Source organism: Manis javanica, chromosome 10 (genome assembly GCF_040802235.1).
Source record: "Manis javanica isolate MJ-LG chromosome 10, MJ_LKY, whole genome shotgun sequence".
Taxonomy (NCBI): Eukaryota; Metazoa; Chordata; class Mammalia; order Pholidota; family Manidae; genus Manis; species Manis javanica.
This window is the reverse complement of record NC_133165.1, coordinates 85547745-85684244: the sequence shown is the minus strand read 5'-3', so window position 1 is coordinate 85684244 and position 136500 is coordinate 85547745. Positions and strand designations below refer to the sequence as shown.

The 136500-nt window shown below is 49.2% G+C and overlaps 7 protein-coding genes and 1 long non-coding RNA gene across 8 annotated transcripts; 2 read left to right on the top strand and 6 right to left on the bottom strand.

The window, feature by feature from the left end:
• Positions 1-9752: 9752 nt before the first annotated feature.
• On the bottom strand, positions 9753-16801 carry KRT83 (keratin 83). The gene is made up of 9 exons (XM_036992302.2): positions 16338-16801; positions 14536-14744; positions 13459-13519; positions 13244-13339; positions 12494-12658; positions 12081-12206; positions 11614-11834; positions 10893-10924; positions 9753-10393 (listed from the first exon to the last, which is right to left on the bottom strand). Exons 1-9 carry the CDS (start codon positions 16719-16721, stop codon positions 10206-10208), a joined length of 1482 nt encoding a protein of 493 aa, XP_036848197.2. The 5' UTR covers positions 16722-16801; the 3' UTR covers positions 9753-10205.
• Positions 16802-29409: 12608 nt separating this feature from the next.
• LOC108392822 (keratin, type II cuticular Hb5-like) lies at positions 29410-44047 on the top strand. The gene is given in 11 exon segments (XM_073213495.1): positions 29410-29731; positions 29734-29828; positions 32557-32765; positions 34993-35053; positions 35968-36063; positions 36743-36772; positions 36774-36908; positions 37109-37237; positions 40397-40617; positions 43145-43176; positions 43896-44047. Coding segments are annotated over 11 exon segments (1482 nt in total).
• A 10004-nt stretch (positions 44048-54051) lies between these two features.
• LOC108401986 (keratin, type II cuticular Hb5) lies at positions 54052-61268 on the bottom strand. The gene is made up of 9 exons (XM_036992583.2): positions 60760-61268; positions 58933-59141; positions 58295-58355; positions 58053-58148; positions 57227-57391; positions 56837-56962; positions 56212-56432; positions 55451-55482; positions 54052-55038 (listed from the first exon to the last, which is right to left on the bottom strand). Exons 1-9 carry the CDS (start codon positions 61177-61179, stop codon positions 54845-54847), a joined length of 1524 nt encoding a protein of 507 aa, XP_036848478.2. The 5' UTR covers positions 61180-61268; the 3' UTR covers positions 54052-54844.
• An 11174-nt stretch (positions 61269-72442) lies between these two features.
• KRT84 (keratin 84) lies at positions 72443-80505 on the bottom strand. Its single transcript, XM_017668207.3, has 9 exons — positions 79919-80505; positions 78542-78750; positions 77870-77930; positions 77271-77366; positions 76207-76371; positions 75917-76042; positions 75194-75414; positions 74710-74741; positions 72443-73604 (listed from the first exon to the last, which is right to left on the bottom strand). Exons 1-9 carry the CDS (start codon positions 80438-80440, stop codon positions 73261-73263), a joined length of 1776 nt encoding a protein of 591 aa, XP_017523696.2. The 5' UTR covers positions 80441-80505; the 3' UTR covers positions 72443-73260.
• A 7004-nt stretch (positions 80506-87509) lies between these two features.
• On the bottom strand, positions 87510-100280 carry KRT82 (keratin 82). The gene is made up of 9 exons (XM_036992364.2): positions 99838-100280; positions 97879-98087; positions 95484-95544; positions 94714-94809; positions 94157-94321; positions 91423-91548; positions 89636-89856; positions 89387-89418; positions 87510-88848 (listed from the first exon to the last, which is right to left on the bottom strand). The coding sequence occupies exons 1-9, from the start codon at positions 100240-100242 to the stop codon at positions 88607-88609; spliced, it is 1557 nt and encodes a 518-aa protein (XP_036848259.2). The 5' UTR covers positions 100243-100280; the 3' UTR covers positions 87510-88606.
• Positions 98016-107387, top strand: LOC140843608 (uncharacterized). Its single transcript, XR_012121485.1, has 3 exons — positions 98016-98149; positions 106147-106219; positions 107220-107387. It is a non-coding gene; the product is annotated as an uncharacterized lncRNA (long non-coding RNA).
• LOC108401983 (keratin, type II cytoskeletal 75-like) lies at positions 102076-115510 on the bottom strand. Its single transcript, XM_017668205.3, has 9 exons — positions 114968-115510; positions 112969-113177; positions 110437-110497; positions 109539-109634; positions 107395-107559; positions 106466-106591; positions 105759-105979; positions 105159-105193; positions 102076-103867 (listed from the first exon to the last, which is right to left on the bottom strand). The coding sequence occupies exons 1-9, from the start codon at positions 115445-115447 to the stop codon at positions 103671-103673; spliced, it is 1590 nt and encodes a 529-aa protein (XP_017523694.1). The 5' UTR covers positions 115448-115510; the 3' UTR covers positions 102076-103670.
• A 4392-nt stretch (positions 115511-119902) lies between these two features.
• On the bottom strand, positions 119903-128018 carry LOC108401981 (keratin, type II cytoskeletal 75-like). Its single transcript, XM_017668204.3, is given in 9 exon segments — positions 119903-121346; positions 121485-121610; positions 123308-123472; positions 124283-124378; positions 124728-124788; positions 125731-125789; positions 125792-125947; positions 126466-126614; positions 126617-128018. Coding segments are annotated over 9 exon segments (1383 nt in total). The 5' UTR covers positions 126963-128018; the 3' UTR covers positions 119903-121121.
• Positions 128019-136500: the final 8482 nt, after the last annotated feature.

Below are 136500 nucleotides of genomic sequence, written 5' to 3'. Positions count from 1 at the left end.
GCATCAGTTAACAGGATGTGTCCTAAAGGATCAGAAAAACCTAAGAGGTTTTTGGGCTGAGAAAGGCTCAAAAATTTCCATATACATTTATAGTAACTAAATGAATAGTTCTAAACTTCATATGGAACCACAAAAGACCTCAAATAGCCAAAGCAATCCTGAAAAGGAAGAATAAAGCTGGGGGGATTATGCTCCCTGACTTCAAGCTCTACTACAAAGCCACAGTAATCAAGACAATTTGGTACTGGCACAAGAACAGAACCATAGACCAATGGAACAGACTAGAGAGCCCAGATATAAACCTAAGCATATATAGTCAATTAATATACTATAAAGGAGCCATGGACATACAATGGGGAAATGACAGCCTCTTCAACAACTGATGTTGGCAAAACTGAACAGCTACATGCAAGACAATGAAACTGGATTATTGTCTAACCCCATACACAAAAGTAAACTCAAAATGGATCGAACACCTGAATGTAAGTCATGAAACCATAAAACTGTTAGAAGAAAGCATAGGCAAAAATCTCTTGAATATAAACATGAGCAACGTTTTCCTGAACACATCTCCTTGTGCAAGGGAAACAAAAGCAAAAATGAACAAATGGGACTACATTAAACTGAAAAGTTTCTGTAGAGCAAAGGACAACATCAGTAGAACAACAAGGCATCCTCAAGTATGGGAGAATATATTCATAAGTTACATATCTGATAAGGTATTAACATCCAAAATATATAAAGAATTCACGCTCTTCAACATCCAAAAAGCAAATAACCCAATTAAAAAGTGATGGAGGATCTGAACAGACACTTCTCCAAAGAAGAAATTCAGATGGCCATCAGGCACATGAAAAGATGCTCCATGTCACTAATTATCAGGGAAATGCAAATTAAACCACAATGAGGTATCACCTCACACCAGTTAGGATGGCCAACATAAAAAACACTAGGAGCAACAAATGCTGGTGAGGATGTGGAGAAAGGGGAACTCTCCTACACTGTTGGTGGGAATGTAGATTAGTTCAACCATTGTGGAAAGCAATATGGAGGTTCCTCAAAAAACTAAAAATTGAAATACCATTTGACCCAGAAATTCCACTCCTAGGAATTTACCCAAAGAATACAAGTTCTTAGATTCAAAAAGACAGATGCACCCCTATGTTTATCACAGCACTATTTACAATAGCCAAGATATGGAAGCAACCTAAGTGTCCATCAGTAGATGAATGTATAAAGAAGATGTGGTACATAAACACAACGGAATATTATTCAGCCATAAGAAGAAAACAAATCCTACCATTTGCAACAACATGGATGGAGCTAGAGGTATTATGGTCAGTGAAATAAGCCAGGTGGAGAAAGACAAGTACCAAATGACTTCCCTCATTTGTGGAGCATAACAACAAAGCAAAACTGAAGAAATAAAACAACAGCAGACTCACAGATTCCAAGAAGGGACTAGCAGTTACCAAAGGGAAGGGGGTAGGGAGGGTGGGTGGAGAGTGAGGGAGAAGGGGATTAAGGGTCATTATGATTAGCACACATAATAGGGGGCGGGTCCCGGGAATGGCAATATACACAGTAAAGACAAAGGACTCTATAGCATCTTACTATGCTGTTGGACAGTGACTGTGGTGGGGTGTGTTTGGGGGACTTGATAACATGGTTGAATGTAATAACCACAATGGTGCTTACGTGAAGCCTTTGTAAGATTGTATCAATAATACCTTAATAAAAAAATGCTTAAGTTAAAAAAAAACTGTTGAAAGTATAATTTAAAAATGTTCCTAAGAAAAGATTTTTATAATCTGATACTGCTTGGATTAAAACTTAGAACAGTATCATACATTGTTTACAAGCACATGCATATATTGTAAAAGTATAAAAATAAGCCTGTGAGATGTGCACACCAATCTCATTATGGCAGTTTCTTTAGGACCAGGAGTAAGATAGAGTGGGCAGGAGGGGGTACTTTAGATGTCTGAAGCAAATATGACAGGTATAACCTTTAATCTGTGTAGAAGAATCACATCTTATGGGTATTCTATATTTATCTGTATATGAAAGTTAATGATCTAGACTTTACATTAATAAAAACAAAGTTCAGTACATAAAAAACAAAAAACAAACAAAAAATTTTACAGTAATTGTTCCTTTGCTTGATGCCATTTTAGCTTCAAAAGGTTTCATAGGAATGCTCTACTTTTGGATAGTGGAGGAAGTTTATATTATTTTATTATTTGTAATCACTGACCCCTTTATCATTATGTAATGTCTTTCTTTGTCTCTTGTTACTTTCTTTGTTTTCAAGTCTATTTTGTCTGATACAAGTACTGCAACTCCTGTTTTTTTCTCCCTATTAGTTGCATGAAATACCTTTTTCCAACCCTTCACTTCCAGTCTGTGTATGTCTTTGGGTTTGAAGTGAGTCTCCTGTGGGCAGCATATAGGTGGGTCTTTTTTTTTATCCATTCAGTGACTCTATGTCTTTTGATTGGTGCATTCAGACCATTTACATTTAGGATGATTATCGATAGGTATGTACTTATTGCCATTGCAGGCTTTAGATTCATGGTTACCAAAGGTACAAGGGTAAGTTCCTTACTATCTAAGAGTCTAACTTAGCTCACTTAGTAGGCTATTACAAACACAATCTAAAGGTTTTTTTTCTCCTCCTTTTTCTTCCTCCTCCATTCTTTGTATGTTATGAATCATATTCTGTACTCTTTGTCTATCCCTCAATTGACTTTGGGGGTAGTTGATTTGATTTTACATCTGCTTAGTAATTAACTGTTCTATTTTCTTTACAGTGGTTTTAATTCCTCTGGTGGCAGCTATTCAGCCTTAGGAACTCTTCATCTATAGCAGTCCCTCCAAAATGCACTGTAGAGGTGGTTTGTGGGAGGTAAATTCTCTCAGCTTTTGCTTATCTGGAAATTGTTTAATTCCTCCTTCAAATTTAAATGATAATCTTGCCAGATAGAGTATTCTTGGTTTGAGGCCCTTCTATTTCATTGCATTAAATATATCACGCCACTCCCTTCTGGCCTGAAAGGGTTCTGCTGAGAAGTCTGATGATAGCCTGATGGGTTTTCCTTTGTATGTAATCTTTTTTCTCTCTCTAGCTGCTTTTAAAAGTCTGCCCTTACCCTTGATCTTTGCCATTTTAATTATTAGTTCTTGGTGTTGCCTTCCTTGGGTCCCTTGTGTTGGGAGATCTGTGCACCTCCATGGCCTGAGAGACTATCTCTTTCCCCAGACTGGGGAAGTTTTCAGCAATTACCTCCTCAAAGACACCTTCTGTCCCTTTTTCTCTCTCTTCTTCTTCTGGTACCCCTAGAATGCGAATATTGTTCCATTTGGATTGGCTACACAGTTCTCTCAATATTCTTTCATTCCCAGAGATCCTTTTTCCTCTCTGTGCTTCAGCTTCTTTGTATTCCTCTTCTCTAATTTCTATTCCATTTACCATCTCTTGTACTACATCTAATCTGCTTTTAAATCCCTCCATTGTATGTTTCATTTCAGATATGGAATTTCTCAATGATTGAATCTCTGTCCTAAATTCATCCCTGAGTTCTTGAATATTTTTCTGTACCTCCATGAGCATGTTTATGATTTTTACTTTGAACTTTCTTTCAGGAAGATTGATGAGTTCAGTTTCACTTTTTCCTTTTTCTGGTGTTTGTGGGATTTTGCTTTGAACCCGGTCCTTTGATGTTTCATATTTGTATGTGGCGCCCTTTAGTGCCCAGAAGCTCTACTCTCTGGAGCTGCTCAGCCCCTGGACTGATGTTGGGGGTTGCAGGGGAGTGGCGCTGGTGCCTGGGGGAGGAAAGAGCTGTTTCCTGCTTCCCAGCTGCTGTGCCTGTCTCCACTGTCAGAACCAGTGGGCCAAGCACACAATGTAAGCCTCTGTGCTTTGTGTTTGTAGCTGCCATAGGTGGGGCCTCCCTCTGGTTGGCCTGACGCCAGGGCAGGGGATGCCAGTTTGCAAGCCAGTGCCAGCAGGCCAGGAGGAAGGTGCAGCAGGCTGCGTATCATGGTGGGGGGCCTCAGAGCTGAGTAGCCATCCAGGGGGATGGAGTGCCTGAAGCTCCTGAAAGTTCCCAACCTGCTGGGCAGAGGGCACCCAGACAATTTTGCCCACCTATCCTTTCTCCTGAGCAGCAAGCTCTGTGCAATCCTTGCCCCTTTAACAGCCCTCTCACTGTTAGGAAGTCTGTCAGAGTGCCCTCTGTCTTTTGTCCCAGAGCAGCTGGATGTGGATCTCTGTTTTCCACAAATGGCTGGAGTCTCAGTCTCTCCATGTATTCTGCCTGTCTTAGCTTTCCAACCCCACTAATCTCCAGACACCATGCAATGTAGGTTTGTGCTCTCAAAGCAGATCTCCAGGGCTAGGTGTTCAGCATTCCTAGGCTTCCACCTCCTCCCCACACCATTTTTCTTCCTCCTGCTGGTGAGCTGGGGTGGGTGAATGGCTTGTGTCCCACTGGATCAAGGCTTTGGTATGTTATCCTATTTCATGAGGTCTGCTCTTTTCTCCAGGTGTATGCAGTCTGGTGCAGCCTTCTTTCCTGTTGCTCTTTTAGGATTAGTTGTATTAACTATGTTTTTGTATTATATGTGGTTTTGGAAGGAGTTCTCTGTCTCATCTCTCACACCACCACCTTCAATCCCATCACTTCCATCATATTCTATTGGCCAAAGAAGATTTGATGGTCAGCTCAGATTTGAGGGGAGGGGAAATAGGCTCCACTCTTGATGGCCCCCATGTGCAGAGAGGGAAGGAATTGGTGGGGCCACTTGTGGAGACTATGTCCCAACAATGTACTCTCTGGTCACAGCAATTCATGTCCCTTCCACAAACAACATGTGTTTACCCCTCCCAAGATTCCCCAAAGTTTATCCCATTGTGACATCCACTTGAAGTTTGGAATCTCACTGTTTGATTCATATCTGGTACACACAGGGCTCTTGGGATATGGTTCCTCTGGGGAATATGCAGCTCCCCCAATATGGTTTACCTCAGTCTGAAGACTTGTGAATTTAAAGACAATTGTTGTGTCCACCACACACTTATTATGCAGTGGTGAGATGGAGATAGCATAGCCACCATAAACACTCCCATTTAGAAAGAGGAAATATTCACTGATTCATAAAAATTCTAAGTACAGTCAGGCACCCCTTGCTATTCCTCCTGTTGTAGAGGCAAGGAGCGTATCTGATTAATACCTACTTTGGCTCCTGGAAGTGGTTCCCCCATGGTCTTGGCTCTGGCCTCTGGGATCTTGGCTCTACCTTCTGAAGAATCATTTCCTTTCTATGACAAATGGCCCATGTTTTCTTAGCCTGCTTCTTGTCTGTAGGAGGTTAGAGGCCCAAAGGCCTGTTTTCATTTTAAACAGTTTCTATTCCTTTCAGTTAGAACTGCTATAATGCTTTTGAAAAGTTGATTAGTTTTTGGTGTATCTAATAATAGACTTTATTAGACAAAAGCCATACGTGCAAATCTCTTTGAGACAAGCCCCTTTTAACCTTGGGCTGAGAATCATGATGATTTGGGACACCAAATATTGTTAGAAGCCCTGTTGCTTAGCTGGTAGTGTCTATGAAGCTGTGTTTAATATTCTTAGATGCTTTAGGTCTGCTGAGTCTGAACATGAGGCTCTGATTTCAGTCTGTCTGAGTCAGCAAAGGGGCTAACAGCCAGTCCTTTCTGCATCTTACCTGAGGGCTTGGTTTACTGCAGCACTTTGAATTTCCTCTTTGCTCTGAGGCCATCTCTTCCTCTGAGAACCTTTTGCTGAATGGAAAGATAGGCCTTCTCCAGTACTGAATTGTGCTAAAAAGCCAAACATTTCTTTCCATGGCCCATTTCTCTTTTGTATTTTATCATGGGCTGCTAGAAGAAGTCAGTTGCATTTTCAGCATTTTGGAAACCTCCTTAGCCAGATCCATAAGTCCATTAGCTGCCCTTTTCATCTTCTATGTTACCACAGGCAATAGTATTGCCAAACTTTCCAGCATTTCATAATATGGGTCACCTTTTCTAGCATCCAGTAATAATTTCCTCACCATCCATTCAGCATTCAGTAATGGTCTCCTGGAGGACAGTCAGACTCTGCCTGATGCCTGGTCCCCAAACCAACATCACAGGTTTTAGCCTTTGTTACAGTAGCACACTACTCCCAGGTGCTGAGGTCTCCTTCACTGTCTCTTACTACCTAACAAAATATCCTGAAACCAGTGACTTAAAACAACATTTCTCATGATTGTGTGGATTGACTGGGGATTCTTCTGCTTCATGTTAGTGAATGGGGCTCTGGGAGGTCCAGAATGGCTTCACTCATATGGTTGCCACTTGGTGCTGGCCACTGGTTGAGCACTTAGCTGGGGCTGATGCCAGGGGCCTCTGTTCTCCTGCATGCTGCCCAGCGTCTTAAGGCCTGGGTGCAGAAGCCCCTGAATGTCACAACTACCACATTCTATTGGTCACTGCAGTCACAGGACCAGTCCAGATGCAAGGGGAGGGGAAATAGGTTCCATCTTTGGGACGAGGAGTGGCATGCACAGACAGGGGATGGACAGCTGGGGCTGTTTCTGAAGAGAGCTACCACAGGAGGATTAAATGAGACAATACAAACAAAAGTTTAGAGTACAGTGTGGTACAAACTTGATACTAAGAAAGTGCTCTTATTATTATTGTTGTCAGTGCTGTTACTATGACGTCATAAGAGCACAGCCTTCCGTCCCTGACTAGCAGGGGTGCAGAGGGGTAGTAGAAAGGCTAGGGGCTGGAAGCTTGGCATCTGAGGTTCTCATCCTGGTTTGGTCACCAAAGTGTGTGGTCAAGCCTTGTCAGCTTTTGGAACCTCAGTTTGTCTATGTTTTGGGGGTGATAACTGGCCTACTGAATGAGCAAGAGCTTCGTCTGCTGTGCAGGGCAGGGCACACACTGAGGGACCCTTATGCTGGGTGTTGTCACTTCCAAAGTTGGCCTTGTCCCAGACTTGTCAGCACAGAAGGATCTAGCATTAGGATAGCTCAGACTCCTCAGCAGTCAGCAGGAACCTCCCTGACAGGAGGCAGTTGGCTCTCTATGAAGCATGGGAGACTTCATTAATTGGCCTGCAAAATGATGGAACAATACCCAGGAAGGAAGTAGGGATGAGAAAAGACCTTGGATGAAGAAAGCTTTTATGGGGTTGACTTGGGTTGGGGTAGGAGAGGGCACTGGAGAACAGTACCCCATCCTCCCCAGTGGCCTGGGGACTTACTAGAGTTCGTGGATGTTTCCATGATCTTTCTCCAATCCACCTCTTCATATACTCTTCCCAATGTATGGAACACATCTCTTCCTCCTGATTAACTCCTTACTTATGTTTACCTTTTGCTGTAAAATGTAAGCTTCATGGAAGACAAGCATCTTTGACTATTTTCTTCACTTAGGTGAACCCAAGCTTGTAGAACAGTACTTGGTACATAAAAAGGGCTCAACAATTATTTTTTGATTGAATAAATGAATACCTGCTCTTCCTTTAGGTCTCAGCTTCAGCATTACTTCCTTCAGGAAGTAACCAGCTTTCCTTGGTTAATAATCCTCTCACTGGGCTTCTCCTTTCTTCCTAGTACTAGGGGCCAAACCTCTTTGTGACCCCATTTCTCCTTGATGGTGAGGTGGCCATGGTGGCAGGGGAGGTGGGGCTCAGGGCCTCAGGACAGGTGGCTCTGACAGATGGAGAGAGCAGCATGTCAGTCTTGCCCAGTCCCTTGAGCCCGTAAGGTGGAAGGTACATCACCTTCAGAAGAATGGAGCTCTCTGGACTCCCCCAAGTGGCACATAGATGACCTCCCAAGACTGGCAGTCCTTAGAGTAACCCCTTTAAACCCTGGAGAGGGATTGTTCTAATCCCAGAGCAGAGCTCAGAGTCACTTCCCAAGGTCAGAACCAAAAAGGTCCTTGCAGAGTCTCTGGGTCAGCCCTCATCTGACAGGTGCTCAGGTACCTGAGCCAGGGCTATGGGGGCAGTGGTTGGGAGTGGGGAGGGGCGCTGAGATTGGCGAGAGCCAGGTAACCAGGTACTCATGCTCAAGAGTCTGGACTTCATCCTGAGGGCAAGGGAGAACCAGTGAAAGGCCAGGCTTGTGTTTTGTCAAGATTTCCTTGGCTGTGGTGGAGTGCGGGTTGGAAGGGGAGTAGAGCAGGACTCTAACCAGGAAGGCGGTGGCTGGAAAGTGGTTGGTAGCAGCAGAGAGAGGGAAAGAGAGGGTTAAAGAAGCACTTAGGAGATAGCAAAGGAAAGCACTCAGGGGCTTATCCATTTTAAGGCTGGGGTGCTGGCATGGATAGATCATAGGTTCAGGTTTGGGCAACTGTGCCGATGATCTTGACAGGGAAGACACGAAGAGACTTCAGTGCAGAAAGTTCAGCTTCAAGGTCTGCGGGTGTGGAAGGGTCGGCAGGACTGCCATGTGGAGGCATCTTGTATGAACTGGGGCAAGTGGGTCTGAGACTGAGGAGTGAAGTCAGTGGGAAGTGGGGAGAGGTTGGAGGACACTAAGTGTGGTGGCAATTGAAGGAAAGAGGCTGTTGGGATTGTCCAGGGAGCACTGAAGAACTTTAATGTTCAACAGCAAGGTTGTCTAGGTGAGGTACATAAGCCAGGAGGTAGGACAGCCGGGGAGGAGCTGAGGGCCTGGAACAAGACAGAACATGGAAGCAGAAGGCCCAGTACTCAGGGCTCAGGAAGCAGCAGGCAGAGGAGGAGGCAGAAGAGCCTTGGGTGAGGGACTGCGGGCGCCCAACGGATTCCAGGGGGCAGTGAGGGCGGTTGTTGGGTCCTCCTAGGGCAGCACGGGGCGAAGGTGGGAAGGGACAGGCCTGGAGGAAGGGTGTCAGCACCAGGCAGAGGGAAGAGAGAGAGAGGCAGCCAGTAAGGAGATGGACTGCACAGGAATTGGATTGGGGCCAGAGGATGGCTTTCCAGGCCTGGCACTTCCAGAATGGGATTAAGGGCTTTTCAAGATTTTCTTCCAGAGAGCTCACAGACTCTTCCTGAACGGAGGATGCAAGAGGTCAGGCCATGCAGGGGGCTGAGGAGCCATGTGTGCCTTGGGGTGGAAGCTCTGAGGTGTGAGGGGATGAGGCAGTGAGGTGGGGAGTTGGGAAAGTGAGTCCCAGCTTCAGGGCTTCTGAGGAGGCTGTCCAGGTGCTGACTAGGTGTGTGTGTGTGGGAAAGATGGGCAAGGGGTGGGTGTCAGGGTCTCATCTCTCCTGGTTCGGTGAACAGCCATGGGGATGGAGTGGGGTGGGATGGCGTCCAGAATGACCCAGGCGCCCCCTGAGGTGCTGCATGTATGGCTGTGGGGGTGGGGGGCAGAGGGAAGGTGTGCCAAGAAATGGGTGTGTGTGTTGGGGGATATGGGACCAAAATCACACTCACTCACACACACTGCCGTCCAGCTGACCTCATGGACTCCTGGCTCCCTTCTGAGTCAGAGGGTTAAGTCCCGAACTGCCCCAGACTGACAGGTGTGCCTTGGGTGGAAGGTGCTGTGTGCATGGCAGCACTGCCTGGCCTGTGGGTGGGGGTGGGGCACTGTTTAGGGACAGGCTCTGCAGACGTCTGGGTTGAGGACAGGCCAGAATGACCCATCTTCAGGCCATCTTGCTGGGCTGGGGTGCTCATCAGTCAGTGGACATTTCTTTCACTCCAAGAAAGCAAGACATCACAGCAAAATATGGCTCCCCCAGTTTATTGGGAAAATGGGAGCCAAGAGGCCAGAGAGGCAGGGGAGGCAGCCCAGCAGTGTGCCTCCCAGGGAAGGCGAGTCCATCTCCCTGGGGGCGGCCAGAGGCCAGGAGAGCAGAAGGGAAGGGTCCAGTCCCAGGCTGCAGCTCAGCCAGGAGAACAAGCTGAGCAGCGGAATGGCCGACAGAACGGCTTCTCAGCTGGGGGCCGGTCAGGGGCAGTGGTATGTCTGGCAGGCCGAAGGAAGGCGAGTCCATCTCCCTGGGGGCGGCCAGAGGCCAGGAGAGCAGAAGGGAAGGGTCCAGTCCCAGGCTGCAGCTCAGCCAGGAGAACAAGCTGAGCAGGGGAATGGCCGACAGAACGGCTTCTCAGCTGGGGGCCGGTCAGGGGCAGTGGTATGTCTGGCAGGCCGAAGGGTCTTCTCTGGCTCACTCTTGGGGGCCACACCTAACACCTCCCCAGGCCGCAGGAACCCCCTCCACAGGTGGTGTTGAGCGGGCCGCAGGGTGCGCAGATTCCAGTGCTCACCACCAGATTCCCACTGCAGGGGGCGCTGCAGACACTGCCTGTCACAGGCTGGGAGCCTGACACGCACAGGTCTCCGCAGACGACCCCGCCCCGTGAGCTGCTGACACCTGTGGAAACAAGGGCAGGGTCAGGAGTCCTGTCTGGTGGCCACCCCACCTAGCCACTTTCCTTTGGCCTCTCTGATCTGGCCTGCCCTCCGGGGAAGGACACAAATGGCCTTCAGTTCTAGTTCTGAAGGCATGGCAGGAAGCTTAGCCTGGGAGCCAGGAGCCCTGGCTTCTGACCTTGGTTCTGCTGTGACCCTGGGCAGGTGCCTTCCTCTCTCTGGGCCTTAGCTTCCTCCCCTATACAGGGTGGGGGTTGTGCTGAGTGACAGCTGAGGTTCCTTCCAGCAGTGACATGTCATCCTTTCCCCTCCCTAACCCTATGCATGCTGTGAAGGTCTTCCTGTGAGCTAACCTCAGTCTCTCCTGTTGCATGACTGACTAATCCCCCTTATGAGGGGATTTATCAGAAACACTCTTTTTAGTGTCTCTATATACTTATAGCCAGGAAATTCTCATTGCTCAGTCTAAAATTTTCCTTTCCAGGGCTCAAGATACTTACAGACATTCACAGCTCCAACACCTTCACACAGCCTGGGTGGGGAAAAGGTGAGAGAGGGGAAGAGAAAAGAGGTCAGAATGACATCCTCAATTTCCTCAAGGTGCTGATATGGGTCATCTCAGGGCTAATTCTGGCCTATTTTTATGCCCTTGTATAACTTTAAAATGTGTCTTTCTGGCTGTTGCAGCAATGGCAGGGCACACTATTTGGCAAGCAGAGTATAGGCTGGGATTTAGCTCTCTCTTACCCCTCAGCAGGCTGCCTATGTGCAGTGCACAGCCTGAACAACTATACATGTCATACCTGAATGGGCTTAGCTTTAGGGAGTGAAGGTTCTCTTGAGCAGTCACATAAGGCCAGGGTCAGTGTTGGCAAACAACTCTACCCTAGGGCAGGGTGGTGGCCTACAAGCCAGGAGGAAGTGGACTGAAAAAGTTGAGGATGGAATAACTAAGGATGTTCTAAACCGAGAAGCAGCATTCCTAGGTCCTAATTCTATCAAGGCCCTGGGCTTTCTGGGACTCTAGATCACAGTGGCACTGGCTTTCATTTTTTTCTCTACATGCTATGTCCAAGTTCCAGTACTTTGAGGTCTGGGATCCAAAGATTTCAGAGTCTAGCTTGGGGCCAGTTCTTGGGACTGAGACCGGGATATGGAAGAATCAAAGGTGAACAGATATATGCAGGTAGAATTCTTGCGGCAGCTGGCTATGGTACCCACCTGTGCTCCTCGCCCTCCAGCAGGCGCCTGTAGGTGGCGATCTCGATGTCCAGGCCCAGCTTGGAGTTCATCACCTCTTGGTACTCCTTGAGCAGGCAGGCCATGTCCTGCTTGGCCTTCTGCAGGGCGGCCTCCAGCCCCGCCAGCTTGCAGCGGGCATCGCTGAGGGCGGCCTCACCCTGCTGCTCGGCCTGGGCCACTGCAGCCTCCAGCTTGGAGTTCTAGGGCCCCAGGAGAGAACAAGGTGGGTTATGGTCCCTGGGTCCCGCTGGCCATCTCCTAGTTGTGTCTGGTCTCTCCCAGCCAGTGGGGAACACCCAGGACAGGGCCCTTGCCTTCATCACCTGGGTCCCCTAAGTGGCCACAACCAGGGACTCTAGTCACGCAAACAGGCTGGGGAAGAATGGTGAGATCCATCCTGGGCACACACTGCCTGTGGGACTCTAGGGAGACCCCACGACCCATACCTGGCACTTGGCATTCTCGACCTCCGCGGTCAGCCTCTGGATCATGCGGTTCAGCTCATTGATCTCCTCCTTGGTGCGGCGCAGGGTCTCCCCATGCCGGATCACTGTGGCCTTGATCTCCTCGCACTGGGGGGAAGCAGAGATGCTCCTGAGGCTCAGGATGGGAACCCTACCCGTTCAGGTCACCATGGATGATTGTGCAGTGCTCAGACTGTGCAACCATATAGGGCAGCCCTGCCCTGCCATCCCCACAAACACCTTGAGAACTGTTTGCCCCTCTCCTGTCATCTCTAGGGAAGGACAACCCACAATTCATTAGGGATCAGAATTACAAACAAAGAAGTAGTTTCTGATATATGCATCACATCCCTCCCACTGCCATATCTAGGAGGCAGGTGTCCTAGGCCTCTCACCTTGGTGCGGTACCAGGACTCAGCCTCGGCCCGGCTGCGGCTGGCAATGTCGTCGTACTGAGCCTTGATCTCAGCCACAATACAGTCCATGTTCAGGTCCCGGCTGTTGTCCATCTTGACAATGACTGAGGTGTCTGAGATGTGGGACTGGAGAATGCGGATCTCCTGTAGGGGTGGGAGTGGGGAAAGAGGAACAACAACCAAGTTATCTGGGCTTTTCCTTACCTTGTCATGCCCATGCCTATAATTCGAGTCAAACTCTCATGTTTGAAACAGAAAATCCTCTGATGAAACTGCATAACTTCCTGTACAGAAGAAATCTCTTTTAGAGGGAAACACAACCACTTCTTAAAGCTTGTTGCTGGGATTATTTAGGCCCATGTGAGCCTCGGCTGCTTCCTTCGAGCCAGCATGTTGCAGATGCTTCCTAGGGGCCCAGACTCTGTGTTGGGGCCTGTCCCACATTCATGGGACCAGCGCTGTAAAGAAAGGCTCTTGGCTGCCAGAGGAAATCTGGGCCAGAGAATGCGGGGTTGAGGCTGTGTGACACTTTGTGTGGCTTGTGCTTTGGTTTCACAAGGCACAGCCATCCTAGATATTGCACCCTCTTGCCCCTTGCTGATTCTGTCCCTTTTTGGTTCTCCTATCCTCTCCTTCCCTTCTTCTCTCTCCTTGTTCTCCTCCAGGCTAGAGCCCCCATGGTGTCTGGGCAGGGGTTGGGATGCCCACCATGGCTGACAGCCCCCTCACCTCCTCATACAGCCGCCGCAGGAAGTCGATCTCCTGGGTCAGGGCCTCTGCGTTGGCCTCCAGGTCCGACTTGCGCAGGTAGGCGCAGTCTACATCCTGCGTGGGAATCAAGGGGTTATGAGGCCAGCTCTCATCAAGGTGTTCTGAGGGCTTGGCTGCGATACGGCAGAACAGAGAGGAGGGGCTCAGGGTGGGATCTGGCTTTGGGCACTCACCTTCTTTAGAGCCACAAACTCGTTCTCCGCCGTGGCCCGAAGTGCAACTTCTTCTTCATACCTGAGGCGGGCAGGAGAAACAGTACTGCGTCTGAGCAGCTTTCACTTTGGCCATGAAACATACATGCAAAGAAGCCTGACTCCTAGATGTCCCCTGCTGGTCCCCCTGCCTCCAAAGAAATGGGGCAGGACCAGAGAGAAATCAGGCTGCTGGTGCAGGCCCACTGGGATATCCTGGAGAGCCGATGCACTCACTCTCACAGTCCCACTGAGCCTTTCGGTGGCGGTCAGGGATAGGTCTGGAAGCTCTGTGTGTGGGGAAGTGGGAGGGTGGAAGGTGCCTGTTTTTCTTACCGTTTCCTTTCCTCTGACCCCTCCCCCTTGCCCCTGGCTTTGCTACAGGCAGTGGTGTGCCCTCTGTCACTCCCTTCTGGGCTCAGCCAAGAGGAGTCAAGCCTGCCGCACATCCTCCTGCTATGTGGGCAGGCCAGCTCAGAGCTAGAGGCGGGAGTGTGGTGGCCTGGGAGGTCCATGGCTGAGAGTGCTGCTGAAGGAAGCTGGCCTCACCTAGAAGCCAGATTCCTTTAGAGTGTCCAGTGTGCACCCTTCATATCGTGTGTCATGCTGTACCTGAGGGTCTATGTCTGTGACCATGCCCCGCCTGCTTCCCAGCAAAGTGTAAGTCCCACAAGGACAGGGACTATGCCTACCACTTGCCTCTGGATTGCTAGCACCCTGCCCAGTGTCTGGCTGGCACCTAGCACCTGGCAGCTGGCAGGCACTCAGAAAGTGTTAGTTGAGTGGAAGAGTAAACTTAGGAAGAGAGCTAGACTCAAAGGCCCAGGAAAACTAACTTTTCTGGGTTCCTAAGGAAGGGTCTTGTGGATGGAGAAAGGACGAGAGCATCATTCCCCTGACCTGCTGGTGGAAAGGCAAGGTGCATTCCATCCCCCGGGAAGCCATGACCCTCCCCTGTGCCTGTGAAAGGGCAGGGAGTACAGGTTCTTCCCAGTCCTCAGGCAGAAACCCAGCTGCAGACCCAGACCCTCCCCTGAGCTGGCACCTTCCTGCACTCACTTCTTCTTGTAGCCCTCCAGCACCTCCTGCACGTGGTTGAGCTCAGAGGCCAGCCTCCCGCTGTCGGCCTCCACACACTCGGCCTCCCGCCTCAGCGTCTCGATGTAGCCCTCGAACAGCGGCTCCAGGTGGCTCTCGCAGCACTGGCGATTCTGGTAGAACTGCCACTTGGTCTCCAGCAGCTTGTTCTGCTGCTCCAGGAAGCGCACCTGAGGCCCAGAGGTAGAATCTGAGAATCTCTTTTTTCAGGATCAGAGGGCAGAGGGGGTCCCAGCACCAGGACCTGCAGGCCCTCAGCTCTGACCAGAATCTTCCCTGGAGGGGATTATGTGAAAATGTAATCCAGGGCTTCATCAGCTCACCACCTGGAAGTTCTTTCTGAGTCCTAACTTCTGTCTGTTCTACAGCAATTTCTTGTGCCACAGAAAGCACTAAATTATACTGAACCCAGACTCTGCTGCTGCTTGTCAATAATGTGTCCCTGGCCACAGCACTTAACCCCTCTACAGACTGAGGAGGTCATTGCTTGCCTCACTATGAGGGTTTCATGAAATCACTGTACCAAATCAGGTGTGACTGTCAGTGTGCAGAGGAACAGGTTGACATTTTTAGAACAGCAGACTGTAAAAATTGAAAAATAAAGTATGTGCCAATTATTGAAACTCTACAACAACAATGCAATTAGAAAACAGTCACCTGGGATATTAGCACAGGAATGCTCTGTGCACCAACCCCTTCATTTCACAGATGTGGAACGAGAGATCTAGGGATAGTACTGGCCTATCTGAGAGCTCGCAATGGCACGGGAAGTCTCAGATTCTGATCTTCTGCCATGCATGGAGCACTTCTCTCACTATAATTGTTTTAGACTATTGGGTCTAAGGAAACTTTCACATGCATCTCCCAGCCACGAGGCTGGCCCACTTCCCCATTCAGATCCTTTTGTCTAATAATTTTGCCACACCTCTGGTAAGTCCTTTCTTAGGCTAACCTTCGTCTTACATGCTGACAAGAGTTCCAGCCTTTTCTGGTCCTTCCTGGTGGATATCTCTCTACTGTGGCTCTTAAGATTGGCTCTGCAGAGCTCTGCCCCACCCCAGAACTGCTTCCTAGTTGAAGCCTTCTCTCCTAGTCCCAAGCACCACTTCTGCATGGTGGTGGCCTGGACTCAGTGGAGAAGATGGTTGTGAATTTGAGATAGACACTGACATCTGTAAATGGTTTAAACTGTGTCAAGACCATGTACTACCTTCCTCTCCATAGGCCTAAGAGAATGGGGACTCTGTCTATTGCTCACACCTGGGTCTCCAACCCCAGGCGCAGTGGATTGGACAAACCACTCTGGCCCCTGCTCAGTGGCCAAGTAACCACCTGGTACAGAAACTGCTCTGTGCCATCCATGTGATTCCCTCCAGGCAGTCTTCCAGTATCATCTTCACTAACCCTGCCATTGACATAGGGCATACATTCTTGCTATATGAGTAGCTGTTTGGCTTCAGATGCATTGAACACACATGGCAGTCCTTTGCTCAAGAGGCGATATTACCTCTCAGCTCTAACATTCTGCCCCTAGTTCTGCTTATGTCTTTTCAGTTTGTCTCTGCCATCAGACTCCTCCAGCAGCTCCTGACTCTACTCTTGCCTTTCTAGTCTTTCTGTGTCCTAGAGGTATGACTGCTTCTCCCTCCGGACCAGACTGAGAGCTTCCATGGACAAGGGCCCACCTTTGACTCTCTTCTTAGTGTCCAGTCTGAGTACTAAGCATGGGTGGAGTTCAGGAAGGTGTGATCAAGGACACCCACCTTGTCGATGAAGGCAGCGAACCTGCTGTTGAGGCACTTGATCTGCTCCTTCTCCTCCTGCTTCACGCACTGCGCACTGGGGTCGATCTCCAGGTTGAGGGGCGCGAGCAGGCTCTCGTTGACCGACACGGAGGTGATGCATGGAGGGCTGGGCCCGCACACGCCGCCGGAGCGATATCCGAAGCTGCGGCCACAGGTGCCGGAGTGGAAGGCCCCGCAGACACTCCGGCTGCTGAAGGCCCCGGTGATGCCGCGGTAGCAGGAGACGCCGCTGTAGGGGGCGGCCGTGATGCAGCAGTGGCCTGGCCTGGGCCCGCAGGCCGAGGCGCAGCTGAAGTTCCTGGGGCTGAACCCACAGTCCACGGAGCTGAAGCCACAGGTCATGCTGGAGATAAGGAGGTGTCTGAACAGTGGAGAAGCTGGCAGACGAGAGCCAAAGGCTTGTGCTCCCTGGGCTGTGGCAGGCCCTTTTATGCACCAGGGGCAGCTGGCATTAAAAGAGACAATAGCTGCATTTTATTGGCTTGGCATCATTCTGGACACTTAAGAGCCAACCCGCTTGCCTCTTCAGTGTAGTTGTGTCAACAATCCCTGGCCACAGGCCTGTTTCATCTTCAAAGCTCTTTACAAGCTTCCTTATTGCCTCTCCCCTTCCCATCGCTGCTGGAAGTGGAGATGGGAGAAGGGTCCTGGACGTTTCAGGTGGACTCCATGTTTGCTCTGTGTCCTGAGAATGGGGGCAGAACACCTGGGTGGAGCCTGCTCTCCAGATCCTTTCCTGGAAGGGGCATCACTGGGTCTTAGACCTATGACCTGGCCTCAGGTAGAGTGCCTGCCCTATCCCAAGGAGGAGGCTGTGTCCCTAACAACCTCTTGTTCTATGCTTTATTGCCTTTCTCCATCTCCCTTTCTTCACTGTCAATATCAGCCTCTCCTAACCTGCTGCCACCAGGAGCCTAGTCAGGGATGGGGGTGGCGGCAGGCTTTGGGAGGGAGCATGGGCCCTGCACTTTGGGTGTTCCTAGGAAGGGAGAAGCCATGGGACACCAGCTGGGGCATGGGAGAAAGTGAGTCAGAGAGTTCCGGAAAGAACTACACTTGTTCATCACAATTCTGACCATCACTGCTAATGGAATAGGGGGCAGGAGCCAGGGTGTGAAATACCCAGAGTGCAGGGATTAATCAGGAAGACTACTGGGGAGTGGGTTTAAGGAGGACTAGGGTGGGATGGGGATAGGGCTGGGGGGAGGTGAGAAAGGAGTCTGCCCTTATTTGGAGACTAGACTGTGTAATCATGCCTTCCCTCATTCATTCACCTGGTTCTTACTGGTGCCCACCAGGCACTAGACACTTGCTGGGTTCTTGGAATTCAGCAGAGACCTGAAGTGTTTGGAGGTAGGAGAGGGTGGCATGCATATGGGGGTGCCAACATTTGGCTGGTGGCAAGGGGGAGGAGCCACCGGTGGAGGGAAGGCCCCACGATGCTGCATTGGGGTCTGATGGGGGGGGCTCGGGAGTCCTCTGAGTTCCCAGCAGGGATACTGAACAATGAAAATTGGTGTATACACACGCACCCAGAAGGATAAGCAGCACTGGAGGTGGGGGGAAGTCACCAGGGTGCTGAAATGGCACCAGGTCCTCCCCTCAGAGGACCCACAGGGTGAGAGTAGGTGGGGGCTCATGTGGCTGTACTGAAGGCCAGGCTCCTTTAATCTGCCCCTTCAGCACCATGGGCTAGGTAGGACTGGTGGTGGTTTTGATGCGTGGACAGTGGGACCATGCCAGGAGGTTCCCCAATCTGAGGATCTGAACCCACAAATCCTTCCAAGTGCCTGTTTCTTGACACCACCTTTGTACTTGAGGATGATTCCTCTGATGGACCCATTTCCTGACCAGCCACAAACAAATGCTGACCCAGCCTGGGCTAAAAGTAACCCTCCACGCATCTGCCTAGGGCCTCACCTTTTGCTCTCCCTGCTCTCTGGCAGGGTGAGGGGTCCAGTTATATCCCAGAGTGCGGGGTGGGGGGTGCCCTCACTGGGAGGGTGTGTGATGGTGCTGTGGAAACTGTCAGGGTGCTGTGCAACATTTGCATGGGTCCTGCAAAAAGAACACCCCAGCCCCTCCTCTTGGGCCCTCTGGATAGATTTCCAGAGACTCTTGTGTCTGGGGTGGGAACTCTGTGGGGTGGGCTGTGGATTTAGGGGCTTCTCCTGTAAGACATACATAGGAGGCAGGGCCTGGGGGTGCTAATTCTAGATGAATGGCTGGTGGATTTTGGGACAACTTTTGAGGGAGGCATGGCTGGTCAGTTTGTTCATGCTAGGCTGTTGGTTGGTCAAACATCTGCCAGACATCCAAGAAAGAACCAGATCTTTCTCTCCTCTTGTCTCAGCTGGACCTGGTGAGCACCTGGTAGGTTCTCAATGCATATTCATTATGTGATTATGTGAAATTTCTTGGGAAGATGCTGGTGGTGGTATCATCTTCCATGAAGCATTTCCCTATTACCATGCTGGTAATTGGTCTTCTGACCCTGCTCATCTGTCTCAACCCAGTGGGCTCGTCGAGATGGATCCTTCACTAAGGGTCTCTGTGTAGACACACCCACCCCTAGGGTGTGTGCCTAGGTTCCTGCCCTGATTGGAGGAGACAGTAGTGTGATCCAGAGATCAAAAGGCGTGGTTTGATAGATAAATCTCAAAATGTTACACTTAGTGAAAGATGCCAGACATAAAAAGTATATGCTGCATAATTTTATTTATGTGAAGTCCTAGAAAAGTCAAACTCAAAATCTATGGTGATAGAAATTAGACCAGTAGTTTTTTGAGGGTGGGGCAGGGTGAGTAGTGACTGGGAAAGAGGGGCAAAAGGGAACTTTCTGAGAGTGATGGAAATGTACTGGGTACTGATATGGATGGGTTTACATAAGGGTGTTGCATTTGTGAAAAGCTGGTAAAACTGTTCACTTAATATCTTTTTACTTCACTCTATGTAAATTATACCTCAATAAAATAATTTTTAAAGTAAAAAAAAAAAAAAGGCATGGTTTGAAGCCCATCTCTGCCACTTAGTAGCTTTAGGACCTGGGACTAGTTATGTTTCCCCAGTTTTCTTGCTTGTAAAATATGAATGGCAATCCATGCCCTGCTGCGCTGTTGGGAGGATTGAGTGAGTGTCTGGAGGTGGGAGGTACCCCCTCTGCCCCCATCACCAACAAGGTGACAGGCTTCCAGGCAGCCAGCAGGGCCTTGCAAGGTATAGTGTGCACTGGCTATAAAGTGCCATCCTTGTGTGAGCAGAAAACAGCCCAACAGCTTTATAAGGCGGTCAAGGCCACCTCAGAAAGCCTTAATTAGAGTACCATTTGTAAATGGCCCAGAACAAAGAGAATTTGTAAACTGGGTGAGTCCCATGAAAACAGACCTAGGAAGCTGACAAAGGGGCAATAGCGGCCCTCTGTGGCTTCCTGCTGCCGTGGCTCCTGCCCCAGCCACAGGCCGTAAAGTCTCTGGCTAAGCCCCAGGCTGGTTAAGCTGTCAAGGCCTGTGCCTTGGGTCTGCCTTCCCACAGCTGGCCTGGGTCAGTCTGGGGCTGCGCATCCCTGCTGTCCGCCATGGTTCTGGCTCTCTGGTTCCCTCCCACCTCCCTGGGATCATGAGTACCTGGCCTTATCGATGACTGTGGTTTTCTGGTGTCACCTGCCTGTCAGCCTGGCTTCTGACCCACGGATGCTCTGACTTTCATCATTTCTTCTTGTCGTAATATCCATCTGTTAGTTCGCCTCTGTGTGCCTGGTTTCTTCGTCTGTAAAATAGGGGTGGGAATACTGGCTTCCAGGGCCCCTTTGGAAATGCAAAGAGTGGGTCTATATGAAAGCACACAGACACTGAGTATGCATCTGCCTCTGACCCAGGACAGGGCATTTCCAAGCCTTTGCTTGCCTTTATTCTCCAACCTTCCACCTCTGGTTTTGACTTCTGGCCTTGAACTTGCAACACACTGAGGCACCGCCACATACTCCACAACTGTTCATTAAACAAGTACTATGTATTGCAGGGGATGAGAGGCGTTTAACATGCATCCCTGGCCTCTAGGAACTAACTGCTGAGTTGGGTAGGTTAGTAAATAGACCCAAGTTAAATGTGCAGGAGATACAGTAGTTTTTCAAGACAATTCATGATTGATTGTCAGTTGACCAACAGCATGTCTTGTCTGGGGGATGCTCAGAAGAGCTCGCTGTGAGCTGCTGCAATCAGGGAGGCTTTGTGGGAAAGGTCAGACTTGAGCTGGGCTTTGAAGGATGGGAAGGGCATGGGAAAGTCAGAATGGTGCAGGAGAAGAGCACAGGAATATTCAAAGAGCAGTGGGTGTGCACTGGTGGAGCTCAGGGGATGTCATACCTCAAGGATGAACTTAGGGCACATTCCAGTGAAGACTGGGAGCAAGACAAGGATACCCCCCTCTCAACTCCATGCTTAATATACTGGAATTCCTGGCCAAGAAAAGAAATATGTGTATTAGAAGAGATAGAACTGTCATTATTTGCAGACCAGTACATACAAAACCCAATAAGATCAACCAATAAACTGAAGAAATAATAGGACAAATTGAGCAGTGCTTTTGGCTACAAGGTCAACTTACAGAAATCAAAAGTGTTTTTCTATATCAGTGACAACCAGTTAGAAAATAAATAGAAAAATAAAAATACCATTCCCAAGAGTGGTGAAGACAATGAAGTATTTATGATAAAACAACCAAGTATTCACAAGATCCTTATGGGAAACAATGTAAGTCTCTATTATGAAAATCTGATTAAGTGGAATTATATTCAGGAACAATTTGACCTAATATTCCAAAGATATAAATTCCCTCTAAATGAAATTATAAATACAATGCAAATCTAATAAACATTTCAGCTGGATTTTTTTTTTGAAGGGAGTTGATAGAATCAACCTAAAACTTACATGAAAGAATGAAGTCCACTTATAATTAAGTCAGTTTCAGAAAAGGAAAGCAGAGAAGGTCTGAGGATAGAGAATCATAGTACTTAGAAAGTATAGTATCTGTGAGGAACAGGTAGCTGGACCCTTGGGCCAGAATAGAGAGCTCAAAGCAGGCCCTTTAATGTCAGGTAAACTTGGTATTTGATGAAGATAGCAAGAAGCAGAGGACAATTTATTCAGTTGGCAAGATACATAAAAATAGACTCACCACATGGAAAGTGTAGAGCTGGAGTCCCCTCTGTACCACGTTGCATGAGAAGCCTCAGGTGAATGGAAGGCCTGGACATGAAAGATGAAACTCTACAGCAGACAGAAGAATACACCCTTGCAACTCAGGGGCAGGAAAAGACTTCTTAAGCAAACCTTAAAAATAGAGCCACAAGGTAAAACAGCGGTTGACAGGACCACATCAAAATTAAGAATTTCAGTTCAATGAAAGACTCTAGAGAAATATTTAATAGATAGTTGACAGCCTGGGAAAAGCTTAGTATCTACAATATAGAATGAATTCCCACAGAACAAGTGAAAGGCAGGAAACCCCTCGGAGAGCTGGCCAGAGTCTGCACAGACAGTTCCCCAGAGAGAGGGAATGGATGGCTGGTAAGCACGTGAAAAGAAGGACTCTTGCCCACCCTTAGAAGAGGCAGACTAGAACCATGAGACGTAACAGAATGGAAAGGCATAGGAAGTGGGGGCTACCAGCTGTGGGTGGAGAGCTGGAAAGATTGGGACTCTCGTGCACTGGGGGTGGGAATGTGGCTGGTGCAGAACAACATGGCATTATGCTGTGAATTTAGATACGTGAAAGCCCTATGACCCAGCAATTCCACTCCTGAGAGAAGCCCACCTCCACATCTGAGAGCCGTGGTGCAAGGACAAGACAATCCTTTTGATATTGTTTGTAGCAGAAGGAAGTCAGAGGCAAACTAGATGACTGTAGATTGGACAGATGCAAGTAAAAGATGATGAGTGCATATTTTAGAAGTTAGAAGTAACATAGCTGATAACAGCATTGAGCTAAAAATGTCAAAACCATACTATTTATGTGAATAAACCACGTGCACTTTGAGAGCACTGCTACCTTACAGGAACCAGTGCTCACTTGGGGACCACATCCCATGCATAATGGTAGGTGTCCTTAATGAGGAGACTGAGAGAAGTGGAGGGAACAGATGAATCAGACAGAAAGGGGCTGCTGTGGGCTGAGGAGAACACTGTGCCAAGAACTGGGGAGTGGGATGGACTCAGTTCTCTGCCAGGAGGTGCAAAAGAGGACCTGCAAATAAATACAGTGGGAAGGCCCCAGGAGATGAGCTACAGGGCTTTGTTGGGGCTAAGGGGCTGAGAAGCCTTCAGATGGCCTTCCACTGAGCCTGTCGTACCCGGGTAGATGTCTCTTGGAAGCAGATTTTTAAGGAGCTAAAATTGTCAAGGCATAGGATGGACTGGAGGAAGGAGGCCTGGCACACAAGACCTGTTAGGAAATTAACATGGGGATGGTGGCTGAGGCTGCCCAGAGAAGGTAAACTATGGGCTGCTGAGCACTTGGAGGCAAGATGCTTGGAAGAGGGAAAAATCAAGTCAGGGAAGAGGCAGGGAAGTCATATTTCACCTACCAGCCTGGGACGGCTTCCTGGAGGAAAAAGGCTTTCCCCATGATGGCCCTGGGTGCTTTCAGCAGCCAGGCTGGAGTGCCCTCTAGTGGAACGGCGTGGCAGTGCTGACAGTCCAGGAGCATCTTTTTTAAGGCACTCCGCAGCAGAGTGGTGACTCTCACAGCCCCGTGGGCTTCTCTGCGCCCCAGACTCAGGGTTTTGGTCTGTGAAATGGGTTGCTGTTATGTGGGTGTGACACAATTGGATGAGCTCCTGGAAGAAGATAGGGTTGGGTAATTATAAATGTTTCTGGCCATGTTTTCTTCCTGTTTTGTCTTCTGAAATTCCTTCTTCTCTGGCAAGCCTTCTGAGCTGTTGGAGTTGGATAGCTCTGGAGGGCATCATGTTCCACTGCACCCTCCAGGCAGCTAGCTGCCTCCCTGTCTCGTGGACCAGGATGGGCAGCCCTGGAAGTGGCCCTTAAGTCAAGCCTAAAGCTGAGTCCCTGTCACTTCAGCCTGCTGGTTGTCCTCCACCTCTTTGGGCAGCCCCTCCATTTACAGACTGGGAAGCAGATCAGAGAGAAGGTAAGTGGCTGTCCTCATGCCCACAGCCTGCTCGAGGCCGAGATGGACCCAGAGCTCAAGCTCCAGGCTATGAGGCCACTGCTCTGTCCTCGATGTGCCACTGCCTCATCTGCATATCAGCCAGCAGAATAGCGATCGGGTTCTTTGGTGCAGTGCCTCACTGAATGTGACATTGTCTCACATCTGTATTTCACATGAACCTGCACAATGAGTCCAAGTTTGTGCTGCACACCAGAGATAGTGTGGTGTGTGGAATAATTTGTCCCCATACTGGAGGACCCCATCATCTGTGCTACTGTCTAGAACAGATTGGCTTGAGATGCCCCTGGGGCCCCAAGTGCTAAGTGCATCACGTGACTAGTCATTTAACTTTCTCAACCAGCTCAGGCAGGGCTGTGATCAGCATGTCCTGACGTAGAGCTCAACAGTGGCTGTACTGCTCAGGGAGGGGCTTGCTCTTTGACATCCTGCCATCTGTTTTGCTTGTTTATGATGCAAAACTGGGCCTTGCATGGCCAGATGGCTTTAAGTTTGACCTCCAAGGGTTCACTTTACACCAGATACTGAGTTGGAAAGCCTTTTGCAGAGGTGTTAAGTGCCAACCGCCACCCTATGGCATATGGGGCACATGTTGAGTGCTTGTCATTCAGTGGGGAGTAGTGGCAGCTGAGGACTCCCAATCTCTGCCTGGGTCCCTCCCTCTCACATTCAGCTTCCTCTGGACAGTCAGCCTGAGTGGTGTGGGGCTTAGGAGCTGGAACTGTTTCAGGTACTGGTAACTCCGTCAGTGTCCTGAAGTAAGTTTATTAAAAGCAGATTCCTCAGGCAACCGTGGTGGACGTTTAGAGTGAGTCAGAAGTGGAACACTGTTGTGTTAAGCCACTGAGATTTTGGGGTTATTTCTTGTCACCAAAAAGCCCTGCCCATCCTGGCTGACATCTTCTGTGTGGGGATTTGGGGAAGATGAAAGGAGCTTATATACCGAAAGCCCTGAGCTCATTCTGCCCATCATGAGCACCCAGTACAGGGAAGTGCTGTCCCCTTTCCTCTGTCTTGAGGTCCCGTGGGTGTTTCAGCCTCCACACATCCACGACTGACGTCAGGCCCCCACCAGGGCAAGGCCAAGCCGGTGCTTTGCCCCCTCCCCCACAGCTAGACTGGCACCACCTTCCCTCACGGCTTGTCAACTGGAAATTGTCTTGACTCCTTCCCTCTCCTACCATATCCAATAAATTGCCAAGCCCTTCTTTCACCTCGTGGTCCTTTCTGCTGCTGCTCCATTTCCTCCAACACTGTCTTAGCTGAGGTCCACGTTATCTCTCTCTTCATTTCACGTGATGGCTTGCTAACTGGGTTTCCTGCCTTTGATTGCATTCCCATGGTCTGTTCTTCACCCCACTACTTAGTTGATCTGGCTGTAATCCAGTCGCCTTCCTCTTAACCACCTATCCATTCGTTCATCACCAACCGTCCCAGCCCACCCGCCCCTCTATGTCACTATCAGATGAATTCTCCTTTGCTGACAGGATGGAGCCTAACCCCCTGGGCGTGGCACCAGGTCTGGAGATGGGACCTCATGTGTTCCAGCCTCACTCCTCCCCCTCTGCAGGGCACACCTTGCATTCCAGTCATGCTCCATCAGCCGCAGAGCCCTGATGGGTCTATTCTCACTCGTCTTCATTCCTTCATTTTATGCATGCTCTCCCCTGGGTTTGGGAACCAAGACTTGGTATAGGGCCCATTTCCTTTTCACAGAGCCATGTATCTTTGCACATGTCGATTACCACACTGTATTGGAGATACTTGATTTTCTGCTGGGACCAGTAGGCTGTTGTGGACCACTTGAGGGCAGGACTGGCTCTTGTCCACATTAGTGTCACTAGCATCTAGCACACTGCATGACACCCAGACACTTGATCCATAATTGTTGAATGGATAGGTGAGACCAGGCCAAGGACTCCTGGACAAGGAAGAAGATGTGTATTCAGTGGTCTCCATGCTGCCTCTGAGCCACAGAACATTAGCTTGTGTGGCCATGATACTCTTGCCAGTCCCATTCAGGTGCTGAGGAAAGGCTTGCTGCCAACACAGATGCCTGGCAGGGCAGCCTGGGTGGGCTGTGAACAGGGCTCACTCCACAGCTCTGTTGACAGCTACGTCCCACACAGCAGCCCTGGTGGTTTCCAGCTTAAGAAACTGGCCAGGAGTTGCAATTTCCTTCAGGAGCTGAGCATAGCAGAAAATTCAAGTTGAGATTCTCCCATTCTGGATTTTTTTGGGGGACACTCTTGTAATGTTGGTGATATCAGTAAGAAGTCCAAGTACCCTCGCACTGAAGCCAAGACAGAAAAGCCATGTAGTGTATTCCCCTGCTCTTCCAGGCTCAGACATGTGTCTTCCTTACATCTCGAGCAAGCATGATGAAGACAGGGAACTAACAAAGTAAACCTGGAGTATTAACCGAAGAGACTGTTGTAAATTCCCAATCGCTGGGATTAAAGGACAGATGACTTTGCAGAGAAGAACAAGCTTTAATATAAGGGAAAAGAAGTTACACTGTGAACAAGCATTTGAAAACCCCATGGAGTCGAGGAAGGAAGTATTTAAGTGAAGAGAAAAGGAAAGAGGAAAGGAAGTAAAACTGGATGGAAACAACCATGTTGTTAGAGGACGGAAACAATGCTTTCAAACACAGACTACAAAACTTGAATATTGTTGAGTGAAGAATTTCCTGTATTGGACACCTGCCAGACACCTTACCACAGATGCTAAGAGCAGAGAACTTGAGACCCTTGGGGTCCCTTCTCAACAGACGTGTCTCCCAGGAGGCGGAGGAACCCAGGAGGTGTAGCACCCTCCTGGTCCAGGAAGCCCTGGTTGGTGGTGTAAACATAAACAAACCTAGGAGAAAGAGACTTTGTCCCTTGTCATTCCATATAGTAATGGGAGAATGTTTTAGAACACACCATTTACCAAGATTCTAGAGAAGTATGTTTTAAAATAGAATTTCAAGAAATGATTGGTGTGATTGCATACTCAGAGACGCAAGAAGGAATATAAAACGGAATTCTGATAATACTGTCCTGAATCATTTTAATGAAAAGAGACAGAGCTAGGCATTCAAAGGAATCAATGTTGCTAAAGAGAGAGGTATCTGAACACAGCTTTAAAAAGGCTACCTTCCCAAAAGTTTGAAGGTGGGTCATACAATTTCAGTTCTGAAGACAGCAAAAAGGTTTGCTTTTGTTTTTCACAAGCAATGCCGGGGACCAGAGGCAGCTCAGGTGCTTACAGGTGAGGACTGGGACATGGTGAGGAGCAGCCTGTTGGCTGGGGAAGAGAGTGCGACAGTAACAAATCAGAGAAGCAAAGGCAAGCGCTCCAGCCAGGTCTGCTTCTGTCTTTCCTATCAGAATACAACTCTTCACCAGGAGAAAGTGCAAGGCGAGAGCTGAAGGTCAGGGCCACGATAGCATGGCTGTCTCAGTGCTTTACAGGCCTTGGGCTCAGATAATGTCACATTCTAGGGGATGGAAAGACTGTATAGCAGTGATGGGGAACGACTGTCAGAAATTTTGTTTCTTGGGAAAAAAAAGAGGCTCTGAGGTTGGAGAGATGGTGATCTCCTGATTGTCACACCTGGGGAGAGGACACTTTGGGAAATGATAAAATGGCTAACTTGACGTACGAAGGAGCAGATAGATGGTTTCAGCCAAGGTGGTCAGTGCACAAGAGGGAAGGTGCAGTCAGAGCTTGGCCATTCCACCTCTGCGTTGGGACTGGGAGTCTGTGTAGACAGAAACATGTAAGAGGGGGGAACTAAGCAGATCTGACAAATATGGTAAGAAATTGACATCTAGATAATTTACATGCAGATCAAAGTTGATCCAAATATTTTCTCATCACTCCCCAGCTCTCCCGATCCTCCTTCTAGGCTTTTTCCCTACCCAGTTATTTCCCTTTCACCAGAGAGCCTTCCAAGAACAACTCCATACAACGTTCTTCTGCATGGAGATCTGCACAGGGGCTGCAACAAGGCAAAACAAACACCACAAAACAAAACTGAACTGTTTTTACTCAGTCACTCCTGCCGGGTGGACTTTGTCATGTCTGAGTTGGCTGGTGGAGGACTGACTGTCCCAAGACTCCCAGAAAAGAGGTAAAAAGAGGTCTTATAGACCCATATGTGGTGCAGAGAACTGGTGAAGTGATATATGACTATGTCTATCTGTCTCTGTATGTATATATGTATCTGTTTATCTACCTATCATGTCTATTTACCATACATGAGCCCACTGGAATGATGGACTCTAAAGGACTTCCAGCAGAAAGGAGACTGCATGATTTCCCTGGGAGATGTTGGAAGTCATTGAACGTGATCCTGTGATCTGTGTCTTCCTGTGGTGAGGGGTGTGTGTGTGTTTGTGTGTCTGTGTGAGAAAGAAAAAGAGAGCAGAGAGACCCCCATTCTCTCTTGTTCCATTTGGCTCTTTTCTGATGCCCTCTCCCCAAGCCTGTTACCTCAAGAAGGAGCTCTAGAAGATGCTTTCTTGTTCCTGTCCTTGTGCACAGGATTCTCTGTACTGTGACCTTGCTCAAGGTCATGGGGAACTGGCATCATTACAGTGGGGGCTGCACCCAACTACAAGGGCAGGTGCTCTTCCCATTGGGTCCTGCTTCCAGAGTGCTCTTCCAGGGTGCGACCCAGAAGGCATCCTGTCGGGTGTGGGGGAGGCCAGGCGTGAGCAGCCCTGGCCGAGGGCCCTGGTTTCGTGAGGGCTCTGAAGAACTGGGTGACCTCTGTGGTTGTCAGGCTTGCACAGTGGCTGTGCCTGGCATCCTTGCCAAAACCCACCATCCTCTAGGACCTGCATCAGGACTCACTCCTTGGTGACCCCAACCTGCTGTGAGTGGATCCCTCAGAAAGCCAGGAGCACCCCTTACCTGGTAGGTCATCTTTCCCTCTCCTGCCCTGGGCCTTCCCAGCCTCCGTCTGGTCTCCCCCTGAGATCCAGGTTGCTCATGGGTAAACTCTGGCCACGCAGCTGGATTTCCCTCGGCACGTAGATTAGGGCCTTTCTCTGGCAGGACCTCAGTACTTGCCAGAGAATGGAGGTACTTTCTGCAGGCTCCTGGACATGCACTGGAGGGTCCATGAACATTTGTGGACTGGGTGAGGAAGCTCTCTAGGTATTGACCATTCCCTCCTGTGTCCAGTCTATTCAATTGATGCAATGCTTCTTGAAGGCCTTATAATATAATATGCTGGTTGCCATGAGGGATATAAAAGACATGATTTCTGAATCAAGGGCAGTACCAACTCCAATATCTCTACTATTAGACAGAATGTAGTTAAGAGCAATAAGAGGGCAGGCCTGAAGAGGTACACCGCAGGTGTGATCAACCTGGGAGCATGAGCCAGGTGCCCTCGAAGCCTTAGCGGAGAAACACGTGCTCCTCCTGGAGGGATGGGCTGGGGGACCTCAGTGGACATGGGACCTTTTGAGTCTCAGGAATGTGCTGGCCTGCACCGCCACTGGCCTATGTGGGATAATGATCCCAGGTCTACTCACAGGGCAGGAGGAGAATTAAGGGCTGAACAGATATGTCTAGGCCTGTGGAGTGAAAAGGCAGGGGACAGGCTTATTGTGATGCAGGGTCTCCTTGATATGCCTATTAAAGGAGGCAAGGTTCTGCTTTCTTTCTCAGCATGCCGGGGGAGATTCCCACGCTCATAAATGGCATTGATAACGCTCTCCTGCCTTTTCTGTTGTTTGGAGGCCTATCGCTGCCTGATAAAAGGAGCACTACCAGGTCACTGGTGTGAGACCTGTGCCCTTCCCTCCTCTCCACTTCCCCTGGCACTGCTCTGCAGAGCAGCAGCATGGCCAGCCGGTCCTACCGCATCAGACCTGGCTATGGGGTCAGGGACTTCAGCTCCTGCTTGGCCATTGTGCCCAAGCCTGGGGCTCTCAGTGTCTCTAGTGCCGTGGCCTACTGTGGGGGTGGTCCTGGGGGACCTGGCTACAGGCGCCTCAGGGGCTTCGGCAGCTGGAGCCTGTGTGCAGCAGGGCCCCCGCGGCTTGTGGTGAGTTGTGGATGGTCCCTATATAGCAGGGGAAGCTTTGGCTACCAGGCAGGGGGCCTTTGCGGACCCAGCCTACCCTGCATCACTACCGTGATGGTCAATGAGGCCCTCCTTGCACCCCCAACGTGGAGATCGACCCCAGCACCCAGTGCGTGAAGCACAAGGAGAAGGAGCAGATCAAGTGTCTTAACAAGTTCGCTGCCTTCATTGACAAGGTGGGTCTGTGGTTTGTTCCCTGGGGCTGTGGCTTAGCAAGGGGCAAGGGAATGCCTCCCAGTGATGGACTGGAATCAAATCCCTGGAGTCCCAGTCCTGCTTCCGATTAGCATGTGGCCTGGACGATGTGGCTGAATCAGGGTCTGGATTCTCAAATCTCCCTGAGTGTCAAATGAATGTGAAACCTGACAGAACAGGGAGGTTTGTCCCTGCTGCTCACACCATCCAGCAAGAGTTGAGTGTGCCTGCAGCCCCATCTTCTGGATCTTTCCATCACAGTGAGAGGGCCGGCGGGGGCGGAGGGGCGTCTCTGCTTTGGCTAGGGTCTGAACTCCTCCTGAGGAGATGCTGCCACCCCCAGTGTGGAGAGCAGAGCCCAAGCAGAGAGGGGCCAGAGGCTCCTTGTCTGCTCCTTCCCGGTGGGGACATGGTAGGAGGGCTGGGAACTCCCAGGACTTCTGCCACTGGCACGCTCCCTCATATCCACCACTTACACAGATTAAAGACAGTGAATAGAGAACCTTAGGGGAGGGAATGGAGGGGCTGTTGAATTGCACGTTTCTGAGGGGGCAGTCTCTGAGCCTGCCATCTGGATGGATCTATACCTGGTGTCCTTTGACCCAGTGGTGCCCCCTCTGAGACTCTGATCTCTGGGGGTGGATAGCCACTGAAGTCCAAGGGAGGAAAGGTTCCTCTTCCAGGGGTGACTGGTGTGCACATCACCACCCAGGGACTTTGTAAAAAGAAGCACACTGGTGATGGTAGGTGGAGCTTTCTCCTCAGATGGACACCGCTGGCAGCAATGGACGTGTCTGACGGGGGTGCATCTGCAGGAGAAGCCACTGAACACCTGCTCCTAATATGCTTTTGGCATCCAAACCATTCTTCCTCTCCACTGGCACAAAGAAGCTAACTATAGAATCATGCAGGGTATTTGTTGCACAAGGACACCCGCGAGGGTGGAGTGGGGCGGGGGTTGAAATCTCGTCCACGCTCTTGCCAGGCTGTGTGCCCTGGCAGGTGGCTGCATCTGCCTGCAGAGGGCAACTTTTCCTAATTTGCTCAAAAGCACAGTGAGGGTCCTGAGCATGCGGACTTGAAGGGATCTTTGCGTGTGGCTTTCTGGGCATCACCCAGGTATGCTGCTTTCTCTGTGAGGAGGGGTCGGTTCTGGTCTTAGGGGAGAGAACCACACTGTTGCCCCAGCTGTTCTCCCTCTCCTGGGGTTGCTGAAATCTCCTTCCAGCATCCTTCCCTTCCAGCATCCTTCCCTCCTTCCAGCATCCTTCCCTTGGTGTGCAAACTGTGTCTCTGTGATGGGTTTAGGCCTGCAGAGCAGGCAAGCCAGAGAACTGCCCCCAAGACCTGGGCCTGCATGTGAGAACCCCAGGCAGATGCCTTTTGGATAATCAGCTTTGGTTCCTTTTCCCACAAGTGTGGGCAATGGAGAGATGCTTTATACCACACTTGTACTCCTGAAGGTCAGGGCTCAAGAGATCACCTAGTTTAGCTGGCACCTGCATGGAGCCTGGCTGAGAGGCAGCCCCCACCACTGGACTCACTCCAGACACAGGCCCCGTGTTGAGCTTCTCGTTTGTCAAGGTCAGGGAAATTCAGATTCTTGCCTGAAATCACTCTATTAAATGTTGGTGATGAATCCAATTTTTATACACAGTGTGCAGGCCAAATAAAACATGCCTGTGGGCCAGATAGTGCCTGGGGCTGCCTGTGCATGATTGCCGACATATTCCTGCTGCCCCAGTTTGCAATGAGGCTCAGAGAGAAGGAGGCACAGTGGCCTGTTAGTGGCAGAATTAGGCAGTGAGAAATCTAACTCCTGGTCCAGGATCCCCGTCCTGGGCTCACATGCTCCAGGGTCAGAGAGGGGGAAAGTCCTCGTGGGTCCATTTAAAAATCACTGCCATAAAAATGCGCACAAACTTAGAGGCTTAAAACAACACAAATGACCTCATGAGGCTGAAATCAAGGTGTCAGCAGGGCTGCATTGCTTTCTGGAGGCCCTAGGGAAGACCTGTTTTCAGGCACACACCAGCTTTTGGCAGAATTGAGTCCCGTGTAATTGAAGGACTGAGGTCCCTGTTCCCTTGCTGGCTGGCTGTCCAAGGTTGTTCCCAGTTTCTGGAGGCCACCAGCCTTCCTGACTCATGGCTCTGCCTCCAGCTTCAGCGCTGGTGGGAGGGCAGAGTGTTTCTCATGATTCAAATCTCTCCTCTGCCCCCTTCTTCAGAACACGTCTCTTACTCTTCCACCTTCCTTTTCCACTTTAAAAGGTCCATGAGACTACCTTGGGGTCACCTGGATAATTTAGGAGGTATCCTGATCTTCAGGTCTATAACCTTAAATCCACCTGCACGGTCCCTTTTGCCATGTCATATAACATATTTACAGGTTCCAGGCATTAGGATATTATGACAAATTTGAGAGGTCACTTTGGCCTACCACACATGGTCTGGGGCATTTTTACAGGATCAGATGTTATTTCATTCTGTGCAGGAAAAATAATCATAAATAAATTGTGTGCTCTTTCTCGGAGGGAGATGGAGTGAGGGAATGTCACTTGGGGAACACTTGTGACCTGCACTTTCACACTTTGCCAAAAGATAGGCTGCTACAGGTCAGGGGCCATCGCCAAGGGCAGAGAGAGCTCTGGGGAACCAAGCACCGCCCCGGCTTCCCCTGAGTCTCTTTCCCCACCTTGGGCGGCAGGTGCGCTTCCTGGAGCAGCAGAACAAGCTTCTGGAGACCAAGTGGCAGTTCTACCAGAACCGCCAGTGCTGTGAGAGCAACCTGGAGCCGCTGTTCAATGGCTACATCGAGACCCTGAGGCGGGAGGCCGAGTGTGCGGAGGCTGACAGTGGGAGGCTGGCCTCTGAGCTCAACCACGTGCAGGAGGTGCTGGAGGGCTACAAGAAGAAGTGAGTGTGACTGGCTGTGGTGGTGACAGGTATAGGGTAGGTCTTGGCTGCGTCCATATAGCTATCCTGGGGGCAAAGACAGCTGAAGATCGGTCATTCCGGGCTGTCAGATGGCCCTGCTTTATCAGTCTACTGGGTCTTGTCTTGGCTTCTAGCTCTGGTAGCCCCATCCCGGGAACTGGGAAAAGATTTGGAGAGAGAAGCTCCTAGCCTGGGAGGGGTGGGGCACATATCTAGAGCACAGACTGACCCAGGGGTGGAGAGAGAGAAACAAATGGATCAGAAGCACGGACATCAAGAGGGCTGGAGAGTAACTTGTGAATAGTCACTGCCAGGATTGGTGGAAAGGAAAAGTCCCTGGGGAGATATCTCGATGACAATCTTCTGATGTCATTCAAGGCTTCTGGATAATTCTTCCATTTGTTCTGCAGACAGATCATCAGGTCTTGGTCTGCAAGGCTCAGCAATACAAAGGCCCATGTAAAACCAACTTGTTTAGTTTGGCCATTACCTAGTTTAAATTCACTGGCTTACCTGTTAACTTGCTCCTTTTAACCCAGTAGAAATGGACAGAATAAAGGGTGATTTTGACATAACCAGTCCTGGTAATTCTAACTGGAAGTGGAATTCGTCTTGGAAGAGCAGGTTTTACCATTAGATGGACCCAGCAAAAGGTTTTCGCATCCCTGGGGCATTGCAAATGGAGACACAGCTCTGTTTGTAAGTGTCAGGGTCTGTCTTCCCCTCTGGGGGCTGAGGGCTGGTAATTATAGAGCTCAGAGTTCATAGCAGTCCAAATTACCCTGTCATTAAAAAGTTGTGAAAACAGTGCTCTGGGAACTCTGGTCTCTCTTGTCTGACGGGGTAGGGCTGCTCCAGGGATAAGACTTCAAGGGCCAGAGCTAGAGAAGGGGCCAGGCTGGCAGAGGCCGGCTTTGGAAATGCCCCCAGCAGTCTGGGCACAATGGGTAGTTTCCAGGATGGTAAGTGCTTGTATGTTGAAGTGGGGAAGGAGAACCTTCATGGGACTTTGTGTTCTGTGTACAGTTTTAGGGTTCAAAGCCCCCCTAAGGCATTGCTCTTTTATTCATTCCACAGATATTTACAGAATGTCTTACTGCTCACCAGGCCTACTGCTCACCAGGCCTTACTGCTCACCAGGCCTTACTGAGCACCAGGCCTACTGCTCACCAGGCCTACTGCACACAGCCTACTGCTCACCAGGCCTTACTGCTCACCAGCCTACTGCTCACCAGGCCTTACTGCTCACCAGGCCTACTGCTCACCAGGCCTTACTGCTCACCAGGCCTACTGCACACAGCCTACTGCTCACCAGGCCTTACTGCTCACCAGCCTACTGCTCACCAGGCCTTACTGCTCACCAGCCTACTGCTCACCAGGCCTTACTGCTCACCAGGCCTACTGCTTACCAGACATTACTGCTCACCAGGCCTGCTGCTCACAGCCTACTGCTTACCAGGCCTACTGCACACAGCCTACTGCTCATCAGGCCTTACTGCTCACCAGGCCTACTGCTCACCAGGCCTTACTGCTCACCAGGCCTATTACTTACCAGGCATTACTGCTCACCAGGCCTTACTACTCACCAGGCATTACTGCTCACCAGGCCTTACTACTCACCAGCCTACTGCTCACCAGGCCTTACTGCTCACCAGGCCTACTGCTTACCAGACATTACTGCTCACCAGGCCTGCTGCTCACAGCCTACTGCTTACCAGGCCTACTGCACACAGCCTACTGCTCATCAGGCCTTACTGCTCACCAGGCCTACTGCTCACCAGGCCTTACTGCTCACCAGGCCTTACTTCTCACCAGGCCTTACTGCTCACCAGGCCTTACTGCTCACCAGGTCTTACTGCTCACCAGGCCTACTGCTCACAGATTACTGCTCACCAGGCCTTATTGCTCACTAGGCCTACTGCACACAAGGTGATTTAACCCAAGATGCAGAGAAATTAAATGGCTTGGCTGAGGTTTTGCAGCCACTTCAGCTGAAGCTTGGACCAGAAACCAGGGACTGGGGCTCCAAGTCCGGTGTCCTTTTGGCAAGTTCTTTGTGGCTGAGAAATAGAAGTCCAGAGAGGCCAAGCCACTTCTCCCACACACAAAGTCAAGCAGTAACAGGGAGTCTTGAAAATGTAGGCTTAGCTGGCCAGCCCCAAACCTTCATCCCCAGGGGCCTTCAATCTGTACTACCTCTCTTCAGGTATAAAGAAGACGTGGCACTCAGGGCCATGGCTGAGAATGAGCTTGTGGTGCTGAAGAAGGCGACTCTTCCCACATGGGGAGGAATTAGATCTTGGATGCTGGAGGTCTGAGACTGGCCATCTTGCCAAGTTGGCATCAGGCCAGTTCCAGTGGCTGGGCACCTGAGGCTCTGGCAAAGGGAGGCCCGTCGGTCAGTCAGGCTGTGGAAGCCCTCCTGGGCCCTGTGAAGGAGCCCAGCCTGTGCTGACAGAGGCTTTGTATAAAGAAAACCTCACATGCAGCTGTTTGGCTTTTTGTAAACTCCCCGACTAGCTGAAACAATCACTTTTAAATCAGTTCCACTGTCTTGTCGACATTGCCTCCCAGATCAGGAGGTGTTGGTTCTCAGCTTGCTCGTGATGTTATGAGCTGTGACCCAATTGCAGATGATGAAAAAACCAGAAGGAAAAAGTGCTAATGATTTAGCTTTGGTTTCAAATTTGTGAGTTGAAGCATATATTAAGGCTCTTAAACTAGACATCTTATGTGTGAGTAATCATGGAAGGGAGAGAGGGCTGGTAGAAAATCTGCCAAGAGAAGGATGACCTTGGTCTCAGGCTGGACAGGCAGCTCCTTGGGTGTTCATTGGGTGTTGCTTGACTTGGGTGCCAGAGACGACCTGGTGGAGGGGTACACTCATGGCTCTGTGGCTGCCCATGGTCATGCTCTGTGGGCCAATTTGGTTCAGTATTAGCAACCTAACATTTTGGGCCGTGATGTTAGGCTACCTGCTTCAGCAAGAGCCCAGTTCTGGAGGAACCAGAAAAAAGTCTGTAGGAGCCAAACTTCTTTATACTTCCTATACCAGGTGTTCTCCCTGATGTTCATGTGATGGAGCGGGCTGGGCCAGAGAAGGCATAAGGCCCCCTGTAGAGTGCAGAGTTCCGGGGCACTGAATGACCCTGTGGCTCCCTCTCCTGTGTGTCTCCACCAGGACAAAGACTGCACCTATTTGCGCAAGGCTGACCTGGAGGCCAATGTGGAGGTGCTGAGGGAGGAGATGGGCTTCCTGCGGACCCTCTATGATGAGGTGAGTCTCTCCCCATCTCCACAGGTGGGTTATACCTGTTCTGGTTTTTTGGTTGTAGAGAAAGTTGTTCATTCCTTATCTTCCAGGGCCTAAGCATCCTTTCCTCTGTGACCAGGGGAGACTTTTGTCATGTTTGGATCCCTTTTCAAAATGGAAATGGGTGATGCCCTTCCTTTAAGATGATTTGAAAGAGTGGGGCTCATTGCTTGTCTATACAGCACAACATGAAGTTAGAGATTGAACAACATAGGTATAGGTATAGAGATAAAATAACAATAACAAACAAATAACAATTATTAATTCATGTAGTGTGAAAACACTTAGAAAGTCCAGGGCCCTAAATCTGTCCATTGTCTGGCTGGTTGGATTATACAGATAGCTACAGCTGATCTGGATAGCTCAGGCTCAGGTGGAATGGCCCAATTTATCCCTGTCTATAGAAATCTGCCTTTGTTGATCCAGGCATTAATGGGATTCCATCTTACTCACTACCTTGAGGCCATGGTCCAAATACCAGCCTTTTCCTCTTAAAGCTACACTTTAAAAATTTTCCTGACTTGCCAGTAGTTTTCTAACTTATTTCCTCAAGTTTCAGATTGGGACTGTTTTTTGGATTATGTGCAGAGACAGTAATTGGAGGGGGATTTGGAGCTGAGGGCACTGGTTGTTGTCCCTACAGGAAATCTACCTCCTTCAGTTGCACATCTCTTGACACCTCCGTGGTGGTCAAGATGGACAACAGCCAGGAGCTCAATATGGACTCAGTCGTGGCCGAGATCAAGGCTCAGTATGATGAAGTCGCCAGCTGCAGCCAGGCTGAGGCTGAATCCTGGTACCAAACCAAGGTGAACTAGAGGGCTGGGCTCCCCGTTGGCCAGGAGGATAGTTGGAACCTGGAACTTCCCTGGGAAATGCACCCAGAGGGGCTACTGCGGAGGTCTCAGCAGGGCAGGGGAAGGAGTAGGGCCGGCTCTACATAGCCATGTCCCAGCACCCACTCTAGCCATGTACAATCATCGGTTGTTCCTGTGTGTCACCACCAGAGGTGGTGAAGGAAGTGAAGGCCACCACGACCCAGCAGGGTGAGAACCTCCGCAGAACCACGGAGGAGCTCAGCGAGCTGAACCGCATGATCCAGAAGCTGACGGTGGAGGTGGAGCGTGCCAAGCCGCAGGTCCGGGAGCCCCAGCTTGGTGCACCTGCTGTTTCTGGCCTTTTTTTTCTGCTTTTCTTCTACTTTGAGGGGCTGCTGCTATCTTGGGAGATGCTTATATTTCAGCCACCTGCATCTGAAGGATCAGTAGCACACAAAACATAGTAGGGAGAGGCTTGGCTGATTTACCTTTTCTGAATTCTGTTCTTATTTCCCTGCATATCCTTCACTGTCTCTCTCCTCTAACATACCTTAGACAACATGTCTAGTGCAGATTGTCTCCTGCTGTCTCCTCCTTTCCCCACTCTCAATGTGGACTCAAGGTGTGCAGGTCTGAACTGATCCCGCACTGCTCTGCTTGAAGTGCACACTGCTGCTCTCTGTGCATTTCTGTAATTTAAAATTGTTAAGGACACTTCATTCCATTCCCCTCCACCTCCAGCACTCATTCTCATGTATTTAGCCTATGTTCTTATAGTCCCTCTTTCATACATATATTCATATGTACATATACATTAAAATAGATTTTTTAGATTTTAAAATGAACTTTTTAGTGTTTTAAGTGTACATAGTGATATTATGCTATAAATCTCACTTTGAGTCTTCCCTTTTGCCAGTTAGATGTTTTTGAAACATGTTGATATAAATAATCTGTTTCATTATTTCTGTTGTATTGAATTTTATGATATTCATAAACCAGTTACCTATCCATTCCCCTGCTGATGGATACTTAGCTTGCTTCCAAGTCTTTGTTACTACAACTGGTCGTATCACGAACATTTTTATAGGTTTTTATACTTGTCCATGTGCACCTACATGAGAGATGTTTTGAAGGTATAAAGCAAGGAAATGGAATTGTTGAGTTGTAAATAGCCCCTTACTTTACATGAGTACCTCGGAGTGCTGTGCCAGCATACGTGCCCATTATTGGCAAGCGAGGACTTCTACTCCAATGCTTGCTATTATTAGACCTCTGAATTCTTATGGCTCTAATAGGTATAAACCAGCATCTAACTGTTATTTAGATTTTCATTTCTCTGGTTAACTAGTGTCCTTACACACTTGCTACTATTTGCGTTTGCCTATCTAAGAATTGCCTGTTCATAGCATCTGTCCATTTTCCTCTTGTGTTCCTGTCTTTTTTTTTTTCTTGGTGATTTGCAGTATTCCCTTGTCTATTTTATCTAGATTGTAACCTTTTGTCAGTTATATGTGTTGCAATTCATCTTCTCTTAACCTGCCACTTGTCTGTTTGCTTTGCTCTGGTGTCCTTTGTTGACCAGAAATCTTTACTCTGAATGTGGCCAAATCCATCAGTTCTTACCTGAATGGTTTATACTGATGGAGGTTTGAATTATAGAAGTATCATCTTACATTTTTGCCCAATATTAGTTTTATAGTTTTACTTCTCACAGTTAGGCCTTTGGTCCATCTGAACTTTATTTTTTGTATATTTAGGGAATAGGGTTTCAATTGCATTCTTCTACATATAGTAAGGAAATGTGTTATATACTTTGTTCTTTGCTCACTGGACTGTGATGGTACCTCTATCATAATACTGAGGTCCCCCATATACCTGGCTCAGTTTCTGTCCTTTCCCTCTGTATAGCTGTTCTCAATTGTGAAAGATGTATCACAACTGATTTGTTATTATTAATACCTGAGGTTATGAAATATGGGAGTGGTTTATTTTCTAGAAGTGAAATTAGAGAAGATTAGAAATTACCCTCACTGGCATTCTGACATGCTTTTTTAAAAATGCCTCTTCTATTGTGGTAAAAACACTTGAGATCTACATTCTTAACAAATTTTTAACCATACATCATTGTTGAGCTTTATACAATGGATCTCTAGAATTTATTCATCCTGCTTAAATGAGACTTTATGCTATTGATTAGTAATCCCCCATTTCTCACTCCTCCAGCCACTGGTAGCCACCATTCCACTCTTTGATTCTATGAATTTTATTATTTTAGATATATCATATAAGGGGAATCATGCAGTGTCTGGCTTATTACAGTTATCATAATGTCCTCAAGGTCCATCCACATTGTTTCATATTGTAGAATTTCCTTCTTTTCAAAGGCTGAATAGTATGTCACTGTATGTATATACCACATGTTCTTTATCAATGGACCTTTAAGTTGTTTCTACATCTTGGCTATTGTGAATAGTGCTGTGATGAATGTGGGAGTGCTAATATCTCTTTGAGATCCTGCTTTCCATTCCTTTGGATAAATACTCAGAAGTGGGATTGCTGGGTCATATGGTAGTTCTAGTTTTAATTTTTGGAGGAACCTCCATACTGTTTTCCATGGGCTGCGCTATTTTGCATTCCCATCAACAGTGTGCAAGGGGTTCAATTTCTCCACATCCTTGTCAACACTTGTCTTTTTTTTTTTTTAATCATAGCCAACTCAACAGGTGTGAGGTGATTCTCATTGTGGTTTTGATTTGCATCTCCTTGGCAATTAGTGATGTTGAGCATTTTTTCATATACCTGTTGGCCATTTATACATCTTTTTTGAGAAATGTCTGTCTGTTCAAGTCCTTAGTCCATTTTAAAAATTGAGTTCTTAGGGTTTTTTTAGCTATTGAGCTGTAGGAATTCCTTATGCTTCCTTAAGTGGGGCAGAAGGTACAAGCTGCAATTAGTGTGTCGGACATTGTAAATGGGAACTTCTTTCAGAATGCTGATCTCAAGGAGACCTGTACAGTGGCTTCTGAACACCTTGGTTTGGCACTAATTAATTAGGTAGCTTAGGGCAACTCACAGCCTCTCTGAATTTCAATTTCTTCATCTATGTAATGGGAACAGCAATGCCTGGTCTGACAAGCTCAAAGAGTAACTTGAAGGTCCAATAAGATAACATCTGTGAAAGTGTCTTGTGAACTTAACAATGGCAGACAAATATGAGATGATACCACTATCAGCAGTCCTGTTCCAGTGCTAACACTTCCTCCCTCTCATGGCTCACCATGGACCTGAGTTTTACAGTAGAGTGGTACGAAAATGAATGAGGAACATTCCAAATGGATGTTATTTCCCTGCCTAGCTAATGTCAAAGTTGACCATCTTGGATTGAGGTGAAATGGGATGCCCAAGGCCTTGGGAGACCCACTGGGGTTTCCACAGCCTGTACCCTTCTCAAGTGCCTTCCTGCCTCTCCTTCCCCACAGCGCTGCAAGCTGGAGGCCCCTGTGGCCCAGGCTGAGCAGCAGGGTGAGGCCGCCCTCAGTGATGCCTGCTGCAAGCTGGTGGGGCTGGAGGCCGCCCTGCAGAAGGCCAAGCAGGACATGGCCTGCCTGCTCAAGGAGTACCAGGAGGTGATGAACTCCAAGCTGGGCTTGGACTTGGAAATTGCCACTTATTGCAAACTGCTGGAGGGCGAGGAGAGCTGGTAAGCACGGGACTCAGGGCTGCTTCAGATCCCTGCTCAGGGCTAGAAGTGTGCCTCACTGAACTCTAATCTTCCAGGCAGAGAACATTCACACTGGGAAAGACAGAGATCACGGAGTCCAACCATTTCCCCTTTTCATATAGGAAAACTGAGGCCCAGAGAGGGAAAGGGACTTGTCCAAGATCACAGCTAGTTATGGCTAAGCTAAAATTATCCGTTTCCTGTTATCTTTTCCCTCCTACTCCCTCCCTCTAGCCGCACCTGAAGCCCATTCCAAGGCCACTACTTTACCCTGCTGGCTGAAAGGACGTCTCTGCAATTACATCTCAGTGGGTTGTGAAAGGTACAATCATTCAGAAGAGTAGTTAAAGCCTTTTAATTTGGGGTGTGCCGATGAGGAGTCCTATCAACCTAGGCAGTCTGGTGTTCAGGACCAGCAAATAGAAATGAGCAGCTCCGGGTCCTTGCTTAGCAAGGGAAGCCAGGGACAGACATCAGTTCCTCCTTGACCTGTCTGGGGTTAGCGCTCCAGGGAGGCTGCTGGGGGCTTCCCAGAGGAGGTGGTAGAGGAGCTGAGGGGTGGGATAGGGTGGGACATGTCAGGCTGTGCAGACAGTTTGAGCCAAGGATTAGGGGCAGGTGAAGTCAGCACAGCAAAGAGCAAGTGGATTTACACTTGGGATGGTGGCTGGGCCTCTCGCCTTGAGGTAGCCACATTGTCATGGCCACGTAGCTGGGTTCCATCACAGGGGCACAGCCTAGACTGGGGGTAGAATATAGGAGTTAAGGTCATGGGCTGTGAGTCAGCCCCCCTGGGTTCAGATCCCAGCTCTGCCACTTACTAGCTATGTACCTCTATGCCTCAGTGTCCTAATCTATAAAGCAAAATGATCAGAAAACCCTGCACTTTAGGCTGTTGCAGGATTACATAAGTTAATAGAACATAGTTAACACAAGTTATTACCAGAATAAGAATATCTTTATCCAGGCTAACCAGGTAAGGCTGTACCTACAGAAAGGCTCCTTATTATCCTGGTTAGTGTTGGAAAGCTGACGTGTATGACACCGAAGGCAGCAGGCCATGCTGCTGAATTTGCACCATGCTTGACTGAAGCAGGCAAACTTTTCTGTCCACTTCCTCAGGACTTCGGATACAGTCACCAGAGCTATCTCCTCCTCTGCATTTTTAAACTCCCAACTCACTCACCAGCATTCAGTGACGCACTCGGCGTTTGCACCATGAAACTTACTTTCATTATGGTAGTAATAATCATTAGTGTACTAATAATTCAATTAAATAATGAATGCACTGTTGCCAACTCATGGGATTTTGAAAAGTGGTGTAGTGTGTCGTGCTTTGCATATTGTGGGCACTGACATTTTAACAGACCTTCTCCTCTGGGCATTTAACGTGTTGAATTGGATTATACAAGTAATGCTCACTGCAGCATATACAGAAAAGAAGATAATAAATCTTCCTTAATCACTCAACCCGGAGATTTGCTGCCAGCATTGTGACTCAACAGGTGCCATGATGGACATTGGTTAGAATCTTTTGGAAGAACATGGTTCTAAGGCTGTGGCAAAGTCAGATTCATGTGGCAGGAAAGTAAGCCCAAAGCATATACCCTGATTGAAAAGCTGTGGTACACAGAAGTGCTCTGAGTTGGGTAGAATAAGTCAGGCTAGAGCTTTACTGGAAGAAAAGGGTTGAAGCTGGGGGTTAAAAATGGGGACACAGAACAGAAGGTGCAGGTAGGTGTAGGAAGTGGGAGAGGTTATGAAGAGCCTGCTATGGTGGTGTGAATGTCTCACCATTAACGACGTGTTTATAGTGTCAGTTGCGAACACTTAGAATGGGTTTACTGTGTGCCAGGCTCTATTTGTAGGCACATGACCTGTAGAGCTTACAACACTCCTAGAAGATGGGTATTATCATCCTCACTTCATCACTGAGGAAACTGAGGCACAGAAAGGTCAGGTGACTTGCCCCAGGTCACCCAACCAGTAAGAGGCTCAGCCAAATTTGAGCCCAGGCATCCTGGCTCCACAGTCCAGGCTCTTATCCACTCCATTCTCCAGCCTCCTGCATTTATCAGCCAGGTGGATATCTGGGATAACTTTTACAATTGTGGGATAAAAATAGATAAGCTTGGGTGAAAGGCAAACTTTTTTCCACGCAGGGGTGTCCAGCTAGGCAGTAGTTGCTCCCTTTACCTATTTCTTGACTTTGCTGGAATTTCTAGCCACAGGACAGGGAGGACAACCCCCATCTCTGCCTCTCATACACCACGCTTCCCTGGCCAAGAAGCAAACAAGACATGACTGGCCTTTTGGATCCTGCAACCTAGCTTTCCCCTCTCTTTTGGGGGTCCCACGGAGCAGTGCAGACACTGATGCTGCCTGTGGAGGGTGGGTAGCATGCCCTGGACCCTCATCTCCCCTCCCTCCTTCAGGAGAGAGGAAAATAGGCCTGCTGCAGAGGTGGAACTCGGTTCTAAACCTCACTCACTCTTCCCCCCTGCAGGGTGTGTGAAGGTGTGGGCTCGGTCAACATCTGTAAGTTGCGTGTATGTGGCTGTGGTTCCTTTGGGAGTCAGTAGTGTTAATGTTGCGTTGCATCTAATGAGTGACAGAACTTCTGACTGTGGGACACTGGGCAGGGAGGATAGGAGCTGAGGTCTCTGGGGTCTGGGCCAATGGATGGTTTGAAATATTTGGCCCCTTCTTGGATTCATTTGGACCATCCATGAAGCCTAAGCTAATGAAAGTGGTAATTTCTGCCCCCCTAACTGGTTCTGCAAAAAGAGCATAAGTCTTTCAGTTACACACAGAATATGCCTCAAGTGGTACAACGTTTTAATAAGAAGAAACACCAGATGTCTATCCTGATCACCTGGGGCCACTGCAAGGAAGCTCTTAAATCTTTACCTTCAATAATCCAATGTGTACACAGCCCCTAGGCTAGGTGTCTATCTGCTCCCCTCATCTTTCCAGAAACCATATTTCTAGATGATTTCGGCATGGTGATCCTTCAGTTGCTCAAAGAGGTATAAACATATCTCAGTCATCTGGTTCAAGTAGAGTTAGGTGTCTGGTTTGCTAAACACACGACTTCAAGAAGCTTATGGCAATGAGTTTACATCTGTCTATAGCCTAAAAGATTCATGTTGCTGGTCCCTCCGAGTGTGAAGAGAGTTAATCATTGGTTTCAGTACATTCTGGATCATTCCATCTTGGGATAGAAGAGAATTCTGACCCAGTGTCTCCATTCACAGGTGTGAGCCGTTCCCAGGGCAGCGTGGTCTGTGGGGACCTTGATGCCACCGTCCCTCTTGGCCTGGGGGGCATGGCCATCAGCAGCAGGGCCCTCTGCGTGCCCTCCATAGTGGGGGCCTGCTCCAGTGCGAGATGGGTGACATTTGCATAGAGGTGGCGGGGCTCTGGGTGAGGGTGGGGAGCAGGCGCGGGAAAGCTTTTCTTTCCCAGGTTCAACTGTCAGTTGAGTAATTTCCCCTTTCTGGGGACCCAGGATAACTCTCCAATTCCCCTCTTGTTGCAGTTAACGATTTACTCTTTGAGCGTAACCCTGGTTTGGCATATGGCCACCTCCATGGTTCTCCTCTCTGTGTGGTGCAGGAAAGGGGTGTAAAGGCTTTTTGATACAAACTGCTTAGTTACTTTCTTCCCCAACTAACTTCAGGCTAGCAGACACTGAGTACTGACGTGTACTCTGGGACAGGAGCCAGACGGAGGGATGGCAGTGTGTGGGTGCGCCTCTGCCCTGGGGTGAGGGACTGTGCGTGCTGCCTCAGCGTCGAGGGGGCTGCGGGGAAAGTGGAGCTGGGGCTCCAGGAGGTCCCTCACTCATCTGAGGGATTGTAGTTCCCAGAGTGCCCCTCAGCAATTTGTATGTCAGGATGGGAAGACTGAAGTTAATGGCTGAAGTTTTTACTGTTGGTGGCCTGGAATTTTACTGTATTTGGGTGATTCCTGTGTGCTCCTTCTCTCTTTCAGTTTGCATGATTAAATGTAGATGGCGACAAGTGTTCTAGTAGCCAAGTCGATGCCTGCCTCCTTCCTTGTTTTCCTAGCCCACTCGGGGCCCTGCTGTTTCAGGGCTTCTCCAAGTGTGGGCAGTGGACCACCACCACAGCAGGACTCCCCTGGGGGATACTTTTTAAATATGCAAATCTCGGGTTCCGTCCAAATTACTGAATCACAAAGAAGTTCCATGTTTGGGTTGAGCCCAGGACTCCGAATTTAAACAAGCTCCCAGGTGATTCTTTTAGGAACTAAATCTGAGAACCACTGGTTTATGTGGGTGGAGGGATTAGGAGGGTCAGATCATTCTGGCCGTGGAGGTGACCTTCGCTCTGATTCTCACAGGGTGAGATTGATCTCTCCGCATTTCTCCTTGGACTTTGCTGAAACATCAGAGTCAGTCTGGGCCACCCACATTGGGGTGGGGTGGGAGAAAAGGTAGGAAAGGGGAGGAGAAGGGAGCCTGTATTCATAAACACCTGCTAAGCGTCATATATGTATTTCATTCATTGCTCACAGCAACAGTATTATTGTCTCCATCTTATGGATGAGGAAATTAAGGCCAGAGAAGTTAAGTAGCTTTACTAAGGTTAGACAGTCCAGGATCCAAACAAAGGTCTAAGGAATGCCAAAGTAGTATCCTTCCCACTGCCTCGGCCCCACTGTTCCTTCAGACTAAACATCCTGGCCACCAGAATGCTCCCGAGTGAGGGGTTCTAACGGACCTGACCTTACTAGTGTGACTCTTCAGAGGTAAGAGATGGAAGGTGACATAAAGGATCCTCCTGGAAATGTTTGTAGAAACATCTCCCCATAGCCTCTGTTCTCCAGGAATCTTGGACAGATGTTATTAAAGGACAGTTAACACAGACCTTTTATGTGGGACCCAGAATGAAAACTCAGCCCTCTGGTGGGAAGGCATTTTCCCTGATGGCCTGGATGGGGGCAGTCCATTGGCAAATTCTCTCTCTCTGGCCTATTCATGAAGTGACAGTCCCAAAGAAGCCCCACCTGGGGTGTCTGTTCAGTTCCCTCTGCTGTAAGGGTGAATGCCTTGATGTGATGAGGTGCAGGGGGGTTTCTGATGGACGACTTTCTTTTACCTGTTTTACAAGAAGAACTCATTTCTCCAGCCATATTTTCTTCAGGATTAAAAAAGAGATTTAAGAAAAGACCTGACTAGGAAGAAGATATTTTGCCACAAGAAAACATTTATTCTCAAGACATAGAAAAACGTTTGAGCTTTTTTCCCTGGCAATAGTCCTTCTGTGGCCTGCAGAGTGTCCCCAGCGGCACACTGGTCCTCTGGGATCTTGGGAGGACCAAGATCTTTCTTAGTGTTACATTTCCCTAGTCTCTGCCTCCTGACTGAGAGGGTCCCTGGGGGCTGCATCCTGGGCATAACGGTCTGGATCCCACCAAGTTTGAGGTAATAAAATCAGTTTCGAAGGGCCACTGGATCTGCTCTGAGGAGGCACGGGAGTCCCACTGGGCACCTGCTGCCCCAGGGTAGGGGCGGGGATTGGGGCTGGCCTGGCCTTCCTTTCTGGTGGTAGTGGTGAAGGGTGTGTATATACTAGTTTGTGCTGCATTTTTAATGCAAAAACTCATCCTCTTCGTGGTGCCTCCATCCTGCTCATTCCCTGGCTACGCACCTTTCACCATAGTGTCTGCCCCTGTAGCACCAAGGGGAGTAACATCAGGTATGTTGGGGGATGTGTGTTTGTGAACAAAGCAGAAATGGGTAGGGATTTCCCAGGGCACAAGGGGTCTGGTGAGGGTCAGGGCCCAGGAAAGTTGTGTGAGGCAGCTATGGACAAAGCCTCTCCTCACTGCAGGTCCCACCACCCAGAGAGGGTGGAACTCAGTGCCTGTGTCCTTGTGGCTCTAATTTTCAACAAACAAAACACTCCATACAGTCTCCTCTTAATGTCCATGCTCCTGGGGAGGGGTGTGGTGTGAATATGCAGCCCAGGGGTAGTTCCCAGACAGTCATTTCCAGTGTCCTTGTCCATGCCAAAGAGGGATATACTTTGTTAATTTGCAATTCTCACTATGCTTGGCTCAGATGCGTAACAACACTGGTGTGTATTTCCTGAGATCCCAAACACTAAAGCAGGGAACAATGGGAGACACTGGGGCCAGGTGAAGGAGCCCACAGAAGGAGCTGGCCTTGGAGTGGGTTTTTGAAGATGGTGCAAAGCAGAGGGGATGTGAGACTTGGCAGAGGAGTGCTTGTGGCCTCAGAGAGGAAAAGGAGATGCTAAGGCCAAGTGTCCCTAACTTTGTGAAAGGACTATAATCTATACGTCCCTGTTCTTTGGAGACCCTGTGTATTTTTAGGGAAACATTAAATATTTACATAAGAGTGGAATACAGACAGCAGGTCTGATTTTCCCTGATCAATGTTTTAGCTTAATCTGGGGAATTTCAAAGGAAAAGGGAGCCCAGGAAAGAGCTTGGGAATCACCCAGACAGGCCTGCTTTTGGGCCACTTGCTTTTCTGGCTTCTCTCTGATTTCTTGATTTCAGACTACTTCACTCTTAAAAAAATTTTTTTAAATAAAACTTTAACCCTTACCCTTGCATTGTACCCTTTGCATCTTTCAGGGGATAACTTTTTAATTTATTTTTTATCAGTAGGGGCTGTAGGAACCCCTAGAATCCTTTGAACCAGAAGAGCTGGCTTTGCATTTTGTTGCTGGCCACAGAGAGGGCTGGGGAAAAGCTTTCTTCCTCATACACCAATGAATGGCACCTCTGGCCTGTTGAGTTGGTTGACTGGTCTTTGCATACTAAGCATGGAAACTTAATAAAAAGTTTTTTTTTTTAATTTTGAAATTTTTATTTTATTTGCTCCCTATTAATATTTTTCCCTAGTCCTAATTAATTTTCAAGATTCATAAACAATTGGAGGTTGAAAAGACTTTTGAGGTTTATGTGGTCCACTATCCTAAGAGATGACTTTCACCCCATTGCCATTAACATTTTTTTTTTTTTTGCTATTTGAAGAACTTTTATTTTTATTATTTATTTATTTATTTTTTTAGAGGGCATCTCTCATATTTATGGATCAAATGGTTGTCAACAACAATAAAATTATGGACAGGGGGCTCAATGCACAATCATTAATCAACCCCAAGCCTAATTCTCAACAGTCTCCAATCTTCTGAAGCATAATGAACAAGTTCTTAACATGGTGAACAAATTCTTACATAGTGAATAAGTTCTTACATCGTGAACAGTGCAAGGCAGTCATCACAGAAACTTTCGGTTTTGATCACGCATTATGAACTATAAACAATCAGGTCAAATATGAATATTCATTTGATTTTTATACTTGATTTATATGTGAATCCCACATTTCTCACTTATTATTATTATTATTAATATTTTTTTTAAATAAAATGCTGAAGTGGTAGGTAGATGCAAGATAAAGGTAGAAAACATAGTTTAGTGCTGTAAGAGGGCAAATGTAGATGATCAGGTGTGTGCCTGTAGACTAAGTATTAATCCAAGCTAGGCAAGGGCAACAAAACATCCACGGATGCAGATTTCTCTCAGAACAGGGGGGGTGGGGTTCTAAGCCTCACCTCTGTTGATCCCCAATTTCTCACCTGATGGACCCCCTGCGACTGTGCCTGTCTTAGGTTGTTCCTCCCTTGAGGAATCTTACCCGTCTCTGGCTAATCAGTCATCTTCTGGGGTCAGACAGGGAAATGTAAAGTTGGTAAGTGAGAGAGAAGCAGTATTGTTTGAAAAGGTTAGCTTTTTACTTCTTTGCAGATTTATGCCCTGTGGCTTCTATGCCCAGCATATTTCTTGAGGTATCTTTACCACTTGGAAGAATTATGATACTCGGTAATTTTGATATGAGACATGAATTCTACTTACGGGTTGTAATTAGGAAGGAAGAAGAAAAGCTATAGAAGTAGCAGATGGAAGAAAACATGGGAAGATTGATTATTTCTTTGACATATCTTCTTGTAGAGTAACATAAGCATGTATAGGTTTTAAACTACTAATTAAATTGCATGCACACATTAACATAATAGGAATATAGCTACATAACCAAAGCAGACCTACAATTACCAGCCATCTCCAGTGAAACCAAAAAAACCAGTTAGGCACCCTAGGCATTTGTGAAAACTTATCAGTGATATGAAGGATATTGTCTAACTGAATTTGAATAGTTTGAGAAAAATCAGACAAGTTGAAACAACACATTCCTGGGAACTGTTCACATCCCATATATTCTTTTAACAGTAGATAGTCTATAGTCGCAAGATTTTGGAGCACTGCAACTTGCACTTCTTCTAATTCTTGGTTGAGTTCCACCAGTATAGATCCAGTCAAATTTGCTGTTTTACTGTATGCACAGGCCAGCTTAGATATCTCCTTCTTCATTCCAATGGGAAGTCCAGGAACCGGTGGGATGAATGCAGCTACAACTGCAACAGCGCTAGGATCTTTGTTGAAGTTTTTTGATGATCGATCATCTTCTGGAATGACTCTTCCAGAGAATGTTGATGTTGGAAGTTTTTCTTCATATCATATCTTAATTTGTTTTCTGGGTAGCCAAATTAGGCTTTGATCCTCTGTATAAACACAAACAAACCCTTTGCCCACACTTTGATATGCCCTTTATACCATTGTGAAGAACTTATTGGAGATCACCACACAGGAACTGCTTTTTTTTTTTTTAAGAGAAAGGAATATTATCAGAAAAATGTATTTCCATAGCTGATCATCTGACACCCTTTAAATGATCAAAATTAAGGATATTTAAAGCATGCATTAATTGTTGATTTACAGTTAGTTTTATCCTATCAGGGAGTAATCCCCCTTTTCTTTCTTTTTTTTTATCATTAATCTACAATTACATGAAGAATATTATGTTTACTAGGCTCTCCCCTACACCAGGTCCCCCCGACAAACCCCTTTACAGTCACTGTCCATCAGCATAGCAAAATGTTGTAGAATCACTACTTGTCTTCTCTGTGTTGTACAGCCCTCCCCTTTCTCCCACCCCCCCATTATGCATGCTAATCATAATACCCCCTTTCTTCTTCCCCCCACTCTTATCCCTCCCTACCCACCCATCCTCCCCAGTCCCTTTCCCTTTGGTACCTGTTAGTCCATTCTTGGGTTCTGTGATTCTGCTGCTGTTTTGTTTCTTTAGTTTTTCCTTTGTTCTTATACTCCACAGATGAGTATCTGTGTGGATACACAAATCATTTGGTATTCATCTTTCTCCACTTGTCTTATTTCACTGAGCATAATACCCTCTAGCTCCATCCATATTGTTGCAAATGGTAGGATTTGTTTTCTTCTTATGGCTGAGTAATATTCCATTGTGTATATGTACCACACCTTCTTTATCCATTCATCTACTGATGGACACTTAGGTTGCTTCCAATTCCTGGCTATTGTAAATAGTGCTGAGATAAACATAGGGGTGCATCTGTCTTTTTCAAACTTGAGTGCTGCGTTCTTAGGGTAAATTCCTAAGAGTGGAATTCCTGGGTCAAATGGTAAGTCTATTTTGAGCATTTTGAGGAACCTCCATACTGCTTTCCACAATGGTTGAACTAATTTACATTCCCACCAGCAGTGTAGGAGGGTTCCCCTTTCTCCACAACCTCGCCAACATTTGTTGTTGTTTGTCTTTTGGATGGTAGCCATCCTTACTGGTGTGAGGTGATACCTCATTGTGGTTTTAATTTGCATTTCTCTGATAATTATCCATGTGGAGCATCTTTTCATGTGTCTGTTGGCCATCTGTATTTCTTTTTTGGAGAACTGTCTGTTCGGTTCCTCTGCCCATTTTTTAATTGGATTATTTGTTTTTTTGTTGAGGTGGGTGAGCTCTTTATATATTTTGGACATCAAGCCTTTATCGGATCTGTTATTTACAAATATATTCTCCCATACTGTAGGGTATCTTTTTGTCCTATTGATGGAGTCTTTTGCTGTACAGAAGCTTTTCAGCTTAATATAGTCCCACTTACTTATTTTTGCTGTTGTTTTCCTTGCCTGGGGAGAGATGTTCAAGAAGAGGTCACTCATGTTTATGTCTAAGAGGTTTTTGCCTATATTTTTTTCTAAGAGTTTTATGGTTTTGTGACTTACATTCATGTCTTTGATTCATTTTGAATTTACTTTTGTATATGGGGTTAGACAATGGTCCAGTTTCATTCTCCTACATGTAGCTGTCCAGTTTTGCCAGCACCATCTGTTGAAGAGACTGTCATTTCACCATTGTATGTCCATGGCTCCTTTATCAAATATTAGTTGACCATATATGTTTGGGTTAATGTCTGGAGTCTCTAATCTGTTCCACTGGTCTGTGGCTCTGTTTTTGTGCCAGTACCAAATTGTCTTGATTACTATGGCTTTGTAGTAGAGCTTGAAGTTGGTGAGTGAGATCCCCCCTACTTTGTTCTTCTTTCTCAGATTGCCTTGGCTATTCGGGGTCTTTGGTGTTTCCATATGAATTTTTGAACTATTTGTTTCAGTTTGTTGAAGAATGTTGCTGGTAATTTGATAGGGATTGCATTAAATCTGTATATTGCTTTGGGCAGGATGGCCATTTTGACAATATTAATTCTTCCTAGCCATGAGCATGGGATGAGTTTCCATTTGTTAGTGTCCCCTTTAATTTCTCTTAAGAGTGACTTGTAGTTTTCAGGGTATAGGTCTTTCACTTCCTTGGTTAGGTTTATTCCTAGGTATTTTTTTCTTTTTGATGCAATTGTAAATGGAGGTGTTTTCCTGATTTCTCTTTCTATTGGTTCATTGTTAGTATATAGGAAAGCCACAGATTTCTGTGTGTTAATTTTGTATCCTGCAACTTTGCTGTATTCCGATATCAGTTCTAGTAGTTTTGGAGTGGAGTCTTTAGGGTTTTTTATGTACAATATCATATCATCTGCAAATAGTGACAGTTTAACTTCTTCTTTACCAATCTGGATTCCTTGTATTTCTTTGTTTTGTCTGATTGCCATGGCTAGGACCTCCAGTACTATGTTAAATAACAGTGGGGAGAGTGGGCATCCCTGTCTTGTTCCCTATCTCAGAGGAAAAGCTTTTAGCTTCTTGCTGTGCAGTATAAAGTTGGCTGTGGGTTTATCATATCTGGCCTTTATTATGTTGAGGTACTTGCCCTCTATACCCATTTTGCTGAGAGTTTTTATCATGAATGGATGTTGAATTTTGTCAAATGCTTTTTCAGCCTAATGGAGATGATCATGTGGTTTTTGTCTTTCTTTTTGTTGATGTGGTGGATGATGTTGATGGATTTTCGAATGTTGTACCATCCTTGCATCCCTGGGATGAATCCCACTTGGTCATGGTGTATGATCCTTTTGATATATTTTTGAATTCGGTTTGCTAATATTTTATTGAGTATTTTTGCATCTACATTCATCAGGGATATTGGTCTGTAATTTTCTTTTTTGGTTGGGTCTTTGCCTGGTTTTGGTATTAGGGTGATGTTGGCTTCATAGAATGAGTTTGGGAGTATTCCCTCCTCTTCAATTTTTTGGAAAACTTTAAGGAGAATGGGTATTATGTCTTCTCTGTGTGTCTGATAAAATTCCGAGGTAAATCCGTCCGGCCCGGGTGTTTTGTTCTTGGGTAGTTTTTTGATTACTGTTTCAATTTCTTTGCTCGTAATTGGTTTGTTTAACTTTTGTGTTTCTTCCTTGGTCAGTCTTGGAAGGTTGTATTTTTCTAGGAAGTTGTCCATTTCTCCTAGGTTTTCCAGCTTGTTGGCATATAGGTTTTCATAGTAGTCTTTAATAATTCTCTGTTGATTTGTGTTGATTCTCTTTTTCTCTTAATAAGTTTGGCTAGAGGCTTATCTATTTTATTTATTTTCTCAAAGAACCAGCTCTTGGTTTCATTGATTTTTGCTATTGTTTTATTCTTTAAAAAGTTTTTTAATAGCTCCCAGCTCCTGGCTGTTTGACTTTCAATGCATAGTGTCCTATTTTGTGGGTGAGTGGGCTGGGGGGAGTCTCAGATTTGGCATTTTAGTTATGCTTGGCCCAGACTCATGGTGACATCAAGGTGTTTTCCCCAAGCACAGACTCTCTCCAGCAACCCAGAGCCACAGGAGGTGCAAGGCTGAAAAGGGCCTATCTCATGGATCCACTGGCCGACACCCAAAGCATGGGGGTTACTTCTTGCCCTGTGTCTGACTGAGACACGGCAGAGTTGGTGCTCTGACATTTCAGCCCCTGAGATTTAACCTTTCCTATGGATGAATGATGTGCCCTAAACTGAACATGACCATGCCCTCAAGGTCCAGAGGGGTTGAAGACGGAGGGGGTGCAGTCAAGAAACTTGGAAGAGGTCTGCCTGGTATCAGCTATCAAGCCTCACACAACAGAAGCCGGGGACTCAGAGGGGCTGGCAGCCTCCAGTGGAGCTGCTCCCCTTTGGGAGTGAGGATTCATCCAAATGCATGGGGATTCTCCTCCCAGGAGAAGGCCGGGGGTAAGCAGCAGAGGGGGCATTTTGCCACTATTCCCGGGAACAGTGACATCTGATCTGTTCTCTTAATGGTGACATGGAGGTGGGTCCCAGAGGGCTGATGTCTACTCCTCTTGCTCTACCTGAGCTCAAATAGCCATCCTAAGCCTGATTGTCCTGGAGCCCCAGCTTGGGACTTAGTTGGGGGTCAGAGCCAGGAGGAGACCCTTCCTGCCTTCATGAACTTCTAGCTTAATCCAGGCTCCAGACACACCCGAGGCTCACCCTGGCCCTGAGCCACAGACAGGACCAGAGGTCCTCAGGGTTTGAGGCATTGTGAGGTGGAGGGGGGCTCTTTGTATGTGTAGGGTGAAGGGTAGGAAGGGAGAGCAGAGAAAGTGCTGAGCAAAGGCAGATGGGTGAAGGGGAGTGGGAAGGCTTGGGTGCCCATAAGGATGGTCCTGGGTAGCCTCAGAGGGTGGACTTGTCTCCATGGAGTTGAGCCCAAATCTGTCAAGATCAGCATTGGGGTGGAGGGGTCACATAGGGCTGAGGAACAGATGGGAAAAGAGGAGATGGAGGCAGCCTGCTCTTGGTGTAAGAAGCATACGCATGTGCTGGGAACTGGTTTGAACCAGGTGGTAGGGGGTGGGAGCAATGAATTTGGGGGGGATTCTGGCTGTGGGGGTTATATGAGGTGGGGTCAGGGAGAATGGGGAAGCTGGAGTTATGTTCCAGGCCTGAGTGGACAGAAAAGGACTGAGCTGGAACTAGGCTACCAAAGTGGACAAGAAGAGGCCCATGCAGGGAGACACTGCCCGGAGCTGGAATGGGTTGCCAGCGGGGATGGGGCCAGAGGCAACTGAATGAACTATTGGAGTGGACAGAGACATTGTCATTCACAAGATCATATATCCTTGCATTGAAGCAGCATTTATTGAAACACAGACTGAGACAACCCAGAAGGCAAGTCACCCACAGACAGTCATAACAAGAGGGAGACCCAGGAAGCGGCCTAACCTCCATCCTGCCTCTCTCCACGGGACAGATTCCTCCTGCACCAGCAGGGGGCGATCCAGAGCAACCACGGAGTTTCCTTTGAAATGTACAAAGGGGCATTGAATCCCAAGACCTGTCCAAAGTCAAAAGGATTCCCCCTCATAATGGGCCTCTCAACTGGGAGGTCATCTGAGGAGTTTTGCTGCAACAGGTTAACCCAGAAGAATGCAGTCAGAGAGACAAGCGAAACAACAAAAATGACCACTGGGCAAGTTCTTCCTGCAGAGACCTCACCAGCCAGGAGAGGGGAGCTGCTGGGAGTTGGGGTTGGGCATGTGACACTTTTCTCTGAAACTCAGGTTGTCCAGGACCTGGCTAGATGGTTAGGTTCATTTACGTTTCAGGGAAGGCCAAGCTTTCATGATGTCCAGCCTCCCTGGGTGACCGGTAGTGTCCCAGAGAGCTTGGTGAATAATTCAAATTGGTCACGGGTATTTTGGGATAAAATTGGAATTAAGTGATGGGCTGGGAATGACTAACTGAAGCCGAGAGGAGAACCAGGAAACAATTCCCTAAAATAATAAGGTGATGGAGAGCGGCCCAAGGGACTTTCCCTCTGTAGGAACATGTGGAAAATCCCGGAAGCAAGCACACATTTTCCATTCACACACCATTCTGTGCTCAAGCAGACGCAGGCGCCCGGCCTCTATGCAAAGCGGACCGAGCGGCTGCTCCCGCAGCTGAAGCTGGAGATGCGGGGCTGACAGGGGACACAAGAGTCGGGTGCCATCAGCGTGATGTTGCCTCCAGTGGCCATGGGGCCAGAGACAATCTGACGCCCCGAGGTGGCGCTAAATGTGAGGCCCCCACAGCTGACTCCACCGCGGGAGCTGCTGACGCCTGTGGGAAGAGAGGGGACACAGAGGGGTGAGTGGCCTGCTCTGATCTGGCCAACCCTGTGACAAACCCTAAGGGTCTTCCGCATAGCAGGGGCGTTCTCCTCCTGAAAGGGGTTTAGCGGTTACTAGCTCAGGGCCCCGTTCCTCTCAGCATCTAAGCCCTTAGGGGAGTGGGGCAAGAAGGAAGTGAGGACCCCCGACCCAGAGGGGCAAAGCTGCCTTGGCCTGCAATTCACACCGCCACCAGTGGAGGGTGCTTATCTAACCCAATAAATGCTCCCCAGAGAGGATCCAGAGGAGAAGGGAAGCCTTCTCCGTGTTGAGAAACATTACAGATTCAATAGGTTAGGTGAAGTTCAGCTTTGCCCATCAACAAAGCCATTTTTTCTAGGGGGTTTCAAGCTGATACTTACAGACATTCACAGAGCCCACGCCTTCACACAGCCTATAGGGAAAGAAATCTCTGTTAGCTCTGGACCCTGAGCTGCATTTCTTGAAGCAATGGTTGCTCTGGGACAGCGAGGACCCTCGTGAGATGCAGGAAGCACTCTCCAAAATCTGCACTGAATGTTCACTTTCTTTCTTTAATTGTTCTCTGACTATGCAGATAAGCCTCCTGATTGTCAGCAGAGGTGCATGAGATTACAAACTCCCATCTGAGAGACCCGCCTACCCTGGGTAGTGCTGAGCAGACTCTCAGAGAGGAAAGTCCAAGCAAATTCACGAGCGTGTGTGAAGTGGCTTTGTGCCAGTGAAGAGCTATGTGCATTGAGAGTGCCTTGCCCTCTTAAGTGCCCAAGCCTGCGTGATCTGCCAGACTGCAGCCATATAGGAAACTGCTGGGAGAGATGGGTTTTAGAGGTCCATGATTTGGGTACAGGTCCCAGCTCTGCAATTATTAACTGTATGGCCATGAGAAGGTCACCAAACACTGAGTCTTATTTCCTTATCTTTGGAGGGAAAAAATGATACCTATCTCATTGGATTGTGGATGAAAATGAGCATTTAACACAGGCCTGACATGATAAGCACTCAATAAATTGTTCCTATTATTGAAGCTTCACCTGTACTAGCAGTAGTCAGAGATGTAGCTCACACTTGGGGTCAGGGAGTTTCACTCCCAGAGGAACAGGGCCTCCTCCTATATAGCCCATGAGGCCCTCCTTAGTCTCACCTGTGCTCCTCGCCCTCCAGCAGGCGCCTGTAGGTGGCGATCTCGATGTCCAGGCCCAGCTTGGAGTTCATCACCTCCTGGTACTCCTTGAGCAGGCAGGCCATGTCCTGCTTGGCCTTCTGCAGGGCAGCCTCCAGCTCAGCCAGCTTGCAGCGTGCGTCATTGAGGGCAGCCTCGCCCTGCTGCTCAGCCTCTGCCACAGCAGCCTCCAGCTTGGCACGCTATGGGGAAGGAGATGTGAGGACAAGAATGAGAGAAAGGAAAGCTTGGCTCACCTGAACTGATGGAGTTGGGGCAGGAAGAGGAGGGTCCCAGAGAGAAGGTAGGTTAACTACCTATGATCATAAGTAGTTAATGAGAGTGTGAACACACAAGAGGACATGGGAGCTTTCCACCATCTCTCCTTGGTGGTGGCTGCAGGGTGGCCAAGGAGAGGGATGTCAGTGATAAGGCTCATTCCAGCTCGAATACTGGGTGTGGTAGAACCCCTGCCCCTCTCTGGGTCCCTGCTTCCTCACAGGCACTCTGTGAGGCTTGATGGGGCCAGAACTTCGCCCTCCTGGGAGCAAAGGGCCTGGTGCTACAGTCTGCCTGTGCTGGGTATTTGAGCCCTCCTGTACCTTACCTGGCACTTGGCATTCTCAATCTCAGCGGTCAGCCTCTGGATCACGCGGTTCAGCTCATTGATCTCCTCCTTGGTGCGGCGCAGGGTCTCCCCATGCCGAATCACTGTGGCCTTCATCTCCTCGCACTGGGGGGAAGCAGAGATGCTCCTGAAACTCAGGATGGGAATCCTGCCCATTCAGGTCACCATGGATGATTGTGCAGGTTGTGCAGTGCTCAGCCTGTGCAACCATACAGGGCAGCCCTGACCTGCCACCTAAACTGAGAGCTGTCTGTCCCTGTCTTCCCATCCCTAAAGATCAAAATCCCAAACAAAAAGAGCGATTTCTAATATATACCTTGAATCCCTCCCACTGCCATGCCTAGGAGACTGGTGTCCTGGGCCACTCACCTTAGTGCGGTACCAGGACTCAGCCTCAGCCCGGCTGCGGCTGGCAATGTCATCGTACTGAGCCTTGATCTCAGCCACGATGCAGTCCATGTTCAGGTCCCGGCTGTTGTCCATCTTGACGATGACTGAGGTGTCTGAGATGTGGGAGTGGAGAATGCGGATCTCCTGGGGGACCAACAGCCAGTGTGTTTGGTTTTGGGGTCTCGTGTAGACCATGTGCTCCACCCTTGGGGGCAGTGATCTCTCCCTGGAGGGGACACTGCTCAAGCATGTTACATGACTCCTGCTCCACATGCTTCCCTCACCTTCATTCACACACAGGTACATCATAAAACAATAAAGCTGGACGGGGTCCTAGAGGTCAGCTCGAGACAGCCTCTGACTTAACAAATGGGAAAACTGATCCCCATCATGTGAAAAAGACCTGCCTCAAAGTCACCCAGCAGGGAAGCTGGGTTTTGGATTGCTGGACTAGTGACCTGTCCATTAAGACCCTTTTCTAACTGGAGACCCACCCTGACACACACCCCACCACATGCAGTTTACATCCTTGCAGAGATAGACATGCCCACAGAGTGGCACACGGGCTCGCCCACTGCACCGCAGACAGAGGCCCAGCCACACACATGCTTGACAGCCCTCCAGCACTCTCACCAGGCACAAACATACATGTGTCTGGGACAGCCACACAACATCCCCCTTTTGCATGTGTGTGCATGTTCTTTTCATGCTTACATCATATGCACACAACACACCCTCTCTCCTCTCCCCCAGGTCTTCATATCTCCCCTCCACCTGCTGGTCTGGTTGACAGAGGCCCCCTCACCTCATCATAGAGGCGCCTCAGGAAATTAATCTCCTCCAACAGGGCCTCCGCATTGGCCTCCAGGTCTGATTTCCGCAGGTAGGCACAGTCTACATCCTGGTGGTGGAGCAAAGGAAGGGGGAGTGCGTGTGGGAGAGGCCCAAGGAAGGTGCCTCTCTGGCCAGTGTGGTGACCGTGCCCCCCGATTAGAGGTTACACAGATTGGTCCCCCTCCCTCCCTGCCCCATGACAAGTCTCCTTACCTTCTTTAGAACCACGAACTCGTTCTCTGCTGTGGCTCTGAGAGCCACCTCCTCTTCATACCTGGGTTTGGGGGAGAGAGGGGCAAGAGCTGCAGGGGCTTGGATGCCATCTCAGCTCCCAGGCAAGCTCTTCACAGTGTCAAAGGGATTACACCCTGTAAGGGTTATCTTGTCCTCTCCATGGTCTATTTTTTATGCATTATTCATGGGCTAGCCCTTGTCCCGGCGTGGCTTTTCTGCCCCAGTCCTGCTGCCTCTGGTGTGAGATCAGGGAGTGCACACTGCACCCACCCAATCTAAAATCCTCTGTGATCCTAAGCAAAGAGAGCCAGTGCCATGGCAGGGAGAATGGAGAGCCCATGGCACACGGTGAGCTGGGGCGGGTAGGGACATGGTAAGCTGTGGAACTCCACTGGTTTCCTTTCCTCATTTCCCATGAAACGAGCTCTAAGACCCACAGGACCTCCAAGGGGTAGAGGTGGAGCCAGAATTTGAGGAACCCCCAGTCCCCTACTGGATATCTCCCAGGGTTCCAGACAGCCACTGTTGACAGGGAACCTTAAAGGGGCTGTTTGCAGAGGGTTGTGGGCGGATCTTCCCCACTCCCCTCTGGGTTCCCCTGGTGGTGCCACACTCACTTCTTCTTGAAGCCATCCAGCACCTCCTGCACGTGGTTGAGCTCGGAGGCCAGCCGCCCGCTGTCGGCCTCCACACACTCGGCCTCCCGCCTCAGCGTCTCGATGTAGCCATTGAACAGCGGCTCCAGGTTGCTCTCGCAGCACTGGCGGTTCTGGTAGAACTGCCACTTGGTCTCCAGCAGCTTGTTCTGCTGCTCCAGGAAGCGCACCTGCCGCCCAAGGTGGGGAAAGAGACTCAGGGGGAGCCAGGGAGGTGCCTGGTCCTCCAGAGCTCTCTGCCCCTGATGCTTACTGAACAGCCAGGGCCAGCCCAGGGCTGAGCCTTGGGGTTGAGCGTCTTCAGCTCAGGGGCCCTTGCTCCCAGCCTCCCAGGGAGGCAGTGTGAGCAAAAGTGACCTGGACTTGAAGCCAAAGGTCTGCTCCAAGTCCCAGTTCTGGAGGACAAATTGTCTAACGTCTTGGTGCTTGGTTTCTCATTTCTAAAACAGATGATAATAATGCCTTCCTTAGAGTTGTGAAGATTGAATGAGTTAACACATGTAAATGCTTGGAAGAGTCCCAGATACATAGTAAATGCTCAACTATTTCTATGGTTATTGTTCTTCATTTATTAATTCATTCAATGCTTATTGAACATCTACTATATGATGCCAGGGCCTGTGCTAAGATACACTCTCTCTCTCTCTCTCTCTCTCTCTCTCTCTCTCTCTCACACACACACACACACACACACACACACACACACACACACACATCTGTATCTATATCTGTCAGTTTCATTCAATTCTTGTAACCCTTTTTGGGGGGAGCTATTATTTCCCTTATTGTACAGGTGGGGGAACTGGGACCCCAAGCTGTAAAATGACTATCTCATTGTCATACAATTAGTAAGTGTAGAGTCAGGACTCATGTCCCTTTGAGTCCCCTTGGCCTGCCCATCACAGTATGCCTAAGCAGCTCATGGAAACTCTCTCAGCTTCAATTTGTTACAAAAATGGAGATAAAAATACCTACCCCATTAGGCCATTTTGAAGATTAATGAAAGGCACTAAAGAGAAATTGGTAACAGAAAGGTCACTGCATTGCCTCCCAGACCTCAGAGCCTGGTCCTGTCTATTCTTCTGTGCAGCGTTTTTTTACACTCTGCCCTGGTGGGCCTCCTCCTGCACACCTGGCCACTTCTCCTTCTGCATTCCCAGCCCTCCATCAGTGAAGGAGGGTGCCAAGCCTGTTGGTTAACTGTCACACCCATTTCCTTGCCCGCTACGGTCCATGGAAAATAATACTAACAGTTAATATCTACTGAGCACTTCCTACGTGCCAGCACTTCTCATATATGATCCCATGAATCCTTACAACACACATGAGGCTGTTGCTGCTTCAGACACAGAACATGCCAGGTCTCACGCTGCTGAGGGGCACAGCAAGGATGGGGGAGGCAGCATGGCCCTGAGCCACGTGCCAACCAGTTCTGGAGCTGCCTGGGCTGTGAGCCCCATGCTGCTCACTCTCCCTGTTATCTCCCACTCTTGCAGCACCTTGTGCCCAGTCCAGTTTTTCAGGGGCAGCTCTGATACTCCTATGCTGTTTGTCTGGAAGCATGTGTACGTTTTAGAACATAGGCTCCATTTCTGTACCACACTGGGCCATCTACACACTGCAGGAATTAAACGATGAAAACTGATCCTTCCGCCTATACTGATTTGCATTTCTATCCCTCTGTTGTCTCAAACCTGGCTGCTGTGCTGTCTCCCCAAAAGACTCGGGACCTTCCCTAGTGGAGGGCAGGGCTGGGACCTTCTCTGGACCATTCCAGGCTTCACTGACCTTGTCAATGAAGGCGGCAAATCTGTTGTTGAGGCACTTGATCTGCTCCTTCTCCTCTTGCTTCACGCACTGCGCATTGGGGTCGATCTCCAGGTTGAGGGGCGCGAGCAGGCTCTCGTTGACGGACACGGAGGTGATGCAGGGCGGGTTGGGCCCGCACACGCCACCGGCGCGGTATCCGAAGCTGCGGCCGCAGGGGCCGATGCGGAAGCTGCCCACAGCCAAGCGGGGCCCACAGGAGCCCAGGTTAGAGAGGCTGCGGCTGCCGAAGCCCGTAATACCCCTGTAGCAGGACACCCCTCGGTAGGGGGCGGCAGTGATGCAGCAGCGGCTGCCAGTTTTGGGGGCCACAGCGGAGCAGGAGCTGAAGGTCCTGGCGACACCACATCCTGAGCTGATCCTGTAGGAGCGGCACGACATGGTGGGGATCTGAGCAGAGGCTGAGTGCTGTGGAAGTTGGTGAGGACTGCGGGGTGCGCTGCTTAGGATCCTTCTGGCCTCTCTGATCCTCCCTGGTCCTTTTATTGGTGGGGAGAGCTGGGGTTGGCTGCATAAAACGAGTGAAAAGTCATTTTATGTTGTTTATTGGCTTGGGGTGTTTGCCAGCAACTCCCCAAGGACTCATCTTAAAGGTGAGCTCAGCAGCGACTCTGAGAGTCCGTAAAAGTATTGAAGATGTTATTAGGGACACTGCGTTTGCACTTTTCATCTTCAAAGCTCGTTTACATATATTAAGTAATTAGTTTTCTTTCAGTCTCCCTGTGATATGGCCTCAACCCACACCTGGAGACAGATCTGAACTCCACAACAGCCTGAGGTGGCTGGGTTTGGGGAAGAGGCTGGGGCCACCGTCTCAAGAGAGAAGCTCTAAGGTCCCAGGCTGGGTGAGACCATGAGAAGTCATTACCTCTGTCCTCCTGGCTCCATGTAAGACATATTCTCAAGTACATCATTACGTTTCAAAGGCTGATAGTGCAGGCAAGTCCAATCCCACCCGGGCGGCATTGCCTGGAAGGTGGTTGGTATTCAGAGGGTCCATTTTGACCAGGCTCCCTATAGGACAGGGGCTGGAACACATGGTTCCTTAGAACCTTCTGGATTCCAGACCTCAGCTTCAGAGCCTTCATTTCTCACCCAGCAAAACTGCAAACCGCTCAACTCTTAGTGGCCACAATAATGACCACTTGTGGCTAATGGAGAGCCTCCCCTGTCGCCACTTTCTCCTACTTGGCAGAAAGGATGAGAGATTCCAGTCCCGGGATAATCCTGCTCTGAACTTGCCCTGGGCACCTTCCCTGGGGTCTTTAAGAAGGAACAGGTGTCCTGTGAGTCTCTTCCTTCCAAGACCACCAGCCATTGGAGGTGCTCATCCTGTTCAGCAGCCCTGGAATTGTCCTGCCTAGAGGAACGTTTAGACTGCTCTCCACAGACACAGGGGCTCTTGTCCGTGGACACTATGATTTCTGGCTCCTGGGGGCTCTGGGAGCCTGGCTTCTCCTAAGGACCCTGCTTCCCTGTGTATCCTGAAGCCACTTATTAGGATAATGATCGCTATTCTTTTAGTGCCCATTGAACACAGACCCAGGGAATGTGGTCTTTGCCCCCAGGGAGGCCAGCCACGCACCGGAGGTGTTAGGAAAATCAGGAGGAAGAGCAGATTAGGTCTCTGAGAGTGATACACACACTCTGGGGAACCTCCCAGAGCCAAAGGCTGCCATTGGGCCACCATTGCCCAGTCTTCCTCGGTCTGCCTTCACCTGAGTGGTGGGGCCCATCAGGCCTTCCCCCAGACCAGGCTGATTGGTTTCTGTCTCCACACTCCACATGTGCTCTTCTAAGTAGGGCAGAGAGACTGTGGGCAGCCGGTCGGGAGGAGCAGTAGCCTCCCCAGGTGTCCCCAGATGGTCTTTAGATCATAGTCCCTAGTGGGGAAGCAGATGGCATCTGGCAATCAAAGTGGGAAGACTCAGTTCAGGTGCTGCCTTTGCCCTTCCTAGCTGTGTGGCTTTGGGGAAGTTCTTAACCTCTCTGAGCTTTCATTCCCTCAACTATAATGTGAGATTCATCTTTAATTCCAGGGTTGTTGTGAAGATTAAGTGGAGAATACACAAGAATGTGTTTTGGGAGCAGAAAACTCTGTATAAAGGAAAGGGACTCTTGCTTCCTATTGGAAACACCCCCACTCCCCCTGCATCCCTCACCAAGTAGAGAGTGGGTGTGTTCTTTGCCTACCCATGGCTTTTACCTTCTCTGCACATTTGTGACTTCTTTACCCTTTCATGGCTGCCTTTAATGTTTTCTTTAACTTGATCTCACTAGTATAAAAATTTGGTGTGGAGTCTGGAGGTGAAGAGAGGAAGCTAAATTGGGAAGCATGGAGGATGGTTTCCTGGCACCACCCCTCAGTGAGGACCCTGCTGGCCTGGGTCCAGGAATGTATTCCCGTGTCTTGAACAGTGAGCTCATTGCCTGACTGTTGTGTAGACCTGCAGCCAGTGGGGTGTAGCCTAAGAGGGGTTCCAGCCCTCTGAAAGTAGGGAGGAGGTGGGAGGTGAGTGTAGGAGGTAGAGGATGGGTGGGTCCTCTGCTCAACCAGCCAGGAAAGCCCATAAAACCTCACCCTCTTCACAACTCCTATAAGCCTCCCTTCTCCTTCAGCTTTTAGAAGAGGATGGAGCCAGATCCCTTTCTGCCTGTCCTTGGGGGCAGGAGGGAGTGGAGGCTTTGTCCTAGAGAAGGCTCCTATGGGAGCTGCTCCCGTCTCCCTAACACCCCCCCCCACACACCCACATCGAGGGTGAGCAAGGCTATCCAGAGCCAGGCTCTGAGCACTTGGGCGGGTATGTAGACACTGGGTGGAGTCTGCATCATTGCAGAAAGCAGCTGAGCCCTGGGCAGGTGGCCATTGCTCAGGAAGACTGTGCTCATAGTGCTTACGGTTGGAGCGGCTGGGCTGAGTCCTTATGGGACAGTTCCAGGGCAAGTGAGAAACTCAGAGAACTCACAGACAGGCCGGTCTGTCACAGGTGTCCTGGAGGGTCCGTGTGGGCACATGGGACCTGAGCCTTCACTGTGGTTCAGTCCAAGAGAGGTTCAGAGAGCCCAGAGCCCCATGCCTGTCTCTATCCAGCACCCACCACCCCCGCTCAGGGGGACCCAGATCCCAGGGTGGGAGCTGGAGCTAGACCTCCCTTCACTGGTCTCTTCTTCATTTACTGTCCACCTGGGCCCTTCTCCCTACATCCAAGCCTCCTCCCAGGTTACACCTTTGCCCGGAATGTCTCCCAATGGCCGACCACCTCTTCCAGGAAGCCTTTGTGAACTAGTCAGAGAGAGGCTGTGATTTCTCCTACTCTGCCTCAGCTCATAAAATGCCCCTCCCGGGGCTCCCCGGGTTACTCCAATTATCCCTTTCCACACCCTCTTGTCCTGGGTGTTGTCATTCATCACCCTCTGGTCCTGTCCCCTCCTGCTCACATACCTTTTGAAGGCCACACATAGTGTCAGAAGTGTCCACTTAAGAACCAACATCCCTCCCATTACTTAGAATGTTTCTAATGGATCACCTCTCCCAGGAAGCCTTCAAGAGTTAATTGGGTGACAGAGGTTCTTTACCCAACCGTGGAGCCCCAGGCAACTTGCGCCACTCCCTCTGAATCTGCTCCATTCCTGGAGTCCACCTCGTGGGGTTTCCCCAGAGGCCTCCTCGTCCCTCACACTCACTTGCACCCATCTGCAGATGCCCTTCCTCCTCCTGCATGTTATCTAAGCTGCAATGCTTGCTGGTGGCATGCTTGCTCTTCCCCATGCCAGGGACTCACTGCCTCCCCTCCCTTCCTCCCTTCTGCTCTCTCGACTGTGCTGAAAATCCACCTGCTTCTAGGAAGTCTTTCTGGATTTGTCCAAAGGAAGCACCCATACCTTCCTGCCCTGCCCTGTTCCTCCTCAGAACTGTCCTTGTATCTGCCTGGGCTCAGGGACGCCTTCCTGGCTGGCTGGTTCTCTGGAATCAGCCCTGATGGGCTCCCCATGGACAAGGCCTGTCTTGATGGCTGCCCACACAGCTCATTTAAGTTGGGCATTGCCCACCATCTCTGCTAGTCTTCTCCGCATCTTTTTATGTATCTAAATGTACATCATCTCCTGATGTTGGCACACAGCTCTTGAAGGGTCTTCTAGCCCTGTGACACTTTATTTGGCCTTTATCAAACTTGGGTATAACTCAGAAACCTGATGTGAGAGGAATGAGGTCTGAGCAACAGGGAAGGGCCGGCTGAACCACGGACAGGGCCCTCATCCAGCCGGCACAGTGGCTCTCTGGCTGCCCCTTTTCCCCTCTGGGCTTCCCCACCAGGAACTCAAGGAACTCTGTAGTCCCCTCCCACACCTGGGCCACACACCTGCCAGCAGGCAGCGTTCCCTGGAGGCTTTGCTGTTTCCTATGGCTACTCTGGGTCAGAGCAGGTGCTCAGTCATGAGAGAACCTCTGATTTCAGAATTGGACCTTTGTAATGGTTTTGAAACATTTTTTCCCTTCTTTTTAGCCCTAGAAACATTGTCCTAAGTCTTGGGAGGAGGGCAGCTATCTAAAGCCATATATACGGTTATGGAAACAGATCAGACAGACACGCCGGTTTCTCTGCTTGCCCTGGCCCTCCCCTCTGTTCCCAACATGGTAGAGTGAGCCCCTTAGCACGCTGAGTTGGATCTGGTTGCTCCTCTGTGACAACCCCCTGATGGTTCTCCACTGCCTTCCATGGGTGGTGGAGGGTGGCCAAGAAGACACTGCCTGTCCCGTAGTCACTCTTTCCTCTCTCCTTGCTCTCAGCAACTGCACTGGCCTCCTGCATCTCCCCAGACACACCTGGTGCCCCTCCTGACTCCAGGGCTTCGCGTGGCTGTCCTTTCTGTACAAAATGTTCTTCCCTCAGCCACATGGCTTGGTTCTCTGCCACCTGTGGGTCTTTGCTCAAATATGACCCCTCAAAGAGGCTCCCTGACCCTTTTAAAAAAATTAAAGTATCATTGATATATAATCTTACGATGGTTCCACATAAACAACACAGTGGTTTCAACATTCACCCATATTATCAAGTCCTCACCCCCTCTATTGCATCCTTGACCCTTCTTTTAAAAGGCCAACCTGCCCTCCCATTCCCTGGGCATTTTCCATCAGGCTTACCTTGCACCACTAATGTTTTATTTTTCCCATAACACTTAGCACCTTAGAACACACTCTATAATTGGCTTAGTTTTTCTATTTATTAATTATTGTTAGTCTCTCACCCCTAGATAAACTCCAGGGGAGCAGGGATTTGCTCTGTTTTGATCACTGATGGTTCCCAAGCTCTTGGAGCAGCACAGGGAATGTAGTACATGCTCAGTGAATATTTGTTGACTACTTGAGTGTATAAATGAATGGATATCTTGGACATTTTAGGTATTTGACTTTTGGCAGAAAATGTCACCTTGTGGGAAGCCCTGGCCCTTGAGCCCTGAGGAGCCCCTGTTGGAAAACCACAGGACTCAGAGCCCTCTGTGACTTTTTTCTGCCTCAAGGCTGTGGTTTTCTGAGCACTTTTGGGAACAGAGACTGACAGAAACACAAAATGGTGAAAACAGTGCTGTGTTGGGCTGTCGGGATTGGGGGTGGATTTCTTTCTTAAAGTTGCTATTGATTGTTGAAAGGTTTGTGTTGTAATCACAATTTTTTGGGAAAGAGTGGTTTTAAAAGCACTAAGCTCCCCTTTCCTCCCTGTCAAGGCCAAAATACTTGGAAAATCTGTCGCGTAGTGCGTCCTTGGAAGTTGGCGGCCAGCAGAGGGCAGCAAAACCCCACAGTTGGCTGGGCAGAGGCTCAGTCAGGTCCCCGGAGCATCAAAGACTGGGGAGCTGCCTGCCTGTGGCTCAGGGCTCTGGTCCCCTTGGATGCGGACCCTGGAAACAGTCTGCTGACACGTCAGCATCCAGCCATATTTGACACTGGAATGCATGAGCTGCCAAACACAGCTCCTCTCCATTAGTAGTAAAATTAGAATCACCACCACCATCATCACCAAAACAGTAGAAACCACTTATTATGCACCCACTGTGTGCCAGGCTATGTGCTAAGCATTTTAGTCATGCCATTATGTGTAATTGCCACAATTCTTTGAAGTAGTAAATAGTTCCCCAATTTACAGATGAGGCAAGAGGCTTACTAAGATCAAGTGACAGGCAGAACAGCATAGTGGTGACAAGCGTGGGTTCTGGGGTCAGAATGCCTCTGCTTCCACCTAACCTCTCTGGGTTTAGGTTTTGTCATCTGTCAAATAATAATAAAATAATTTTAGAAGGAAATAATGTAAGTACTTATGGCATAAGGTTATTATTGAAAAAAATCAAGGGAGTTAAAGCATGAAAAATACAGGACACTTCTCAGTTTAATCTATGTTAGGTATTATTCTTGCCTGTTATTGTTACCTGAGGTTACACAGCTAGTAAGCAGAGGACCTGGCATTTGAACCTGACTCTGCCCACACTGGAGTCCATGGGTTTGATCCTGTGTCATTTTTGGGGGATGATCTTTAGGGAAGAATTGACCTTAACAACAGTGAATCTTCCAATAATGAGTATATCTCTCCAGTTCTTTGTCTTGATTTATTTCAGTATTGTTTTGCAGTTTTTGGCATATAGATCCTTCACATACTTCTTAAAGGCTTATACCTAAATATTTCATTTTGTTGGATGCTATTGTAAATGATACTTAAAATATGCTTAATTTCCAGTTGTTCTTTGCTAGTATATAGAAATGTAATTGGTTTTTGTATATTGACCTTGCATCCTGTAACCTTGTGAAACTCACTTATTAACTCTACTAGGTGTTTGCAGAAAGATCCCTTGGAATTTTTTTATGTAGAAAAATATGCCTCCTGAAAATAAAAACAGTTGCATTTCTTTCTTTCCAATCCATACACCTTTTATTTCTTCTTCTTTTCTTAGTTCGCTAGCTAGGCCTGTTTGTATAACATGGACTAATAGTAGTGTGAGCAGAACCCCTAATGTTTTCCCAATAATTCAGTCTTTCAATATTAAGGATGCTTTTAGCTGTAGGGTTTTTGTTTCTGTCATTGTTGCTGGTTTTTGTTTTTGTAGATGCCATTTACCAGGTTAAGGAAGCTCCAATCTATTCCTAGTTTGCTGAGAGTTTTTTTTTATCAGGAATGGATGTTGAATTTTGTCACATGCTTCTTGTGCATCTATCAAGATAATTGTATGATTTTTTTTCTCTTTAGTCTGTTGATATCATGAGTGGTATTAATTGATTTTTGAAAGTTGAACCACTCTTGCATTCCTAAGCTAAATAAACCCTATGTATTATGATATCATCCTTTTATTGGTTGCTGTATTCAATCCAGTAATATTTTGTCAATAATGATTTTTACACTTATGTTCATTAGAGATACTGATTTGTGGTTTTCTTTTTTTTATTACATCTTTGTCTGCTTTTGGTATCGGGGTAGTGCTGCTCTTGTAAAAGGAGTTGGGAAGTTTTTTCTTTTCTATGTTTTCTGGAAGAATCTGGGTTGAATTCTTCCTTAAATGTCTGGTCTAATGCACCACTGAAGGTATTTGGGCCTGAAATTGTCTTTGTTGTAAGATTTAAAAATACATGTTCAATTTCTTTAGTAGATATGCAGCTATTCAGGTAGGACTGACTACACAATTTATGGGGCTCAATATAAAATAAAAATCTAGGGCTCCTTGTTAAAAATGAAGAATTTCAAGGTGGTGACAAAAGTCATTAAACCATGTGGGGAGACTTTCTATGGCTGAGGACACTATGATCACACAAGACAGACAGTAACTGTTCTGGTCACAATCTGACATATGTGTGTGTGTGTGTGTGTGTGTGTGTGTGTGTGGTTTCCCATATCAGTAAGCAATTCTCAGATGCTAGCTGGGTATCCTATAATTCAGCTCAATTCTGATCTTATCAACTGTTCTGGTCACAATCTGACATATGTGTGTGTGTGTGTGTGTGTGTGTGTGTGTGTGGTCTCCCATATCAGTAAGCAATTCTCAGATGCTAGCTGGGTATCCTATAATTCAGCTCAATTCTGATCTTATCACCCAGAGACAGCATCATATTCCACAGGTTAAGGGTTTAGTCCTACAAGACTGTGACTGCCCACCCCGCTCTTAGACACCAGTCACCAGCCCAGGCTAATGCCTGGACTTCTGACTAACCTGCTATAGATTGGAGGTTTCAGCAGCCCCCTCCTTGAGTTCGATCAATTTGCTAGAATGGCTCAGAGAACTCAAAGAAACATTTTATTTACTAGATTACTGGTTTATTATAAAAGGATATCACTCACAAACAGTTAGATGGAAGAGATGCATACAGCAAGGTACGGGGAAAGGGCACAGAGCTTCCATTCCCTCTCCAGGCACACCGCTCCTCCCACATGTGCTCACCAACCTGGAAACACTCCCAAACCAGTCCTTTTGGGTTTTTATGGACATTCAGTTCATAGTCATGATTGGTTCACTCAGAAAATTGATCACTTGGGAAATTATAGGGGTTTCAGGAGATTTGTGCCAGGAGGGGATGAAAATTGAATACTTGTTTTCTTGTTACAAATCACAATACTACACACACCCATGAAACTAGCTCTCTTTTTGGTTACCTATTTCTTCTTGAAGGAGCTTTGGTAATTTGTCTTTCAAAAAACTGATCCATTTCATTTAGGTTCACATATTTATGGGGGTAATGCTGTTTAAAATATTCCCTTATTATCCTTTTAATATCTGTAGTGCCTGTAGAGATGTCCCCTGTTTCACTCCTAATATTCCTAATTATTGTTCGGTTTCTTTTATTTTCCTTGGTCAGTTTCACTAGATGTTTATCAATTCCATTGATCTTCTGAAAGAACTAGTTTTTGGTTTCATTGCTTTATTGTTTTGCTTTTCAATGTCATTGTTTTCCGCTCTTGTCTTTATTATCTCCTTTATTCCGCTTGCTTTGTGTTTACTATTCTTTTCCTAGTTTCTTAAGGGAGAAGCTTAAATAACCCGTCTGAGACCTTTCTTCTATTATGACTTAAGTATCTAAAGCATTGCTTTATTTGCATCCTACAAAGTTTGATATGCTGTGATTCCATTTACATTAGACTAAAATATTGTTTAATATTCCTTGTGACTCTGTCTTTGACCCATTTGTTATTTAAAAGTGTGCTGTTTGATTTTCAGGTATTTGGGTTTTTTTTCTAGATAGCTTTCTGACTTTAATTTATACTTTAATTCCATTATGGTTGGAGAACATACTTTGTATGGGGTAGAGTTTTTTAAACTTGTCAAGATTTGTTTTGTGGACAAGAAATGGCTTATCTTGGTGAATGTTCTCTGTTGCCACTTGAGAAGAATGTGTATTTTACTATTGTTGGGTGGTGTGTTCAGTTAAGTCAGGTTAATTGATGGTGTTGCTCAGGTCTTCTATACTTTTACTGATTTCTGTCTACCTTTTCTGTTAATTACTGAGAAAGGAATGTTTAAATATCCAAGTATAATGTGGATTTGTCTGTTTTGGCTTTCAGTTATATCAGCTGTGCTTCATGTATTTTGAAGCTCTGTTGTTAGGTGCATACACATACAAGATTGTTATGTCTTCTTGGTAAACTGATAACAATATAATATCTCTACTGCTGGCAATATTGTTTGTTTTGAAATCTAATTTATCAGATATTAACACAATCATTCCAGCTTTCCTTTGATTATTATTTTTATAGTATACCTGTTTCTGTCCTTTTACTTTTGACCTCTCTATGCCTTTATATTTAAAATAGATATCTTGTATAGAGCATATATTTGAGTCTGTTTTTTTTCTAATTCAGTCTTACAATCTTTGCCATTTAATTGGTGTGTTTGGACTATTTACATTATATGTGATTATTAATACAGTTTTATGTAGATTTACCATTGTTATTTGTTTCCTTTTTGTCCCTTCTGGTTTTTGTTTCTCTGTTACCCCTTTCTTGCCTTCTTTGGATTATTTGAATGTTAAAAAATATTTGTTTTAATTTACCTATGGACTGTATGTTTATTTTATTATTATTTTTTAGTGGCTACTCTAGAGATTACAATGTACATGATCTAATATTTTGCAGTCATCCTAGAGTTAATGTTTTGTCACTTCATGTAAAATGTAGAAGCCTTACATTTGCGTTCCTCCCTTTGTTTTATAATTGTTATAGATATTGCATCTACATACATTGAAATCCCATCAGATAATGTTATAATTTTTATTTTCAATAGTCATATATATATATTTTAAAGAATATAAGAGAAGGAAAATAGTCTTTTATACTTAGCCCAATAATTTCCTTTTCTGTTGCTCTTCCTTTATTCTTGAAGTTCCATGTTTCCCTCTGGAATGATCTCCCTTAATTCTGAAGAACCTTTGCCTCCCTTTTAGAGTTGGTCTGCATGTGGTAAATTCTCTTAGTTTTCCTTCATCTGAGGATGTCTATTTTTAAAAGTACTTCTGAAGGATATTTTTGCTGGGTATAGAATTCTCAGTTAACAGTTCTTTCTCTCCATCTCCCATGCCCCACCAGCACTTTAAAGGTATTGTTCCATTGTCTTAAATCTTCTTTCATGGTTTCTATTGAAAAATCTGTGATAATTTGAGTTGTTCCCCCATATGTAATGTGTCACTTTTCTTTAGCTTAAAATATTTTTTCCAATTTTCTTTTATCTTTATTATTCAGATTGGGTAATTTCTATTAGCCTATATTCAACTTATTCATCATCATCAAGCTAATTCATCATCCTTCACATGTTTGCTGAGATATCACATCCTCCAGGAAGCTTTTAATGATGCCCTAAGTCTGGGTAAGGCCTCTCCTCTGTGCACTGTAAGATTGATTCTACTCTTTAATGCAGCACTTAGAATATCAAGTCATAATTGCCTGTTTACCTGTCCATCTATCAGGCTGGGTGGTAAACTCTGAGGGCAAGGACCAAGTCTTGTTCACGGCTATTTTCCTAGCATCAGGCCTGGAACGTAGTAAGAACTCATCAAATGTTTGTTGGATGAACAAATAAAAGTTGAGGGGCCAGAAGTGCAGTGCATGGAAGAAATGGCAGGGAGTAGAAGTATATGAGTAGATCACTCAGGCTTGTGTGCCATGTTAAGAAGTTTGGGCTCTTTCTGGAAGGCAATGGGGAGCCACTGAGGACTGTGAGCAGAGGAGATCCATGATTCATTTTCTATTTGAGGAAAAACCTCTCTAGCAGCATCATGATGAGGGAGCTGGAGAGGGACAAGAATGGGGGCAGAAAGATGACACAGTCCCTGCAATTATCACAGAGGAAGTGGAGCTGGAGTGGGATCTTAGGAACAGGTAGACAGGCTTTGCCTTGGCCAGGGAAGTGCCTATGAGGTACAGAACAATGCCTGGAGAGAAGTGGGCTGCTTGGCACTTGTTTCAGAGCCTTTGTTACATGGCTCCTCTCCATTGGTGAACTGTGAGCTCCTCCAAGGAAGGGCCTGAGCCCTCTTTCCTCAGTACATCCCCTGTGATCAGGACAGCAGACTCTGCCCTTAATAAGTGCCCTGGAGCTGGGTTGGTGAGCTGACCAAGTCGAGGAGACAATCTCTTCCATACTCAGTGTGATCCAGAAGGAGAAGCCAGAGTCTTAGTGATGTTAGCTTGGCAAGTTTATTGAAAACCAGGAACACAAAGGACAGTACAAACAGGCACCCTACCCCACCCCAGGCCTCCCTGAAGCTTGCAGACATAGGCCCTCCAGCAGTGGACGTGACTTGGCCTCCCTTACACCACCAACAGGGGCAGGGTACATGGAGTGTTGCAGAGCCCACCTCTTCTCCTGTACCCCACCCACATCGTGGACTCACATGCGGGAGTTAAAACAACAACCCAGGAAGAGAAGCAGCTAGGACATATGCCATTCAGAGAAGAACCATCTCGGGAGACTAAGGGAATCCTGGGCCAACAAGGACTGGATCCTTCTGGGTCAGGAAGAGAAGGGAGGAACCTTCTCCTGTCAGGAAAAGGACGATGGGCTAAAGACACCTGCAGTGTGGACAGTCAATTTTCCATTTTCCAAATTAATACAAAGCCATTAATGGTGATGGTGCCCAAACACATTTGTTTTGGCTTTAGACTATTCTTTTCCTCCCCAGTGTACTAATTTTTGTAATTGCATTTCTTGAAGCTGTTCAGCTGGATAGTGAGGAGTGTTCCAAAGGAAGGAAAATGGGAGTCAAGGAAAAGCCAGTCTAGCTGGTGCTGCAGATGGAGCGTCTAGGTGGTGAAAAAAATTCCCCACAGAGGACACTGACTGGAAAGGCAGCCGCTGGGGAGAGCAGAGTGTCAGCTTCCTGGCAGGAGGGGTAGCTGGAGCCCCCTTTGGCCTAGAGTCCAGACCCCTCAGGGACAGAAGCAGGAGAAGTTGAGACGGCTCTTCCCTGGGCAGTGGCTGGCCGGCACTTGCCTCTCAATACTTGGTCCGCCGGGAGGTGGTGGTGGACACGAAGCGGACACTGGAGCCGAGGCTGCTACGGCCCCCACTGCAGCTGCTGAAGCCCCCCTCAGTGGGCAGTGGACAGGGGATGCTGGGGGCGCAGGCATCACCCACAAGCACTGAGCCCCCCCGGGAGCCTGCACTCAGCACGTCCCCGCCAGCCGCAACAACCCGGCTCCCACCCAGGCTCAAGCCACAGGCACCACTGGACCGTATGCTGCTGCCACCGGAGAAGGTGACCCCACCACGGGAGAGGGTAGAACTGGTGAGCAGGGGCTCAGGCCCACACACGACGCCACCTCGGGAGCTGCTCACAGCTGCAGAAGGGAAGAAGAAACTGTTAGCAAGGCTGCCCACTCCAGGTACCCAGCCCTCTGTGCTCCCCACTGGAGGGTTGAGGGGAAAGGACCTCATCAGGGAAACTGGCTGCATCCTAGTGGTCCTTATTGTCTACACAGTCAATATCCACTTTTCCCTTCTTTTATCTGGGTGACTCAAAGGCTTTGTGTGACTGCTGAAGTCAGACATTCAGACTGCAGTGGAAGAACTCAGCCAGTTCCCCAGGCGTTTGCATGTAGCCGTCAATTGACTGTCATTTATATATGGCCAAAGTGGGACTGAGTCATGTGAGAGGCTGGTGAGCTGGATTTCCAGACAGTGGAGCTAGCCTCCATAAAGCTTCTCTCTTCCAATTATATCATGTTCCATTTTGGTTCCCACATTGCCCTTCTAGCAAGAGCCCTTGCTAGTTCTCGTCTGAATCATTGATGGCTATTCTGGCTGTGCCTGACTAGCTTTCTGACTTCTGGCAAATCACGTGCTTTCTCTGAGTGAGCAAAAGGGGGTACCAATGCCTCTTCCTCTCCCCAGTGCTTTGAGGATTAGGGTGACAGTGGGTAGGATTCATCTTCTCAAGATTATCATTCTAGAGAGCAGGGGCCAGATCTCACCGTCTTTGTCTGCCCCCTCAGGTGCCCAGTACAATGCCCTGAGAGCTTTGTGCACAACCAATGCTTTGTCTGTCAGCAGCAGGAGGGGGACTTCTGCTCAGCTGTGTCCCATCCTCTGCCACCCTGGGGGGGACTCCCTGGCATAGGCCTCCCTATTCCTCCCCTGGTCTTTACCCTTGAAGGATAAAGCCACTCAAAGCAAAAGGGTTGACTCTCTTCTGGAACCCTCTTCCACCTAATAGGCACTGCAAAACTTTGTGATTGCTTAGCTCTGGGCAAGGAAGCCTCCAGAGAGATCTCATACCTCAGCTAAGGGGGTGCTCCCCATCCAGGGATCAGATGATCTATGTGCCCCTGACTGTCACGGCCAGCCCAGCCATGGGTTCTAGATTCCAATGTGGACTCAAGTGTAAAGGAAATTTGAACGGTCCCGAGAGAGAAATGTAAAGAGGAAAAGACTTAAGTGGCTTACATATGTTTACTGGTCCAACACCTTCGCATATCCTGGAGAGAGAAAGAAACAAGTCAGTTCAAAAGCAGTGCTGTTCCTTGCAAATCCACTTGCTATTAAAAGGGCTTTCTTGGCTGAACAGACCAGTGGGCAAGTGGTTCTTGCCCCTAGTTGTACAAGCATTGTGGGAGCTTGGAAAAACTACATGTTTCTAGGCGCTACCCCAAAACTATTGAGTCAAAATGTTGAAGGAAATGTGTTATTATTATTATTTTTAATAAGCAAAACTCCCTATGATTCTGGTGTAGCCTGTCTACAAACTTGCCTTTAGGAGGCACAGATCTAGAGTCATCTTCTAATTCTTGCCAAGGGCAACCTGACTAAGATTTGCAGAAAAGTCCTGGTACCTCTAGAGATTGCTCATTTCCGTAGTTCTTCACCTGGTCCCCTTCCGCCCATGCAGAAGTCGAACCTCACTCTCTCCCGCTGCGCTGAGAGCACTCACCGGATTTCCTCGCCTTCCAGCAGGCGCCTGTAGGTGGCGATCTCGATGTCCAGGGCCAGCTTGATGTTCATGAGCTCCTGGTACTCCCGCAGCTGCCGCGCCATGTCCTGCTTGGCCTGCTGCAGGGCGGCCTCCAGATCCGCCAGCTTGCATTTGGCGTCGTTGAGGGCAGCCTCGCCCTGCTGCTCGGCCTCAGCTATCGCAGCCTCCAGCTTGGCCCGCTACAGGGAGGGCAGTTTGTAGGTGGGCTTTTCAGGGACTAGGGGATCCCTAGGTGGGGCTGGATCCCCTGGTGTGTTGGTGGGGACCCCGCCTGGTGTCAACCAGGGTTGGAGCCCCTGGTGTCTACCTTCCCAGGAACTGTGATCCTATAGTTTGATGTCACCAAAGGGAGGAATGTTGCTTTTCTTCTGTTTCCATCCCTACTGATTTTGTATTTTCTGATTTCTGCTGTTCCAAAGCCCATGGGGTGTAGAGAGTAAAGCTATCCTTCCTGCCTCATCTGCCCCTCTGAGTCTATCTGAGGCTTTTTCCTTTTATATGAGAGAGAGATTCTTCTTCCCTTCTACATTTTCTTGGACAAAGTCTTCCTGGACTGATCCCTCCATTCCTCTGCTTCTGGGCCCTGGTGGTGTTCCCCATAGCATCAGACTTGCAGCTCCAGAAGTGTGGAGCCCTCTGCCTTTCCTTCCCCTGGGGCTTTCCCACCTTCCCTTTGCCCACCTGAGCCTTGGTGTGCTCGATCTCTGCCTTCAGCCTCTGGATCACGCGGGTCAGCTCATTGATCTCATCCCGCGTGTTGCGCAGGTTGTCACTGTGTTGGCCAGCTGTCACTCGCATCTCCTCATACTGGGGAGAAGGGGGATGTTCCAAGGGTTCAAAGGTTGCATCAAGACCACAGTCTTGACTTAGCTGGAGGCTTCAGTCACCCACTGGGCCCCCGTTATTGTTGTATATGAGTCGTACTCCAGGACTGGCTGCCTACACCTGTTCCCTAGCAAACCGCTGCCCACCTTGGTCTGGTACCAGGCCTCAGCATCAGCCCGACTGCGCCTGGCGACCTCTTCATACTGGGCCTTGACTTCGGCGATGATCCCATCAAAGTTCAGGTCCCGACTGTTGTCCATTTTCACGATGACCGATGTATCTGAGATGTGTGACTGCAGCAACTGGATTTCCTGTGTTGGAGGATCAACATGACAGAGGGGCTCAGTGTCCCATCAGTGGCTGGGACTCTGCCACAGGGTCTCCAGGATGTTGTTTCAGGAGCAGAGAGCATTGCCCATTTGTTCAGAGCAAAGCAATGGAGCAGACCATCCAAACCAAGGGCAAAGAAAAAGATGTGACCAAGAACCATTTCGGTTTGACTTTAAACCCTTGTTATATACTCAGAGACATCCCTTTAACACTCTAACTTGCTTAGGTGAACATTAAAAGAATAGGAACCTGGGAACTTGGTGGAGGGGAATGAGAGCCATGATAGGGCTTAAACTTTTCTTTGGATCACCCACACAGCGGTTGCACTGATGATGGATCATTGGGCACTGACAGTATTTTAGAACATGGTGATCTAGGAATTCCTGTGTCCCAAGTCCTTAATAGAACTGGGGGACCTGCAAAGCAAGGGAGCCTTCTTCAGACTTTCTGCTCAGAGCCAGATATTTGGCTCTGGCTAGATCTTTACCAGACCAAGCAGACTGCTTATGAAGCAAAAGACAGCTGGTATGGTTAATCTAGGTCAAACACAATTTTTCTAACACCTAGAAATCTGTTTTCTGGAGTCTTCTGATCAGCAGATAGGAAATGACATTCCTAGACTCCAGTCTTTGGACTCGCCAATAAGGAGTTGTATCATAGATCTAAGGAGATTATTCATAGGCCTGAGTCAGGCTGCTGGAAGCCTGCTTAACTTAGCTTTCTCTACCTGTAGATATATTGATGTAGAGGATACAGGTTTGAGGGGAGGAAGGCAGTGTGATACCAAATGTCAGAAAGTGTGACAGTCCCGATGCAGCCCCCAGAGAGTCCAGGCCAAGTGCTGATGTCCTTGGATGGCTCAGAGAGAGTGAGCCCTTACCGCCATGTATACGTTTTTCAGGAAGTCAATCTCCTGAATTAGGGTGTCCACATTGGCCTGCAGGTCCAACTTATTCAAGAAAGCTGCATCCACATCCTGCATGAAAGAAAGAAGGATAAAAGGTGTGCTGCTTGTGTGCTGTTTAAGCTTCTCACCCTAGCAGGGTCTGGAGATGGGTGGGAAGATCAGGTCAGTCCCTGACCAGGCCAGGCTTTGGGATGGGTGGTAGAGTCAGTGGGTGGAAATGCATCTCGTGATCGTTGTGCTTTTCCCTACTGCAGCATGAATGCTCCCCAGGGGTGGCTAGACATTTTCCAAAGCTTATTTAGAGGCAAGGAGAATACAGATAATCCAAGACTCTTGCAAGGGCATCTCTTCAGACCCCTGCTCTCTTGAAAACCCAATTCTAAATAAAAGAGGCCAAATCAGAACTTCGAAGGGAAACTGTTATGGCCATAGGGGATCTACTCTGTTTGAGTAGTCCCAGACTCCACAGGGCTGTCTGGGAAGTTTACTGGGGGTGGGGTGGTAGGGGGGAGGTGTCTTGAAAACACTGCCTTTCTGAGGAGAGTTTGCCTGGACCTGTTGTTTTTCCTTACCTTCTTCAGAGCCACAAACTCATTCTCGGCGTTGGCCCGGAACACCACCTCTTCTTCATACCTGGATGATAAGGATTGAGAGGGTGAGTACCCATTCTTAACCGAGAGCCTATTATTCCCAACCCCCCAGTGAGCCTGTTAAGGCCTTTCTGCTCCATTCAGGAGCATGGCAACCTGTTGCCACCCACATGTTCTTATCCATGCTCTTCCATCTTTAGGACCTTTTATGAGCCAGGGGTCTTCAGGTTCTCCAAATCCCTTTCACTTTCTCAAATTGGATTTGGGGTCTGAAAATCTGACACTACTCTATGCTCCTCTGCTAGAAAGACTTAGGATCATTGCACTTGACCACAGAGAAAGTACGACTCAAGTCATTGTTGAATCTGAACACTCTTCTCAAAATCAGAGGGCTCCTTTCTCTGGGGTCAACGTACCCATTTCCACAGGCAGGATTAGGGAAAAATCAAGCCAATTCCAAGTTTCCTTTTCTCTGAGGCCCAGGGAGGGCCTCCTCCTCCCATGCATATCACTGACCCCAACCCCTGTCTCCAGGCTAGGTATGAAACCAGGACTCCACCCTCATCCTTGCAGCTGCTCTCATCCGAGCTTGGCAGCTGCTTTGTGGACTAGCCCATGTCTGCCTTTGGTCTGTGTAGTTCAGATGCCACTCACTTCTTCTTGAAACCCTCAAGGACGTCCTGCATGTTGTTCCTCTCAGTCTCTAACCGGGCCTGGTCACTGCTCACGATGTCCAGTTGCCTCCGCAGGTTGGCAACGTAGTTCTCAAACATGGGCTCCAGGTTACTCTGGACACTTTTTTGATCTTGGAGGAAGTTCCACTTGGTCTCTAGGAGCTTATTCTGCTGTTCCAGGAACCGCACCTAAATCCACAGGGGCAAGAAATGGCAATTGAAGTGCTTAATAGAGTCACCTATGTGTCAACCAGTTCTTCAGATGACCAGAGGTGACTCTCAACCCCGTGTTGACATTATTTTCTCCTCTGTTGACTTTCATTCCTCCACTAACTCAGCAGAAGCTGGAGAGCAGGCCTGTGACCCCCTCCTCATGTTCTGCCAGGCTTTGCTACAAGCAGAGGTTTTTGAAGCAAAGCTTTAAATACCATTTCCCCTTCTACCTTTGAGAAATGTATGAGCCAGCTCCCTCGGAAGCTGCCTGAGCTGGGGTTTGCCTGTATCTGAAGACTATGGCATCCATCCTGGGCCTCCCGGGGAGGGAATGAGAAGCAGAGTACATCGGGGTGGGATATGGCGTTTGTAGGTCACAAGTCACACCCACCATCCCAGATATTCCGTTAGCTGGGACTTGTAGAGCTGGAGAAGATGGGGGTCATTTGCTCCAATTCTTCATTTCAGAGATGAGGAAGCCAGTTTCCATTCTCAGACACAATCAACTTATTCCCACTCCACAGAGACATGTCAGCTCCACAACACTGTTCCTCTCCTCAGATCAGTGTCTACCCCATGGTGGTTTCCTGTTATTTCCCTCAATTTAGGCAACTCAGCGGAATCTGGCTACTCCACATGGGGGATACGAATTCTTTGTTTTGTATGAAAATTATTCAGTGCCATTCTTCACTTCCCTAAGCCTGCACAGACGTGGCCAGCCAGCCTCGGAAACCACGAACATTTCAAAAAGAGCATGAAGATCTCAAAGGATAACACCTTTAAAACATGTATCGGCCAATGGCCAAAGTCCTAACATTTCTAGCCTGTTTGGAGATACTACTAAGGGACCTGGTGGGAGGCCTTAGTTTGTCCAGATGCCCTCAGGTTTGGCTGGATATTCTTCTTTCCACCAAAAGACACAACCCCTGTCTTAGTCTATCCCACCAGGCAGCATTTCCTCAGGCGTGTCCTTGCTCTGCAGCAGAGAGACCCAGACATCCTCCCGCAATGCCATTGGTTGACACCTGAAGGATCTGGGATCCGGATCGATGCCCTAGGCCTGGGCCACTTCTTCTTAAGGGGTAGAACACCCCAAAGCATTTTAGTTCTCATCATCCCAGACCCAAGGAGCTGCCATAGGTACCTTGTCAATGAAGGAGGCAAATTTGTTGTTGAGGGTCTTGATTTGCTCCTTCTCGTCCCTCTTCACCCTCTGGGCGTTGGGATCGATCTCCAGGTTGAGGGGGGTCAGCAGGCTCTGGTTAACAGTCACTGCTGTGATAGATGGAGCTGCTGGGACTCCAACTCCTCCAATTCTGTAGCCAAAGCCAGGACCACCAAAGCCATAACCAAGGCCACTGCCAGCCCCAAACCCCAGACCAGCACCACAGCTGTCACCCAAGCCAAAGGCCAGCCCACTGCCAGCACCGAAGCCAACTCCACAGCGGATAGGACGAGGGCCTACAGCTGCCATCCGGGGTGGGCAAGATCCGAAGGCGATGACGCTCCGACTACCGAAGCCGCCAAGGCCCCGGAAGCCGGGCCCACTCCTGCAGGAGACAGAGCTGGCCCGGAAGCGGCTCAGGCTCTGGGGCATCACTGCTGAGCAAGAGCTGAAGTTGCCTATCTGGCGACCAGAGCTGACTCGGTAGGAACGGCAAGACATGATGGCTTCCTGGATGAGAGCAAAGCAGCAATTGCGGAGCAGGGCAAGCTGGAGCTGGGAGTCCCTCTGAGGTTAGTGGATCTCTTGTCACCCCTTTTATGTGTGTTGGGATCTGAGGATTGGCCCCATAAAAATGAAAAAGTCCTTTTGGAGGCATTTATGAGCTTGGGTAGTTAGCAGAAACTCTTCATGCCTATAACCTTAACAATGAGCTAATCTCAGACACACCTACTTTCAGGAACAGGGCTATACCATCAAACCTATAAACATTAAAAACACATAAACACATAAACATTATGGTCCCATTTTTTCCACACAAGTCTACCACAATTGCCATTATGGGGACATTAATTTGCTTTGGTCATAAATCCAAGAGACTTTTACACTGCAAGTGTGGTTAACCACCAGAAAGTTAAGATGGTAACAGCTCCAGCAAGAGGTTTGCAAGGGATGCATCTATACAGATAGAACTCCCTAAAGAGATGGGGTATGCAGAAGACAGAGTGCATAGCTCTGAGTAAAAGATATGTCGATGTCTTCTGTATCGCTGTAGGTGATTAAAGAGTCCCAAACCCTTTTGCAGTGTTTTATCTATCCTTCATGATCTGGTTTGGCTGTTTATGTAAGAGTTGAACTTATGTAAAGCTTATTTGGATTAGTGTAGATGCATGTCTGATTTGAAACACTCAAAGGAGAGATTCATTCATTCATTCATTCACTCACCAGGATCAGGTACCTCCTCTGTCTCCAATAGTGTGCTTGGTGCCAGGGGACACTCTCTATCCTGATGGTGATTGGAGAGTCATCTTGAGGACTTCCACTAGTCAACACTTCTGTGGCATAATGTGATGCCAAAGCATGCCAATAATTTGGCCATGTATCAGTATGGAGAGTTAACCACATGATGTTGAGCCCCCCAGTACATAACAGGGCTGATCTATAATCCTGTCTGTGCAGCTGCCTGGCGTTATTGACGACTCTTTGGTTAGGATAGAGAGACACAAAGCAATAAGCATCTGGAAAGAAATGGAAAAGTTCTAAGCAAAGGGTAATATTATCAGTGTTATCCATTCTGCAGATACTTCAGGACCCAGAGACAGTTGTTTACTTTTTATGTTCTGGTGTGAGGCATGGGTCGTCCTACCTGTCCTGTGCCTGGGGAGGGAACTTGTGCTTGTCTGGATGCTTAGGTTTTGACGTGGAAGGGAAGGTATGCTCTTAAAGAGAAGGTATGCTCTTAAAGGGGAGGTTTGCTCTTGACTGGAGCTCTCCAGCTCAGCTCCTCACTATTTTCTTCCTTCCCAATCTCTATATACTTTTAATTCTTTTTCTTACTGCATTAGCTAGAAGCTCCAGGACAGGGTTGAAAAGCAGTGGTGAGAGGGGCCATCTCTGCCTCATTCCTGATTTGAGTGGAAAAACTTCAAGTTTCTTACCACTAATATGATGTTAGTTGTAGGTTTTTTGGTAAATATCCTTTATCAAGTAGAGGAAGTTTCCCTCTGTTCCTAGTTTACTACTGCTTTCCGTTGACCCAGCTATCTGGTGTATGTCTGAAGGGAAAAGAAGCAAAAAAGTAATAATAAAAGAATACTTCTTGTCAAGATTGCCAATGGCCTCCATGTTGCTAAATTCAGTGGTCTGTTCTCAGTTCTTATTTAACTCAGCAGCAGGATTTGACATGGTTTTAATCATTCCCTTTTCCTTAAAACAATTTCTCCTTTTGGTTTCTTGATGCCACTCTTTTCTGGTTTTCTTCCCATATTACTGGCTGCTCCTTTTGAATCTTCTTACCCAGTTTCTCCTCATATCCCCAACCTGTGCACACCACAGCATCCCTGGGCTCTTGTTCACATATTTATCTATACTCATTGCCTTGGTGACATCACATAGCCTCATGACTTTAAATACTATTATGACTTCAAATGCTAAGGACTGCCAAGGCATATCTCTATCCTGAACATCTCTGCATGCCACATGTATATGTTGATCAACATCTCTATTCAGATATCAAATAGGTATCTCAACCTTAATATATTCAAGTATTCTCCCAATTGTTCCTACTAAATAAACTCTACTCATCAGGCTTACTATCCTGCAGTAGCTCAGGCCAAAAATCTGGGAGTCGTCCTTTATCCCTCTGCTTTTTTCATTTGGTTTTGCAGATATTTCAGAAAGAGGAGATGCAGGGCTCCAAATGGTCCAGAATGCCCTGAGGATGACAGTGGTGCAAACACGCCGGAGCTCTCAAGGGAACCAACCCAGTCTGCCCTCCAGCTCTGGCCTCTTGGGGTGTGAATCGGGCTGCTTGGTGGAGAAAACATTCCCCTCCTCTGAGGTCAGGCAAGGGGATCCATGAGATTGGGAAGAGGACCAGCAGACCCCTGTGGAGGGACAGAGGGGAAGAGAGCAGGGGGATGGCATAGAGAGCTCCCAGCAAGTGTGCCAGGCTGAGGACAGAAGACTTGACGCAGCCCTTGGAGTTAGATGGACCTGGGTTCAGTCCCAGTTTTGCTATCTGCCAGCAGTGTGACCTTGGACAGGAGTGCGTCAGGGTCAGGGGGGTGTCAGGGTTCAGCCCTGGGTGCAGGTGATAAGGGGTGCTTGTCTATAGAGAACTTGAAAACAATTAACACAATCAACCAACTAAAAAACAGTCTACTTTTTATCATTACTGTGCACTGGCCATTCTAAACAACGTAGTCAGCAAACACTCCCCCTTGATGGTGTATCAGTGATCTGGGGAAAATAGATTAACTTCTCTAGGCCTTAGTTTCCTCATCTGTAAAATGAACTGGTAGCAACTTCACAGTATTGTGAGGAAGAAATGTGGAAAATCTGGGGTGTACACAGTGCAGAGCCTGCGTGCTCACCGGCATCCGTTTCTTTCCCTCCATCCCTCTCCCTCCCTGCCCCTCCTGCTCCTTTGCACAAGTCTCCCTTCACATCTAAGTAGTCACCCCTGTTCCCTCAGGCACCCCACCTTCTTCCTGCTCCCGCGCTGTGGCTTTCATCACCATCAGCCATTCCCAGGACTGTCCCCAGTCTCAGCTTCCTCAGCCCTGACCAGGCAGGGCGGGGTGGGGGTAGGTGGAGGAGCCCTGCTCTTGGATGAGCTGTCCCCATCAGCAGTTTATAGTTCTGAGGCATTGTTTCACCAGACGATGCATGATACAACCCTCAGCCATTGTTTAAGGGTGGTGTGTAGGGAGGCGGCAGGCGTTGCCCTGGAAATGCCAGGCTGGAGGCCTGCTGCCCTGACTGTTTCATCTTACTGTTCTTACTGTTGCACCCAGCCACAGCTCCTCACCGTGCTGCCTCAGGGTGATTGCCAGCTCTTGGCGAGGCTGTCTGTGGAGCGGGGAGGAGGACAAGCTGCCAGGGGAGTGGGGGAAGAGGCCTTGTCCTCCTTGGCTAAGTAGGGTCTGGGAGCCCTGGGCGCAGCCTGGCTGTGTGTGTGTGTGTGGGAGGGAGGGAGGGTGACAGGGAAATCCCAGAGGCTGAGGAAGCTCTGCTACATGCCACCTTCTTCAGAGTGTTTCCATTTTGCCCGGGTACAAGTATGTGCAGGAGAGAGGCACTCACTGGGAGGTGTTCGTGCTGAGACCTGCACTTGTGGGAAGGGAATTAAGGAGTCCCCCAGAAGAACGAGGGCACCAAGGGGAGAGGCTGAGTCCACCCCTGCCTAGGTCCTCCACCCTCCTGCCCTTAGACGGAATCGTAACACCTCCCCAGGAGAGATAAAACACCCCCTCTTGTTTGGACCATTCACATCCTTCCAGGCAGGATGATTTTCTCAGGTTTAATCCAAATTCCTCACATTGCCCATACAGCTGTCACCTATCCTGGGTGAGAATGATGCACCTCGAAGGGGCACAGGTTGGTTTGCTTCAGGAAACCTAACTGGGTGCCCATGTGTGCCCAGCATTGTATTTGGGTGCTGCGATGGTTGGGGACTGCCCTCTTCCATCTGGCACATTCAGTGATCCTGAGCTCCCCTCCGCTGTTCACAGTGCCATTTCTGAATCCACATCCCCTAGTCAGAGCCCCAGTGTGGGGAGTTGGGAGATGGACAGTGGCCACTGAGGGGACTGGAATGAGGAAGGGGCCCTGGGGGCAGAGGTGGGGGCATCCGAGGGATGCAGCATGGGGGTGAGGAAGGGCCACGTGGGGAGGTGACAACCAGCTGAGAAGAGGGACAAGGAAATGGGAGGCCCTCTGGGGAGGCGGGCCAAAACAAGGAGCTCTGCTCCGGGTCCTCCTGCCCACCCCAGGCCTGTTTGGGCTGCTCCTGCCTGTCCTCACTCAGGCCCCTGAGGAGGCTGGGATTTGGGTTCCTGAGGCCAAGTGGAAGGCACTGAGGCTGTGGCTCCACACGATGTTTGCCCTTCCTCCAGGAGGGCGGGGGGCTGAGGCCTGACCCTCCCGGTACCCCGGCACCCAGCATGGGACCGGCTCTGGAAAGAAGCTCAGGAGATGTTTGACAAGTGAATGGGGTGTGAACCGCAGGGCCACCACCAGGAGGCACTTCTGTCCCACCCGCGCCAGGTCATCTCCTCCCACACAGGGAAGAGAGGGAGAATGGGGGCACTGCATGGCCCTGGGGGGCTCCTCTGTGGAGCTTCAGGGGCAGTGCTAAGGTCTTTGAGCTCACATCCAGGACTGAGGTGGGCACCCACCTGCTGCCATGAGGTGTGCCTGGTGGGCGATTCAAGGCAACCTCTCCTCTCCAGGGCCTGGGCATTCTGCAGTGGGACCTCCCAAAGGGACAGTGGCCAGGCCTGCGCCATCTCCCAGTGGCTTGGGGAGTGTCACCCCACCCTCCTTTATTCCAGAGGGGTATTTCTCTGACTTCAGGTAGTCATCTATGGGACAGAGGTGGGCAGTCCGCTGCAATCTGTTTTTGCTGACTCCAGGCCAGAGCGTCTGTATTTCCAGAGCTTTGTGTTACTAATCAGCAAGTAGCTTAGCTGGTTCTTGGGCCAGGTCCAGAGTGACAGGGCTGCAAGCAGGAACTGCAGCTGGGAGGCCCCATTGTTCTTTCCCTCCCTCCCCCAGTGTGGATGTGCGGCCCTGGAACCACAGACTCCCAGGGCGGGTGCCATGCCGTGTCCCTCACAGCTGCTGATCCCTCAGCCTGAAACCCCCACAGTGCCTCCTGCCCCTGAGCCCTGCTGCCCTTCAGGATCCAGCTATCCTGCCCCTCCTCCTGGGGACTTCCTGAGGCCCAGGACCAGAGCGGGACCCTCAGTTGTATCCCCCTTCCCAACAGTCCTCCTGTCTATAATTTCCTCTTCCAGGTCTGTACCTCCTGCTAGGCTGTGAGCCCCATAGGCAAGGATTGGGGCCAGGGCCCCATTTTTTAAAAAAACAGTTTTATTGAGATGTAATCATTTACCATATAATCCACTCACTTAAAATGTACAACTTCATGGCTTTAGTGTATCCCCAGGTATGTGCAACCATCAACACAATCTATTTGAGAATATTTTCATCACCTTAGAAAAAGCCATTTAGCTCACCCCGCCATACCTCCCGCTGGCCCTGTCTCTCCTCCCTCCAGCCCTAGGCAAACATCAATCTGCTTTCTGCCTCTATAGATTTCCATATTCTGGACTTTCATATGGATGGAACTGTAGAATATAAGGTCTTTGTGTCTGGTTTCTTTCACTTACCATAATGTTTTCCAAGTTCATCCGTGCTGTAGCGTGTGTCAGTACTTCAGTCCTTTCTATGGCCAAATAATATATTCCATTGTATGGATGTGCCAATTTTGATTATCCATTTGTCTGTTGATGGACATGGGGTTGTTTCTACCTTTTGGCTGGATAATGCTGCTATGAATATTTATGTACAAGTTTTTGTGGGGGCAGATGTTTTCATTTCTCTTGAGTGTATACCTCGGAGTGGCATTGCTTGGTCACTTGATAACTCTATGTTTAACATTTTAAGGAGCTGTCAGACCATTTCCCAAAGTGGCCACACCTTTTTATAGTTCCTACATGGGCTCTAGGTCCTGTGTCCACAGTGCCTGCTGGGTAAGTCTACCCTGACCAGGACTGTCTTGTTCATCACTGTGTTGCCAGGTGCTAGGTGCCCTGACCCATAGCAGGTGCTTGATTAATATGTATTGAATGAATAAAAAAGTGAATAGATGGGCTCTTTTGAATATGCTGCTTGTAAATCTATAACCCTAAGATTCTGTTCAGACTCTGTCCTTACAGTCTCCTCTGTGAACCTCTTTCTGACCCTTTCCAGGCATAACCATTATTCACTTCATCTTGTTGCTCCTGGAATCTCTCGTCCCTGTTGCCCATGACTCCTCTGTCAGAGAGGAGGCTGAGAGTCCCTCCAGGGTTGAGGGTATCTTAGTCACCTCTGTGTCACCTTCTTCTAACACAGGGCTTGGCACAGAACAGATGCTCTGTGAGGGGCTGTAGGGAGGGGCAGCTGCACCCCAGACTCAGGAAAGGGGAGCCACAGGGGGAATTTGTGAGGAGGGGATTGTTCCAGGGGATCAGTGAGGCAGCCGGGAGGACATGGGGACCCTGCAGAAGCTGAGACTGCTGCTACCCGGGCTCAGTTCCAGGTCTTGGACTCTGGAGGGTAGTGGAGATTAAGGGGCCCCCTCTCCCCAGCTGGGCCGCTGCCCATTTTGCTACTTTCCCCAGGCCTGCCCCTGCCCTGCCCCCGGACTGCTCCAGGACAGGAGGTGGAGCCCAGGCCTGGAGGTGGCTAAGTGAGACATGATGGGGACCCCACTTTTAGGACCTGTGCAGGGGACCAAATGGTAAGGAGGCCTCCACGCAATAGGCCTGTGGTTTTTACGTGGGAAGTCACTTGCAGACTCTTGGGGTGTGAAGGGCAGGTTTCAGGTGTGATTTACAAGGATCCGCGTTTATTCCACAGGCCAGTTGCCAATTATTCATATGTAGTTTTCCCATTTGTAAAGAACTTTCATTTCTGCTCCCAAGCCCTCCTAGACCCAGCCCCCAAAGGCTGCTCATCAGTCTTTCCCCTCCGTCTTCTTGCACCCCACAGACTAGGGTGAATAATCCTGCCTCCTATAGCCTGTGAACAGTCAGTTTATTGGGAACAGACAAGCCCAGAGGCTCAGGGCAGAGGTGGTTGGTCCCTGGGTGGGCGGGGCGTTGGCAGGATGCCGCACGAAGGGCGGGGCCTCTGGGGGTGGAGTCAGCCCAGCTCCTCCTCCTCCCTCTGGCCCCTGAGCCAGAGCCTCCAAGTGGGCTGGGCAGCACCCCCATCACTGCAGCCAGGAAAACACATTCATATCAGACCCCAAGCAAGAGGAGCTAAGGGGAGAGGGAGCAGGAATGGAGTGGCAATGTACTGAAGGTGGGTGTGAGGCTTGATTCCACGGAGCAAATAATGTCAGCTCAGAGGGTTGTCCCTCTGTCCAGCAAATACTCCACGCCCCCTTGCCTGTGTTCTAGGCATTTTCCCACCATCAGCTGCCAATGTGAGCTCAGAAAAAAGATGTCTTTTCACAGTGTGAGTTCAACACACCTGAGCAGGTAAATCTACTGCCCAAAGACCACCTCTTTATTTGTGCGCCGAGAGGACACTGACAGGTCTTGTGTGACCCTGAAATCCTGACACTTTGCTATGGAATTCAGAATGAGATTTTGGGGTGTCTCCTGTTGATGTTTGTGATAGTGCATGTTTTAGGTGGGTGTTAAAAGAAGTTCACTTTTAGGTGCATGACAGTCAGAGGTAAGGGAGGTGAGGGACCCCTGGGTGTAGCAGGAGGCTGACTTTGTGGGGAAACTTCCATGGGGTAAGCCAGCAAGCATAGCTGTGATGTGCCCATTTGGCCTTCTCATCTGGAAAAGCAGTGGTTGGGGCTACTGCCATTCTCTTGGCCACACCAGGGCCTGACTCTCAGCAGGTCAGGGGTATGGGTGATGCTTAGCATTTTCTTTCTTTGCATCCCACCCCCACCCCTAGGGTCTGCACACAGCTAAGTGAAAGATGTCTCTTGAAGATACCTGAGTGGTAGCTCCCAGTGAAAACCCAAGGGAAACCTGGGGCCTATACAGGAAGATGGGGTTTTGGAATATCTTTGTCTCCAGCCCCGGTCAGGGGGTGACAACCAGGAGGGGGGTTGGCACCCTGTTCCCTGGGCTTCTAGCCTCTGGGGCCCTGCTAACACTTGTGGTGGGAGGAGCCTCCCCCAGCCCCCAGCCTCATGCTGGAGCTCCGCCCACTCCCACAGCCCAGCAGCCCCTGGGGCTCGCAGGGAATGTAGAGTTCACCAGTGCCCACGAAGCTGCGGCCAGCACTGCTCTGGAGGACAGTGGTGCTCCCTGGGCAGTACTCGGTCCTCAGCACAGGTGTGCTGACCACACATGGCTCGTACAGGACAGTGCTTTTGGAGCTGCTCACAGCTGTTGGCACAGGAAGGGACACTCAGCGTCCTGCATTGTATGGCTCTAAGGGCATTTTCCTGAAATGTCTCAGCAAGGCCATCCTACCCCCTTTGCTGCCACTTGCTTCTAAGGACACTCCCATGCCAGCTACCAACTTCCATGTCTCCCACGCCAGCCATAATAAAGTGCCTAGAAGCTGCCCTGTGCCTCTCTTCTTTCCCCAGAGCCTTGGCTTCTACTTCACCCTCTCTCACTTTCAGCTTGTCTGAGCCTGCTGTAACCCAGAAAAGCATTCCCTTGTCAGTAAAGTGCCTTGTAGTCGGGGCTGTGAGGCACTGGGACCATGCTGCTTATCTGCTCCAAATTCTGACCCCAGAGGCTTGGCTAGACCTGAGGGAGAGCTTCTCCATCCTGCCAGGGACTCCTGGCAGACAGAACTCTCCCATTGGTGTGTGTGGGGCATGCTGAGGTCTGGGCAGGAGGTGGTGTTGCCTGTCTATGTTGGGTTGATAGTCCCCAAGACCCCAGGGCCTTTGGAGAGGGCTCATCTACTCACAGATATTCACGGGCCCAATGCCTTCACACAGCCTGGGGACAAGAGGAAAGAAGACAACGAGATGACTGCATCACAGATTAACAAGGCCATAAACTGGCAGCACCCCCTTCTCCTGCCCTCATCGTGGACCATGTTAATGAGACAGGCCTGCTGACTCTGTGCCACTCTGGCTTATCCGTGACTGCCCGTTGAGAAAGAGCAGCCAGAGGGCAGGAGCATATACACACCTGGTGCCCAGCCTTGACTAACCTCTGCTCCTCGCCCTCCAGCAGGCGCCCGTAGGTGGCGATCTCGATGTCCAGGCCCAGCTTGGAGTTCATCACCTCCTGGTACTCCTTGAGCAGGCAGGCCATGTCCTGCTTGGCCTTCTGCAGGGCCTCTTCCAGCCCCGCCAGCTTGCACTTGGCATCATTGAGGGCGGCCTCGCCCTGCAGCTCAGCCTCAGCTATGGCACCCTCGAGTTTACAGCGCTGGGGGACAGGGCACAGAAAGGCATCACTGAGGGCCCAGGGAGCCATAGGCTGACTCTCAGGAGAATAGAGAGAACATGGTCATTGTGAGACAACAGAAAAAATATGTATTGGTCTATGCCCCCTGTTCCTGGCACAGAGCTCCTAATACTTTGTAATTTCGGAAGTGATAAGAACATTAGGAGCATCTCTTGTTCTAATATTTGGTCTTTGACCCTGATTTCAGATGGAGTTCCCTGGAGCCCTTAGGATTGCCCGAGTGATAGCAGTCAGGTGGCTCTGGGTGGGTTCCTGGATGGTTCCTGGATGGAGGCTGCTCACCAAAGCCATGATTAGAAGCTTGGAATTTTCAGCCCCATCACCCACTTCTCCAGAGAGGGGAGAGGGGCTGGAAATAGAGCTAAGCACTGATCATGCCTATGTGAATAAGCCTCCACAAAACTCCAAAAGTACAGGGCTCAGATAGCTTCCAGGTTGGTGAACACATAGAGGCGCTGGGAGAGTGGTGGGCTTGGAGAGAGTGTCAAAGCTCTGTACCCTTTCCCATATACATACCTCGCCCTACACATCTCTTTCATCTGGATGTTCACCTGTATCCCTTATCAGGGTCTTTTATAAGAGACTGATAAACAGGAAGTTAACTCTTTTCCTAAGTTCTGTGAGCCACTGCAGTGAATTATTAGAACCAGAGGAGGGGTCAAGGGAACCTTGGACTTACAGCTGATTGGTTAGAAGCATAGGGGACAACCTGGACTTGGGATTGGCATCTGAAGTGGCTCAGTCTTGTGGGACTGAGTCTTTAACCCTGCAGGATCTGATGCTAAATCCAGGTAGATGGTGTCCAGATTGAGCTAAATTGTAGGACACCCAGCTGGTGTTAGAGAATTGCCTATGTGGGAAGAACCCCTATCTGCAGTCAGAAGTGTTGTGAGTGTGGTAGTGGTGTGAGAGTCAGGGAGACACACAGGAGGAGCAGTGAGTTTTTTCTACACTGTCATGGCTACAAACAGATTCAAATCTACTGATGGTTTCACCCTAGGATTGTGACATCTGGTTGCTCCAGAGAATTGGGACCAGTTCTCCTGTCTATAACACCTCAAGGAGTTCTGAGAGCTTCCTCTTAGATATGCTGAGCAATTTCTTTGGATCTAATGGAGTTTAGAGCTAGTAGAAGTTACGTGTTTGGCTCGCCTTCACCAGGCTATGAGAACAGAGGGGGTCTGATTTTAGGGACTCCTCAGAGTCACCTTGGGCTTCAGCATCCTGGAGTGACAGTCCTTCAGGCTGGAAGGGATCATGGAGACCATCTTTTCTGTGTTCCCACCTAGTGAGGCATCCTTGCTGTCTCTGGCAGTAGGTTGCCTGGCCTCTGTTGGGGTGCTGGCCGTTGCTGAGGCCGCTCCTCCTTCTGTTGATCAGCTCTTTCTGTAGAAAGGTCTTGCTGCCTCTCAACTGAGACTGCACAAGTTTATTCCCTCTTCAACAGTGTTCCCTGGGAGGATGGACCAGCCCTGCATGACCTGGGAGCCCATCATGAGCCCTCAGAAAAAGGTCTTCCAGCCTTACCTGGGCTTTTACAGCCTCAGTTTCTTGCTGCAGCCGCTGGACCCACTTGTTCATTTCCAGGATCTCGTTCTTGCGGTTGCGGAGGTTGTCACAGTGGCTCCCGGCTGTCAGCCGCAGCTCCTCATACTGCCAGGACCAGAGGTCAGAGCCCACGTGCCCACACCGTGACCCCTCCTCGCCCCCTTGCTCCTTATCCCTCGGTTCTCCTCTGGTGGCTTCCCAGCTCAGATGCCCTCTGGATTTTTATACTTGTTCTGCTCTCCATCCCCTTTCCGTTTCTGGTCAATTTGGGGGTCTTTTTCTGGGCTGCTCCTTATTCCCTTTTCAACTCCCTGAACCTTCAGCCTTATTACATTCTCCTTTAAGCTCCGCGCCCCCCTCCCCTCTGGTTAACTGTTCTGTGTCTCAGCCTTTCCTCTCTGCCCCAGAGCCTGAGGGTCTCCTGCGGGCCCTTGGGCCTGGGAAGGCCTTCTGTGTCCAGCCTGAGGACACTGAGCAGACCAGGGACTGAGGACAGATCACATCTGCCCACCAGGGTGAGTACCTTTGTTCAGTCCCCTTCAGAACAATTGAAAACAACGTGTAGTATTACTTCTTACTTCGGCTTAACACTTTTTTTTAATGTTTGCAACTCTGAATTCAATTTCTGAATAACATTATAGATTTTTTTAAATTTGCCGACTTGAGATGTTCTGCAGGTAATGGATGGGAGCGATTTGCATGGAAAATGCAAAACAAGAGATAAGCATAAATCACTCTCTTTGGCTCTTTTGTTATTTGCTTATTGTGGGAAATCCTTTCCTTCTCTAACCAGTCTCCACTCGCCCCTTCAAACAGAACTCTGCTTTTGTTTGAGGTGGCAATAAGCCCAGATAAGAGAATACTTCTCAGGCTTGTCATTAATAAGAATTTGACTATTGCTGGGAAGAGATTTCAAGAAAGTTCTTTAAAGTGGGGGATGGTTCAGTTGGCATGTTTTCTTTGCCCTCTGTTCTTTTTCCTGCCCAGAGTGAACATGTGAGATCACTGGTATAGCAGCCATTTTGGGACGTGAGGCAGGCATGAAGATTAAAACAATGTTAAGGATGGCAGAACAGAAAGCTAGAAGGGAGGAGCCTGTCTATGTCACCCTGATGATGACATAGAAACTTCATGTCATCCGTGGGCAGTCTGTTTCTATAATTTAAGCTATTTGAGAAAAAAGTAAAAAAGTGAATTTCACTTTTTTTTTCTGTTTGGATTTGTGATCCTCACAGCTAAATACAATCCTTAAATGATAGCTGTCTTTCTGGTTCTCACTTAGGAGGATGAGATCATTTTTCCTGAGCCCACCTGAATGATGGGTATCCCAGGAGAGCAACTGGAGGAGAGGCCAGCGGTGTGAGAGCCGGCCTCGCACCGGCCACAGACTGTCACTGGGAGCTGACTCCAGGGTCTGATAGCTTTGATCACCCGAGATCTCCAGAAAACAGGCAGAGCACCGCTTGGGGCTCTGTCTGGGCAGTGGCACCCACTGCCTTCAGAAAAAAGTCCTAAGTACTCCTTGAAGTTCTGCAGACCTTCTGTGACCTGGCCTCAGGCTAACTCGCCACCCCGCCCTCCTTCATGGTGCTTCACACTGGGCACCTCACTTTCATGCTTTTGCTGCCTGGCTCCTGCTGCCCTTCAGCCAGACATACCCTGCCCCATGCTCTGCTTGCTGAAATTGTACATGGCCTTCAAGATCCAGATCAAGTACCAATGTCTCTACCTTTCCAGAAACATCTGTTCCTGTCATCTTCATATTCCTTTAGCTGCTGCTGCTTGACCTTAGCAACCACTTCCTGCTAACTTGTTTTTGTTTGGTTGGTTATGTGTTGGTGTTTCTATCCCCTTGGACTGTAACCTCTTTGTGGACAGGGAAGGATGGTCTGATTCTTACTGTCCTCGTGGTGCCACACACCTCAGTAAAGCCATCCTTTCTGCACACTCCATTTAAAACATTCCCACAATACTCCTTACCCTTCACCCTGATTTCTTTTCTCCATGCCATGCATTGCCACCTGACATACATCCAACTGTATTTATTTATCTTGTTCATTGTCTGTCCCTCCACTGTCCCTGCCTCTAGAATGAGTGACATGAAGGCAGAGATTGCTGTCTGTTCTGGTCCCTGCTGGAACTGAGCATTGAGAATGGTGCTTGACACATGAGGAATGCTCAAAAACCAGTTGTTGAATGAATAAATATGTGGATGAAAGAGTGAATTAATGAATGCATGGTGCCTTTCACAGACAGGGCAGGTGATTCTGAGATAATATTTGTTAAATCAAGTTGCCCTTGGGACTATCAACTACTCTCCCAGCAAGCCCCTAATTACCTAAGTCTGGGGCTACCTTAATCACTGTTTCTGCTCTACCATTAGTAACCACTCTGTGCCATTAGTGCTTCCCACGCTTGAAGCCCAGAGCCCTCTCTGGTATCATTGCCAATTAGCATGTCTTAATTGCTGCTCAGAGGAGCACTTCCAACGACTTTGTGGTGAATAAAGCTGGAACACCCTGGCACCCTAATGATAGGCCTGTGCTTTCTGTGGGGTTCCCTCCCACATGCTCTGGCCTGAGGCTGGGAAGAAACAACAGGGGCTGGGGTTTATGGGGTTTGCTGTTGTGGTGGGGCACGGCCCTCATTATTTCCTCACCCATTTCCTGGGGGGTAGTGGGTCTGGGGTACCCCCGCCCAACCTGGGCCTCACCCGGCACTGGTACCAGGCCTCCGCCTCGGCTTTGCTGCGGCTCGCAATTTCGTCGTACTGGGCCTTGATCTCGGCAATGATGCTGTCCATGTCCAGCTCCCGGCTGTTGTCCATCTTCACAATGACTGAGGTCTCTGAGATCTGAGACTGGAGCAGGCAGATCTCCTGGGGGTGGGGGCGCCAGATGAGAAGAGAGTTCTTTGAGGAGAAAGGGAGGGAGGACGGTGGGGGGAAGGAAGGAGGAGAACTGGCTCTGACCTGCCTGCAGCATATTTGCACAGGACGTTGCATGGCTGTCCCAGGCCTTTAACACCAACCTGTTCCTCATCCCCACCCTCTAGTTATACAGGGACCCAGAGCCAAGGTGTGGGTGATCTGACTTCTGGGCATCTCACTGCCTGAGAACCAGGTAAATCATGTCCATGCTGATTTCCTCATGTGCTCACTGTTAAATCAGCTTGCCTTGAAATGCACCCACTGGGCAGGACCTTCCCACTCCATCATGCCCACGGCACTAGCCCCTGACGACCACCTGTGGGTGGCCTGGCTGCAGGTACCTCCTCATACAGGCCTTTCAGGAAGTCGATCTCCTGGACCAGAGCTTCCACGTTAGTCTCCAGGTCAGCCTTCATCAGGAAGGCTGTGTCCACATCCTGCAGCCAGAGCAAGGACAACGGTAACCTGGAGGCCTGGAGAGCGTGTGAGGACCACCCTCTCTGCCCGCTGGGCCACCTCCCAGGCAAGCTGGTGGCAGGTGGTAGGATGGGACCCACCTTTCCTCACTTAGGCCCGTGTGGAAGTAAAGGGGTTACAAAGCCAAGGGTTGGGGCATCTCCGGCCTCAGGATCCCATGCCAGAGGGCCTGGCACCCTGGTGGGGAAGGATCTGAAGGGAGTGGGGTCTAAAGGAGCCTTGAGTGCAGCTTCTCAGAGCTCTGTGCAGAGCTTGGGCCAGAAAACACTGAGCTATCTGTATGAGGAATCACCTCTATTGTTTTCATCTTTTGGGATTTGAGTCAGAGTTTTTATTTTTATTTTGATTAGCCACATCCCCAGCTTCTTGGGCAGGTGTCGACACAACCCTTAACCAGGTTTGGCCCACATGAGTTGGGAGGTGGAGGCCAGGTCACTGCCCTTTGCAAGGGGCCGGGGGAGGCTAGCTTTCCTCTTTCCCAGGGTCAGTGGGACTGGTATGGGGTCTGCGGGGTGAGAGACCCTTTTGTGGGGTGGGTGGGCTACAGGCACATTTGGGCACAGTTCAGGGACTGAGTGTCCAGGGCAGCTGGGCCAGCTCCAGGGGCACTATCCCCCATGCCATCCTCCCTCACCTTCTTCAAGGCAACAAAGTCATTCTCAGCGCAGGGCCGCAGGGAGAGCTCCTCTTCATACCTGGTGGAATGGGCAGGGAAAAAAACGTTTTCATTGGACTTTCAGGGTTTAGAAGGGGTTTTGGTATCAGGCCTGGGGGAAGGGGCCTTTGGGGGCAAATCTGCCTCTTACTGACTGAATGCCCTAAGGAGTTACCAGGGCCAGGCCCTGTCTCTGGACACCTCTAGCTCCTCCAGCCTTTCCCGGCGACGATTATTATCACAGTCTCTCATTAGCCACTTGGCAAGTTTACCTCTGTCTTCCCCCCGCAGGCCCCCAAAGCCTGTTCCTGCGATGACTCACCCTCTGGGAAGTCCTTCTTAAGGCTACCTTCATTCTATCTTGCTACTAAGGAAGCCCACTTCATCTAGTTGTTTCCTCTGGGAAGGTGGCCATAAGTTGGCTGCGTGTTGCTGGCATAGCCGTCTCTTCTGTGCTGCTCTGAGAGCTGGCTGCAGTCCCAGAAATCCCTGCTGACCCTGTGCCCCTTCTTGCCAGGAGAGTTGTGAGCCTGGCCTCTACCAGCAGCTCACTTACAGTGGTAGCAATTACCTTCTCTACCAGATCCATGGTGACAAACCTATTTTCTCTAGGCTCCGAGAGCTCCTCGCCCACTCCCTGTCCCCCAGGGCAATGGAATCAGGGTTGAGGTTCAGTCTGGCTGGAATGATTCAGTTTGATGAACGACATCAACGCATTAAAAGCTTTGCTGTGTTTCCTGATATCTATCCTTCCTTTTTGCAGCGGAATTCTGCCACTGCACGGGCCCTGGAGCCTGCTATGGGTTTGAATGCTGGCTCACCAGGGGCTAGTCATGTGACTTTGGGTAAGTGACCTGGCCTCTCTGTGCCTCAGTGTCATCACCTTCAGAATGAGGATAACACTGGTTCTGCCGCACAGAATTATTGTGAGTTAATATGTCACATGAGTTAGTATCTGCAAAGCAGTAGGCCCCGTGCCTGGCACAGGGGATATACTGTGTAAGATTGCCTATTGCTATTAAAATGCCTCATTCTTCCCTATTGTCCCACTTTTAAAATCCAAAGTCCTCATCTTGAGCTGCACACCATGTCTCCTGACCATCTTGTATCTTGACCATCAAGAAAGGCAATGCCTCTGTTGAGAGGACTCTTCTTCCCTCGTTGCCCCCCGGCCTTGCCACATCTTGCCTATCAGAGTCTGCTCGAGTTGTCTCCTTTCAGTTGGCACACTTTGGCCCTTCTTTGTCACTTGCTTCTGTCCTTTCCTTTTTATGGCATCTACTATGGACTTTTTTAGAAGAATCAACTAGAATGAAATTCACCCTGCAGGGCCCCAAGCAAATGGCACCTCCTGGTCCCTTCTGCTCTCTCACTCTCTTGGGAGTCTGCTCCCCATTTGCCCTGTACCCAGTACTTGCTCTTGTGCATGGAGGTCTATGCCAGACCAGGGCAACTTCAGGGAAGGAGCCCAACTAGCACAGCCTGTGGCACTGAGCAGGCATGTAATTAACACCAGCAGCATGAATGTCCCCCCAGCATGGCTCTGTTCCACTGACCCACATCCCTTATGAACCATTGCTTTCAATATATTTACGCCGTTTCTTGTCACTGGAAATGTTTCTTAACTCTCCCCCACCAGCATGTGCTCTTGTGGGGCCTGGACTTGGAGAGACCCACCCAGGATCTGTGAGGCAAGTGCTCTGGGCCTCAAGCCTCTTGCGAGCATTGGACTTACTCACCTGCAAGCTCTTTATTAACTTATGCTTATCAAGTGTGTTCACCCACTGCAAGTCAGGCCCAGAGCTGTCCTCGGGGGGCCTTAACCACAGGGAACTGGGAAGAGAGACCAGAGATGGAGCCTGATAGTGGGAGGAAGGTGACTTCCAGCTGTGGGAGCCAGATATGGGGGATGTGGTAGCCTGGATGTCCTGGGAGGTGAAGTTAAGAGGGGCTTATCACGAAGAAGGAACAGTGGGAGCAAGGCTTGAAGAGAAGAGGATTTGGGGGTTCATTTGGGGAATAAGAAGTAATTCAGAATCTGCAAAGGGATTGATGCAAGATAAAGCAGAACAGGCAGTAAGCAGAGCCCTGGAGCAGTGGAAACATCAGGAGAAAGAACGTGTTACATTGAGCTGAGGAAGGTGTTATTTAGGCAAGTGGTGGGAAAGGGAATAAAGACCAGTACATGATTTCAGAGCTTTTACCATGTGCCTCATGGGCAAGATCCTAGATGCTTTGCCTATGTTATCCTGTTTATGTTCTACTACCCAGGGAACTGTTAGGGTGCCCATTTTCTAGATGGGGACACTGAGCCCAGGTTGTTTATGTATCTCTCTCCAGGTCCCCAAGTGGGGTGAGAGCAGTGCAGACTCACTTTTTCTTGTAGCCCTCCGTTGCATTCTGGATGCCGCAGAGCTCCAACTCTAGCCTGGCCCGGTCTCCCGCCACGCAGTCCAGCTGCCTCCGCAGGGCACAGATGTAGGCCTCGAAGATGGGCTCTATGTTGCTCTGGCAGCACCTCTGCTGCTGCATGAAGTTCCACTTGGTCTCCAGAAGCTTGTTCTTCTGCTCCAGGAACCGGACCTGCAGCCAACAACAGGATGCTACTGGGCAGCAGGGACCCTGAGGACCATGGCTTGGAGAGAGTAAGTGGTGGCAATGGGGCACCAGAACCAGTTTGTGTTCTTACTACCAACACACTGCTGCCGAAGTGCCATAATATTCAGATTAGGGTCTCTGTGTAGACTGATACCTGATGATATGTTTCTGTGTCACCCCTGCCTGGGGGAGTTTATAGGACCCCACCTGCCACCCAGGGGCTGCATTGTAGTAGAAGGATTACTGTCGCAAGAGGCCTGGGGCAAGTCCATCTCCCAGCCCTGCCTGCCTGCTTCCCATTAGTCTTGAAACCTTGGCCAAACCACTCATCCCTTCAAGCCCCTCTTTGCTTCCTGAAGCAACTACTTGGGTTGTGGATGGCAAGCATGTTGTAAATCCTTGTACTAGTGTAAGCTGGTGATGTTATGATGACATTACACTTGGGAGTTCTGGCTTTCTTCAGCCACAACCCTGGGGTGCTCAGGGCAGAAGGTTGGATCAAAGGCTTTGTCACTCTGAGCCCTTTTCACCTAAGCTGCCACAACCTGCCGTGGGTTCAATAAAAAAATGTCCACATCACAGTAACGTGGAGACCTGCTGGCCCACCTCCTCCATTCCTGTGGCTTGGAGACTGAGATCAGGAGAAGCTGAGAGAGAAGATCACAGTCACCCCATTAGTCACTGGCAAAGGGAGCAGGGTCTCCTGTCCTTGCCCTGGGATTTACCATACTGTGTGTTGTCTCTCAAGAAAAACTACAGAGGAAGTTATGTTGCAGTGGTGTGTGTGACATTGCTGATGATCAGGCCCCACGTTGTTACAGCGAGTTTATTACCAGAATTCGATGAGCTTTAAAAGTAAAATTAAGTATAACAAGTTCCCATTTCTGAAAACAAATTTCTTTTGGGGGTACCTTTGCTATATCACCTCCTTTAATTCTCCCACCATCATCGCTTCCTTTCCCCCCGTGGCAGCCAGATCTCTTAAGCTGAGAGGTGAGCAGTTGGCACAGGGTCTCAGGGAAACAGGACTAGAACCAAACCCAGGATGACCCAGGTCTCCTGCCTTCTGGCCCAGGACATTTTGCCCTAAACCTTGAGGTCACCAGAAACACCGGCTCAGCCCTTGGCATGTATCCTGACCCCAAGAGCCTGCCTGGGGTGTGGGGACAGGCCTAGGGGCAGCTGAGGGTGATGGCCAGTTCAGTGTCATCCACAGTTGGCATGTCACCCTTCCCTACAGCCTTTCAGAGCTGTGGCTCCAACTACTTTGTGTGCCCAGCTCTGACTACTCCACCTTCACCCCAGACCTAAGCTGGTGGCAAATTCTAGGGTCACAGCACCCATCCCTTCCTCCAAGTGCCGGGGTCTCCCCCCCAGCTCAGGCTCTCAGAAGGCGCCAGTCTGTTGTTAAAGCCACATCAGGAAAGGCTGTGCTCTGCTCTTTGGTCTTTTTTTTTCTGTATCTATCATTGCTTTGGAAGTTCTTCTTATAGTCTGACCTCAGGCAACCTTGGTGATTTTATCAGGTCACATCAGAGAGAGATGACATATTTTAAAAAAAGGACTAGCAAGCAGAAATGTCTAGTGCTGAGCCTGATCTAACCAGATCTAGTGGTTGTGGAGTACACAGTGAATCAGTTGTGTCTTCGATACCATTGGTCTCTTCCTATTCCCTGGACCAGACAGGGTGTTCTCTGCATCCCGTGGCCCTAGACCCTGGGGCCCTCCCTCTCACCTTGTTGATGAAGGAGGCAAAGCGGTTATTGAGGCACTTGATCTGCTCCTTTTCATCTGTCTTCACCCTCTGCACGGTTGGGTCGATCTCTAGCTCAAGTGGGACCAGCAGGCTCTCATTGATGGTGACAGGGGTGATACAGGCAGAAGGCCCACAGGCAGCCCCCACTCGGTACCCGAAGCCAGGTGGGCCACACCTGGGGGCGACCTGGGGCCTCCTGAAGCCCACATTGCACAGGCTCCGTGAGCCAAGGCAGCCCAGGTTCCGGAGGCCCCCAGTGCCTCCGGGCCGGCATGGCCCCTTGCTCACCGCATAGTGGGTGACCATTCGGGGGAGCACAGCTGAGCATGAGCTGAAGCTCCTACTGCCGCTTCCGGAGCCCTGCTGGAAGGTGTGGCACGGCATGGCAGGAGAGAGAGGCAGGGAGGTGGGCTCTCGTGGGGACAATGGGAAGCACGATTATCAGGTCAGCTCAGCTTCCACCCTTTTATCTGGTGGGAGATGGAGGGCTGAGCCAGATCAAACCGTAAACCACCATTAAATCAGGTTTATGAGCTTGGGACATTGGCAGCTGCTAAATGCAAAGTGGATAATTAGGGTAGCAAAGAGCAAAGAGAAGGAGCCAATGATCGATGCTGGTGGGCCCTATAAAATTTCTATTTGTCCTCCTTCCTTGTTTACAGGGTGATGAGAGGGCCAAGCAGACAGAAGTGTTTGGTGTATTCAGTGGCTCAGCCTCAAGGAAAGGGAGAGCTGAGATTTTATGCCATTTCACTGTGGGGGTGGGGGTGAATCATGTACCCTGGCTGCCTTGGGATTAGAGACCAAATCAGACATGCATGAGGAGGCTCCATCTCTCCAAGGCTGTTTTTATGTTTTCCTGCAGATGCTTCAGACCCAAGTGCCCTCTATGGGTTCCTCAGTGAGCCCAGAGGCTCCCAGGGAGGAAGGCTTTTGGGGTGGGAAGCCCCCCCTAAGCAGGCTGGGCTTCGCCCTCCTCAGGCCAGGCAGGTCCTGGCTCCTGCTCAGCAGCCCCCTTTCTCACTAGGGCTCCAAGGTAGAAGGTCCCAGATATATACTCTTGTCTTCAGGGCCTGTGTGGTCCAAAAAAGGCTGCAGGGGACTCCAGAGGAAATGCCTGGGGCTTGAAGAGAGGAGGGGAAGGTGTGATCTCCCCAAGATTCTTCCAGCCTCTGAAACAGGTCCTGATGTCAACCATGAGGTTGCGGTCCATGTCACTGTTCCTTTCCCCTTTTTCTCCCCACATTCCCAGGCTCCCTGAGGGAGGTAGAGCCTGCTATGACCTGCAGACATCTGCGAGGACAGTCGTTGCCTTAGGGAATGTTTGGGTAGGTGTGGGATACAGGCTTTCTCCCCAGCACCCCAGTCCCGGCTCTGTGGAGATGCTTGAAACCTCCCCGACGCCAGTCCTCTCCCTGCCCTTTCCAGCAGTCCCTCAGTGAAGCCTCTGCTGGGGCCGGCTAGTCTTTCCCTTCCACGCTGACCTTTTTCCAGGTCAATAATCAAGCCAATAATAATAGCAGTAACATGTATTAGGTTGTTTCTGTGTGCTGGGACTACCCTGAGTGTGACATCATTTTCTCATTTAATTATTATGGGGACACCATGCTGTAGTTTCAATTTTACAGCTAAGGAAAGTGAGGAACAGAGTGGTTAAGTAACCACCCCAAACCACACAGTTTGTCTGTGATGGGCTGGGATTCAATGCTGTTGTTTCTGACGTCACTGTGGTCTGCTGCTGGTGGAGAGAAGCCTGGGTGAGGAATGGGGGTCTATCACCAATATGTATTATGTCTTCTCTGTTCTACCTTTAGATTAGGAGACTGCAAGTCAGCAGTTTCTAGTGCTCCAAAATTCTCTGTGACATTTCACACTGTCCCCTTTGTCATCACATTGACTTTGGATCCTAGAGTGCTATGGAGGGAAGATTGGGGCTTGGGGAGGTCAGGGGTGTGACAAGAGGTCATGGGCAACAGTGGGAGGCTGAGGTGGGGTAGGGTGGGGCCGGGTTGCATGATGTCAGGGGAAGAGGATTCTCATTCTCCCTGGAGAAAGCATCACAGAGGTGGGGCCCAGGAGATGGTGGTGATGGTGACACTGAGAAGTAAGACCACAGAGCCTGCTCTCACCACATTCAGGCCAGAGCAAGGTCTCATTGACTGTGTTGGGCTCCCTGGAGGCCCTCTAAGTGTGAGATAGGATACAGACTCAGTCAAGCCTGGAAAGCTCGGTGACATTTTATTGAAGCTATTTTAGGAAGCAGGCAGGCACAGGGAGCAGGCAATTCTGAAGGGTTTGAAATGATCAGAGTAGGAGTGACTTTTCTGAAGTTGTGAACTCTCCTATCTTCATGTCAGTGGTGCAGCAGCCAGCCCCTCCTTGCCCTTGGAATGCATTTTGGTCTTGAATATATGGCAGGTGTTTTGAGAGCTTACAACTTTTCAAACCACTGCATGAAGACCAGCCTTGGGACGATATCTGTGCCTACCCCACTCCCTGTTCCACTGCGGCCCTCCCTCTGCTTCCTTCCATGGCCTGAGAACGCATCCTCTTGGAGGGAGGGAGGGAGGACATACCTGTCTTCCTAACAGAGTCTGCTCTCCTAGGCCTTGCCCGTGGGGCAGGGACTTTACTGGGCTGCCTTAAAGAGGTTCAGTTCTAGCTAGAGCTGGCGACCAGCAAATCCACACCACAGGCATGTCAGAGACAGAGGGATAGAAAAAGAAAGGTTAGGAGAGAGAGAGAGCAGGACATACACTGCCAAATGGATGAGTGGGAGAGGAAGAAAAGAGGGAAGTAAAGGAGAGAGGAGGAGGGAGCTTAGAAGGGAGACTCATAAGCTGGTAAAGGATGGGTAGGAAAAGGAGCGAAGGTGAATGGGTAGGTGAAACGGAAAGAAAAGTTTCCCAAAGAGAGATGTGGCTAGCAGAGGAGAGAGAAGCTCCGGCCTGGAGGACCATCGCAGGAGGCTCTCCCAGGGCGGTTCAGACACAGGCTAAGTGGCCCCTCCTGCTGGTGTGGCTGCAGCCTACTCTCCCGGGAGCTTCCTTTCCTCCCACTCATCCACGGGACATTTCTGTTAGAGATGACAGTTCTAATATTGACTTTAATGAGGCAGATTTGGAAGAAATTTGGCTATGATTTATCATGGAATTTAGCTCCAGGCCATGGAGATTCCATCCTAGTATGAATAATCAAGTTGGTAATATTCTGAAGGGTGTTGATTACTCTTTCAAATATTCTGATGGTGGGAGTTGTCAGGAGAAGTGGCTGGGGATTTGGGCAGGGCCAAGAGGGAAGGAGGTGAGGGGATTGCAATCGTTTGAGGGGACCTGCAGGAAAAATGGTCTGTCTGCCATGAGAAGCACATAGGGTGGAGACTCTGGCATGGACTACAGTCAACTTATTTGGGGCACCAAGTCCAATTCTAAGTCCCCCAGTGGCATTGCAGTAGGTCTCGGTTGGGCAGAAGGAGGAAGACCCTACTGCACCCCTATTCTGGAAGCTACTGAGGCAAGTCCCAGCTCTGGTCTTGGCACAGCAGTTGAGTTAGTGTTAGTTGGCATGGATGCCTGTGGGAGGGCCCTGGGATAGGAAGTGAGGGGCATACCTCCATGGGGACCTGTCTGGAGGCAGAGGGATGGATAAGGTGACCTCTAGAGGCAGAGGGATGGAGAAGGTGACCTTAGGGCTCACTGGCCACTCACTGCCTGCTCCCTGTGCCTCCTGCATGTGCATGGGGTGTCAGCAAAGCAACAGGCCTTAGGTGGGAATCAGGAAGAGGGAGGAGGCAGCCGAGGCAGGCAGGGCCTTTAGCTCCTGTAGCTCTTCTTGGTGGAAGATGTCTTGGAGATGATGCGCATGCTGGAGCTGCTGCCACTCACGCCGCGGCCACTGGTGGAACTGAAGCCGCTGCCGCTGTAGCAAAGGCCACTGCTGTAGCCGCTTCCACCCGCACAGAGGCCGCCACTCCCGCTGTAGCCTGTGCCCCCCGAGGAGGAGACCACGGCTGTGGAGAGAAGGCACAGGCGTGCTGGCAGGCTCCTTGGAGCCCCCAGACCCACCCTCCCGGGGCCCATACTGGCTCCCTCCCATCGTGCTTCCTCAGGGGGCAGAAATCTCCTCAGTCCCCAGAGCCAGGGTTAGAGAGGGTGGCCCAGACTCACTGTCCCCATCACAAGCTACCTCAACTTGAGCATCTGTACAGGACCTGCCATTTTTGAATGGCACACTCCTACAACTGAGGCCACACTGATCTCAGCCTGAGAGAAGCCATCTCTACAATGCCCCCCATGTTACAGAGGGAAACAGGGAGGCGCAATGACATTGGGTGGCCTGTCCAGGGTCCCACCTGCCAGCAGCCGAGGCATAGACTCCTATGCTATGTTTATTCCTACCTATACCCAGGCTCTCATAATTGGATGGAACGTGAGGTCTTGTACCTGTGTGGAGATCACAGACTCCCACACTGGGCGCGGATCTCCCTGGGTGGGAATACCTTCTGTTGCACCCAGAGGCAAACATTTAGCTTCTGTTCAAATACTTTCAGCAACAGGGAGCTCACTCCTTTGGGATGCAGCTCCCACAGCCCATCAAACGTGTGAAGATGGCTCTTTGACCTCCCGTCTCAGTGTCTGCTCCTCCTGGTGAAGCGTTCCTGCTCCTGTTATTGATTGTTTTCAAACTCTTCTCATCCTGGCTTTCCAGCCTCCCTAACATGGTCCCCCAAGGGGGACTCTGCTGCCCAGGCCCAGGATGGGACTCGGCACTGCCTGAATGCCCCATCAGCCCTGCTGGGCTGTGCTGTGGGGTGCTTCCTCCCTGGCTCTCTCTGGTGAGCAGGAAGGAGAAGGCTGCGCACCTGCACTCCTTGCCAGGTCAGCCAGTGCTTTACTCGTTCAATTCATGTGTTCAATTCTAAACAAGGTTCTTGGCATTTAACCTGTTGAGTGGTTTCTTGTTAGTTGTGTGAGTTTGAGTTCCTGCCAGAACTAGCTGAGAAATCTGACGTTCAAACCAGGGATTCCTGTAACTGAGCCCTCTGGGGCCAGAGCAGAGTCATTCGTGTGGACATGTGGCGCCACTGCGACAGCCCTGGGGGTGAGGGGTCACTACAAGTCTCTCTTGACATTGCTGGGATGAAGGGCCAAAGAAGAGAGGGGTCTCCACAGAGCTCCTAAGGGGGGCTTAATGACATTGCTGCCCAGCTTTGTCCTATTCAGTCACTAAATCCTTGTCAGTAACACTATCAGCTTCTGTTTTGTCTCCCACTTTTCTGTCAACCCAAGATTTGTACTCACAGATGTTCACAGGTCCAACACCTTCTCCGGTCAGTCTGTTGTGGGAGGGGAGACAAAGAGACCTTTCATTTGCTGAGAAGTTAAAGAGCCCTGAGTTCTTTTAGTTGATGTTACCCGCACAGAGCACTTACTGTGTGCTAGGCTCTGCACTTAACCAGCTTCTATTCATCTCACTAGCTTTAGGAGACTAATGTGACTCTGTAAAGGGACATTTGGATGACACATCAAGGGGCCCAGGCTCCCTAGGTAGGAGGGACAGTAAGGTTGCAGACATCTCTGGTCAAACATGGAGCTCCTGAGCCTCATCCTGAGCATGGCCTCTTTGTCACAGGCCTGGGCAGAAATGCCCCTGCTTATGGCCTTCCAGGTAGCCATGAGCCATCTCCCCCTGACACCTTTTACCCTGGCCCCCTGCCTGGAGTCCAACAGGAACCATGGGAGCAGCTGTGATCATAGGACGCCTTTAGGAAGCAGCTGTGCTTTAAACCTGTTTCCACCCTTGGAATTCCTATCTGGGACCTGGCTCTGTGGGGCTCCTGCCTCTGTTGCATGGGTGCTCTGGTGGTGTCTGAGCCCTGGTGAAAGGAGAAGGCTGCCCACCTGCACTCCTCGCCCTCCAGCAGCTTGCGGTAGGTGGCGATCTCGATGTCCAGGGCCAGCTTGACGTTCATGAGCTCCTGGTACTCACGCAGCTGCCGCGCCATGTCCTGCTTGGCCTTCTGCAGGGCGTCCTCCAGCTCAGCCAGCTTGTGCTTGGCGTCCTTGAGGGCCATCTCTCCACGCTGCTCAGCATCAGCAATGGCGGCCTGGAGTGCGGCACACTGCCAGGAGGACACAGGAGTTTGTGAGATCATCCGTAGGAAATACAGTAAGATGTGGGTTTTAGATTAAAAATATGGAAGATTTTCCTGAAATGGATTTCATGCAAAGGAGGTTGGGACTTCATTCATCATCTTCAAAAAATAAGATTAATGTCTGTTCCCCTTAGATAATTTGAAACATCCAGGATACAGGAAATGACATGGGGGTCCTTTTCAATGCAGAACTTCTCTGGATAGTGGGTAAGTAAAGCAGGCCAAAGTTTTGCCATCTATGTCCCCAGGAGACAAGCTTTCCTAGAGGAATTAATGTTGGACAGATCTCAGAAAGAAGGTCCTCACATCCCCAATGGGGCCGGAGGCTGCCGTTGTACATTCCTGGGGGGTCACTCATCTGGGAGGTTCTCTCTGCGTGGGCTGAGTTAGAAGATTCCAGGTCTGTGAGGGGTGGGGGCATGGGTGGGATGCCCACCTGGAGCTCAGCCCTACCTGCTTCTTCAGGTTGTCAATCTCAGAGCGCAGCCTCTGCATCACCCGGTTCAGCTCTGAGATCTCCATCTTGGTGGTGCGGAGGTCATCCCCGTGCCTGCCTGCCGACCGCTGCAGCTCCTCATACTGGGGTGGGGAAGGAGGAACAGGAGGCGGGGACAGCCAGGTCAGAGAGGAGAAGGTGGTGGCTTCCCAGGGCCCAGCAGGCTTCCAGTGCGCTGCTCGGAAGTGCCTCGCTTTGCACCACTATTTCAGTCAAATCCATCTGCTTTGTCTGTTGGCTCAGCCCCTCACTCTCTGTGTCCTCAGGAGCTCCTCCCAGGGGGGCACTCCCTGGGTCGGGTCTTTCCCTTTCCTTCCACAGCAGGTAGCTCCCGCTCACAAACTCAGCATCACACAGGAGTGCCCAGCGCTCACCGAGTCTGAAGCTCTTTCGTATTTGTTTTCTGTGGCACCATGTCTTATACTCTAGTGACTCCCTAGATCTGTGTTTGCTCTAACCTGGAAATCTCACTGTGTGATCCTTGCCCAGCCTTTGTCTCCCAGTCCTGCAGCCCCAGCCACTTCTGTCTCTCTTCTCAGGATCCTCTAGCCTCTTCCAAGAGGCTTAATCTTCCTCTTGTTCCCACCTTCCCTCTCTTGCCCCCATGGCACGGGTGGTCCCTCGCCTCTCCTTACAGGGCATTGGAGAGGTGTCCATCGTCCCCTGGCAGAGGACTGACCCCCTCCTGTCCTTGTCTGGCTATGTCCGCAGGTCCTGATGGTGCAGCCTGAGGAGTCCTCAGAACCGAGGGTAAAACCCAAGCTGAACTCAGATCCCTTCGACACTATCAGACGGGGACATCCAAGAGGACAAGGCTCTTACTAATTTGCCTTTAGAAATCTCAATTCCCTATGATTGTTTCATGAACTTGACCTTGATTCCTTACCTTGGTCTGGTACCAGGACTCGGCCTCAGCCCGGCTGCGGTTGGCAATGTCCTCGTACTGGGCCTTGACCTCAGAGATAATGCTGTCCAGGTCCAGCTTGCGGTTGTTGTCCATGGACAGGATGACAGAAGTTTCAGAGATCTGGGCCTGCAGCTGGGCCAGCTCCTGTGACAGGGCCCAAACGGAACAGCTGAAGGAGGAGGGTGTGCATGTGCATGTGTGTGTGTGTGTGTGTGTTGGGAGACTGACCAGAGCCCTAGAACAGACCCTGGCATCGAGGGCCTTGCTCGCATTGTTGGGGTGGAGCGCTGTGCGAAAGGGCTGGAAGGACATTAGGGGGTCACTGAGTTTACACCCATTCTTTCTAGTCCCCTCATCTGCACAGAGGGAGCAGCAGCACAGGTGACTCTAGCCAGAATTCTCCAGAAGTCACTCCCACTGTGAGGGGAATGCACCTTGCCACAACCTGTCAGTGCGGTGACGTCTCGTGTTCTGAGAAAATGCACCTTTCACACCAAATAAAGAAATCATCTTGTGAAAGAAAATTGAGTCAGAAGGAGCCAGAGTGCTTTGCTGTGTCCTGATCGTGTTTCCCAATTTCACTCCTCCCTGGTCCTTGGGGACGGGAAATGGAAATCAGCTCGAAACAGTGGAAAGGCCACCAGACCAAAAAATTCAAGGCTTAGATCTGCCAACCTGGTTAGATAGTCTCAGGGGGCTAGTTACGGTATAGCCTCGTATCATTTCTGTGAGGATTAAATAAATCCATATCCATGTAAGATGGCTTTTGAAACCATAAACCTACAATTAATTTAATGATCACTTTTTGGAGTCATCTAAGGTGGTGACTCCCAAAATGTGATCCTCAGACCAGCAGCATCAGCATCACCTGGGAACTTGATTGAAATGCAACATTTTGGGCCTCACCCTAGACTTACTGAGTCAGAACTGGTGTTCTAATAAGACTTCTAGAAGATTCTGATGAGCTGTAAAATTTAAGAATCACTGGTCCAAAGCACAAATCTAAGTAAAAATATCCCTCTCCTTTCTTTACTGTTGGTTCATGCATTTCCTGCTTCAAAAACTATTATTTTGTTGTCATGTGCAATTTGTCTTCTCCAGCAGCTGACATAGCTTGCAGGTCTTGGCCCACAGGCTTGCTGTTTGAAATAAGGAGCCAACACCACACTGGTTGTCAGCACTGATGTGATCAAGCAGAGAAAATGGTGGCTTTTTGCCCATGTGGGCTGTCGGGTGGTCACAGAGCCCAGGCTCCTGCTCTTGGAATATGGCCAACTTCTGTTGGGCACCAAACACATGTAACCCCATGGGCATAGCACCTGTCCTTACATGGTCTACCTGGAGGAACACAGGCACCCTACCCCCGTCCTCGACATTGCTGGTCCCAGCCCTTCCACTCTCCCCATCACTCAGTCTCCTCCAGCCACCTTGGACTCCTCCTGGCATTCCTGGCTCCTCGGTTGCCTCATGTTTCTCCTCAGATCTCACCCACTTCCTGGCCGCCCCTGCTCCCTATTGTTATTTGTCTTCCTCACCCGCATTGTGCCTGAAATGGCATAGCTGTTTGATCTGTGTTGCCCGACTCACACACTGTAACAGAAGCTCCGAGCACTTAGGGGCTCACTGTGTTTGCTCAGCCCTGCACCTGTGGCCCCAGGAACAGTGTCTGGCACAATACAGTGTATCCTCAGGAGAACCAGGCCATCGTGGTGTGTGCTTCTAGAGACACCTAAGAGCTCACTGATTGCTGCTCGGTTTGTGTAACTGCATTATCCTGTAGCTTCTCTAGGAAGTGTAGCAGGAAATTTGAACAGAGCTGAGTGAGCCAGATTACTGAGCGAATTCTATGGAACTACACATAGTTCAATGGCAGGCAATTCTTTTGTCTGACCAATGCAACATGCTTGGTCCAAGTGGTCAAGGTTGCATTTCTCATTTCGCCTGACCTGCCAGCTGCCCTAGGAAACTTCATTTTCTCCCTTGGTAGGGAAAGTAGCATCCGCTCCATGAATTCCAACCTGGGGTTGGATGGGGAGCAGAGAGACCAGGGAAGAAACTGGTAGTGCTATCTGAGGCCCACCAGCCTCCAGCCCTTCAGAGAGGGAGCACCTGGCACTGCTTACCGCATCGTAGAAAGCTCTCAGGAAGTTGATCTCATCCATTAAGGCGTCCACCTTGGCCTCTAGCTCGACCTTGTTCATGTAGGCGGCATCCACGTCCTGGGCACAGAACATGAAGTCACTCTGAGTTCCACGGTACCTGGGGTAAGAGGCCCCTCTGTCTGGGGGTTAGGTGGGAGGAGTCCAGCTCCCAGGGGTGAGGTGTTTCTCTGTTCCAAGCTATGGAGTGCAACTTGTACGAGGGCCCAAACTGGGTGAGGACCAGGGCTCTCAGGGAACGTCCACCTGCTCTTCAGCTGGCGCCACAGGGAAAGATCTCCTGTCACCTCTATGTGGAGAGGACAACCCCATCCTGGGCCTTGGGGCCTCCACTGCCTTGGGGCTCTCCCAGCCTCTCCCTGAAGCCAGCCCAGCTTTCCCTGTCCTCCTTGCTCTTCCTGCCCCTCCCTCCACTTTGCACACCACTGCTCCATTCGTCCCCCTCTAGCCCATCCAGGCTGCATCTCCCTGCTCTCTGCGCACCATGCTGAGCAAGGTCCCCAGCTCCATGGAGCTGATCTCTGCCTTGCCCTGTTCTCAGAGGCTGACTTGGTGTCTTGGAGACTCAGCTCAGCACAAGGCCGTTTTGCTTCCCCTCTCACTGCACAGACTCCCTTCGGGGAGGGGGCTGGTGTTATCACTTACAGCTGGGAATTTGAGTCCTGGATCCTGACTCACTTCTGATTATCTGGGTAACCTTGGGCAACTTACTGAACCTGCCTGAACCTGAGTTTTCTCACTTATAAGATAAAACCTGTTTCTAAGATTAGGTAAAGCCTGTGTGCAAGGCTACTTGCTTGAGTGGCACCCCAGAAGCAGCTGCCTGGGCCTGGGCATCTGGAGGGAGTGCCCTTCCCCTCACCTTCTTGAGCACCACGAACTCATTCTCTGCCACAGTGCGCCTGTTGATTTCTTCCTCGTACCTGTGAGAGGATCAAGAAGTGAACCGTTGAGGTGATCGTGTACTGTGTAAAAATATCAAATCACTATGCTGTACACTTGAAACTAATATAATATTGTGTTAATTATAAATCACTAAAGAAACAAGCAGATTAGCATTGGGAGCAGGGTTCTGGGAGTGGGGTCAAACAGTGGGGGCTGTAGGTGGGCAGGCCATGGAGGGTTTCCAGAGCAGACTTGGAAAGCATGCTGCTATAGCATGGCCCTGCTCCCAATCCCAAATCTATCAAACAAACACCTCTGTCCAAACAGCAACAAAACAGAACCACCCCTCGTTCTTTCTGAGACTGCTTTGCTCTCCATTTTGCTGCTTCGAGAGTGTAGGTCCCATAAAGGGGCCACATGCTTCCTTTCTGACCCTGTGGTCTCACCCCAAGGCCAACAGAGGCCATGAGGGAGGCGCAGAGGGCAGGTCTCAGGCGGCAGTCCCAAGCCTCGGCTCCTGTGCCCCTAGGTGCCTCACGTTGCCTTGCTGTTCTGTTCTCAGCTATGCTGAATGGCAGCCTAGGAAGCAGTCTTCAGGCTAATAGGAGCCCTGCTCCCCAGGTTTCTCAGACTTCAGTTTGTCCCTGAGCAGCAAGCTTACTCCCCTCCAACCCCTGACGGGCACGTGGAGGTGCCGGCTGCTCACAGATCTCTGGGAAGGAAGTTTCCCTTCTGCTCTAGATGACCCATTTCCCCCCAAGCCCTGCTGAGCATCAGTGAATCCCACCGTCTCCGTGGCTCTGGACAGCTGCCATTTGGGCTTCGTCTCCTCCACCTGCCAGCTGAGTAACCTGGAGCACGTCACTTAACCTCTCAGAGGCTCCTTCCCACTTACGAAATGGCTTGTCCTTATTCTTTTAAAACCACAAAGTACTATTTCACATTGTGTAAATAACCAGAATCTCCCCTGCTTTTTTATTGCCTCTGTTGTCTAGTAGGATCAGAGAAAACTCTCTCCTGCTGTTGAACCTTCGATACTGTGCCTTCTCCTAAGGTCTTGGGAAAAGTGAGGTGGTTTTCCTTGTTGTTTCCTCACACTGCCTTTTGCTTAGATCTGAACATCTCACCTGCACCTAACTCCATGAAATGGTACTTGTCTGTGTTTCCTAGATCACAGACCCTCTGCCAGAGGCTGAGCACCCCATGGCCATGCACAGGCCTCCTAGATGCCTGCTCCAAGAACACTGCGGACTATTAACCAGGAGCACACTCTTGAACAGGTCCCCCCACCTTCCTTCCCTGTGCCTTGTTCCTTCTCAACCTTAGCTTTAGTCTCCTCCTTGAGGAAGCCTTCTTGGATTGAAACACTGTCACTCCATATTTGCATACATATTATAAGTTATCCATCTGCACTTGCTTCTCTTGTCTGTGTCAGCATCACTACACACATATATGTACTCATCTGTATGATAAAAATAGCTAACACTTACTAACAACTTATATACCAGGCACTGGACATCCTACCACATGTTTTAGTTGCAAGTTTTGATTTAATATAATATAATAATTAAAAGGTGTGTACTTTTAATAGAACAAAGAACAGGAGCTTAGAGGGGTTAATTTTCTTTAAGTCATTCAGCCAAGATTCTTAATCCACTGACTACTCTAGATTCTATAGTGCCATACAAGGGAACATTCTGAAATGATGGAAATGTTCTGTATCTGCTCCACTGTGGGACCAATTAGCCACATGGGTCGAATGAGCACTTGAAATGTGGCTAGTGTGACTGAGGGGCTGATGGTTAAATTTTATTTAATTTTAATTTAAACAGCCACGTGTGGCTAGTGGCTACCATGTCAGTGCAGCTCTAAAACCCAAACTCCCATTACATGATGCAAACAGTGTCCCAAACTCTTATCAGGTCACTTATTTGTTTGGACCAAGAACTTTAGGAATAAATCAGAACAATAAAAATAAGAACTTAACATCTATAGACACCAGTGTACAGTTATGTTCAACAGGATGTGTGTGTGTGTGTGTGTGGTTTCCAGAGAGAAGGCAGCAAAGGTATCCCTTTTTCCTTTGTTCTCTGGCCTTGGTCTGGGCTGGGGTGAATGCATGAACATTGTGTAAGTTAGCAATGGGATTAGGCTGAACAAATGTGAGGATGAGATTCTATGGGTTTAATTCTTAACTCATTAGTTGCCACTTGGATAACCTTGGGTGAGTCAGATGCTATCTCAGAGCCTTACTCTCCTCATGCAGAGTTTACAAGGGTGTTGTGACATCATGCTCTTTGTGCCCATGTTAGTTATCATCATCTATAACCCCAGCCCCTCTGAAAATTCTCAACATTCTTGACTGCAGAGTCCCAGCTCTTTTTCTAATTCCACCTCGGTGCCCTAAGTGTGGGTCCCACTTCCCCATTGGACTGGGCACCTAGGAGGGTGGAGCTCCCCAGGAGCTGGGGGCAGGGCACTCCCAGGAGCTGGCTGAGTGCCCACTCACTTGTTCTTGAAATCCTCCACCACCTCCTGCATGTTCTTCAGCTCCGTCTCCAGCCTTGTCCGCTCTCCGCCCAAGCTGTCCAGCTGCCGTCTCAGGTTGCTGATGTAGGCTTCAAACATGGGCTCGATGTTGGCCCTGGTGGTTTTATGTTCCTGCAGGAGGCTCCATTTGGTCTCCAGGACCTTGTTCTGCTGCTCCAGGAACCGTACCTGCCCCAGCCAGAGGAGAGAGACTGTGAGGGCTTCCCTGCAGTAGTCTCCAAGAGGGCTCTGGAACACAGGACCCCCAACAGTTGCAAGGGGGTCCTGTAAGACCTCAGAGTCCGGGTGGCAGGCTCCTACTCCTTGTCCTAGAAGGAACCTGAAATGTAGGGAGTGAAAGAAATGTTGGTGCAATGGGCCTGGGAGACAGGTGGTGGCTTTTTGTGGAGGTGGGAGAAGCAAGGGGGGCCAGAGGGGCTGGAAACCTCTGAATACACCAACATGCTGATGTATGGTAGCTGAAGAAACGAACATTTCACAATCACATTATTGGGTGAGATTTTGATTCCCATTAAATGGGCAGGAGGTTCTTAGCAGAAATTCAGTCTGTCCATTTTCTTTCTGACATGATTTCTCTAGATATAGAATCTGGTCAGTTGCCCATATATTCCAGGAATGCTGGAATAGGTCACTCTGGAGTCCCACTGAGGGGTCCTGGGCACAATCCCAGCCATGCCCCTCGCTAGCTGTGTGACTTTGGCAAGGCCTTCTTTTCTCTGTTCATTCAGGTCCCTTGTGCTACTAATAATTTTCTTTTCTTGGATTGAATTGCACTCATGTACTCCTCAATCTCAGGGGTAGCCTTGCAAATATGCAAAACCTTCCTTGCTAAACAAAGTCCTTCTTTCGGGGGTAGCTGGAATGACATGAAACCTCAAAGAATGAAGAAGCAGGGCCTCCCAGTCTGGAGACAGCAGTGTGCCTACAGAGGGGCTTTAACCAACGCCTCCCCCCACCCAACTTTCTGGGTGGCAGTCCTGGTTCCAAGTCTCTCCCTAGTCACATCCCCTTATTGCCCACATCCTCAAGGAAAAGCAGGGAAATCTCAGATTTATTGCAAACACCAGGCCAAGTGGGGTGACATGAGCAATAAAGTTGAAGAACCTCTGTCTTGATGGTCCCTTTGATTAAGGTCAGCCATTCAGAGATCTGGGTCCACATGATGGGGCACATGCTAGCCTGTGAAACCTACAAGAGCACATCTGAGTCCATCCATCCTACCCAACCAAGGCCCAAGAAGTTAGGTGACTATCCTAAGCAGTAGAGCCAAAGCTAGAACCTGGGCTGGTTACCGCTCAGTTCAGCATTCTTCCATCCACATTGCAAGTATGGAGCCTGAACAATCCAGATCCTTGAATTGGTTCTTCTCAGGGAAAAACAAACAACTGAGGCTCGGGCATGAATGGGTGGTAGTGCAAAATAGAGTAGTTTCTTTTCCAGAAAGAGGCAAGTCCCTAGGACTCTGGGCCTTACAGAAGGAGGGACTCAGGGCTGAAGTCACAGCTTTGCTGCCACCAAAAGAAAAGTGTGGACTACTTTGAACCTGCTCCTTGCCGACCACTCAGCTTCCCAGACATACCCAAGTCATTAGGGAGGTTGCCACAGGAGGACTTGCTCCTATTCACTAGGCAGGAAAAGGTGATCCCAGTTTACTTTTGTGAACTGAACTTGTAACCTTTCATTCCTTCCCTCCAAAATGATCCCCTTTGCTATCTAACTTCAAGCCAAGTATAATGCCATCAAAAGAGTCATGCCCTTGTGCTGGGTCAGACAGCTTTGGAGTCTGGAGTTGGACATTTTCCTGCTCCCACCTCAACAAGGTGGAAACCTCCCCTCCTCCATCCCATCAGCAGTCTTCCCAGCCCCCAGGATGTTAGGTCCTGGGCCCAGAGCCCCAAAAGCAGAGATCCCCCTGAGTGCCAGCTGCTTGCATGGTGGAGATCCCACTTGTCTCTCACCTTGTCAATGAAGGAGGCGAACTTGTTGTTGAGAGTCTTGATCTGCTCCTTCTCCTCCTTCCGCACCCGCTGGAGGGAGGGATCAATCTCCAGGTGGAGGGGGGTCAGGAGGCTCTGGTTGACAGTGACCTCCTGGATACCCCCAGCACCAGGCATCACCCCACCTCCAAATCCATAACCAATGCAGGCTCCCCCAACCCTGTACCCTATGCCCCCGACACCCAGCCCATAGCCAGCGCCCCCAAGGCTGGCCCGGCTGGGGCAGTAGCCCCCGCTGACTGAAATTCTCTTGCTACCCCCAAGGCTGTGGAGGCTCCTGGTCCCGAATGCACCTCCAAAGCCACCCCCAAAACTCTTCCCACTCTGGGACATGGAGACAGAGCTGAAGCTGGGCCGGCAGCCCGGGAGGAGGCTGGCTGAGGAAGCACTGAAGTTCCGAGTGCCCCCTGACTTGATGGTGACAGAGGATCGCTGGGTCATTTTGGGAGCTGGTGCCAGAGGGCCAGAGGAGTGAAAATGTCAAAGGAATGAGTTGCCTTCAAAGCTAGCTCTCTCAAACTGTCCTTGACTTTTATCCTTTTCAAGAACTGGGCTTGGCTGGAGAAGATCAAAGACCACTCTGTTGAGCTCATCTCAATGGCATGTCTGGCCACAGCCCATCTCCCTGCCCTGCTAATCATCCTGGGGAACACCCTACCCAGGGCAGGACCAGGCCTGGGGATGTGGGCCTGGCGTGGGATTGGGTGCCGAGCCCCCCACCCACCCAGGTTCTCAGCCACATACTGCAGACACCCCTGCTGCTCCTCTCTTCTTGGTTCCCAGGTCTTGGGCTCTGAACCTAAACACCTGATTATGCCCATCCCAACACAGTCACTTATGAAGAAAAGAAACCCCATTTATTGAGGATTCAACCTGTGTCAGACCATGTGGCAGGTCAGTTGCAAGCATTATGTCATTTGATTCTCATAGTAGCTTGGTGAGGCTGGGCGACAAGTGTAGTAGTGTATTGAGCAGCTACTATGGGAGATGCTTCACATGTGTTTTCTCATTTAATCTTCACACAGCATCATAGGGTAGTTATTAATATTCTTATTTTGCAAGTGAAACTAGAGACACATAGAGTAGTTAAGAAACTTGGTGGGGTCATGTGGCTGGTGAGTGCCAGCCTGCTCAGGATCTCTGCTCCTCATGCCCATGGAGGAGAGGTGGTCTGTCCAAGGGCAATAGCCTCAGGATTTTACTCCAAAGTACTATACCTATTACTCCTCTCATCCCTGGAAACCAGGGACATTTAATAATTGTCCTCAGTGTTATTTCTCTTCTTCCCACCATCCCTCTCCCTCCTAACCATTCCAAATTTTAGCCCCTAGTTTTATGCTCATCTTTTCTTGTTTTACTTTGTGGCCTGCCTCTTCCTTCCCTGCCACTTAATTTGCTGCTCCTTCGCCCTAGACCATTTCATTTCAGATCCACGGTTCCTAGCTGCCACCAACTCTGAGCATGGTCCTGAGCATTGAGCCTACTACCTCCAATCCCACACGGGCCATCCCTGGTTCAGTACAATGCTGGGGCCCAGGCCTGATGGGAGGGATCCAGGAGACCATAAACTCAGGAATGTGGGAGCTTCCGGAATGTCTCATGCTGCCTGCAATTATGGGCCTGAATGGCTCTTCTGCTTGGTGAAAGCACCCCCAGGGCTGACTTTTAACTCCTCTCCTGGCCTGTTATTTCTCTGCTCAGGTCTGCAAGTTTGAAGCTGTCAGGAAACAATCAGCCCCTTTGCTGACAAGGGCTGGGCTGCCCACCCTACGTCAGTGTCCTCGGAACACAGTCTGTTTTTGGGAGGGACGGCATCGCCCTGCATGACATGAGGAGTGTGGAGACTGGACAGAGCTTCTGCCCAGGGGCGTGGGCCTCCCAAGAAGGCATCCAAATGACAGGTAAGAGGAAGGGACCAGAATCTCCAGGTTGGAATCTGGCCAGAGGTCTCCCCTGCATCCCTCCCATCTCCCGAGTCCAGCCTTCCTAGCTCTGAGGGAAAGTGGGGAGGTCCGCTGCGCTCTGAGCAGTTCTTGGGTGGGGCCCAGTGCTGGGAGGAGGTCTAGAGAGGACAATTGTTCTATGCTGCATTTCAAACAGAAGGCTGGACACCAAACACATTTCACATGCATTTAATAGACACATTCCAGGGAGGGAAGAGAGGGAGCCCTCACTCCCAGCAGGCAGCTCATCAGACAGGTGGGCTACCAACCCGGCACTGAGATGGCCTGGGAGACACAGACTTCCCATCTCTGCATCTGGAGGGAGGGGAAGGAAGGAGGGCCTGAAGGGGGCATCTCGGCAACACAAGCTGAATCTGAATTTTGAACGTGAGTGGGCTTTGGAACAGAGGAGTGCGCTGGGGACTGCCAGGAGGGCGGAGGCCGGCTTAGGCTGTGGAATGGGGTTCAGCTGGCATGTCAGGCTTCCCAGCAGTGCCAGTGGGCCTTGCCGAGGTGAGAAGAAGCAGAAGGACCCAGATGTCCAGAGGTGAGAGCACACAGGCCAGGCCAGGGCAGGGGAGAGGGAGCCTGAGGCTGCACTTAGTACTTGTAGCTCTTCTAGCTAGAGGATGTGGTGGAGACAAACCTGACACTGGAGCCATGGCTCCTGAGGCCCCGGCTGCTACTGCTACTGAAGCTGGAGCCCCCCAGGCTGTGTCCAGCATTGGTGGGGAAGGAGTAGCCACTGCCCCCACTGAGACCCAGGCTGCCACTTCCATAGCTGCTGCCACCGCTGTAGCCGCTGGTGACAGTGGAGGTGACTGGAGGTGACCAGAGCTGCCGGAGGAGAGGAGACATGGTCAGGGTCAAGGGCAGCAGAGAAGACACCTGGGGGGCCAGGACCTGTGCCTGAAGTTGGTGGGGTGGGGCCAAGGGGGTCTCATCAGGCAGCTGTGTGTCTCCTTCCATTTTCCTGCCCTCCTAATGAGATGGCTGTGCTGCGCCACAGCCTGCTTCCCTAGGGCTGCAGCACTGGGAGCCTCCCAGTCTAGAATGGCCCCCTGCCTTCCCGCCACTACTCGGCACCTCCCTTCTCCTTCCAGAACTTCATGGATACTTGCCTTCTCTGGGGAGCCATTCCTCCACCTGCCCTCTACTTTCTGTCATCGCACTCTCCCCTGCAGCTCCGTCCCCATCTCCCTTTGTGGGGCTGGCTTTGCCGTGGCCCTTCCTTCTGGAAGTTAGTGGGTGGGAGGGGGGACATGTGCCCTTCCCCTGGTGTCCGCCAGCCTCCACACTTTAATCCCCGAGTGGGGCTGGAGTATACTTGATAGACTAAGTGACAGAGAACCTGTGGGTCAGCCAGTCCACCCCTATTATCCTCCCAACCTGCTCTTTTCCTAGCTTTTATAACCACCCATTGCCTTAAACATCTAGAATCCTACTTTGGGCTTAACACTGAAATTAAAAATGGACTCTGTTATGGGATGAATTATGTCCTCCAAAAAATATGTTGAAGTCCTAACCCCTAATACCCATGAATGTGGCCTTATTTAGAAATAGAATCTTGTAAATGTAATAGAACCATTCATGTGGGCCCTAATCCAATATGACTAGTGTCCTTATAAAGAGGTTCTTGGCATGTGAAGGTGTTCATGTGAAGACAGACACGCAGGGAAATGGTCCTGTGATCATGGGGACAGAGATTGAAGTGATGCCAGGCAAGGCCACCAGGGCCTGGCAGCTGCCACCAAAGGCTTGGATGAGGCAAGGAAGGGCTCTCTCCTGCAGGTCTCAGAGGGAGCGTGGTCCTGATGACACCTCAGCTTTGGATTTCTACTCTCCAAAACAGACACGATACATTTGTTGTTTTAAGCCATCCAGTTTGTGGTGCCTTGTTGCAGCAGTCCCAGGAAACCAATACAGGCTCTCAGGTGCTTTCAAGAGACAGGAAATTTGTTGTGCTATTCATTCCCCAAATTAGCTTTGAGAACCTCTGGAGTCCACTAGACAGAGACGTCAGGGAAGGATAACACTTGGGAGCTTCAGAGAGCTCTGGCTTCTGGGATCATGGTTATTATAATCAATTGTCTTTGTAAATCCTGCATCAAGAAAATCAAACTCACTTGCAGAGTGTCATCTGTAAAAGTCATTCTTGTTGGCCTCACGATGCTAGCACTGAGCTCTATGAACGGTGGTATGCTTCTGCTCTTCATTGCATGGGACGTCGCCAGCTTGCTGATGCCTCTCCTGTTGCTGAGTAGCTGCTCCCAACTGCCATGCTTAATGACCCCCTCCCTGCTTTGAAACCCTTGGTAACTCTCTGTAGTTACATTGTGCAGAGTGAAGCCCAGCAGTGGGGCTTCTTCCCAAAGTGTGCTGGGAAGGGGCTGCCTAGTTGGCAATGCCCCGGTGCCCAGTGTGAAGGCTCCCTCCAAGGGCTGAGGGCAGACCAGGAGTTTTCATAAATCCTGTCTACACTAAAGCCTGTCTCTGAGCTAGACTTGCAACTCCAGCAACAAAGTGTGGAATCCTGGGAGATGCAAGGTGTGGCCCATGGGTCTTCTAACCCCAATGCAGAATTACAGCAAACCTCCTATTGCTCCCTCTGTGGCGCTTTCTCCCTTGCAAAGAGGTAAGAATTTTGACATTAAGGACTCTCCTAATATGGCTCCCTTTTTAGTGAATTTAAAACCTCAAACCTTCTCAAAACAAACCCTATTGGTGGGATACCCTCCAATGCCTCCAGCACACCTGCCACCTCCCCATGCCCTCAACCACATACACATTCCAAATGACACAAAAGCATGTCATACTCACAAATGTTAACTGGAGAAACGCCCTCTCTGCTCAGGCGTTGGGAGGAGAAGGAAGGTTACTATTTTGTCCAGCAGCTTGTAGGCATTTGAAATGACATTTTTGCAATTATTTTAAACACATTAAAGAACACTTTATTATTTTTATTGCAGAAATGATGGAGGTTGAAATTACTTAATACTAGTAGTATTAAAAATAATAATATAATGAATGGAATAATGTGGAGTTTGAGGTTCATAGGAGTAAAACCTATAATCTCAAAAACACACTTTTGGCTTAAACTAGGTAGACACCTTACAAAAATTAAAACTAGCCATATGCTAGTGTCAATTGAAAAGGCAGGGCTTGTCATAGAACAAGAAGATTTCTCTCTCTACAATGGACTGTTGTCATTATAGGTGTGGAGAGGAGTCTGACTCGTGAATATTACAATAGCAATAACCAATTTATTCTTGTAGTAGCAGTTAGAGTAATTTACTTTAGCACCTCCAGGACAGAACCAGCATTCATTCACAAGCATATATTTAGTACATTAAAAATAGCTATCTTCCTATTATCTACCTTCTATATACCTACATTAATTCTCTCAACAATTCCATTAAGTAGTACTATTATCTCAGTTTTATAGCTCAGAGAGGTTAATTAACTTGCCTATGATAACAAAACTGGATTTAACATCAGATTTATTTGACTTCAAAGCCCATATCTTTGGCCACTAAGTTGAATGATAGCTCACATTTATTGAACACTTGTGTGTAACATGTATTGTCCTAAGAGCTTCATGTGTATGCCCTTGTTTTAACCCTCTTAATAACATATGAGATAGAAACTATAGTGATTCTCATTTTAAGGTGAGGAATAGAGAGATGAGGTAATTTATACTTGGTCACACAGCTGGTAACTGGCAGAGCACAAAGCTGTATGAACTTTGAGGATCATGTGACCTGGCTTCTTTATTCCATCATTGAAAAAATTGAGAGCCAGAGAGGAGATACTGCATTTCCTAAGATTACATAGCTAGTTAGTGTGCCCAAATCTGAGGACAGTTTATTCTCATCCCAGCACCTTTCAAACCACATATCCAGACCTGCCACATAACCAGATTTCTCCTTTGCTAGAATTTGATTATTTAGGACCTGATTGGGTCCAAGATTTCTATGGGGGTGCTAAAAGCAGTTGTACCTCAAAAAGGGGAGTCTAATAGTGATTTATTAGCCTGGAAAGAAATTTCATCTGTATTCTTTGTTAGCCCAATTCCACCTGCATTTTGGTCTCTTTCATGCCAAGAGGGCGCCGCCACAGTCTGAGTTCCTGGGCATGCCCAGGCAGCTGGGATGGACTTGGTACATCTGCCCTCACCTGCCCTCCTCGCCCTCCAGCAGCTTCTGGTAGGTGGCGATCTCCATGCCCAAGGCTAGCTTGACATTCATCAGCTCCTGGTACTCCTGCAGCAGCGGGGCCATGTCCTGCTTGGCCTTCTTCAGGGCCTCCTCCAGGTCCACCAGCTTGGCTCATGCATCCTTAAGGGCCAGCTCTCCATGCTGTTCTGCATCAGCAATGGCCATTTGCAGGCTGGAGCACTGTATGGAAAGGAGGAAGCCATGAGCTTTACTGACAGTTGCTGGAGGTGTGGAGTTTCTGGGGTAGGCATCCAATAAATGGCAGAAAAACCCAGAAAGAATGCTTGTGTGAGGAGCTCTTGGCCCTGCACAAACTACCTGCTTCTTGACACTGTTGATCTTGGCTCTCAGCCTCTGAATCATCCAGTTCATCTCAGAGATCTCTTGTTTAGTATTGCAGAGATCATCACCATGTCTACCCGCTGTGACCTGCAGTTCCTCGTACTAATAGAATCAGAGCAGATCCAGTCACCTCATAATACCTGGGCTGGGCACTCCCTGTATGTGCAGCCTGCCCTCGGTGCCACAGGCAGGCCCGACCATTCACTGACCCTTCACACATCCCCTCACTCAATTATTCAGGTGACATTTTTTTAGCACATCTGCTTGCCAGGTATGTACTAGGCTATGGGAACATCACAAAGAGCATAATCAGACCCCTTCCTCCAACTTATTGAGAGAGATAGACATTAATCGAATCAGCATATTGTCAAATTTTTAGTTCCAAATGGAGAGAAGTGACCCTTAGGAAATGAGCTCTTAGGGTCCTAGGAGGTTGTATTAAGGGAATCTAACCTAGAGATGGAAATGGGGCAGGAGCATCAGAGAAGTCCTTCCAGAGATGGAGATGCTCAAGCTGTGTGCTGAAGGATGGAAAGCAGTGACCAAAGTGGCCAGCTGGGGAGGAATACTGAAGACAGGGCAACAGCCTGTGTGAAGGGCCCAGGGCAGGAAGGAGCATGGTGAACTCTAGAAGTGAGATGGTGTCTTGGTGGGTGTCCTGGGGGAATACCTGGTCATGGGGACCTGACTATCCAGACCATCTGTGACCATGAATTCTGGTAGCCCTCCAGATACCAGCATTGGGGAAGTAGGGAGAACATCTAGGGAAAAGGTGCTGGATGGAGCCAAAGCTGTAGAGGGCACAGTTCTGAAGACTTTGTAACAGGATCCTCCATCTCAGGTAGCTGTCTGTCTAAGGGAGCACGTCCAAGACCCACTCACTCAGGGGAAATAGATGCACTCTGTCTCCTCCAGCAGACTGCAGGAAACCAAGGGGCTGCCTCTGCTGGGCAGCCCCGGCACCTGACAGCCCCTTCCTTTCTGCCATGTTGCAGCAGTAGGTACTGAGGCAGTGCACAGAGCAGGGCAAGGGAGACGGGCCGCTTGCAGGTGAGCAGCTGCCTATGCAAGGGGTCTAGATTCGGCAGGGAGCCCATCTCTTCCATCCCGCAGCACCCCTCCAAAGCCAAACCTTCTTCTGGCCATCTGCCCCTTTGGACGGTAGTTCTCTGTGGTAACCCATCTCCCCCTTCTTGATAACCTCCTTTTGGACAAAATGCTCCTTTTTGCCTTCCAGATCCATGGGACTGCTTGCTCAGCCGTGGACACCTCCTCCCACACTGGCAGTCTTCTGTTGCTCACTGTTTCCAAAATGGACTGAAAACCTACCCCTTCTCAGAAGCTTTTTATTAATATTGTCTTTTTCCCCTCTGTGATTGTCCATTTACTTCATGGCCCCTCAGACCTTAGGTTCTCCATTGGCAGTTTATTTATTTACAGTTCTGTAAACCTACTTGGCATATAGTAGAAGCCCACAAATATGTATCAAATATGTAAACCCTTTAGATACAGCTTTATGACTGTTTCTTGGTTGTTTTGGAGTCTCACCCAGCCCTCAACTAGATCATAAGTGATGTGGAGACTGTTGCTATCCTGAACACCCAACATCGCTGGACCTCATATTAGTGTTTATGACTGGGTTTCCAAACATATTTCAAGCTCAGTTTTCATAGGATCAAAGATGCTTCTGTGAAACTGAAAGAAATGGAGGGCTTGTGTTTCATGAGGCCTGTGGCTGATGATTTGGGGCTTCAGAGAACACTAACCCTGAAACCCATCCCAGAAGTGCCCATACTCACCTTAGTCTGGTACCAGGACTCGGCCTCAACCTGGCTGCAGTTGGCAATGTCCTTGTACTGGGCCTTGACCTCGGCGATTATGCTGTCCAGGTCCAGGCTGCAGTTGTTGTCCATGGACAGGACCATGGAGGTGTTGCTGACCTGGGTCTGCATCTGGGACAGCTCCTGCAGGGCCAATCAACGTTCTATAAACAGGGATCTCAGAATCACATGGTTGACCACCCATCTAGGCAGGAAGCCCTTCTATGGTATGCCTGGCAAGGATTCTGCCAGTCCCTCTGTGAGCACTCCCAGCCACTTTAGGGGGCCCCCCGCCAATCTTCCAGAAGTTTCTGAGTTATAGGTCAGTCTGATAGGCATGTGCTCCCCAGCTTCACTTCTCAAGACTCCCCTCTGTGTGCTTTCTGGGCATGAAGGGCAGGTAAGTATTCTCTGATCCAAAATATGTTGAGCTGAATATGACATAGGCCAGCATAAACAGTTTCTTAAGGGTTGAGTGATTTTTAGGACCCTGCTGACCCCCCATCTCAGTATGACTTCATCACTCCCCATGTCTGTCTCCCTTATCCACGGCCCCACCAGGTCTCTGCCTTCAGAATGGCAGTGTCCAGAACGAAGCACCCTCAGAGGGCAGGAAGCAGCCTGGCCAAGGAGCTGAGGGGCAGCTTGCCTTCTTGAACTTTTCTGGGAGATGAAAGGGAGAGGTGGGCCTTGATTGCTTGGGAACGTTAACCAGGGGCCTGAAATTGGGGCATCAGCACTCTCTCCTTGCTATGCCATGGGGTGAGGACAGCAGCCTCAGAGCTGCAGGAAGGTTTACATGGCAAGATGCAAGCAGGTCTCCTGGGTCCCCATGACCTCCCAAACCCCAGCTTGGAGCATCTAGGGCACAATGCTGGGTAACTATGTAGATGACATCCTTTTCTTTCCAGACTCTAGAGCTAAGAGGGCGCTCTAGAGTTTTCAGGCTCTTACTGCCTCAAAGATCATCCATAAGAAGTTGATCTCATCAGTCAGAGAGTTGACCCTGGACTCCAGCTCCACCTTGTCCACATAGGCAGCGTCTGCATCCTGGAAAGAGCACAGCATGCTCCTCTGAGACCCTGGCCCCAAGGAGCAAGTCTGAATGAACTTGGGCAGGCTCCTCCCTGACTGAGTTGGATTTTAGTGCACTCTGAGTTTGGGGTTTAGGGCTGAGGGTGGCAATTGCTGCGAACTGGAGGCTTGCATTCCCTGAGCTGACAGAAACCCAGGCAGGGTCAGGGGGACCATAAATCCGGAAGGAGCATTTTGGCACGGCTGAGCTCTCCAGCAGTTCTCAAGGTTGATATGACATTTCTCAGGTGGCCCAAGAGTCAGGTCTCCCCAGTCACCAAGATTTAGTTTTAAATCTTGTTTTTTGAGAGACATTTCCACCCACCTTTTTGAGGGCCACAAACTCATTCTCAGCCACAGTGCGCTTGTTGATTTCATCCTCGTACCTGTAACCCAGAGGAGAGGGGGTGGCTGTTGAGCAAGGGTTCAGCTGGGCTCTTCCCAGCTGAAGAGCCCCGTACTGGTGTAGCAAGAGGTAAGAGACCTCAAATCCTCTCCAGTTCCTCCGCTGACCTGCGTGTGGCTTTGGGGGATTCACTTAACCTCTTAGTTCTCCCTCTATAAAAGGGGAGTAATTCTTCTAGAAAGTTCTTTTCTTCTCTCTTTTGTGAGACTAGAGGGTGAGCACGGAACTGAGGGGCATAGAAATATGTACTTACGCGACTCCATTTTCTTAGAGATGCACGATTCCAATCTAAAAACTTTTGCTGCCTCAAGTGCCTGCTGGGACTGTGGGAACAGGTGAACTGTTCAGGACACTGTTCCTGGTAGATCTTGATATACTTTTGCTGAATCTCAAGGCAGCTGATTGAGCAGTGTGCTTCTAGTAAGTGGGTGCAGCTTTAACTCAGACACCAAGGGTGAGCCAGCTAAGGGGTTAGTGAGGACCATCCCTGGCTGGTAGATACCTCACCTAGCGAAGCCCAGGTGACGGCCAAATTCTGCCTCCCCCAGGTGGGACAGATTGCCTCTTTTATAATCTGGTGTGCACCCTGGAAATGCAGGCCATCTCAGTATTAGAGCCCATGATAGAGCTAAATAATATACTAACCATGAAATAACATTACATTTACAGAGTAGCAATGTTTTGCTAGACGATGCAGATACCCTTTGCTGTCATACAGACAGATGAGATTAGGCTCCTAGTTAATAGTGATGCGTAAGATGAGGGTCCCTTTGTTATCTCACCCCTTGCTGTCTTCATCTAATGGGATAATGACTGCAAGTTCCCAATTTCAAGGCTGACACTGACATTTGCTGCTTTGCGCCTCTCTGGTCCTCATAAAAATGGTCCTGGGCCTGTGACCAGGAGCCCATTGCCCATTTACCTGACTTTGAAATCTTCCACGACATCCTGCATGTTCCTCAGCTCAGTGTCCAGCCTGCCCCCCTCTCAGTGGGGACGCTGTCCAGCTGCCGGCGGAGGTCATGGATGTAGGCATCAAAGAAGGGCTCCAGGCTCTGCCTCATGGCCTTGGAGCCCTGCTCCTGAAGGAGCTCCCACTTCGTCTCCAGGACCTTGTTCTTCTGCTGCGGGAACCGCACCTGGAGGGACGGGGAATGAAATCTTGAGAAATTGGAGAGACAGAGCCAGGCACTCCAGTTGATAAGGGAGTGGAAAATAATATACTTTTCACATGACAGCCACCTGTCAACTATATAACTGATAACTCCAAGTAAAAATGAGAAAGCCCTTCCAGGGCTTCCGTGGAACAGCTTAGAGGGTCTGGGAGGTTTCCCTGGGGGGCCTCTATTCTTGGGTTGTATGTCTCGACGATGATGCCTGTACTGGCTCGGTGGAAACTCTTCCAGTGAAGAGCGGCCTAACTCGACAGCTGGTTGACTGAACCAGCCCACGTGGCTCCCAAGGAGGATGAAGGAAAATCTCTACCAGGTCCTGTGGGTTCCACTTGCAAAAGCCTCAGCTCCCTGGGAGATCCTTGCTGAGTGGATGTGTTTTCCCACAGGGAGATTGTTGCATTGTTTCTGCCCTTTTGGGCTGGGGCCTCTCCAAGAGTTCGTGCTACCCCAGCCCAATGGAGTAGATGTAGCCCCTTGCTCACCTTGTCGATGAAGGAGGCAAACTTGTTGTTGAGGGTCTTGATCTGCTCCCGCTCCTCTTTCCGCACCTTCTGGATGGTGGGGTCAATTTGCAGGTTGAGGGGAATCAGGAGACTCTGGTTGACAGTGACCTCTTGGATGCCTCCAGGGGGCAGACGGGGAAGCCAGAGGCCCCATAGTCCCCTCCAGCTCCTCTCCCATAGCCAAACCCACTGCTGACCCCTAACCCGCTGCCAGCCCTGCCACCAAAGCCACTTCGAAAGCTGCTCACACACCCACCATTGGAGACCCGCTTGGTGCCCCCCAGGTTGTAGAGGCTGTGGCTTCCAAAGCCAGTCCCCAGGGTGCCCATCCTTGCCAGCCCTCCACGGCCCCCTGAGGAGTGGGCCCCAGAGATGGAGCTGAAGCGGAAGTGTCCAGCAGCTGGGGTGGTGGCCAAAGCTGCGCTGAAGCCCCTGCAGCTGTTGGTCTGGAAAGTGATAGTGGACTGCCTGGACATGGTGGCTGAAGAAAGCTGGTGAGGGGAGCTCCTGATGTGTGTGCATGTGAAGGGGGAGAGAGAAGACAGGGCTTCTGGGGGGCCCCAGGCCCCTTGGCTTTTATGGGCTTCTCGGGTGGGGGTGAGGGTGGAGCACTGCTGATGGAGGCCTCTGATGGCATCCCCTAGGCATCACCAGCCCTGATCTCACACTCAGCTCCCCTCTGGAAATGGCTAAAAGCCATTGGCTGGTTCCCTGGCAGCCCTCCCGCACGTGGAAACTCCTTTTCAGTCACAACTTGACCAGCAGATGAATGGAAAGCACATTCATTGCTTTCAGTCGTGTCCTAATCATACATCTTATAATGGACACAAAAACACTGCCTTATTTCTAAACCGCTTTCTTAGGCCTGGGACCAACTCCCTCCTGTTCAAACATCTTGTGTCAATACAGGTGACTTTGATTCACAGTTTCCTGTTCCTTCCTGTTCCTTAGGTATGCTAATGATTCCTGAGCATTTTCTCAGCAATTATTCCCTAGCGCCTGTCCCCCTGCCCCAAGCTGTCCCTCCAGATCTTGAAAATCCTGCTTCACACTCATCTTTCTTAGGAATCCACCCAGGTTTTTTTGCCCCTTTAATTTAATACTCTTATGTTTCCATCTCTATTGTGTAGGTCACACATGATTTTCTGGAGCAGAAGGGCATGGGTGCCCACACACACATATGTTCTGTCTACTCTAATAAAAGGCCTTAAGACCGGGTCCCCCGTCAGCTGTGGAGAAGCTGTGAGTGGGAAGAGGGGTTTCAATCCCAGCCCCGCCGTGAGTTGTTGGTGTGAAACTGTGGGTCAGTCGCAACATATCTCTGGGCCTCAGTTTGGGTGTCTGTACAGTGGTGTTTGTGAAGAGTATTCATGTGGGAAAACAACTTTGCCATGTGTAGGACATGTACGTGCTGGGTAAATGCTGAGTCTTCTCTCCTGATACAATGAAGCAAGTATGTATGGAGTGCCAGCAGTGTGTCCTGCGGGGCAGGTCCCGCAGGGATTTGTAAGGAGCATTATACTTTTTCTTTAATAACAGGCACAGCTCCTGTTGGGAAGACAAAACGGAAGCACATTAAATAATGTTGGAAAATTGTTATACAATAAAGCACTCCCCGCGGCGCTGTTTGACGTGCCTTATTCCCAGAGCCTCCCAGATTGGCTACTTCTCCTGCTGAGGGCCAGGGATCCCAGCCCTTCAACCTTTGTTAAAAGAGCTTCAGTGGCTGTCCTGAGGAGAGGTGATTTCCTTTTTTCTCCTTGTTAACCAAGCCCTACTTCCCCCATCAGCCGCCACCTTAGAAGGAGTCTATCAGGCTCGCTCCTCATCCTTTTCTCTGCATCTCATTTCCTTGCCTCTACCATGGGGGGAAACAGACAGCGAAATTGTTAGATGGTTTTTTATCTGGCTGACTTCTGGCTTCCTGCAGTGGTTTGGAAGGACAAGGATGGGAGAATGAGAGAGGAATTGAAATGCACTCAGTCTCTGTTTTGCGGGTGAGGAAACTGAGTCCCCGGGTGCTAAGTGAGGCAGACCAGCATGGCCTAGCTTCAGGGAACCAGAGCCAGATACCACGGTCTTTCCACACAGGTGTCCTTTCAGAGGCACACAGGTAACGGAGGGGCGGGCAGACGCTCATCTGCCTGGAATGGCAGCTTGGCACTCAGAGCTGTGGTTCTCTGTTCTCTGAGCTAGTTCCTCCTTGGGGCTGAGGCCAGGGGGTGGGCCTCTCTCCCAACGAGAGACTGTTTGAGAGTCTCCTTTTCCAAAGGGAACCTATGAATCACAGCATTTGTTGATACAGGGCCAGAGGATCACAGGATCCTGTTGGGTTGCCAGCTTGTTGCCAATGTGTCCAGGTCCTAATGAGGGCGGTGCATGCATCTTAGGTGGAAAGAATAATTGTCTTTGTTTTCCATACTCATTGCATGACTATCTTTCTCCCCAAAGAAGGGACACAAAAACTGTGATATGTACTCTGGTGTCCAAGGCTGGGAGGTCCAAACTCTTCAATTTCCCTGTTCCCTGCCCACCCTGCTCAGGATGGTCTCTCCCATCCTCAGAGGGACACTGAGGCCTTTGACTGAGATGGATTTCAAGGAGACTGGGCCAGGGTGGCAACCAGGGCTAAGGAATGGGTGGAGGAGGAGAGGAATGCATGGAGGCATGCCTTCGAAGACCAAGGGAGTAGGTGACACATAAAGGAGCTTTGGCTTCCAAATAGGCCAAGGCCAGAGGAGGGCAGGCTGAATGGGAACAGAGAGGATTAGTAATCCCTTGGAGCAGACTGGACTGGTGCACAAAGCCAAGCCCCTGGGCATAGTGTCAGAGTACTCCGGACGCAGCCACTCACCCCAATCCCTCAGTATGCTAGATTTCTCCCAGATGGAGTTCTCCTACTATCTTGCCTTTAATTTGTAACTATTTATCAGCACCTACTGTGTGCAAGGTGTTCACTGTTCTAGGCACAGTAGCTATAGCAGTGAACAAAGCTGATAAAGCCCCTTTCGCCTAGAGCTTACACTGAGAGCAAAGCCATATGGGAGCTGAGCTAGTTCCTCCTTGGGGCTGAGCCACTGGGAGCTGAGGCCATATGGAGGTACACACACAATCTGGGTCTCCCAGTTTACAACTCCTAGGGGCTGAGTATAGAAGAGAATTGTGTTGTGATGGTATCTGAGACATCCCAACCAGTAACAGTTTTCAACCTTGGCTATTCATGCCAGGGCAGCTGACTGTGTGCAAAGTGTTCACTGTTCTAGGAACACCTCCATATTTGGTATCTCTAACAGGCACCATCCAGCTGCTTTTATGGGGGTCAGAACTTCCACCTCACGGGCCCCTTTGGTCCTGCATTCAGTGACAATAATTGTTCTCCAAAGGGACTAAACATGCCTATTGATCTTAAGAAACCACTGAGGGTCAGGACTTGGGACACCTACCTGTACATGGCCAAAGCTCACCTCTCTGCTTCCTTCCACTGATGACATAACAGGCATTTCACTCAGGCCCAGTTTGATGGGCAGGTGCATAGTCTTGCACAGGTGGGCAGCCAGCCGTCAAGTCCCCTTCAGTGAATTTTAGCAGCAAAATGGGGTTTGCCTTTCATTCCAACTTGTGCTTAAGAGAAGCAAGATGGAGCAGTCCCTTCCCTCCACGATCAAGTCTTTCAGACACACCCAGCCGATGTGCACGTGCAAAGCACAGCATGCCTACGTGCTCTGCTCAAGAACAGTCGCAAAATGACAGCCATATGGGAATGTGGTGCTGACTGGGTGTGTCAGGGAGGAACAGGGAAGTGAAGGAGCAGAGCCTGTCACTTAGAGCCTGGAGGGGCCTTAGAGATGAGGGAACCAAGGCCAAGAACTGTTGGGGGCATGAAGCCCCTGGGTAGCCAAACCAGAGCCCCAGCTCTCTCTAGTACCCTCATCACAGAGCCTGCTGAGAAAAGCCCTATGTTGACTGGGGAGCTCAGCGGGGGCCCCTTCTGGAGGGGGCTGAGGGTGCAATGCCAGCATCTCAAAGACCCTCGCAGTGCACCCCACAGAAAGCATCTAAGGGAATTAGATGAGAGAGGATGGACTGCATCTTGCCCAGTCCCCTCTGACCACTTTACTGGCCTTATTTGTTCCCAGGATTGAGGTGTTTTACCAAGTCCCTCCGGCTGATGCTGAGGAGTAGCTGCCAAACACGAGCACTGTTGGGAGAGGACCATGGAGGACAAATGGGATGCCCCTGCGGTTCTTCCTGGACCCTCTGTGCACAGGGGGCACAATCCCTAGAAAGCCAGGCAACATAACCTGGCCTCAGGCTGGGTGGGCTGGCTGATACTGGTGCACCGTGGTAGGCACTTGCCCCATCCCATGGCTCATTCCTGGGCTTGGGGGTGCTGTTGAGGATTGGGGTGTATGTTACCAGCTGGGAAGTAACAGCCAAAAGCCGTAGCTTCACCCCCGGGCTGGGTGTGGCACCACTTCAGTATCTTGTGAACTTGGGTGTCATGGAAACTCTTTCCTCCTTTTCACTTCCTAGTTTCATTGCCTCAGCCCCAGTTAAAACTGAGAGGCACTGCTGACCTGAGCCTTCCAACCAGAGGCATTTGTTCATTCATTCATTCTTTCCTTCAACAAATATTTGGTGGGAACTACGATGTGCTAGACACTGGGCTACGACCCTAAAGGAGGCCTCATCACCAACTACACTAGGAAACACCCATTACCATAGGGTATCCCCAGATGGATACAAGTAAGCGTGGGGTATGCATGGGGAGCAGAGACACTATCAAGGGCATCTCCCCCTTGGAGGCCAGGCCATAAGCTGGGGTCTGGATGCCAGGACGTTGCTGTTAGCCTCAGCTTCAGAAAAGTTCACAAATGCACATTATAGAGTTTCTCCACTTTCTGGATGAGGAGAGTGAGGCCCAGAGCTCCACAAGAAGTTGAAGGTAAATTGGAACTAGGACTGTGGTCTCCAGTCCCCCAGCACAGTACTTGCGTCCATGCTATGCTAGATATAAAGCCATCATTCTGCATGATTCCCACTCCCAGGGGCCTCCGGTCTGTGAGGAAGGGCAGACTCACAACATACAAAACAATAAAAGCTGTGTGAAATGGCATTCAATGGACTTAAGAAATATGAATTCAGGTAGTAAGTAGCCTGATTGATCACAAGATGGTCCTTGAGGGCTTCAGAGGAGCCTGGCTCTCCCTGTTGGCCCCAAAGGTCATGTTTCAGACACACACAAGAGGATGCAGCCTCCTGAGCTCAGGAAGGGAGGTGCGGGAGCTGGTTGGTTTAACATTTCTCACAGATAAATCACAGAGTGAATCCATCCACAGATACTTAAGATGGGATTGCATTTATCTGCTGAACGGACACACACCTTGCCTGTAAAGCTGCGTTCCCATCTGAGGCACCTCAGTGATGCATCACTGACCCAGGTGTTGCCACATGCAGAGGCTTCTGAACATGTGGCTGAGCTTCCCCCCATCCCTGCAGGCCAGGCCCCTGGGGCATCCATCCATGGCCTACAAGTCCCTGCCTCATGCTGGGTGCCATGCTAAGCTGCCTGATGCCCAGCTGACCTATACACCGAGTGAGCACGCACTGACGATGAGCATGGTGACAGTGACCGTGATGTTAGGAAGCTGAGAGCCATTAATTGGGGAGTGGTTGACTCCAGATACCTGGAGAATGAGCGCTTCTCTATACCCTGCTCTAAGAGGAAAAATATTTAAATGCCCAGCCACAGAGGGATGAAAACTAAGGCTTGTGACTCATTACTACAAAAGAATTCATCTCTGTGAGGAAGCCACTCAGCTGAGGACTCTCTCCATCAGCCAGCTCCCTTTAGGGTGCCCACCTTTGCAGGAGGGCTTCCAGGATACAAAACCAGCTATATTTCTTGAATCTGGTGGATGAAACACCTTCACACACAGACCAGCACCGTGTCTGTGATGCTGGTTACATTGGAGCAGCCAGAACGCTGCTCTCACCTCCCTTCCTGGAAAAGAGCTGAAGTGGTGTGTGACCCGACAGGCCAATGCCTCTGCGTGATTCCCTTCTGCGGATGTTCTGGATTTGCTCCCATCAGGCCAATAAGAGGCACTAATTCCTTTTAAAGGAATGCTGTGAAGTGCTTTTCATTTGCCTGGAGCACTGGTTAATTAAGCAAGAGTTGGCTAACCTGGAGTGAGCCCAGAGAACTAATGAAAATGACTAATGACTTGGAAATAGGAGGCGTGAGGAAAGGGGATAGGCATGGTAGAAGACCAGTCTGTTCTTGGCTGTCGTTGTAGTCACCTGGGAATGCACTTGAACCTCAGCAAGAATAGTTCAAGGCAGTATCAAAGAGCTGCTGTGGTCTAATGGCAAATAGGGATATCCTTTTCCGGAGAACTTGTGAGATTTCTGTAGATTCTTTCTGGCATGATTTAGAGGGTGTGTTTCTGCAATAAATGAAGTTCTTTTTTGTTTGTTTTGTGTTTCTGGAGTATTTAAGGGTTTTATGAGGTACCCCTGATAAAGTTGTTTAGGCATCATAGTATTTTATGGATTTAATTCTAAAATACGTTTCCCCTATATCATTGAAAATGTCCTCTTGAAGGAACTGGCACCCACTTAGCACTCTGAAGTTGGACCTGCCGTGGCTCACATACCTTCATGCCTTGCACACATTGCCTTTCTTTTGATTTATGCAGGGTATGTGTGAGTTTATGGGTATAGTTCTGCCTTTTTCAGGTGAGGGGGATTTTTTCAAGGGTAGGCACTGATTCTGTTGATTCCAACATGCACTTAATAATGCACTTACCTTCCTTTCCATTATCTACAGTGTCTAGAACTCAGCTGTGCCACACGTAATCCTAGACTGTATTGCTGGGAAACTTGGCTGGGTTGCTGAGTGACATAAGCCATATATCAGGTTCAGAAGACATTTCTTGAAGAGAGGGTAACATAAGGCTAAAGACAGTCATATTCCATTCACCACTCCTTCAGTATCTAAGGAATAAATGAGAAATCAGAGATAGAAATTAAGAGACTAGCTAGAGTTCTCAGGAAGAGGAAAGACAAATGAAAGGTTGGATCAAGTCCAGAGACGGAGGAGGAGAGAGTGGTAAGCTGTGCCAGCTTGGGCAAAAGCAGTCATTCCTCTTCCTCCTAGTGTGGGCTGGCATTCTCAAGATCAAGGGCAACACTGCTTGGTGTTTGTCCTCGGTGTGTGAATATGTCACCAGCTGATATCATCGCCCAGCGGATGCCCCATGTAGGTGAGAAGCCCATTCCTGTGCCCGCTGTTAGCAGACCAGGGCAGTGGCATCTCCACCAGAGGGCAAGCAAAGGGAGGAGGGCTGGAGTGTGGGGAAGGCCAGGTCAGGCCCTCCTTGCTCGCAGCTGCTCCTCTTCCCGCCTCCATTGATGGAGCCGTGGGTGAGTCTGGGGGTGAGCTGGTACCTCCCTAGCCCTGGGGAAGAGCACAGACTCTGAAAGGAGGCAGGTCGGCCCTTGGGTCCTGGTTCTGCCTTTTACTCGTCACTTGACCTCATCATAACTGGGATAAAGTTTAGTTCATGTGGGTGGGTATAGGAATCAGTAATTCTCATGCACTACTTTTCAGTAATTAGGAAATACAACAGTAAAGGAAGGGTTTTAATTCACAACACAAAGACTCTAAGATACCTAGGGATCCTAACCGCAACAGTAACAAGAAAATAAAATGCATAAAAATAACCAGAAAATATTGAAAACAGACAAACAATGAATAGGAAGCACTGTCTCGGAAACCATGGAATGGAAAGATTGGATAATTACAATGGTTGCTCACATAAAGAGATGAATGGAACACAAGAGAAAACGTATGGATTCAGCATGCAATGGAAGTGGTATTTCAATGGCGGGAAATGAAGATGTTTATCATTATGTAGCAGAAAAGTTCAAAAAGGAAAATAGCAGTTACCCAAATTCCCACTCCTCGTAATCAATATTAATATTTTGATTTACTTACTTTCACCTTTGTTCCATGCTAACATTATTTAATAAATCACATACATAATAAATACGCATAATGTCCTTTAAGAAGAATCCATGGTTCAAGTTCAGGCTAAGTTAAGCTGGTCCTGCTGTCTCCCTTCCTCAGGATCAATCCTGAGAAACTGTAGAAACACATGGAGGCCTGAATGCTAGGAACGACCAATGACATGGGCAAGAACTGTAAGAAATGGCAGGGGAGCCCAAGACTGTAAGAGCTGATTTGTGTGGGAACAGGTGGGCAGCTGCAGCCTGGAGCTGGTCTAGTGTTTGGTCCTTGCCTATCATGTGCCCCTTTGTACCAGAAATCTGGAGCAGCAGCCTAGCCACTACTGCCCTTATCTGTAGTTCTACTTCATAGGTAGGGTGCCAGATACAGCAAATAAAAATACAAATGTGCAGTTCAGTTGGAAATCCAGATAAATCATAAATAATTTTTTAGTATAAGTATGTTCTGAGCAGTATTTAGGCCATATTTATACTAAGTTTTTTTGGTTGTTTATGTGAAATTCACATTTAACTAGGAGTCCTCTATTTTGTCCAGGTGGTGGCCTAATTCATAGACGACTAGGACGGTAATGCCCGCTCTATCAAGCATGTATCTGCGTATCAAGCATGTAGCTGGTCTGTACAGATATGGGTCCTCATCTGGCCTTCACTCAAGGGTGGTGAGGCAGGCCCATAGGTGACCTGCTGTCATGGAGCTTTTCACGTGGGAAGGGAGAACCAGCCTGGCTCACTGGGAAGTTTCCCATCAGCTTTTGGGATTATGTACAGCATGGCAGTTCCTAAGCTTTACTTCCACTGTGCCCCTTAATCTCAGACCCTATAGCTGCATAACAGAAGAAAGAGAGGTCATTGATCCTCAGAAGTGTCCCCCAGCTCTGAAGCTTCTGCCTAGAGACCTGCGCATCAGCAAGACCTTCGTGTGGGCATCTGTGAAATAAAGCAAGACCACAACTTGATCCGTGACCCAGGGCAGAAGGTCTGCTGTAGCTTCAAATTAGCAAAATATTATCATAGCTGAGTTGGTTGGAGATGTTTTTATGGAATTTTTCCTTGCTTTTCAGTCTTTTGCATTCAGATAAGACCTGGTATGGAATGTCTAATCAGCTAGACTTTATAGTAAGCTTGTGTAAACAAGCATAAAAGGTAGAAAGTCCATTTCTGTCCAAAAAACATGTATATATAGGAAGATTTGAATGAACTTCCAACATCTATTTTTATTTGTCAAATTGTGCAAAGAAATTTACACTGAAAATGGCTTTTGGATATCCTATCAGAAAAGGAGAATGTTCTCCAGCCAGAAACCACCTCCATGCTAATTTAAAGTGTCATCTGTCCACATGGATTATATTTCAATCTTATTTTTTTGCCAATAGCACTTCAAAACAAAGTCTCTAATACATGTAATTTGAAGGTTTGACTAATTCATTTTATTGACTTTTTTGACTATTTCACTTTATTTCAAAGATATTGTGATATAATTTAAAGATAGTTAAATTCACTTTTTTTAGGTGGACATTTCTATGACTTTTAACCAGCATTTATCAAGAGAAGTTCTTCTGTGGAACCCAAGTCTCTTGGGGTCAAAAGGAATCCATTCCAACTCATTAGTACTATGTGGCTTTAAATCCATTCACCAACATCTGGGGACATTCCATTTCTGTACCAATTAATTTCATACATCTCAGATGCTATATCAAAGCAACAACTTACTGGCAAAGTCTTTCTTATTGCAGAGAGGAACCAAGCATTTTCCCTTCCTACCAACTGGCCTCTGTCCTGTATTAGTGCAGTGTTTCCCTGGTGCTGGGTGTCTCTGAGGGTGTTGCAGAGATTGGCGTGGGGACCAACCCACCAAATTTTGGAGCTCGAGAAACAAAACCCCTTAGTTATTGGATTATGCTGATCCAGTTTCCAGGACCCCATCTTCCCTTTCCTTCCTAATGCTTTTTAAAAGATTATTTTGAGAAAGAATCCTGAGTG

Excerpts from the sequence above, each read along its gene's own strand:
- KRT82 (XM_036992364.2), bottom strand. The coding sequence starts at position 100,242 with ATGCCGTGCCACACCTTCCAGCAGGGCTCCGGAAGCGGCAGTAGGAGC. Across the intron at positions 94,810-95,483 it reads ACTTTGTTGCCTTGAAGAAG|GATGTGGACACAGCCTTCCT; the intron begins GTGAGGGAGGAT and ends CTCTGGCTGCAG. Across the intron at positions 89,857-91,422 it reads CTGAGGCTGTAAAAGCCCAG|CGCTGTAAACTCGAGGGTGC; the intron begins GTAAGGCTGGAA and ends CCTGTCCCCCAG.
- LOC108401983 (XM_017668205.3), bottom strand. The coding sequence starts at position 115,447 with ATGACCCAGCGATCCTCTGTCACCATCAAGTCAGGGGGCACTCGGAAC. Across the intron at positions 106,592-107,394 it reads AGTCCTGGTACCAGACCAAG|TATGAGGAGCTGCAGCGGTC; the intron begins GTAAGGAATCAA and ends TCCCCACCCCAG. Across the intron at positions 103,868-105,158 it reads TGTTGGACCTGTGAACATCT|CCGTGGTCTCCTCCTCGGGG; the intron begins GTGAGTACAAAT and ends TTCTCTCCACAG.
- KRT84 (XM_017668207.3), bottom strand. The coding sequence starts at position 80,440 with ATGTCTTGCCGTTCCTACCGAGTCAGCTCTGGTCGCCAGATAGGCAAC. Across the intron at positions 78,751-79,918 it reads TTGCCTCCTTCATTGACAAG|GTGCGGTTCCTGGAACAGCA; the intron begins GTACCTATGGCA and ends CTGTGGATTTAG. Across the intron at positions 77,367-77,869 it reads AGTTTGTGGCTCTGAAGAAG|GATGTGGATGCAGCTTTCTT; the intron begins GTAAGGAAAAAC and ends TCTTTCATGCAG.
- LOC108401986 (XM_036992583.2), bottom strand. The coding sequence starts at position 61,179 with ATGTCGTGCCGCTCCTACAGGATCAGCTCAGGATGTGGTGTCGCCAGG. Across the intron at positions 58,149-58,294 it reads AGTTCGTGGTTCTAAAGAAG|GATGTAGACTGTGCCTACCT; the intron begins GTAAGGAGACTT and ends CTCCACCACCAG. Across the intron at positions 57,392-58,052 it reads TGAGGCGCCTCTATGATGAG|GAGATCCGCATTCTCCACTC; the intron begins GTGAGGGGGCCT and ends TTGGTCCCCCAG.
- KRT83 (XM_036992302.2), bottom strand. The coding sequence starts at position 16,721 with ATGACCTGTGGCTTCAGCTCCGTGGACTGTGGGTTCAGCCCCAGGAAC. Across the intron at positions 14,745-16,337 it reads TCGCTGCCTTCATCGACAAG|GTGCGCTTCCTGGAGCAGCA; the intron begins GTGGGTGTCCTT and ends TCTGGGCCTCAG. Across the intron at positions 13,340-13,458 it reads AGTTTGTGGCTCTAAAGAAG|GATGTAGACTGCGCCTACCT; the intron begins GTGAGTGCCCAA and ends ATTCCCACGCAG.